The sequence below is a fragment of the Coregonus lavaretus genome (genome assembly GCF_964263955.1).
Source record: "Coregonus lavaretus genome assembly, contig: HAP1_SCAFFOLD_175, whole genome shotgun sequence".
Lineage (NCBI taxonomy): Eukaryota > Metazoa > Chordata > Actinopteri > Salmoniformes > Salmonidae > Coregonus > Coregonus lavaretus.
In genome coordinates, this window is record NW_028164027.1 from 628,683 (window position 1) to 763,682 (window position 135,000).

General features: G+C 44.0%; 7 protein-coding genes and 1 long non-coding RNA gene across 36 annotated transcripts; 5 read left to right on the forward strand and 3 right to left on the reverse strand.

Annotated features, from left to right (window-relative positions):
- The first annotated feature begins 2,293 nt into the window (after window positions 1–2,293).
- On the forward strand, window positions 2,294–6,080 carry LOC311117528 (von Hippel-Lindau disease tumor suppressor-like). Its single transcript, XM_084192449.1, has 4 exons — window positions 2,294–2,533; window positions 2,742–2,882; window positions 4,277–5,202; window positions 6,033–6,080. Exons 1-3 carry the CDS (start codon window positions 2,341–2,343, stop codon window positions 4,444–4,446), a joined length of 504 nt encoding a protein of 167 aa, XP_084048575.1. The 5' UTR covers window positions 2,294–2,340; the 3' UTR covers window positions 4,447–5,202; window positions 6,033–6,080.
- Window positions 6,081–10,995: 4,915 nt separating this feature from the next.
- On the reverse strand, window positions 10,996–21,350 carry LOC311117538 (protein lifeguard 4-like). Its single transcript, XM_084192459.1, has 7 exons — window positions 21,133–21,350; window positions 20,776–20,884; window positions 20,152–20,257; window positions 19,925–19,958; window positions 17,767–17,884; window positions 15,966–16,011; window positions 10,996–13,146 (listed from the first exon to the last, which is right to left on the reverse strand). Exons 1-7 carry the CDS (start codon window positions 21,224–21,226, stop codon window positions 12,940–12,942), a joined length of 714 nt encoding a protein of 237 aa, XP_084048585.1. The 5' UTR covers window positions 21,227–21,350; the 3' UTR covers window positions 10,996–12,939.
- Window positions 13,308–15,959, reverse strand: LOC311117541. Of its 27 annotated transcripts, none has more exons than XR_014611645.1 (8): window positions 15,656–15,959; window positions 15,548–15,617; window positions 14,791–15,509; window positions 14,266–14,752; window positions 14,047–14,227; window positions 13,787–13,859; window positions 13,679–13,751; window positions 13,308–13,640 (listed from the first exon to the last, which is right to left on the reverse strand). It is a non-coding gene; the product is annotated as an uncharacterized lncRNA (long non-coding RNA). The 27 variants fall into 27 exon arrangements; XR_014611664.1 differs by having other exon boundaries at window positions 13,308–13,397; window positions 13,436–13,459; window positions 13,495–13,640; window positions 14,791–15,959; XR_014611641.1 differs by having other exon boundaries at window positions 14,791–15,801; window positions 15,837–15,959.
- Window positions 21,351–23,785: 2,435 nt separating the features above from the next.
- On the forward strand, window positions 23,786–26,867 carry LOC311117540 (beta-2-microglobulin-like). The gene is made up of 4 exons (XM_084192460.1): window positions 23,786–23,960; window positions 24,889–25,161; window positions 25,830–25,865; window positions 25,975–26,867. The coding sequence occupies exons 1-3, from the start codon at window positions 23,897–23,899 to the stop codon at window positions 25,841–25,843; spliced, it is 351 nt and encodes a 116-aa protein (XP_084048586.1). The 5' UTR covers window positions 23,786–23,896; the 3' UTR covers window positions 25,844–25,865; window positions 25,975–26,867.
- Window positions 26,868–27,643: 776 nt separating this feature from the next.
- On the forward strand, window positions 27,644–43,604 carry LOC311117544 (beta-2-microglobulin-like). 3 transcript variants are annotated; one of them, XM_084192464.1, is made up of 4 exons: window positions 27,644–27,794; window positions 32,052–32,324; window positions 37,995–38,031; window positions 42,942–43,604. In XM_084192464.1, exons 1-3 carry the CDS (start codon window positions 27,731–27,733, stop codon window positions 38,006–38,008), a joined length of 351 nt encoding a protein of 116 aa, XP_084048590.1. In that variant the 5' UTR covers window positions 27,644–27,730; the 3' UTR covers window positions 38,009–38,031; window positions 42,942–43,604. The 3 variants fall into 3 exon arrangements, with proteins under 3 accessions (XP_084048590.1, XP_084048591.1, XP_084048589.1); XM_084192465.1 differs by lacking the exons at window positions 27,644–27,794; window positions 42,942–43,604 and adding exons at window positions 31,556–31,718; window positions 40,991–42,148; XM_084192463.1 differs by lacking the exon at window positions 27,644–27,794 and adding an exon at window positions 31,557–31,718.
- Window positions 43,605–46,466: 2,862 nt separating this feature from the next.
- LOC311117543 (serine protease FAM111A-like) lies at window positions 46,467–63,188 on the reverse strand. The gene is made up of 3 exons (XM_084192462.1): window positions 63,167–63,188; window positions 55,982–56,025; window positions 46,467–48,937 (listed from the first exon to the last, which is right to left on the reverse strand). Exons 2-3 carry the CDS (start codon window positions 56,018–56,020, stop codon window positions 46,949–46,951), a joined length of 2,028 nt encoding a protein of 675 aa, XP_084048588.1. The 5' UTR covers window positions 56,021–56,025; window positions 63,167–63,188; the 3' UTR covers window positions 46,467–46,948.
- Window positions 63,189–64,589: 1,401 nt separating this feature from the next.
- On the forward strand, window positions 64,590–78,240 carry LOC311117524 (beta-2-microglobulin-like; the record flags this gene model as incomplete). Its single annotated transcript, XM_084192444.1, has 3 exons — window positions 64,590–64,875; window positions 73,539–73,575; window positions 77,120–78,240. Coding segments are annotated over 2 exons (300 nt in total), but the record flags the coding sequence as incomplete, so codon positions are not given.
- A 17,484-nt stretch (window positions 78,241–95,724) lies between these two features.
- LOC311117545 (beta-2-microglobulin-like) lies at window positions 95,725–105,005 on the forward strand. The gene is made up of 4 exons (XM_084192466.1): window positions 95,725–95,896; window positions 96,220–96,492; window positions 100,932–100,968; window positions 104,485–105,005. Exons 1-3 carry the CDS (start codon window positions 95,833–95,835, stop codon window positions 100,943–100,945), a joined length of 351 nt encoding a protein of 116 aa, XP_084048592.1. The 5' UTR covers window positions 95,725–95,832; the 3' UTR covers window positions 100,946–100,968; window positions 104,485–105,005.
- Window positions 105,006–135,000: the final 29,995 nt, after the last annotated feature.

Sequence of the window (135,000 nt, forward strand, 5' to 3'; positions counted from 1 at the left end):
ACCATGCCTCAGGACTACCTGGCCTGATGACTCCTGGCTGTCCCCAGTCCACCAGGGCGTGCTTGCTTTGTGGAGGACCTGAGCCCCCAGGACCATGCCTCAGGACTACCTGGCCTGATGACTCCTGGCTGTCCCCAGTCCACCTGGTCGTGCTGCTGCTCCAGTTTCAACTGTTCTGCCTGCAGCTATGGAACCCTGACCTGTTCACCGGACGTGCTACCTTGTCCCAGACCTGCTGTTTTCAACTTTCTCTCTAACGCACCTGCTGTCTCGACCTCTAAATGCTTGGCTATTAAAAGCCAACTGACATTTACTCCTGAGGTGCTGACCTGTTGCAACCTCTACAACCACTGTGATTATTATTTGACCCTGCTGGTCATCTATGAACGTTTGAACATCGTGGAGAAAAATCTGGCCTTAAATGGCCATGTACTGTTATAATCTCCACCCGGCACAGCCAGAAGAGGACTGGCCACCCCTCAGAGCCTGGTTCCTCTCTAGGTTCCTGCCTTTCTAGGGAGTTTTTCCTAGCCACTGTGCTTCTACATCTGCATTGCTTGCTGTTTGGGGTTTTAGGCTGGGTTTCTGTATAGAACTTTGTGACATCTGCTGATGTAAAAAGGGCTTTATAAATCAAATATGATTGATACGGGCCCAGGGCGTGCTTCTCTTCCAGAAGTCTATTATCCCCCATTCTCCTTTGATTTCCTTTAAATATGTGTGTGTGTGTGTGTGTGTGTGTGTGTGTGTGTGTGTGTGTGTGTGTGCGCGTGCGTGTGTGTGTGTGTGTGTCAGTTCTTTGCTGGGTAGCGTACCATGCGAGGTTTGGGTCTGTGATGTTTGCTTGACACCTTGACGGTTCTGAGGGATACAAGGTGCTGGTCAGAGATAGTGCACTAGGGTATAGGGTGCCATTCAGGACTTCGGCCTTAGTGTCTGGATAAGTACACGGCGAGGCCAAACGATACGAGGGTAACTGGTCTTATAGCCAGTCTCCTTGGGATGGCAAGGACAGATCAGCTGAAGGTAGGGAGGGTATTGGAAAGCAGGTCCCCCACCCATCAGGTAGATACTACCTCCAACTGTGTTGATGAGTTCCCTGTTATTGAAATAGTATTGAAATGAGTATTGACATTTAAATGAGTATTGACATAAATGACTGTCATCATTGTTTTATCCTGCTATTTGTTACAGTGATTTAATTGGTCAAAGCAGGAAACCTCAGAAGCAAAATACCATCATGGGCTGAACCAAGGGTACAGTTATACCCCAACAAAGCATTACTCAGCGATGGGCTGAACCAAGGGGCCAGTTATACCCCAACAAAGCATTACTCAGCGATGGGCTGAACCAAGGGGACAGTTATACCCCAACAAAGCATTACTCAGCTATGGGCTGAACCAAGGGGACAGTTATACCCCAACAAAGCATTACTCAGCTATGGGCTGAACCAAGGGGACAGTTATACCCCAACAAAGCATTACTCAGCTATGGGCTGAACCACAGGGACAGTTATACCCCAACAAAGCATTACTCAGCGATGGGCTGAACCAAGGGGACTGTTATACCCCAACAAAGCATTACTCAGCGATGGGCTGAACCAAGGGGACTGTTATACCCCAACAAAGCATTACTCAGCGATGGGCTGAACCAAGGGGACAGTTATACCCCAACAAAGCATTACTCAGCGATGGGCTGAACCAAGGGGACAGTTATACCCCAACAAAGCATTACTCAGCTATGGACTGAACCAAGGGGACAGTTATACCCCAACAAAGCATTACTCAGCTATGGGCTGAACCAAGGGGACTGTTATACCCCAACAAAGCATTACTCAGCGATGGGCTGAACCAAGGGGACAGTTATACCCCAACAAAGCATTACTCAGCGATGGGCTGAACCAAGGGGACTGTTATACCCCAACAAAGCATTACTCAGCGATGGGCTGAACCAAGGGTACAGTTATACCCCAACAAAGCATTACTCAGCTATGGACTGAACCAAGGGGACAGTTATACCCCAACAAAGCATTACTCAGCGATGGGCTGAACCAAGGGTACAGTTATACCCCAACAAAGCATTACTCAGCAATGGGCTGAACCAAGGGGACAGTTATACCCCAACAAAGCATTACTCAGCTACTTGCAAATATGATAATATTGGGTTTCATGCATCAATGATGGGAATAGTGGAGGCTTGAGCAACACAACCCACCACACCACATCTGGTCACCAGAATGACATTTCAATGTCTGACTCGTCAGAGCGCTGAACAACAGCGCTCTCTTGTGGTTCGTTTAGGGAACGACATCGTCGTGGCATTCCGAGTGTTTATATCGTCATGGATGAGCAAGAAGTAGTCAGTGGCGAAAATAAAGCTCTCCGGTCTCTAAATTCTGATGTCCAAACCCACGTTAATTTTATTAACAGGTCGACACGAAGCGCCCGAGCATGGTGGTTGGATTTTTCCGGACATCCAGTTTCATATGGCGATATACGACCGAGCGGGTTATTACGTATGGACACTTTTCTGAGTGAGTCCCTCCCTCATGCAACACAACCTTCTGTCTTTCCGTTATTTTGTCTTTCTTGTGTTACTCAAATTCTTTATTAAGTTTAACACGTAATGTAATTCAGCTATATGCCTTTCCCAAATGTCGAATTGAATGCGTTATAGCCTATAGCCTAAAAACTATTTCGCATGACATGTAATTTCCCTCAATCTCATTCCACTCTCCGCAGCGCATCCGTGGGTTTTCAGAGCCTCTCGAAATGGAGCGAAACTTGTAGCTGATCAGCAAGACGTTTATATGCCAGCAGCTGCCACCGAATATGAAGAGGACGGTAGACCCAAGTTTCTGAATGTGGTCATAACTGCCCCAGGTGCGTCCCTCTCTGTGTGCCTCCCGTCAACCGCCCAGATTCACAAAACCTTCTTAAGAAGACATTTCATCTTAACTGCCATTTTTTCCTTAACTATATATATAAGAAGAAAGTTAAGCAAAGTTGCTATTCCTCAAAAAGGTTATTGGAAATGTTCTTACGCCATTTATAATGTTTCTCCTTAAGCAAAAAGTTAAAAAGAAATTAGATTATTGAAAAGAAAGTAATTGGAAATGTTCTTCATTCCAAGATAGCTAAACCCTTGTCTTAAACTCAGGGCAGTGAGAGAAAAAGCAATTGAACATGTTTAATTCACTCACAAACTTCATCTGAAAGTTTCAGTATTGATTATTTTAAACCCAAGAACATGTTTTAGAACAGTAATCTTAGTAAGAAATATGCTAACATGGTTGCCATTGCTAGCTAGATAGCTAGCTAAATCGGTTGACTAGCAACAGACATCTTAAGAAGATAGTTAAGAAATCCATAAGAAGATATTTTAGAAGTTATCAAGAAAATCATTAAATCTTAAGATATTGTTGAGGAATTGCACTTACAAACTATCTTATGAACCTCTTTTTTTTCTTTTTAAGATGCTTCTTAAGTTTTTGCATAAGAAGTGTTTTGTGAATCTGGGACCAGCTCTGTCCAGGAGTGTTGACAGATCTGGGACCAGCTCTGTCCAGGAGTGTTGACCGATTTAGAACCAACTCTGTCCAGGAGTGTTGACAGATTTAGAACCAACTCTGTCCAGGAGTGTTGACAGATCTAGGACCAACTCTGTCCAGTACTGTTGACAGATTTGGGAACCAACTCTGTCCAGGAGTGTTGACAGATCTGGGACCAGCTCTGTCCAGCAGTGTTGACAGATCTGGGACCAGCTCTGTCCAGGAGTGTTGACAGATCTGGGACCAGCTCTGTCCAGGAGTGTTGACAGATTTAGAACCAACTCTGTCCAGGAGTGTTGACAGATTTAGAACCAACTCTGTCCAGGAGTGTTGACAGATCTAGGACCAACTCTGTCCAGTACTGTTGACAGATTTGGGAACCAGCTCTGTCCAGGAGTGATGACAGATATGGGACCAACTTTGTCCAGGAGTGTTGACAGATCTAGGACCAACTCTGTCCAGTAGTGTTGACAGATATGGGACCAACTTTGTCCAGGAGTGTTGACAGATCTAGGACCAACTCTGTCCAGTAGTGTTGACAGATATGGGACCAACTTTGTCCAGGAGTGTTGACAGATATGGCTCCACCTCTGTTCAGGAGTGTTGACAGATATGGCTCCAGCTCTGTCCAGGAGTGTTGACAGACACGGGACCAACTCTGTCCAGGAGTGATGTAAAAACACACGTCAAGTTTCAAAGACATAATTGTTTCTCTCTGTGTTCCAGTGTACTCTCTCCAGGAGTTGTGTCTGATGCTAATCCGTAAACTGGTAGAAGAGGAGGACTACGGCAGACTGGACATCCCTGAGTCACTGAAGACAGACCTCAGACAACGGCCTGACTTACTGAAGGAGCTGGGGCTCATCAACCGTCTCAGAATAGGAGTGTTGATTTAGGATCAGTTGTGTCATTTAGATCACAATGAATCAGATGACATGGACAGGGGGGACCTGATCCCAGATCAGCACTCCATCTCTGAGAAGCATTATGCATACAGGCCCTGAATCATGGACTTTCTGTTTGACCAAATGTATCCTTTCTTTTCCCCTCCTCTGGACTCTTTGGTGTCTCTAGAACAGTGGTACTCAGAGTCGGGGGAACTGCAGTGGGGTCGCCAATTAAGAGTACATATTATTGTATGAGACAAAAAAAAATAACGTTTTTGAGAAAGATAATACAAAAATATATATGTTTATTGAATAAATGTATTTAATTTTGATAAGAGATTAAAATGCAATGAATTTAAGGTTATTTGTTGATGTAAACATTTTAATGTATCGATCGTGTCATTAGATTTTGGGGTGGGGTCGCAATACATTCTGGAGGAAAAAATGGGGTCCCCACAGAAACAGTTTGAATACCACTGGCTTAGAGCATTAGAATGGAACTTATCCCTACCCTGAACTCGTTGGTGACTCAAGAATGTGTTCACAAGATATGTAAGCTTAGAGCATTTGAATGAAACTTGTCCCTACCCTGAACTCATTGGTAACTCAATAATGTGTTCACAAGATATGTAAGCTTAGAGCATTTTAATGAAACTTGTCCCTACCCTGAACTCATTGGTAACTCAATAATGTGTTCACAAGATATGTAAGCTTAGAGCATTTTTATGAAACTTGTCCCTACCGTGAACTCATTGGTGACTCTAAGTATGAAGAGTATGTGAGCACAGTGCTTTATGTTGTTTCCTAGCCTGGTCCCAGATCTATTTGTGCCGTCTTACCAACTCCTGTGGTCATTGACACTCCTGTGGACATTGACACTCCTATGGTCATTGACACTCCTGTGGTCATTGACACTCCTATGGTCATTGACACTCCTGTGATCATTGACACTCCTATGGTCATTGATACTCTTATGGTCATTGACACTCCTGTGATCATTGACACTCCTATGGTCATTGATACTCTTATGGTCATTGACACTCCTGTGATCATTGACACTCCTGTGGTCATTGACACTCCTGTGATCATTGACACTCCTGTGATCATTGACACTCCTGTGGTCATTGACACTCCTGTGATCATTGACACTCCTGTGATCATTGACACTCCTATGGTCATTGACACTCCTATGGTCATTGACACTCCTGTGATCATTGACACTCCTATGGTCATTGATACTCTTATGGTCATTGACACTCCTGTGATCATTGACACTCCTATGGTCATTGATACTCTTATGGTCATTGACACTCCTGTGATCATTGACACTCCTGTGGTCATTGACACTCCTGTGATCATTGACACTCCTGTGATCATTGACACTCCTGTGGTCATTGACACTCCTATGGTCATTGACACTCCTGTGATCATTGACACTCCTATGGTCATTGATACTCTTATGGTCATTGACACTCCTGTGATCATTGACACTCCTATGGTCATTGATACTGCTATGATCATTGACACTCCTGTGGTAAAGACGAGATCTGAGATCAGGTTAGCCTTCCCCTTCCTCAAAAGACTCAAGAGTATAGAATGTATGAACAACATATTTAGGCTTAGAGCATTTGAATGGAACTTGTGACCAAACATTATCACAGAGCAACACAGTGGGCCTGCTCCTACTTATCAGCCAAGCCTTGTTTCTACAGTATAATACAGTGCCTTGCAGAAGTATTCAGACCCCTTGGATTTATTCACCTATTATTGTGTTACAAAGTGGGATTCAAATGGATTTAATCATTTTTTTTGTCAACAATCTACACAAAATACTCTGTAATGTCAAAGTGGAATTACTTTTATTTAGATTAATACACATTTTATAACAGAAATATAGTCATCGCATAAGTATTCAGCTCCCTGAGTCAATACATGTTAGAATCACCTTTGGCATCGATTACAGCTGTGAGTCTTTCTGGGTAAGTCTCTAAGAGCTTTCCACACCTGGATTGGACAACATTAGCCCATTATTCTTTTTTATAATTCTTCAAGCTCTGTCAAGATGTTGGGGATCATGGCTTGATAGCAATTTTCTAAACATGCCATGGATTTTCAAGCAGATTTAAGTCAAAACTGTTGGCCGCTCAGGAACATTCACTGTCTTCTTGGTAAGCAACTCCAGTGTAGATTTGGCCTTGTGTTTTAGGTTATTGTCCTGCTGAAAGGTGAATTCCTCTCCCAGTGTCTGGTGGAAAGCAGACTGAAGCAGGTTTTCCGCTAGGATTTTGCCTGTGCTTAGCTCCATCCCCGTTTTTTTAAAATCCTGAATCCCCAGTATTTGCCCATACCCAGACAGTACCATGATGCAGCCCACCACCACCACACTTAAAACGAAGGAGGCAGTTGTCAACCTCTATTATTTCACACAGAGTGAGTCCATGTAACGTATTATGTGAATTGTTGAGCCAAAATGTACTCCTGAACTAATTTAGGCTTGCCTAAACAAAGGGTCTGAATACTTATGCAATGACTTTATTTTAATTATGAATTGATCTTTTAAAAAATATGATTTTTCTTCCACTTTGACATTACAGAGTATTCTGTGTTGATTGTTGACAAAAAATGAAAAATCTATTTTAATCCCACTTTATAACACAATAAATTGTGAAGAGATCCAAGGGGTCTGAATACTTTTGCAAGGCACTGTAGGTGTGTTCACCTGGTCTAGTGGTATAACTGGTTCTGTATAGGGGAGTGTTCACCTGGTCTAGTGGTATAACTGGTTCTGTATAGGGGAGTGTTGTCTAGTGGTATAACTGGTTCTGTATAGGTGAGTGTTCACCTGGTCTAGTGGTATAACTGGTTCTGTATAGGGGAGTGTTCACCTGGTCTAGTGGTATAACTGGTTCTGTATAGGGGAGTGTTCACCTGGTCTAGTGGTATAACTGGTTCTGTATAGGGGAGTGTTCACCTGGTCTAGTGGTATAACTGGTTCTGTATAGGGGAGTGTTGTCTAGTGGTATAACTGGTTCTGTATAGGGGAGTGTTCACCTGGTCTGGTGGTATAACTGGTTCTGTATAGGGGAGTGTTCACCTGGTCTAGTGGTATAACTGGTTCTGTATAGGGGAGTGTTCACCTGGTCTAGTGGTATAACTGGTTCTGTATAGGGGAGTGTTCACCTGGTCTAGTGGTATAACTGGTTCTAAATAGGGGAGTGTTCACCTGGTCTGGTGGTATAACTGGTTCTGTATAGGGGAGTGTTGTCTAGTGGTATAACTGGTTCTGTATAGGGGAGTGTTCACCTGGTCTAGTGGTATAACTGGTTCTGTATAGGGGAGTGTTCACCTGGTCTAGTGGTATAACTGGTTCTGTATAGGGGAGTGTTCACCTGGTCTAGTGGTATAACTGGTTTTGTATAGATGAGTGTTCACCTGGTCTAGTGGTATAACTGGTTCTGTATAGGGGAGTGTTCATCTGGTCTAGTGGTATAACTGGTTCTGTATAGGGGAGTGTTCACCTGGTCTGGTGGTATAACTGGTTCTGTATAGGGGAGTGTTAATCTGGTCTAGTGGTATAACTGGTTCTGTATAGGGGAGTGTTCACCTGGTCTAGTGGTATAACTGGTTCTGTATAGGTGAGTGTTCACCTGGTCTAGTGGTATAACTGGTTCTGTATAGGGAAGTGTTCACCTGGTCTAGTGGTATAACTGGTTCTGTATAGGGGAGTGTTGTCTAGTGGTATAACTGGTTCTGTATATGTGAGTGTTCACCTGGTCTGGTGGTATAACTGGTTCTGTATAGGGGAGTGTTCACCTGGTCTAGTGGTATAACTGGTTCTGTATAGGGGAGTGTTCACCTGGTCTAGTGGTATAACTGGTTCTGTATAGGGGAGTGTTCACCTGGTCTAGTGGTATAACTGGTTCTGTATAGGGGAGTGTTCACCTGGTCTAGTGGTATAACTGGTTCTGTATAGGGGAGTGTTGTCTAGTGGTATAACTGGTTCTGTATAGGGGAGTGTTCACCTGGTCTAGTGGTATAACTGGTTCTGTATAGGGGAGTGTTCACCTGGTCTAGTGGTATAACTGGTTCTGTATAGGGGAGTGTTCACCTGGTCTAGTGGTATAACTGGTTCTGTATAGGTGAGTGTTCACCTGGTCTAGTGGTATAACTGGTTCTGTATAGGGGAGTGTTGTCTAGTGGTATAACTGGTTCTGTATAGGGGAGTGTTCACCTGGTCTAGTGGTATAACTGGTTCTGTATAGGGGAGTGTTCACCTGGTCTAGTGGTATAACTGGTTCTGTATAGGGGAGTGTTCACCTGGTCTAGTGGTATAACTGGTTCTGTATAGGTGAGTGTTCACCTGGTCTAGTGGTATAACTGGTTCTGTATAGGGGAGTGTTGTCTAGTGGTATAACTGGTTCTGTATAGGGGAGTGTTCACCTGGTCTAGTGGTATAACTGGTTCTGTATAGGTGAGTGTTCACCTGGTCTAGTGGTATAACTGGTTCTGTATAGGGGAGTGTTCACCTGGTCTAGTGGTATAACTGGTTCTGTATAGGGGAGTGTTCACCTGGTCTAGTGGTATAACTGGTTCTGTATAGGGGAGTGTTCACCTGGTCTAGTGGTATAACTGGTTCTGTATAGGGGAGTGTTCACCTGGTCTAGTGGTATAACTGGTTCTGTATAGGGGAGTGTTCACCTGGTCTGGTGGTATAACTGGTTCTGTATAGGGGAGTGTTCACCTGGTCTGGTGGTCTACTGGTTCTGTGTAGGTGAGTGTTCACCTGGTCTAGTGGTATAACTGGTTCTGTATAGGTGAGTGTTGTCTAGTGGTATAACTGGTTCTGTATAGGTGAGCGCTCACCTGGTCTACTGGTTCTGTATAGGTGAGCGCTCACCTGGTCTACTAGTTCTGTATAGGTGAGTGTTCACCTGGTCTACTGGTTCTGTATAGGTGAGTGTTCACCTGGTCTAGTGGTATAACTGGTTCTTTATAGGTGAGTGTTCACCTGGTCTAGTGGTATAACTGGTTCTGTATAGGTGAGTGTTCACCTGGTCTAGTGGTATAACTGGTTCTGTATAGGGGAGTGTTGTCTAGTGGTATAACTGGTTCTGTATAGGGGAGTGTTCACCTGGTCTAGTGGTATAACTGGTTCTGTATAGGTGAGTGTTCACCTGGTCTAGTGGTATAACTGGTTCTGTATAGGGGAGTGTTCACCTGGTCTAGTGGTATAACTGGTTCTGTATAGGGGAGTGTTCACCTGGTCTAGTGGTATAACTGGTTCTGTATAGGGGAGTGTTCACCTGGTCTAGTGGTATAACTGGTTCTGTATAGGTGAGTGTTCACCTGGTCTAGTGGTATAACTGGTTCTGTATAGGGGAGTGTTGTCTAGTGGTATAACTGGTTCTGTATAGGGGAGTGTTCACCTGGTCTAGTGGTATAACTGGTTCTGTATAGGTGAGTGTTCACCTGGTCTAGTGGTATAACTGGTTCTGTATAGGGGAGTGTTCACCTGGTCTAGTGGTATAACTGGTTCTGTATAGGGGAGTGTTCACCTGGTCTAGTGGTATAACTGGTTCTGTATAGGGGAGTGTTCACCTGGTCTAGTGGTATAACTGGTTCTGTATAGGGGAGTGTTCACCTGGTCTAGTGGTATAACTGGTTCTGTATAGGGGAGTGTTCACCTGGTCTGGTGGTATAACTGGTTCTGTATAGGGGAGTGTTCACCTGGTCTGGTGGTCTACTGGTTCTGTGTAGGTGAGTGTTCACCTGGTCTAGTGGTATAACTGGTTCTGTATAGGTGAGTGTTGTCTAGTGGTATAACTGGTTCTGTATAGGTGAGCGCTCACCTGGTCTACTGGTTCTGTATAGGTGAGCGCTCACCTGGTCTACTAGTTCTGTATAGGTGAGTGTTCACCTGGTCTACTGGTTCTGTATAGGTGAGTGTTCACCTGGTCTACTGGTTCTGTATAGGTGAGTGTTCACCTGGTCTACTGGTTCTGTGTAGGTGAGTGTTCACCTGGTCTAGTGGTATAACTGGTTCTGTATAGGGGAGTGTTCACCTGGTCTGGTGGTATAACTGGTTCTGTATAGGGGAGTGTTCACCTGGTCTAGTGGTATAACTGGTTCTGTATAGGGGAGTGTTCACCTGGTCTAGTGGTATAACTGGTTCTGTATAGGGGAGTGTTGTCTAGTGGTATAACTGGTTCTGTATAGGTGAGTGTTCACCTGGTCTAGTGGTATAACTGGTTCTGTATAGGTGAGTGTTCACCTGGTCTATTGGTATAACTGGTTCTGTATAGGGGAGTGTTCATCTGGTCTAGTGGTATAACTGGTTCTGTATAGGTGAGTGTTCACCTGGTCTAGTGGTATAACTGGTTCTGTATAGGGGAGTGTTCACCTGGTCTGGTGGTATAACTGGTTCTGTATAGGTGAGTGTTCACCTGGTCTAGTGGTATAACTGGTTCTGTATAGGTGAGTGTTGTCTAGTGGTATAACTGGTTCAACTGAGTTAGCGGAAGCAGACATCTATCTACATGAAAATCTATAGTGCAACAATTTAAAACACTCAACTTCACAATTTAATCAAGAAACGAAATCAAAGCATGTACAATTGACAGTGCATTCACAGTTCACCAAATAGACGTGCAACTACTCTGCTCTCCACCTGACAGTTTGGTATTGCACTTGCGGGCTTGTTAATAAATGAATGACTGAAGAAACATATTATAGAGCCTAGTGAAAATCCCTTCATTAGTATTTACATGATCTCAAATGGAGACCTCTTATTATCCAAATCTGTAGTGTTCTTCAGATTCCCTTTATCCTGACAACTGACGTGGTGTTATTCTACTGTGAATAGCTAACTGGTTGAACATGTTTCCCGGTCCAAGAGCAATCCCTCTTGTTTGCTGGCATATCAAAGCTCCGTCCCAAAATGACTCATAGGGCTCTGGTCTAAAGTAGTGCACTACATAGGGAATAGGGTGCCGTTTGGGATGCACACACTGGTCAAAAGTAGTGCACTACATAGGGAATAGGGTGCCGTTTGGGACGCAAACCCCTGGCCAAAAGTAGTGCACTACATAGGGAATAGGGTGCCGTTTGGGACGCACCCCTGGCCAAAAGTAGTGCACTACATAGGGAATAGGGTGCTGTTTGGGACGCAAACCCCTGGTCAAATGTAGTGCACTACATAGGGAATATGGTGCCGTTTGGGACGCAAACCCCTGGTCAAAAGTAGTGCACTACATAGGGAATAGGGTGCTGTTTGGGACGCAAACCCCTGGTCAAATGTAGTGCACTACATAGGGAATAGGGTGCTATGTTTGATACATTTTCTCAGGTGTCCTGGTTAAGTCTATAGTGCAGAATACTGTATTTTATAAAACTTTACTGTGACTACTATTTAAGTCTTTCTAGAATGATCAGATCTCTACACTCAGTGGCCAGTTTATTAGGTACACCACCCCGTTCACGAAAATGGTTAGAGATGGACCTGATACACTGGGGGTCCGACCCGGTTCCAGATGGACCTAATACACTGGGGGTCCGACCCGGTACCAGATGGACCTAATACACTGGGGGTCCGACCCGGTACTAGATGGACCTGATACACTGGGGGTCCGACCCGGTTCCAGATGGACCTAATACACTGGGGGTCCGACCCGGTACTAGATGGACCTGATACACTGGGGGTCCGACCCGGTTCCAGATGGACCTAATACACTGGGGGTTCGACCCGGTACCAGATGGACCTAATACACTGGGGGTTCGACCCGGTTCCAGATGGACCTAATACACTGGCCAATGAGTGTATTTATCTATTATTATGGAGACTAACCAAGGGACTGTTTTTATGTGTTGAAATTCAGAAGAATACCAGCAAGCTAGCGGATGGAAGTAAGACTAAAGTATTTCCCCCAAAAAATGTGTTCTGCTATTTTACACCATCACCCAAAACAACCTTACACAATCCGTATGCTTGAATATTCAGAAAGGTATCATTCACTGAGTGAGCACCCACAATTAAACATTATTATTTTTAAACATTCAGGATAATAAACAGAACAGAACGAACAGCATAAAGTCTAAAACACATCCAGTTCCAGAAATGCTAAAACAAAAATGTAATAATAATATTATTCCAGGGGTTAAACTTAGATGGCGGGTCAGCGTTTCACATTCACTGGTAGGATCTACAGCAGGGTTGGCCTATCAGAGTTTGGGAGGCAAATCAGTTTTCAATTCAGGTGGTGAGGTGAATCGATAAAATGCCCATTTCTTTTCTATGAGGATTTTCTAAATTCAAGAAAATGTACTGAATTGAGAAATGAATCGATCCCAAGTCGCCCTGTGAGCTAAGCAACAGAACACTAATAGGGTGCGTCGCAAACCACAAACTATTCCCCTTCACGGTGCACTACTTTCACCCAGAGCCCAATAGCGTGTAGTGCACTAAACAGGGAATAGTGTGTAGTGCACTAAATATGTAACAGAAGCTCAGTTCTTCTTCATGGAGTCCAGCATGCGGAGGATGTGCAGGAAGAGGTTAACGATGTCCAGGTACAGGTTAATGGAGGCTAGGACGTGCTCCTCGGGGGACAGCTGGTGCATCAGGAGGTGGGTGTCATAGATGATGAATCCACAGAACAACAGAGCACCTGCACCAGCAAACACCAGCTCCACCGTGTCGTTCTGGAAGAAGAGCTAGGGAGGAGGGGGGGGAGGGAGGAGGGGGGGGGGGGGGGGGGGGGGGGGGAGGAGGGGGAGGAGGGGGGGGAGAGGGAGGGAAGAGAGGAGACTCAGATTAAACTGTGGACAGATGGATTGACGGATGGATTAAGGATGGATGGATGATAGATGGATGACTGACTGACACGACAAGGCGTCAATGAGGAATGACTACTTAATGGATAATGTAGAAATAATGGATGTTGAAAAGAGTGGTAATGATCTACCTCTACTGTAGTAATAACCACTACCTGAAGGAAACCACCTCTACTGTAGTAGTAACCACTACCTGAAGGAAACCACCTCTACTGTAGTAACCACTACCTGAAGGAAACCACCTCTACTGTAGTAGTAACCACTACCTGAAGGAAACCACCTCTACTGTAGTAACCACTACCTGAAGGAAACCACCTCTACTGTAGTAACCACTACCTGAAGGAAACCACCTCTACTGTAGTAGTAACCACTACCTGAAGGAAACCACCTCTACTGTAGTAATAACCACTACCTGAAGGAAACCACCTCTACTGTAGTAACCACTACCTGAAGGAAACCACCTCTACTGTAGTAGTAACCACTACCTGAAGGAAACCACCTCTACTGTAGTAACCACTACCTGAAGGAAACCACCTCTACTGTAGTAGTAACCACTACCTGAAGGAAACCACCTCTACTGTAGTAACCACTACCTGAAGGAAACCACCTCTACTGTAGTAACCACTACCTGAAGGAAACCATCTCTACTGTAGTAGTAACCACTACCTGAAGGAAACCACCTCTACTGTAGTAGTAACCACTACCTGAAGGAAACCACCTCTACTGTAGTAGTAACCACTACCTGAAGGAAACCACCTCTACTGTAGTAATAACCACTACCTGAAGGAAACCACCTCTACTGTAGTAGTAACCACTACCTGAAGGAAACCACCTCTACTGTAGTAACCACTACCTGAAGGAAACCACCTCTACTGTAGTAACCACTACCTGAAGGAAACCACCTCTACTGTAGTAACCACTACCTGAAGGAAACCACCTCTACTGTAGTAGTAACCACTACCTGAAGGAAACCAGCTCTACTGTAGTAGTAACCACTACCTGAAGGAAACCACCTCTACTGTAGTAACCACTACCTGAAGGAAACCACCTCTACTGTAGTAGTAACCACTACCTGAAGGAAACCACCTCTACTGTAGTAGTAACCACTACCTGAAGGAAACCACCTCTACTGTAGTAGTAACCACTACCTGAAGGAAACCACCTCTACTGTAGTAGTAACCACTACCTGAAGGAAACCACCTCTACTGTAGTAGTAACCACTACCTGAAGGAAACCACCTCTACTGTAGTAACCACTACCTGAAGGAAACCATCTCTACTGTAGTAACCACTACCTGAAGGAAACCACCTCTACTGTAGTAACCACTACCTGAAGGAAACCACCTCTACTGTAGTAACCACTACCTGAAGGAAACCACCTCTACTGTAGTAGTAACCACTACCTGAAGGAAACCACCTCTACTGTAGTAACCACTACCTGAAGGAAACCACCTCTACTGTAGTAACCACTACCTGAAGGAAACCACCTCTACTGTAGTAGTAACCACTACCTGATGGAAACCACCTCTACTGTAGTAGTAACCACTACCTGAAGGAAACCACCTCTACTGTAGTAGTAACCACTACCTGAAGGAAACCACCTCTACTGTAGTAACCACTACCTGAAGGAAACCACCTCTACTGTAGTAACCACTACCTGAAGGAAACCACCTCTACTGTAGTAGTAACCACTACCTGAAGGAAACCACCTCTACTGTAGTAGTAACCACTACCTGAAGGAAACCACCTCTACTGTAGTAACCACTACCTGAAGGAAACCACCTCTACTGTAGTAACCACTACCTGAAGGAAACCACCTCTACTGTAGTAGTAACCACTACCTGAAGGAAACCACCTCTACTGTAGTAGTAACCACTACCTGAAGGAAACCACCTCTACTGTAGTAGTAACCACTACCTGAAGGAAACCACCTCTACTGTAGTAGTAACCACTACCTGAAGGAAACCACCTCTACTGTAGTAACCACTACCTGAAGGAAACCACCTCTACTGTAGTAGTAACCACTACCTGAAGGAAACCACCTCTACTGTAGTAACCACTACCTGAAGGAAACCACCTCTACTGTAGTAGTAACCACTACCTGAAGGAAACCACCTCTACTGTAGTAACCACTACCTGAAGGAAACCACCTCTACTGTAGTAACCACTACCTGAAGGAAACCACCTCTACTGTAGTAGTAACCACTACCTGAAGGAAACCACCTCTACTGTAGTAACCACTACCTGAAGGAAACCACCTCTACTGTAGTAGTAACCACTACCTGAAGGAAACCACCTCTACTGTAGTAACCACTACCTGAAGGAAACCACCTCTACTGTAGTAACCACTACCTGAAGGAAACCACCTCTACTCTAGTAGTAACCACTACCTGAAGGAAACCACCTCTACTGTAGTAACCACTACCTGAAGGAAACCACCTCTACTGTAGTAGTAACCACTACCTGAAGGAAACCACCTCTACTGTAGTAACCACTACCTGAAGGAAACCACCTCTACTGTAGTAGTAACCACTACCTGAAGGAAACCACCTCTACTGTAGTAACCACTACCTGAAGGAAACCACCTCTACTGTAGTAACCACTACCTGAAGGAAACCACCTCTACTGTAGTAGTAACCACTACCTGAAGGAAACCAGATTTTAACAGTAAACAGAAACAGTGAAAAGGACTAAACTCACCTTCATGAAACCAGCGATGATCAGGATCCACAGGCCAGAGAACAGTCTGGAACAAAATGAAGGTTCAGATTCTGTTCCTAGTGTTCAACCATTGGATACCTATTACACCTTGTCTGCAGTTGACAACAATACAGTTGTGGATACAGTTGTGGATCCTGTTGTCGATACAGTTGTGTGTGAAGCTTTATCAAGAAGGGGCCTCCCGAGTGGTGCAGCGGTCTAAGGCACTGCATCACAGTGCTAGAGGCGTTACTACAGACCCGGGTTCATTCCCGGGCTGTGCCACAACCGGCCGTGAGTCCCATAGGACGGGGCACAATTGGCCCAGCGTCATCCGGGTTAGGGGAGGGTTTGGCCCAGCGTCGTCCGGGTTAGGGGAGGGTTTGGCCCAGCGTAGTTCGGGTTAGGGGAGGGTTTGGCCCAGCGTAGTCCGGGTTAGGGGAGGGTTTGGCCGGGGGGGCTTTCCTTGGCTCATCACGCTCTAGCGACTCCTTGTGGCGGGCCGGGTGCCTGCAGGCGGACCTCGGTCGCCAGTTGAACGGTATTTCCTCTGACACATTGGTGTGGCTGGCTTCCGGGTTAAGCTGGCGGGTGTTAAGGACCGCGGTTAGGCGGGTCATGTTTTGTATTTTACCGCCCTTTTTCTCCCCAATTTCCGATCTTGTCTCACCGCTGCAACTCCCCAACGGCCTCTGGCTCATGAGAACCTTCGCCTCTCCAGAGCCCGTTGGGGAGTTGCAGCGGTGAGACAAGATCGGAAATTGGGGAGAAAAAGGGCGGTAAAATACAAAATAAAGGAATAAAATAAGAAGGGGTCTTAGTGGCTCCTATGGTCATAACATGAGACAGCACTAACACATCTGGGACCAGGCTAGCTCTGGGTGTTTACAAATCACCTCTAAATAAACAGGTCATATATCTGTAGCAGTGTAGCAGTGAGTAGCTAACAGGTAATATATATGTAGCAGTGTAGCAGTGAGTAGCTAACAGGTAATATATATGTAGCAGTGTAGCAGTGAGCAGCTAACAGGTAATATATATGTAGCAGTGTAGCAGTGAGTAGCTAACAGGTAATATATATGTAGCAGTGAGCAGCTAACAGGTAATATATCTGTAGCAGTGAGCAGCTAACAGGTAATATATCTGTAGCAGTGAGTAGCTAACATGTAATATATATGTAGCAGTGTAGCAGTGAGCAGCTATAATAACAGGTAATATATATGTAGCAGTGTAGCAGTGAGTAGCTAACAGGTAATATATATGTAGCAGTGTAGCAGTGAGCAGCTAACAGGTAATATATATGTAGCAGTGAGCAGCTAACAGGTAATATATATGTAGCAGTGTAGCAGCTAACAGGTAATATATATGTAGCAGTGTAGCAGTGAGTAGCTAACAGGTAATATATATGTAGCAGTGTAGCAGTGAGTAGCTAACAGGTAATATATATGTAGCAGTGTAGCAGTGAGAAGCTAACAGGTAATATATCTGTAGCAGTGTAGCAGTGAGTAGCTAACAGGTAATATATCTGTAGCAGTGTAGCAGTGAGTAGCTAACAGGTAATATATATGTAGCAGTGAGCAGCTAACAGGTAATATATATGTAGCAGTGTAGCAGCTAACAGGTAATATATCTGTAGCAGTGTAGCAGCTAACAGGTAATATATATGTAGCAGTGTAGCAGCTAACAGGTAGGTCTGCATCCGAAATGGGACCCCTATTCCCTACATAGTGCACTACTGTTGAAAAAGAGGGTACCATGTCGGACCCAGCCAGGTCTCTGACAGGAGTTTAAGGCCTCTTACCCAGCTCCCAGTTTACTGAAGTCTCTCTTAGACTGGAAGGTGTAGGCAGTCAGCCCAAGGAACACCGCTGCTGTGAGGAAGAAGGCCTGGAGCACGATGGAGTACTCATAGAAGGTCACTACAGGGACCAACACAAACACATGGTTGATTCACAATGTATAGGAGGGAACAAACAACATGGCCTGCATCTGAAATGGCACCCTATTTCCTGTTAAGGGCACTACTTAGTGACCCTATTCCCTATAAAAGGACACTACTTAGTGATCCTATTCCCTATAAAGGACACTACTTAGTGACCCTATTCCCTATAAAGGACACTACTTAGTGACCATATTCCCTATAAAGGACACTACTTAGTGACCCTATTCCCTATAAAGGACACTACTTAGTGACCCTATTCCCTATAAAAGGACACTACTTAGTGACCCTATTCCCTATAAAGGACACTACTTAGTGACCCTATTCCCTATAAAGGACACTACTTAGTGACCCTATTCCCTATAAAGGACACTACTTAGTGACCCTATTCCCTATAAAGGACACTACTTAGTGACCCTATTCCCTATAAAGGACACTACTTAGTGACCCTATTCCCTATAAAGGACACTGCTTAGTGCACCCTATTCCCTGTAAAGGACACTACTTAGTGACCCTATTCCCTATAAAGGACACTACTTAGTGACCCTATTCCCTATAAAGGGCACTACTTAGTGACCCTATTCCCTATAAAGGACACTACTTAGTGCACCCTATTCCTATAAAGGACACTGCTTTGTGACCATATTCCCTATAAAGGACACTACTTAGTGACCCTATTCCCTATAAAGGACACTACTTAGTGACCCTATTCCCTATAAAGGACACTACTTAGTGACCCTATTCCCTATAAAGGACACTACTTAGTGACCCTATTCCCTATAAAGGACACTACTTAGTGCACCCTATTCCCTATAAAGGACACTACTTAGTGCACCCTATTCCCTATAAAGGACACTACTTAGTGACCCTATTCCCTATAAAGGACACTACTTAGTGCACCCTATTCCCTATAAAGGACACTACTTAGTGACCCTATTCCCTATAAAGGACACTACTTAGTGCACCCTATTCCCTATAAAGGACACTACTTAGTGCACCCTATTCCCTATAAAGGACACTACTTAGTGACCCTATTCCCTATAAAGGACACTACTTAGTGCACCCTATTCCCTATAAAGGACACTACTTAGTGACCCTATTCCCTATAAAGGACACTACTTAGTGACCCTATTCCCTATAAAGGACACTACTTAGTGCACCCTATTCCCTATAAAGGACACTACTTAGTGACCCTATTCCCTATAAAGGACACTACTTAGTGACCCTATTCCCTATAAAGGACACTACTTAGTGACTCTATTCCCTATAAAGGACACTACTTAGTGACCCTATTCCCTATAAAGGACACTACTTAGTGACCCTATTCCCTATAAAGGACACTACTTAGTGACCCTATTCCCTATAAAGGACACTACTTAGTGACCCTATTCCCTATAAAGGACACTACTTAGTGACCCTATTCCCTATAAAGGACACTACTTAGTGACCCTATTCCCTATAAAGGACACTACTTAGTGACCCTATTCCCTATAAAGGACACTACTTAGTGACCCTATTCCCTATAAAGGACACTACTTAGTGCACCCTATTCCCTATAAAAGGACACTACTTAGTGACTCTATTCCCTATAAAGGACACTACTTAGTGACCCTATTCCCTATAAAGGACACTACTTAGTGACCCTATTCCCTATAAAGGACACTACTTAGTGACCCTATTCCCTATAAAGGACACTACTTAGTGACCCTATTCCCTATAAAGGACACTACTTAGTGACCCTATTCCCTATAAAGGACACTGCTTAGTGCACCCTATTCCCTATAAAGGACATTGCTATGGAAACTGATATATTTCCTGAGGAGAACCATAAGCTATAAATAATATCATATTACTAATGAGATCAGAGGTGTCTCACAGTAAATTAACTAATTTATTATTTATTGAGACACAAACAGAATGAATTAAACGTTGTTTATATAGAGGCGTTGGATATTTTCAACGAAAACATAAAATACAACTTTACAAGAGATGACTTGACATCAAGCGGGGCAGAACTTACCTGCGGTAGCAACAGAGACGGACTCCAACAGAGTCTGAAAGAGACAAAGAAAACAACGTTAGGTTAAACTAATTCCCTACATAGTGCACTACTTTTAACCAGGGCCACTATCCCCTACATAGTGCCCTACATTTAACCAGAACCCTATGGGCCCTAGTCAAAAAGTAGTGCACTATATAGGGAATAGGGTGCCATTTGGGACGTAGCCTGTGCAAATCAGAACTTACGAATGCGGCAAGCAGGTATAGGTTAATGGGGTGTTGATGTCTGTAGAAGGCTAGGGCAACGATCAACACCAGGGAGCCGATGGCTGACACCAACACTACAGCTGGACTGGGGTGGGGGGGGACAGAACCAATGAGAAAGTCAGAACCAAGCCAACCAGGCACAGTGTTGGACAGATTATACTACTGCACATCTGGTTGTGCTCTTGTCTCTTGCATTCTCCACTGCATGTTCCATGAGGAGTTGGGCAAGATGGCAGAAACAGACTTGACACCCAGGCTGGAGAGATTAGTATTATAGTAGGGTAGTAATTCTATGTCGTCGTATCACAGTATATGAATACATGCACAATACTGGTGTATAGGGCTCTGTGGGGGGTCGAGGATTGGCGTAAAATCTTTTTTTTTCCTCAAAAATGAATGTATGCCTATTTTAACGGTTATTTTATTTTCATGCCGGTCTTCATCCATAACCGGCGATTACCATGGTTACAGCACTAGTGGTGTATGCATGCAACTATCCGAATGTACTAATATCCGTCATAACAATATTGTTACCCCTCTACCACAGTGTTTCCCAGATATGCCCATTGAATTATGTAGGCCTACTAATAGTTCACAATTTACCTTGAATGGACAAAGTCCTTGATGGTGTCACAGAACATGAAGAGAGCAGAGGTAGCCGTGGTCAGGATGATCTGAAGGGACAGGATGGTGTACACCTTGCGCAGGAAATCTGTTCAGGGGAGAGAGAATAGATCGATAGCTAGCTTACTGACATCATGATTTAATTTAGTTAAATTCTAGACCAGCAGATTTATTTGATTCTGTCATTTAGTTAGATACCACCACAATAAATATCACATCGTTTATTTCATTTGGCAAGGCATGATCTAGATATATTGATAAGATGGCTCGCTAGTTAGCAACCATAATCAGCTAGGCTAGTTGAGTAAATAGACTACAACGGGGTCTTTCTCTTACCCATCCGGATTTGCACACTCGCAGTCGCAACGTTTGTCCCATAGTTGAAATCATCTTCAATAGAAGACCGAGGGTATTTTTCAGGTGTAGTCATCTTGATCCAGCTTTAATTGAGAGTAAAATACTGTCTGATGTTTTGTGTTTTGGGCCCTTGCTCAGCTGTTTCCGTAGACGTGCGTCAGTTCAGTCCACTTCCGGCTTGGTTTGTAAACGTTCGTCATGTGACATGGCTCGTGATTTCTGTGAAACCTGCAATACCAAAACACACCACTAACTGTCGACAAAGGGGTCATTTTCAGGAAACTATTAAAACAGTAGAGAACAGTCGTGGTCAAAAGTTTAGAGAATGACACAAATATAAATTTTCACAAAGTCTGCTGCCTCAGTTTTTATGATGGCAATTTGCATATACTCCAGAATGTTATGAAGAGTGATCAGATGAATTGCAAAGTACCTCTTTGCCATGAAAATTAACTTAATCCCCCAAAAAAACATTTCCACTACATTTCAGCCCTGCCACAAAAGGACCAGCTGACATCATGTCAGTGATTCTCTCGTTAACACAGGTGAGCGTGTTGACGAGGACAAGGCTGGAGATCACTCTGTCATGCTGATTGAGTTAGAATAACAGACTGGAAGCTTTAAAATGAGGGTGGTGCTTGAAATCATTGTTCTTCCTCTTAACCATGGTTACTTGCAAGGAAACATGTGCCGTCATCATTGCTTTGCACAAAAATGGCTTCACAGGCAAGGATAATCCGGCTAGTAAGATTGCACCTAAATCAACCATTTATCGGATCATCAAGAACTTCAAGGAGAGAGGTTCAATCAACCCAAGAAAGTCCAGCAAGTGCCAGGACCATCTCCTAAAGTTGATTCAGCTGCGGGATCAGGGCACCACCAGTGCAGAGCTTGCTCAGGAATGGCAGCAGGCAGGTGTGAGTGCATCTGCACGCACAGTGAGGCGAAGGCTTTTGGAGGATGGCCTGGTGTCAAGAAGGGCAGCGAGGAAGCCACTTCTCTCCAGGAAAAACATCAGGGACAGACTGATATTGTGCAAAAGGTACAGGGATTGGACTGCTGAGGACTGGGGTAAAGTCAATTTCTCTGATGAATCCCCTTTCCGATTGTTTGGGGCATCTGGAAAAAAGCTTGTCCGGAGAAGACAAGGTGAGCGCTACCATCAGTCCTGTGTTAATCCAACAGTAAAGCATCCTGAGACCATTCATGTGTGGGGTTGCTTCTCAGCCAAGGGAGTGGGCTCACTCACAATTTTGCCTAAGAACACAGCCATGAATAAAGAATGGTACCAACACATCCTCCGAGAGCAACTTCTCCCAACCATCCAATAACAGTTTGGTGACGACCAATGCCTTTTCCAGCATGATGGACCACCTTGCCATAAGGCAAAAGTGATAACTAAGTGGCTCGGGGAACAATAATAATAATAATAATAATATAATAATAATAATAATATGATAATATGCCATTTAGCAGACGCTTTTATCCAAAGCGACTTACAGTCATGCGTGCATACATTTTTTTTTTTTGTGTATGGGTGGTCCCGGGGATCGAACCCACTACCTTGGCGTTACAAGCGCCGTGCTCTACCAGCTGAGCTACAGAGGACCATCGACATTTTGGGTACATGGCCAGGAAACTCCCCAGACCTTAATCCCATTGAGAATTTGTGGTCGATCCTCAAGAGGCGGGTGGACAAACAAAACCCCACAAATTCTGACAAACTCCAAGCATTGATTATGTAAGAATGGGCTGCCATCAATCAGGATGTGGCCCAGAAGTTAATTGACAGCATGCCAGGGCGGATTGCAGAGGTCTTGAAAAAGAAGGGTCAACACTGCAAATATTGACTCTTTGCATAAACGTAATGTAATTGTCAATAAAAGCCTTTGACACTTATGGAATGCTTGTAATTATATTTCAGTATACCCATAGTAACATCTGACAAAAAATATCTAAAAACACTGAAGCAGCAAACTTTATGAAGACCAATACTTGTGTCATTCTCAAAACTTTCGACCACGACTGTAGACTATGCTCAACTTCATGTTGAAACTCAAATTGGTATGTGTGTTGTGTCCTAGGGTGGTCTAATGGTCTAAACCGGACATGTCTACGGTGTCGGCAAGGGTTCAAATCCGTCCTACTGCCGGACACAAACTATATTTCCCCACTGTCATCCTCCCGCTCTCTTTGTTAAAAAATAAATAATCAGAAAATACCTTAGAAATACACGTATATTTTTTAAAAGACATACATGCATTGTGTAATATTGTATTCAGTAATGGTGTGTAACCATTATTGCAGCTTTTCACTGTAATTACTAATATATTAGATAAATGGAGGCATAAAATATTGAAAAGCTAGCACTTCTACTATTCTATTTTATTCTATTTATTTTTTTCTTCTCAAAATGGATGCTAAGTGAAATAACATTATCTCATGACATCCATGTTAAATCGAAAGTGCGATGACGGTAACTCACCTGGATTTCAGGTTATTTCCAGACTATAGTCCTCCCCAATAAACAATCTAACCTGTGCCGCTTTCTTTAGCCTAGCAACTGAAATACACCATTTGTGATTGGCTTTTAAAAAAGAGAGAAGAGGCGGTCCTAGAGAGCATTTATACGACTGTCTGACATACTTTCAGTTAGGTTATTTCTACAGCCAGGTTCAGACAGACAGCTAGCCATTCTCTGGTTTATTTTAGTACGAATAATTCCGGATTAGACCCAAAAAAAATGAAGTCTATTCTGTCAATCGTTGTACTTGGGCTCATTTACAGCGCTGTGGAGTCCAAAGAATGTAAGTATCTTGATTTATAAAGTCAACGCAACGTTTGGAAATGCATGGCATTATCGATTTCTTGCCATTAGGTTGTTTGTAGGCTGTTTATATTTTAGTTTTTAACGTTTTTTACTAGGATATTTATTTCTATACAAAATTGATTACTTTTTTTTTTAGAGTTAATAAAACACTTTCTTGTAGTAAACCCTACCTTCGATGATCATGTCATATGGGAGGGAATACACCAAAACCTTGAGCCCTACCTAAATAATTTGAATAAACCCTTTGCCATTTTTGCTAGATAATCATTATTTCTACATACTAATCCTTGATTTTTAATGTAGGCCTCAACTATTTGCTGGCATGCATGTACACTGTTGTGAGATGTGTGTTGAACACGTCACCTAATGTAAAAGTTTTTAACCTTGATCAGAATATAAGTGATTGTTTCAGTAGATCGGTTATATCTTACCTGGTGTAGGCCAACAATGACATGATGTCACATTTTGTTATGGTTGGAAATCCCCTCCAGATTTTACTTTCACTTTGAGTGAAATGGTTGCTGTCTATGGCAGCCATTATGGGTCAGGGCCATCATAAATTAGATATTACTGCGCTGTCGGAGCTAGAAGCACAAGCATTTCGCTACATCCGCAATAACATCTGCTAAACACGTATGTGACAAATACAATTTGATTTGATTTGAAATGGTTGCTGTCTTTGGCAGCCAGTATGGGTCAGAACCATCATAAATGGCTGATAACTCAGACATTTGTCCCTAAGTGTACTTTACTAGGAAATAACTTGGTGAAAATATATAGCATACCTGTGTGAAATGTCAATTAATATATTTATGTATTCCAATACCTGCAAATGGCATAATACAACTTGAACGAATGAAAACCTATGAATCTCCCTGTGGCCTTTCCTTTTGTGTTACTATCAGCTCCTCCCAAGGTGCAGGTGTACAGCCGTAACCCAGGGGATTATGGGAAGGACAACACCCTGATCTGTCACGTGAGTGGCTTCCACCCCCCTGACATCAGCATCCAGCTCCTGCAGAACGGCGTGGAGATCCCCAACGCCAAGCAGACAGACCTGGCCTTCGAACAGGGCTGGCAGTTCCACCTCACCAAGAGTGTTGCCTTCACACCAGCCAGCGGAGAGGAGTACACCTGCAGAGTCCGCCACCTGAAGAATCTGAAGACCTACACCTGGGGTGAGTTACTAGTATAGTTAGTAGTTAGAGGAGTACACCTGGGGTGAGTTACTAGTATAGTTAGTAGTTAGAGGAGTACACCTGGGGTGAGTTACTTTAGTATTTCCTCCTCCTTGATTAACCCTGGCTCCTGCGTTTATGTGACTGTCACCTGCAGAAGCCAACCACTAGACCTGGGCCCTGTACAGAAGCCCCCTACCCCTTAGAATCACTTGTGGAGAGGTTGAAAAAATGTGGTTTAGGTTGAACCTTTTCCTTCTGATTGACTAGATGGAATTTTCGTGCCACAGTGACTACAACTCAAGTTGAAGTTTCCACTTTTTATTTGTCCCAGAGAGGGCAATTTGGTTTTTGCAGCAGAGGAGCACGAGATATAAAAAAATAATATAAAATCGTAATGGATTACAATGATACTGAATACAGTGGGCTAGTACATCAGGCATGAGCTGACTGGCCAATCCTCTCAGATCTCAGAGTCTAAGGAGGAAGTACAGGGGTTGTTTCTGGACAGGGCCCTGGAGAGCTAGGTGCATTATGTGGACGTTGGTTTAGATACCAATGGATGAGCGGTTTAGTTACAGTAACAAGACTGATTCCATGTAGACATTTAGTTAGTGGAAGTCTGAATGTATAACAGTGCTTTCTGTGTTGTTGTGTTTTTTCTCCAGAGGCTGATATGTAAGGATCTGGAGCAGGATTTACTGGTAGGTATTCTGCTGAGTTTATTTATTGAAACTTTTCTAATTAGATTAACATTTTTAAATAGATTAAATCAGAACTAAACCTCATACCTTTACCCTTCTTTCTTAACAGGGTGCCATTCCATCTGTGGCCGTCCAATCCGTACAACCCCCCTACACTAGAGCTGAGATGACTTAACTTCCCCTCTCAACATGGGCTTTAGTTTTCATTTTTGGTAACACTTTGTGCCAAGGGGCCAGTTTCAAGGGTTTCTAATTGAAAATTATTACTAAACACAAAATTATTCGATTTTGGGCAAGCGATTGTTTATTGACATAGCAACACTGCTGATACACATTCTCTCAATCTAAGTCACTTCTTTAAAAACGATAATCAAGGCTTTATCAAGCGTTTTATTTTTGGATTTAAAAAAACTTTAATTTCCTTGAAATTGGCACCATTAGATTATAATACTTTTTTTTCTCAAAATGGAAATAAATAAAACAAACTCGCACTATTTGAATGTGCTTTTATCTACAAGCAAAAATCAACAACAGTGTAATGTAAAGTCAGATATTTGATCAACATATATTTTTTTTAAAGCCCAAATAATTTTAGAGGAGGCCCACGTGATATTTATTTGTGTGACTTGTAAATGTCAACGTCCTTTTTGGTTTGAAGTCATTTTTATCAACATAACATCTCATCTTCTGTCTATCCTTCAACATTCCTGTAAATTACCAGTTATCAACAGTCTAATAAATGGGGCCTTTTTACAGGAATATTTTTGATAAGTAGAGAACTGTAATTTCGTTACTTAAAAAAAAAAAAACTAGTTTGTTCTGTCTTTGGGTGTGATATACAACACTGTTCTGTTGAGTTTGATTAAAAAATAAATTGTAAACTACTTACATTAATTGGCTATTTGATTAAATGTTTTTAATTTAAAGAAATACAAAATCATTGAACAAAAATGCACTTTGTTGTATTCGTTGGTATTTCTTGATTAAATGTCTAAGTAAGGACTTGTTGTGACTGACTCAGTAATGTTCAAAAGCCATTTTTGAGAAGTTATATTATTATGAGTCAATCATTCAATCAGTAATGTACTTGTAATAAGCTACTCACATTGTCAAGGCAGGTAGGCAATCCATGCAGAGCTGTAGTCTACAGCATTATAATGGGTGATGATGCAATGTTGACATTTCAGATCATACATGTATACTTTATTGCCATTCTTTCTCTCAATGCAAAACATGTCCATTATTGTAACTGGTAAAGTGAAGATTACATCAACTTTGTAACTGACGGTCATGGCTAGAAGGGATACAGCTTTTATCAAAGTCAGGGCAGCTTTTTTTTGTGCATTTTACTAACCCTTTTCCTAACCTTATCCAAATTCTCCTAACCTGCTACGTTAATTCTCCTAACCTGCTGTGTAAATTCTCCTAACCTGCTACGTTAATTCTCCTAACCTACTACGAAAAGTCAATTCTGATGTTAATTTGACAAAAGCTGTTTCCTTTCTAGCCCTGTAACCTTTTTGGTCTCAGGTTAAGGATAGGCACAACGTTAGCAGTGTGCTTATGGCTAGATAAATTGTGGAAATGGGTGGGGTTTAGCCATAATTATGACTTTGTGGCTGTGTTAACTAGTGACGACCCCTGGATCAACCTAGAGAAACATCGAGAGGTGAAGCCTGCATAGCAACTGTGAAGTAGGATTTTCAATTGGTGCATCAATCGAAGGGGGGTGCGGCTTTACTATGTTTTAGGAAAACAGTCATTTTACTTTCACTTTCATCAGACATCAGCTGCGAAGTCTGTTTTTGTTTGGCGCAGTTGTATATATATTTTTTAACATTGGAAAGACTTTGGAAAAAGAAATCATGAAAACTGTTTTGTCCGTGGTCACTTTCTGCGTCATCCTGGGGTTCATAAACGCAAAAGAATGTTAGTAGCTAAAGTAAAGCGGATATCACTTTGGCGTCACGATTACTGATGACATTGTCTTTGTCACCCGTGCCGTTCGTGAAAACAATGATATATTTCCTTAACTGTGTTTTAAGTGAAGAACAATAATAATAATAATAATATGCCATTTAGCAGACGTTTTTATCCAAAGCGACTTACAGTCATGCGTGCGGATCGAACCCACTACCTTGGCGTTACAAGCGCCGTGCTCTACCAGCTGAGCTACAGAGGACCAATAAGCCTAGTATTAGGCAACTTTATTTTTATTTGATAAACATTTACCCCGTACAAACGCATTGAATAACACATTCATAAAAGGCAAAAAGTCTCAAAATAAATCATAAGGTTTTGAAGTGTGTTTTATATCTTGGAGATATAAGAGACCTCAGGAAATATTTACTTTTTGGGGGACGTATTTAACCCCATGTTTTTGGCACAAAACTACCTCAATACTTCCATTTGTTTGTATGGGTTGAAGAGTCCCATGACACTTATGGGGGTCATAGAGCAAAACGTGTTCGTGAGAGTCTCCCCTTTCCACAGAGGGGTCATAATAGTTTGTAGCCAAATGGTTCGGACACCACAGAGGGTTTCGTGAGATTAACGATTGCGTAAATAGACTCTTAAGGATTTTAACCAGTTCGTTTGAAATCAATGAGATCAAGATCTTGAAAACTTCAACTACATTTACCTGAGCAGAGAGATGACTATTTTCCTTAGAGTAAGAATATGACATAACTTCTGTGATACACTGTGTGTATGTGTGTGTCTCTGTCTGCATACCTACCCGACTATGTGTTTCTCTGTCTGCATACCTACCTGACTGTGTGTGTGTTTCTCTGTCTGCATACCTAATTCCAGTCTGAGGTCCGGAGCGCTCTGGAGGAGGTTTTCATCAAGGATCTCTCTGTACTTTGCTCTGTTCATCTTTCCCTCGATCCTGACTAGTCTCCCAGTCCCTGCCGCTGAAAAACATCCCCACAGCATAATGCTGCTACCACCATGCTTCACCGTAGGGAGGGTGCCAGGTTTCCTCCAGATGTGACGCTTGGCATTCAGGCCAAAGAGTTCAATCTTGGTTTCATCAGACCAGAGAATCTTGTTTCTCATGGTCTGAGAGTCTTTAGGTGCCTTTTGGCAAACTCCAAGCAGGCTTTCATGTGCCTTTTACTGAGGAGTGGCTTCGATCTGGCCACTACCATAAAGGCCTGATTGGTGGAGTGCTGCAGAGATGGTTGTCCTTCTGGAATGTTCTCCCATCTCCACAGAGGAACTCTGGAGCTCTGTCAGAGTGACCATCGGGTTCTTGGTCACCTCCCTGACCAAGGCCCTTCTCCCCTGATTGCTCAGTTTGGCTGGGCGGCCAGCTCTAGGAAGAGTCTTGGCGGTTCCAAACTTATTTGATTTAAGAATGATGGAGGCCACTGTGTTCTTGGTGATCTTTTATTATGCTTTTTATTTTTATTTAGGGGGTAGAAGGGTTACTTTTATACTATCCCAGGTATTCCTTAAAGAGGTAGGGTTTCAAGTGTCTCCGGAAGGTGGTCAGTGACTCCGCTGTCCTGGCGTCGTGAGGGAGCTTGTTCCACCATTGGGGTGCCAGAGCAGCGAACAGTTTTGACTGGGCTGAGCGGGAACTGTGCTTCCGCAGAGGTAGGGGGACCAGCAGGCCAGAGGTGGAAGAACGCAATGCCCTCGTTTGGGTGTAGGGTCTGATCAGAGCCTGAAGGTAAGGAGGTGCCGTTCCCCTCACAGCTCCGTAGGCAAGCACCATGGTCTTGTAGCAGATGCGAGCTTCAACTGGAAGCCAGTGGTGTGTGCGGAGGAGCGGGGTGACGTGAGAGAACTTGGGAAGGTTGAACACCAGACGGGCTGCAGCGTTCTGGATGAGTTGTAGGGGTTTAATGGCACAGGCAGGGAGCCCAGCCAACAGCGAGTTGCAGTAATCCAGACGGGAGATTACAAGTGCCTGGATTAGGACCTGTGCCGCTTCCTGTATAAGGCAGGGTCGTACTCTGCAAATGTTGTAGAGCATGAACCTACAGGATCGGGTCACCGCCTTGATGTTAGCGGAGAACGACAGGGTGTTGTCCAGGGTCACGCCAAGGTTCTTTGCACTCTGGGAGGAGGACACAATGGAGTTGTCAACCGTGATTGCGAGATCATGGAGCAGGCAGTCCTTCCCCGGGAGGAAGAGTAGCTCCGTCTTGCCGAGGTTCAGCTTGAGGTGGTGATCCGACATCCACACTGATATGTCTGCCAGACATGCAGAGATGCGATTCGCCACCTGGTTATCAGAAGGGGGAAAGGAGAAAATTAATTGTGTGTCGTCTGCATAGCAATGATAGGAGAGACCATGTGAGGATATGACAGAGCCAAGTGACTTGGTGTATAGAGAGAATAGGAGAGGGCCTAGAACTGAGCCCTGGGGGACACCAGTGGTGAGAGCATGTGGTGTGGAGACAGATTCTAGCTGCGCCACCTGGTAGGAGCGACCTGTCAGGTAGGACGCAATCCAAGAGTGAGCCGCGCCGGAGATGCCCAGCTCGGAGAGGGTGGAGAGGAGGATCTGATGGTTCACAGTATCAAAGGCAGCAGACAGGTCTAGAAGGACAAGAGCAGAGGAGAGAGAGTTAGCTTTAGCAGTGCGGAGAGCCTCCGTGACACAGAGAAGAGCAGTCTCAGTTGAATGACCAGTCTTGAAACCTGACTGGTTTGGATCAAGAAGGTCATTCTGAGAGAGATAGCAGGAGAGTTGGCTATAGACGGCACGCTCAAGAGTTTTGGAGAGAAAAGAAAGAAGGGATACTGGTCTGTAGTTGTTGACATCGGAGGGATCGAGTGTAGGTTTTTTGAGGAGGGGTGCAACTCTCGCTTTCTTGAAGATGGAAGGGACATAGCCAGCGGACAAGGATGAATTGATGAGCGAGGTGAGGTAAGGGAGAAAGTCTCCGGAAATGGTCTGGAGAAGAGAGGAGGGGATAGGGTCAAGCGGGCAGGTTGTTGGGCGGCCGGCCGTCACAAGTCGCAAGATTTCATCTGGAGAGAGAGGGGAGAAAGAAGTCAAAGGGTAGGGCAGTGTGAGCAGGACCAGCGGTGTCATTTGACTTAATAAATGAGGATCGGATGTCGTCAACCTTCTTTTCAAAATGGTTGACGAAGTCATCCACAGAGAGGGAGGGGGAGGAGGAGGAGGATTCAGCAGGGAGGAGAAGGTGGCAAAGAGCTTCCTAGGGTTAGAGGGGTTATTACCCCAGCACAAGGTGCACCTGTGTAATGATCATGCTGTTTAATCAGCTTCTTGATATGCCACACCTTTCAGGTGGATAGATTATCTTGGCAAAGGAGAAATGCTCACTAACAGGGATGTAAACAAATGTGTGTACAACATTTGAGAGAAATAAGCTTTTTGTGCGAATGGAACATTTCTGGGATCTTTTATTTCAGCTCATGAAACATGGGACCAACACTTTACATGTTACGTTTATATTTTTGTTCAGTGTACATACACCATATTTTATTATGGCTATACTGTACATGGCCTTTCACCATACTTTCTCTCAATGCATTACATGTGCAACATTGTAACTGATAAAATGAAGACTGCATCCACTTTGTAACTGACTGCATCAGGCTTCCTAAAGAAACATCTAGAGAAGACGACATAGCAACTGTGAAGTAGGATTTTCGATTGGTGCATAAATCGAAGTGGGTGCGGCTTCACTGCGTCGCAGTAAAATATCTATTTTACTTTCAGTTTCATCTCACCGTTTGCGACTGTCCGTTTTGGTGCAGTTTGATATATTTTTCTGCATTGGAAAGACTTGGGAAAATAAATCATGAAAACGGTTTTGTCCGTAGTTGCTTTCTGCGTCGTGTTGGTGAACATAAACGCAAAAGAATGTAAGTAAAGTAAAACTATGACTTGGTCTTTATGATTAATTCACCTTATGTGTACGAACTTGATTTGAAAGGCCTCACCCACGACGTTCGTCAAAACAATTATATATTTCCTTATGTCTTAAGTTGACAGCAAATGTGTACTTTACATGGGTTACGCTTTTAAGCAAATGTAAATTGAGCAGAGACTATTTTATTTTTATAGTGAGAATAAGTTAATCAACTTTTGTGATACTGTGTGTGTGTGTGCCTACCTGACTGTGTGTTTCTCTGTCTGCATACCTACCTGACTACCTGACTGCCTGACTGTGTACCATTCCCTCCTCCCCCCTGTAGCTCCCCCCAAGGTGCAGGTGTACAGCCGTAACCCAGGGGATTATGGGAAGGACAACACCCTGATCTGTCACGTGAGTGGCTTCCACCCCCCTGACATCAGCATCCAGCTCCTGCAGAACGGCGTGGAGATCCCCGACGCCAAGCAGACAGACCTGGCCTTCGAACAGGGCTGGCAGTTCCACCTCACCAAGAGTGTTGCCTTCAAACCAGCCAGCGGAGAGGAGTACACCTGCAGAGTCCGCCACCTGAAGAATCTGAAGACCTACACCTGGGGTGAGTTACTAGTATAGTTAGTAGTTAGAGGAGTACACCTGGGGTGAGTTACTAGTATAGTTAGTAGTTAGAGGAGTACACCTGGGGTGAGTTACTAGTATAGTTAGTAGTTAGAGGAGTACACCTGGGGTGAGTTACTAGTATAGTTAGTAGTTAGAGGAGTACACCTGGGGTGAGTTACTAGTATAGTTAGTAGTTAGAGGAGTACACCTGGGGTGAGTTACTAGTATAGTTAGTAGTTAGAGGAGTACACCTGGGGTGAGTTACTAGTATAGTTAGTAGTTAGAGGAGTACACCTGGGGTGAGTTACTAGTATAGTTAGTAGTTAGAGGAGTACACCTGGGGTGAGTTACTAGTATAGTTAGTAGTTAGAGGAGTACACCTGGGGTGAGTTACTAGTATAGTTAGTAGTTAGAGGAGTACACCTGGGGTGAGTTACTAGTATAGTTAGTAGTTAGAGGAGTACACCTGGGGTGAGTTACTAGTATAGTTAGTAGTTAGAGGAGTACACCTGGGGTGAGTTACTAGTATAGTTAGTAGTTAGAGGAGTACACCTGGGGTGAGTTACTAGTATAGTTAGTAGTTAGAGGAGTACACCTGGGGTGAGTTACTAGTATAGTTAGTAGTTAGAGGAGTACACCTGGGGTGAGTTACTAGTATAGTTAGTAGTTAGAGGAGTACACCTGGGGTGAGTTACTAGTATAGTTAGTAGTTAGAGGAGTACCCCTGGGGTGAGTTACTAGTATAGTTAGTAGTTAGAGGAGTACCCCTGGGGTGAGATACTAGTATAGTTAGTAGTTAGAGGAGTACACCTGGGGTGAGTTACTAGTGTAGTTAGTAGTTAGAGGAGTACACCTGGGGCGAGTTACTAGTGTAGTTAGAGGAGTACACCTGGGGTGAGTTACTAGTATAGTTAGTAGTTAGAGGAGTACACCTGGGGTGAGTTACTAGTATAGTTAGTAGTTAGAGGAGTACACCTGGGGTGAGTTACTAGGATAGTTAGTAGTTAGAGGAGTACACCTGGGGTGAGTTACTAGTATAGTTAGTAGTTAGAGGAGTACACCTGGGGTGAGTTACTAGTATAGTTAGTAGTTAGAGGAGTACCCCTGGGGTGAGTTACTAGTATAGTTAGTAGTTAGAGGAGTACCCCTGGGGTGAGTTACTAGTATAGTTAGTAGTTAGAGGAGTACACCTGGGGTGAGTTACTAGTATAGTTAGTAGTTAGAGGAGTACACCTGGGGTGAGTTACTAGTATAGTTAGTAGTTAGAGGAGTACACCTGGGGTGAGTTACTAGTATAGTTAGTAGTTAGAGGAGTACCCCTGGGGTGAGTTACTAGTATAGTTAGTAGTTAGAGGAGTACACCTGGGGTGAGTTACTAGTGTAGTTAGTAGTTAGAGGAGTACACCTGGGGTGAGTTACTAGTATAGTTAGTAGTTAGAGGAGTACACCTGGGGTGAGTTACTAGTATAGTTAGTAGTTAGAGGAGTACACCTGGGGTGAGTTACTAGGATAGTTAGTAGTTAGAGGAGTACACCTGGGGTGAGTTACTAGGATAGTTAGTAGTTAGAGGAGTACACCTGGGGTGAGTTACTAGTATAGTTAGTAGTTAGAGGAGTACACCTGGGGTGAGTTACTAGTATAGTTAGTAGTTAGAGGAGTACACCTGGGGTGAGTTACTAGTATAGTTAGTAGTTAGAGGAGTACCCCTGGGGTGAGTTACTAGTATAGTTAGTAGTTAGAGGAGTACACCTGGGGTGAGTTACTAGTATAGTTAGTAGTTAGAGGAGTACACCTGGGGTGAGTTACTAGTATAGTTAGTAGTTAGAGGAGTACACCTGGGGTGAGTTACTAGTATAGGTAGTAGTTAGAGGAGTACACCTGGGGTGAGTTACTAGTATAGTTAGTAGTTAGAGGAGTACACCTGGGGTGAGTTACTAGTATAGTTAGTAGTTAGAGGAGTACACCTGGGGTGAGTTACTAGTATAGTTAGTAGTTAGAGGAGTACACCTGGGGTGAGTTACTAGTATAGTTAGTAGTTAGAGGAGTACACCTGGGGTGAGTTACTAGTATAGTTAGTAGTTAGAGGAGTACACCTGGGGTGAGTTACTAGTATAGTTAGTAGTTAGAGGAGTACACCTGGGGTGAGTTACTAGTGTAGTTAGTAGTTAGAGGAGTACACCTGGGGTGAGTTACTAGTATAGTTAGTAGTTAGAGGAGTACACCTGGGGTGAGTTACTAGTGTAGTTAGTAGTTAGAGGAGTACACCTGGGGTGAGTTACTAGTATAGTTAGTAGTTAGAGGAGTACACCTGGGGTGAGTTACTAGTATAGTTAGTAGTTAGAGGAGTACACCTGGGGTGAGTTACTAGTATAGTTAGTAGTTAGAGGAGTACACCTGGGGTGAGTTACTAGTATAGTTAGTAGTTAGAGTAGTACACCTGGGGTGAGTTACTAGTATAGTTAGTAGTTAGAGGAGTACACCTGGGGTGAGTTACTAGTATAGTTAGTAGTTAGAGGAGTACCCCTGGGGTGAGTTACTAGTATAGTTAGTAGTTAGAGGAGTACACCTGGGGTGAGTTACTAGTATAGTTAGTAGTTAGAGGAGTACACCTGGGGTGAGTTACTAGTATAGTTAGTAGTAAGAGGAGTACACCTGGGGTGAGTTACTAGTATAGTTAGTAGTAAGAGGAGTACACCTGGGGTGAGTTACTAGTATAGTTAGTAGTTAGAGGAGTACAGCTGGGGTGAGTTACTAGTATAGTTAAGCAATAAGGCACCTCGGGGGTTTGTGGTATATGGCCAATTTACCACGGCTAAGGGCTGTGTCCAGGCACTCTGCGTTGCGTCGTGCTTAAGAACAGCCCTTAGCAGTGGTATATTGGCCATATACCACATCCCCTCGTGCCTTATTTCTTAAATATACCACGGCTGTCACCCAGTTTATAATGAGTATTTAGTAGCAGTTAGTAGTTAGTGTACACCTGCAGAGTCCCTCACCTGAAGAACCTCAAGACCAAACCTGGGGTGAGCACACACACACACACACTGCTACGTTCCAAACCTGGGGTGAGCCCCCCCCCACACACACACACACTGCTACGTTCCAAACCTGGGGTGACCCCCCCCCCACACACACTGCTACGTTCCAAACCTGGGGTGACCCCCCCCCCCCACACACACACACACACACTGCTACGTTCCAAACCTGGGGTGAGCACACACACACACACACACTGCTACGTTCCAAACCTGGGGTGACCCCCCCCCCCACACACACACACTGCTACGTTCCAAACCTGGGGTGACCCCCCCCCCCACACACACACACACACTGCTACGTTCCAAACCTGGGGTGAGCACCCACACACACACTGCTACGTTCCAAACCTGGGGTGACCCCCCCCCACACACACACACACTGCTACATTCCAAACCTGGGGTGAGCACGCACACACACACACTGCTACGTTCCAAACCTGGGGTGACCCCCCCCCCACACACACTGCTACGTTCCAAACCTGGGGTGACCCCCCCCCACACACACACACACACACTGCTACGTTCCAAACCTGGGGTGAGCACCCACACACACACACACTGCTACGTTCCAAACCTGGGGTGACCCCCCCCCCACACACACACACTGCTACGTTCCAAACCTGGGGTGACCCCCCCCCCCCCACACACACACACACACACACTGCTACGTTCCAAACCTGGGGTGAGCACCCACACACACACTGCTACGTTCCAAACCTGGGGTGACCCCCCCCCCACACACACACACTGCTACATTCCAAACCTGGGGTGAGCACGCACACACACACACTGCTACGTTCCAAACCTGGGGTGACCCCCCCCCCCCACACTGGTAAGTGTGTGTGTGTGTGTGTGTGTGTGTGTGTGTGTGTGTGTGTGTGTGTGTGTGTGTGTGTGTATGTGTGTGTGTGTGAGTGTTTGAGTGAGAGTTAATCATAATATATATACAGTGCCCTCCACAATTATTGGCACCCCTGTTTAAGATGTGGTCGAGGACTTCCAAAAATTCTCCTTTTTTTTTAAAACAACATAGAACCCAAATGCAAAAAAAGAGAAAAATCCAACCTTTTATTTAAGTACATTACTTTGGTGTAAAAAAAAAAATCACACATTTAGAAAAAAAAAAAACTTGAAATCATGTGTCCCACAATTATTGGCACCCCTGATGTTAATACTTTGTACAACCCCCTTTTGCCAACAAGACAGCACTTAATCTCCTCCTATAACATTTCACAAGATTGGAGAACACAGAGAGAGGGATCTTTGACCATTCTTCTTTGCACAATCTTTCTAGATCATCCAGTGTCCTGGGTCCTCTCTTATGCACTCTCCTCTTTAGCTCGCCCCACAGGTTTTCGATTGGGTTGAGGTCTGGGGACTGAGATGGCCATGGGAGGACCTTGAGTTTGTGACTGCTGAACCATTTTTGTGTAGATTTTGCCACATGTTTTGGATCATTATCCTGCTGAAAGACCCAATGACGACCTATCTTCAGCTTTCTGGCAGAGGCCATCAGGTTTTTATTTAAAATGTCCTGGTAGTTCAAAGCGTTCATAATGCCATGCACCCTAACAAGGTTCGCAGGGCCTTTGGAAGAGAAACAGGCCCACAGCATCACAGATCCTCCACCATACTTCACGGTGGGCATGAGGTGCTTTTCGGCATACTCATCTTTTGTTTTACGCCAGACCCACTTAGAGTGTTTGTTGCCAAAAAGCTCAATCTTAGTCTCATCTGACCAAAGCACACGATCCCAGTTGAAGTCCCAGTGCCGCTTAGCAAACTCCAGACGTTTACGTTTGTGAGTGTTAGTGAGAAAAGGCTTTTTCCTTGCATGCCTCCCAAACAGCTTGTTGGCATGTAGAGAGCGTCTGATGGTTGTTTTGGAGACTTTGTGACCCCAAGATGCCACTCTTTGATGCAATTCTGTGACAGTGAGCTTAGGACTTTTTTTTACTTCTCTTACCATCCTCCTCACTGTGCGTTGTGGCAAGATACACTTGGGACCTCTTCCAGCCTTGTTTGTCACTGTTCCAGTTGTTTTAAACTTCTTAATGATCCCTCTGACTGTAGATACGGGCAAGTTAAGGCGAGTGGCTATTTTCTTGTAGCCATTGCCTGACTTATGAAGGTCGACACAAATCTGCCTTACTTGAATGGTGTGTTCTCTTGTCTTTGCCATGTTGACAAATGGGTAAGAGAATTAGGCCTCTGTGTCACGTCATATTTATACCCCAGGGAAACAGGAAGTCATGAATTACTAATTAAAAGTTCCTAGATACCCTGACCAACTTTAGCAACTACAGAAAAATATATTTTTTAAAAAATCAATTAAAATTTTCAGCGGAATTGTTAGGGGTGCCAATAATTGTGGGACACATGATTTCAAGTTTTTTTTTTTTTATGTGTGATTTTTTTTTTACCACCAAAGTTATGTACTTAAATAAAAGGTTGGATTTTTCTCTTTTTTTGCATTTGGGTTCTATGTTGTTTTAAAAAAAAAGGAGAATTTTTGGAAGTCCTCGACCACATCTTAAACAGGGGTGCCAATAATAGTGGAGGGCACTGTATATATATATATAGAAGTGCCCTTGACTGACAGAAAGCAACCTTTCCTATTTCCTCTACAGAACCAGATATGTGAGGCTTCGGTGCTCATCCCTGCAGGTGTGTATGTCTGATCATTTCATTTGTAGAGAAACAGTCTATTTATATGGCAGTTCTTTAGCTTTGGTTACTAACCACTGATGGTTTTTATTGTACTACTGTATAGAGAACTGCATAGGGCTGGGTGATATAATAGGGCTGGGTGATATGATTGGGCTGGGCGATATGATAGGGCTGGGTGATATGATAGGGCTGGGCGATATGATTGGGCTGGGTGATATGATAGGGCTGGGCGATATGATAGGGCTGGGTGATATGATAGGGCTGGGTGATATGATAGGGCTGGGTGATATGGTAGGGCTGGGTGATATGATAGGGCTGGGTGATATGACAGGGCTGGGTGATATGATAGGGCTGGGTGATAAGATAGGGCTGGGTGATATGGTAGGGCTGGGTGATATGATAGGGCTGGGTGATATGATAGGGCTGGGCGATATGATAGGGCTGGGCGATATGATAGGGCTGGGTGATAAGATAGGGCTGGGTGATATGGTAGGGCTGGGTGATATGATAGGGCTGGGTGATATGATAGGGCTGGGTGATATGATAGGGCTGGGTGATATGATAGGGCTGGGCGATATGACAGGGCTGGGCGATATGATAGGGCTGGGCGATAAGATAGGGCTGGGCGATATGGTAGGGCTGGGTGATATGGTAGGGCTGGGTGATATGATAGGGCTGGGTGATATGATAGGGCTGGGTGATATGATAGGGCTGGGCGATATGATAGGGTTGGGCGATATGATAGGGCTGGGCGATATGGTAGGGCTGGGCGATATGATAGGGCTGGGTGATATGATAGGGCTGGGTGATATGGTAGGGATGGGTGATATGATAGGGCTGGGCGATATGATAGGGCTGGGCGATATGATAGGGCTGGGCGATATGACAGGGCTGGGCGATATGACAGGGCTGGGCGATAAGATAGGGCTGGGTGATATGGTAGGGCTGGGTGATATGGTAGGGCTGGGTGATATGGTAGGGCTGGGTGATATGATAGGGCTGGGTGATATGATAGGGCTGGGCGATATGACAGGGCTGGGCGATATGATAGGGCTGGGCGATAAGATAGGGCTGGGTGATATGGTAGGGCTGGGCGATATGATAGGGCTGGGTGATATGATAGGGCTGGGTGATATGATAGGGCTGGGTGATATGATAGGGCTGGGTGATATGACAGGGCTGGGTGATATGATAGGGCTGGGCAATATGATTGGGCTGGGCGATATGGTAGGGCTGGGTGATATGTAGGGGTGTAACGATTCATCTACTACATCGATGTATCGATTTATATTCATATGATCCAACTACATCGATCTGTGCGCGGCGAGTTGGCCTTTTGGACAACATATATCGATCTAACATCGTTTTAAAATGTAATAAATCGATTGTATCGATACTAGGAAATAACCCATTGGATTTAAGCACGTCAGACTTTATATGCAGGGGTGCACATAACTGGTACGCAGATACGCAAGCGCGACAAAAATCAGGAATGCGTAATGCCACTTGTGTTACTACGCGCCTTTGCGTACTTGACCGATCTTCTCATCTAACCTTACACATGACATGTTGCTTGTCAACTACTGTCAGGGATGTCCAAAAAGCAACAGACATTAAGCAGCCTTTTTGGCATTTCGCCACCTACAAAGAAACGCCAACTGGAGCCAGAGCCGAAGAAAATACTTTTTTCGGAAAAGTGGCTCCAAGATGTGCAGTGGCTTGAAGCTAACGATGAGCGCACTGAAATGTGGTGCAAGATTTGCCGCTCAAATCCACATCTAGCAGACAAAACAGGTGCATTTTATAAAGGCTCAAAGAATTTCAACCATCCTTTATTTGACCAACATGAAAAGAGCAAGGAGCACACGAATGTGGCGCAAGCCATTGCTAAAAGCTAGCCGAGAATAAATGCATAAAGCTAAACACGCATGTCCCATGTCTTCCTATTCTGAGGATGTTCCTTTACTGAATGCTTTTTGATGGATCTGAGGACATCACAAAAACTGAGCAGGAAATAGTTTACATTGTGTCTGTGTCCAGCAACGGAGAGTTTACCTCGGACTTTATTGGACTGATTGAATTGGGTGCTGACCGAACCGCACAGGCCATAACAGACGGACTTGTGAGACTTTTCCAGGACACAGGCTTGGATGACTGGACAACAAAGTTGGTCGCTGTGTGCACAGACTGGGCTGCTGTCAACGTAGGTATGGGTAAGTTTCATAATACCAGATGGTCTGCATGGAGGCATAAAACACTGTTAAAAATATCAAGACTATTGCCAGCCATTAAAATGCAACTGGTTACCAGGTATTTATTTCAGTCACACTGGTTGAATTTTTGGCTAAAAGGTTACTGAATCGATTTCAAGTCACTGAATCGTTTCGGATCGTATCGTTCTAAATGAACCAATATCGTCCTTGAATCGTATCGACAACCACGAATCGTGATACAAATCGAATCGTTGTTAAAACGAATCGTTACACCCCTAGTGATATGACCAAAATATCATATCACAGTATTGTTGACGGTATTTTATGTTTTCTAATAATACAAGTTCTAAATGTGCTTCGTGAGTAGTGTAGTGATGAGCACGGTTATTTGAACAATAAATTAAATGATCCATGTTACATTGTTACACACAAGGATATACCATAACATTTGAAATGCTTAATTTAATAAAACATCAAACTTTAGAATGCAGTGTTTATGTACGGCGCATTGAGCTACTGCTGCTTCAGACGTCACGTGGCTTTGACAGAACGTTGTTTACAGTTGGGCCACTTTAAATGGAGCCTACAGTTCTGAGGACAAAGTCATTGTTATATCTTCAAGCTCATTAGTCTCTCATGGGATGTGGGTTCATTTTACATGAAAAGGCATTTTACTATCATAGCGCTTAATGGCCCTCCGGTCAACCCTGACAATGGTGTGCTATCTTCCCCACTTCAAATAGCGGTTATTCTACAGACGCGCACCAACGGAGGGGCCACAACACTGACACAGATCAATGCAAAAACACTCACCAGAAAACGTATTTTGAAACAGAATCAGTTCTATGACATCTCTTTCACTGTTGCTGTTAGCCTAGGCTACTGTTAGCCTAAACACTGTTGCTGTTAGCCGGGCTACTGTTAGCCTAAACACTGTTGCTGTTAGCCAGGCTACTGTTAGCCTAAACACTGTTGCTGTTAGCCGGGCTACTGTTAGCCTAAACACTGTTGCTGTTAGCCAGGCTACTGTTAGCCTAAACACTGTTGCTGTTAGCCAGGCTACTGTTAGCCTAAACACTGTTGCTGTTAGCCGGGCTACTGTTAGCCTAAACACTGTTGCTGTTAGCCGGGCTACTGTTAGCCTAAACACTGTTGCTGTTAGCCGGGCTACTGTTAGCCAAAACACTGTTGCTGTTAGCTAGGCTACTGTTAGCCTAAACACTGTTGCTGTTAGCCAGGCTACTGTTAGCCTAAACACTGTTGCTGTTAGCCAGGCTACTGTTAGCCTAAACACTGTTGCTGTTAGCCAGGCTACTGTTAGCCTAAACACTGTTGCTGTTAGCCAGGCTACTGTTAGCCTAAACACTGTTGCTGTTAGCATAGGCTACTGTTAGCCAAAACACTGTTGCTGTTAGCCGGGCTACTGTTAGCCTAAACACTGTTGCTGTTAGCCAGGCTACTGTTAGCGTAAACACTCTAGCCAAAAACTCACATGTCTGAATAGCACCCTAACAACCATTATCTGGATAGCTGAAAAAAATGCATGCTATTATTTGAATAGTGAAATCATTTCAAATGCCCATCCCTAGGGAGGCAACACATACATTCTAAGTGATTTCAAATGGGTTTTTCTCCATTCTGATTGGTTTATACTGTTCAATAAAACTTCAACCAAAAATAACCGTCTTCAGTATGTTCATACATTTCTGCATTTCCTCATTTGAGATCATTTCCACACTGCCACGTAGGGCTGCACGATATGGGCAAACAATCGCAGCCTTATTTTTTTTACCAAATATTGCGATTTAGATCAAAACACCTGGGTGAACTGTTGGAAGCATGGAAATAGAATGATTCTTCTAATTCTGTAGTTAGAATATAATAGTGGGCACTTTGAATGCAGTGTTGTTTGACAGGGTAGGAACCATAGTGTTGGTCAGTGTTTTCAGGCGGCACCCTATAATCTTTGGCTACATGAAATGTTTTCTCTTTACTTCACGTAGCTAACATATTCATGCTTTGCGTAATTCCTCTTTGATTTAGAAGATACTGTTGCACAAACAACATGCTGATTTAGGTCAACACCTTCACTGGTACCAGGCTGTATTAGCTAGCTACGTTTGGTCTGACGTTTAGCCAACTAGCGATTAGCGGCTAACAATTTATTTTAGCCACAATTTTCTAAGAAAAGACAAAACTAGCTGTTTGCAAACAGTAAGATACACAAACTGATAGTGGAATTAAATAACAGCAGCATAGTTGTCATCGAATTCTTGTTGCTATGTGCTGTATTGACCATGCAGTCTGAACGCAAGACGAGGGAAGTGGTCTCCTCCTGGTCGAGCAACAACTGCGCTACTTGAGTGACAGGGGGCGGGGCTAGATCTGTGTGGAGAGAGCGGGAGAGGAGAGAGACGACTCAAGTAGCGGAGGAAAGTATAAAAACGGACGTTACACACGGCGGAATAGCGTATCAATTTAACAAACCTAACGTTGAAATACCGTTATAGAAGGTAACGTAAAAACCCAAACCGGTCCGTGCATCAATACCGGTATATAGTAAAATATGGTATACCGCCCAGACCTAGTACTGAATATGTAAGATTGAATGAAGTCAGCATGAACCATTGTGGAAATGAAATGTGGATGGAATGAATGACCTCTTGTTGTTGTTGTTGTTGTTGACAACCACAGAATCCACCAGCCTCCGAGAATCTCCACTCCAGATGCTGTCTATATTCCTGGGAATCTTTACAACACTGTCCTATCAAAACTCATCTTCCCAACACTGTCCTATCAAAACTCCTCTTCACAACACTGTCCTATCAAAACTCCTCTTCACAACACTGTCCTATCAAAACTCATCTTCACATCACTGTCCTATCAAAACTAATCTTCACAACACTGTCCTATCAAAACTCCTCTTCAGATCACTGTCTTGTCAAAACTGCAGGTGAAATCTGTGATGACTCCGTCTCTGCACATTGTGACTTATCATTGATATTTAACTTAAATTGTATTTTATTTTACCAGTCCTTGTTTTGTGCGGTATTTGATGTGTATAGGTAATGAAGCTCATATCAGGGGTTGTAATTCTGCACCAGAGGAGAACAACCTAATTGCAGCCAGGCTTGTCATCATCAGCCAATACAGCAGGCCCAAGCTATGAGGGCTTTTCTCTTAGTCAGAAATTAATATGAAACAACAAACAATCTGAAATGCAAAAATACATTCATGTAGCACTTTATTTTGGTGATAGATTTTCAAAAGAGATAGCCCTTCATCTAAAATACTTAGATTATGTAAAGTCTGACTTGATGTTTGAATGCTTGCTATTAAATAACTTATTCTTACCAATCATGTTTGGCTCTATTCTGTCTATGAAGCTTCATGACACATGTATGCATGATGTGTTAAACTAAACAGCTAACACAGGAGATATGAATAGCATATAAAGTATGTACCACTGTCTGTCTGTCTCACCCTGCACTGTTTAGAGTTGAGCCTCTGTCTGTCTGTCTGTCTGTCTGTCTGTCTGTCTGTCTGTCTGTCTGTCTGTCTGTCTGTCTGTCTGTCTGTCTGTCTGTCTGTCTGTCTAACCCTGCACTGTTTAGAGCTGACCATCTACTGTCTGTCTGTCTGTCTGTCTGTCTGTCTGTCTGTCTGTCTGTCTAACCCTGCACTGTTTAGAGCTGACCATCTACTGTCTGTCTGTCTGTCTGTCTGTCTGTCTGTCTGTCTGTCTGTCTGTCTGTCTGTCTGTCTGTCTGTCTGTCTGTCTAACCCTGCACTGTTTAGAACCATCCAATCTAATGTCAAAGATAGGGTTGCCTCTTCCACTGTAGTTGAGGGGTAGTTATATCTAATACAGAATGACAGTTTCTCTGTCTACTATACTGAACCAGAATACACAACACAATGCCATAGATGTCTCAAGTTTTGAGGGTGTGTGTAATTGGCATGCTGACTGTAGGAATGTCCACCAGTGCTGTTGCCAGATAATTTAATGTTAATTTCTCTACCATAAGCCGCCTCCAACGTTGTTTTAGAGAATTTGGCACTATGTCCAACTGGCCTTACAACCGCAGACCATGTGTCACGACTTCCTCCGAAGCTGCCCCCTCTCCTTGTTCGGGCATGTCACGATCGTTACAGGATGAAGCGGACCAAGGCGCAGCGTGATATGCGTACATCTTTTATTTCGTACACAACACTAACAAAAACAACAAACGATACGTGAAGTCCTGAGGTTATACACACCAAACCAAACGGAACAAGATCCCACAATGACTAGTGAAAACAGGCTGCCTAAGTATGGTTCCCAATCAGAGACAACGAGCAACAGCTGTCTCTGATTGGGAACCACCCTGGCCAACATAGAAATACACGATCTAGAACGAAAAACCTAGAAAACCAAACAAGGAAAAATCCACACCCTGGCTCAACATTTAAGAGTCCCCAGAGCCAGGGCGTGACAGGGCAGGCTTCGCCGTTCGTCGTCACCGGCATTCTAGCCACTGCCGCTCCTCATCTCATCATTCCATTTGTTTTGTCTTGTTTATTACACACACCTGGTTCATATCCCCTCATCAGTACCTGTATAAGTGTTCCCTCTGCCCCCTTGTCTTTGTGTGTGATTGTTTATTGTGGAGGTTAGTTTAGCTCGGTGGAGCTCCTTGTATTTTGTATCGTCAGGATATTTCACCTGTGTGCCTTGTTGTTTACCAGTGCGCCTGATTACGCACTGGAGTGTTTGACACATTGCTGCGTACTACTGTGTTTTCGGAATAAGCCCTTTTATTCTGTGATTTACCCTCCTGCGCCTGACTCCTTCAAAATCACTCACCACACCATGTGTATGGCGTTGTGTAGGCGAGTGGTTTGCTGATGTCAACGTTGTGAACAGAGTGCCCCATGGTGGTAGTGGGGTTATGGTATGGGCAGGCATAAGCTACAGACAACGAACACAATTGCATTTTATCGATGGCAATTTGAATGCACAAAAATACAGTGATGAGAACCTGAGGCCCATTGTGAGGCCCTTTTTTTAACCCTCCCGTTGTCCTAGGGTGAAAATGACCCGCCACTGTGTTGAACCAACTTTATTTAATTTTTATATTTTTTGGATCATTTGTGAGAAGGAGGCAGTGATACTTTCTTTAAAGTCTCACTGCCTCCTTCTCACAAATGATCCCAAAAATATAAAAATTAAATAAAGTTGGTTCAACACAGTGGCGGGTCATTTTGACCCTAGGACAACGGGAGGGTTAAGGTATCTGTGACCAACAGATGCATATCTGTATTCCCAGTCATGTGAAATCCATGGATTAGGGGCTAATATATTTATTTAAATTGACTGATTTCCTCATATGAACTGTAACTCAGTGAAATCTTTGAAATTGTTGCATGTTGCGTTTATATTTTTGTTCAGTATAAATGGATTTATGTTATTTCTCTATCTTTTCAAGTTCCATGGTCTGTTCCTGTTAAATTAGATACAATAAAACTTTGTCAACATTTGTGGCTTTTGTTCTTTTTGTGCATTCAGAATGCACACTGTATCTTTGAAATTGTAAAATCTCTGCTTAATGACATTCTGTTTTCAAGACCAGAAAATAATATTATGTACGCAGTCATGTGATCAAACACACCATTGTGTGGTCACAGTCATGTGATCAAACACACCATTGTGTGGTCACAGTCATGTGATCAAACACACCATTGTGTGGTCACAGTCATGTCATCAGACACACCATTGTGTGGTCACAGTCATGTGATCAGACACACCATTGTGTGGTCACAGTCATGTAATCAAACACACCATTGTGTGGTCACAGTCATGTGATCAAACACACCATTGTGTGGTCACAGTCATGTGATCAGACACACCATTGTGTGGTCCACTTGCAATAAGAAGCAATAAGCAAGCTGTAATTGTCGACATATTTATTGATTAGTCTGTCACTAGTTTTATGATTATCTTTTTAATTTCATGAGATATAACAATTCCAAAATGATACAGTATTCCAATGTAAAGACAATTACCACCGTATACAAGGAAAGCAAGATTATGGGTCAGTGAAGTCAGTCTCGGAAGAGTACACAAGTATTGTCACATTTACTGTTCAAAAGTATTATCTTTGACAAGTTAAACCAAAGACAAGTGATCAAAATTCAAAGTAACAAAATGTAGAACACAATGACATAGTTGTCTCTGTATCTATTTATTTAACCTTTATTTTTGCAGGGAAGTCCCTTTGAGACCAAAGTCAATTTTTCAAAGGAGCTTCAGAAAAATGCAGCAAATACAAAGTACATCATAAGGAACATTTTTTACATTTACATTTCAGTCTTATCCAGAGCTACAAGGAACCATTGATGAATTACAGCAAACAAAGGCAGGAGAAACAAAACAATACTAAAATGATAAAAAACATTTGTATGAGAACAGGTAATGAGGTAATTTACCAAGACCCTAAAATGCCCCAAAGACACTAATGTTAGTGCAATTGTTGACATACATCAGTATTTGAAAACTGTGGCCAGGTAAACAAAAACCAAAGCATGGATTGCTGACATACCTTGTCCATTACAGGGTAAAGAAACCAATGTGCCATTTTGTAATTTGTGTTGGCTATCCTTAATGGACATAGTTGTGTTGTTCCCAATACAACCACAGGATGTATTTGCAACACAATCTCCTACGACTCATCCATGGGCTCATCATCATACTGCAAGTTATTTTTCAACAATAACTCTTTCAAAGCTTCATTTCCTGCTGTATTCATTTTTTCCCGTACTGACTCTGAATTTAGCAATTTTCTAACCTTTTTTTGCAATATGAGATGGTTCCCATTTTCCTCAACTGTTTCCCAGACTGCTGTCAAGGCTTCACTGTATGAGGGCTTCCATTCCATTACCAGGTAGTGGATAAAACTGGAAATGAAATCAAACAACAGTGAGCATTTCAAGGCTTTGCTGGTGAACTTGGTCAGTATTTCAACTTTGTTTCTGTCCTTCATTTTGGTCAGAAAGTGCTCCAGTATGGTGAAGAGTGGGATGGCATACTCAATCACACTCTTCACTCCTTCATATACATAGGGAAACCCTCCAGTGTGCATGGCTATCACCTGGCAGGATTCATCAAAGACTGGGGAGCCAGAAGCTCCATGGAAGAGGCAGGTGTCATAGGTCACTTCAGTGCTGCCTGGATTCAGGAGCGTGTCATACATCTCTTTGTGCTTTTCTATGGAATTCTTGATCAGCATATCCATTCTGTCATTTTCCCCAGTCTCTCTTTTGAAAGCCTCGCCTCTACTTTCTCTCTCAATAATGGTGGTGAAATCTGTTTTTTTCACTCCTCCAGCTGGGTGTCCAATGAGACAGACTCCACATTTCTTTGGAGCTGGGCTATAGCTACAGAGAAGACTGGTGGAGGTAGGAACGTCCTGAAGCTCTAGTACAGCAAAGTCCACATATCGATTATAGTCATCAAATCCACATTGAAAGTCAATGACTTCTGGTTTCACCTCTATAACCTTCAGATTTGACTCATTGGGACATTCTTTGTTGAATGTGGCAGTTACATTGACTGAAATCTGGTAATCATCAACATACCAGATGCCATTATTATCAAACAAATGTGCATTTGTCAGAATGTAATGATCAAACAGCAGGAAGCCAGTGCCGTGCTTGACATTCTCGACATTGATCATACAGACTGAGTCACTCAGTTCCATCAGCTTCTTTATTGTGTGGACTTCAGAGAACCCCTGGACGCTCTTTCCAAATTCCCCGCTTAAATGACTTAGCACGCCTGAATATTTTCTTTTTTTGTACCTTTTCTTCATCTGCTTAACCAAATCAGCAAACTGGTGGCGAAGAATCTTCAAAATTTCAGCAGAATCTGGTACTGGATGTTTCTGTTTTCCGGGGGGTTCCCCTGCAGCTGATGTTTCATTGCTTCTGTTAGACATGGGGATGGAGTTGGCCTCATCTTCTTTCTTTAGGCTAGAACCAGCTTGTGGATGGGCAGTTGCAGCCTGTGTGGTCTTTTTATCTTCCAAGATCATTTCGAAGGTTCGTTGATTCAGATTGTCAACTAGTACATTCATCTCAACACGCCGCGGTGGATCTGATTCCGTTTCAACAAGAGAGCAAGTTTTAATGAACACATCGTCATGGAAGCGTCCATCTCTTTTTAGTGCTGTCTCCACTGTCTCTCCGCAGATGGCGTAGATGCATAGAGGGCCAAACTTTTTAAGTTTGTTGTTTTTCAGCAGTTGCTTGGTTATGGTTTCCGTACCACCTTTAGATTCAATGTAAAAAATGACATATTTCTCATTTTCTTTATAAATCTGTGTGGGTTCAGTTGTGGCCTCTTTACTATCATTGAAAATGATTGATATGGTGAGCAGGCCATCCTCCTCAATCAGATGACAAGGGAAGTGTGTTGCTATTGGTTTCTTTCCTTTCACTGTTTGGATAACAAGGTCTTGTCTTATCGTTGTGTTCTTTTGTTTTCTTGTCTTCATCCTCTGTTTCTCAGTCTTTTCCTTTAGCTCAAGGAATTTGGGACTTGTTTGAAGAGCCTGTAACACGCTGCCAAGGCTTTTACAGGTGATTTCATACTGGTCTTCTTTTTGGAATTTGAAGACAATGTGGTGAAGATGTTCCTTCTGTGGGGAAATCTATGAAAATGGCAATATGAATACAAATACACATTAATATGAATACACATACACATTAATATGAATGCACATACACATTAATATGAATACACATACACGTATGTCACTTACAATGACACAGGTGTACACTGAACATACAGTGCATACGGAAAGTATTCAGACCCCATCCCTTTTTCAATTTCGAGTCTGATAGCAAAGGTTCTGAAATACTTACAGTGGGGAGAACAAGTATTTGATACACTGCGGATTTGGCAGGTGTTCCTACGTACAAAGCATGTAGAGGTCTGTAATTTTTATCATAGGTACACTTCAACTGTGAGAGACGGAATCTAAAACAAAAATCCAGAAAATCACATTGTATGATTTTTAAGTAATTATTTTGCATTTTATTGCATGACATTAGTATTTGATACATCAGAAAAGCAGAACTTAATATTTGGTACAGAAACCTTTGTTTACAATTACAGAGATCATACGTTTCCTGTAGGTCTTGACCAGTTTTGCAGACACTGCAGCAGGGATTTTGGCCCACTCCTCCATACAGACCTTCTCCAGATCCTTCAGGTTTCGGGGCTGTCGCTGGGCAATACGGACTTTCAGCTCCCTCCAAAGATTTTCTATTGGGTTCAGGTCTGGAGACTGGCTAGGCCACTCCAGGACCTTCAGATGCTTCTTACGGAGCCACTCCTTAGTTGCCCTGGCTGTGTGTTTTGGGTCGTTGTCATGCTGGAAGACCCAGCCACAACCCATCTTCAATGCTCTTACTGAGGGAAGGAGGTTGTTGGCCAAGATCTCGCGATACATGGCCCAATCATCCTACCCGCAATACGGTGCAGTCGTCCTGTCCCCTTTGCAGAAAAGCATCCCCAAAGAATGATGTTTCCACCTCCATGCTTCACGATTGGGATGGTGTTCTTGGGATTGTACTCATCCTTCTTCTTCCTCCAAACACGGCGAGTGGAGTTTAGACCAAAAAGCTATATTTTTGTCTCATCAGACCACATGACCTTCTCCCATTCCTCCTCTGGATCATCCAGATGGTCATTGGCAAACTTCAGACGTGCCTGGACATGCTCTGGCTTGAGCAGGGGGACCTTGCGTGCGCTACAGGATTTTAATCCATGACGGCGTAGTGTGTTACTAATAGTTTTCTTTGAGACTGTGGTCCCAGCTCTCTTCAGGTCATTGACCAGGTCCTGCCGTGTAGTTCTGGGCTGATCCCTCACCTTCCTCATGATCATTGATGCCCCACAAGGTGAAATCTTGCATGGAGCCCCAGACCGAGGGTGACTGACCGTCATGTTGAACTTCTTCCAATTTCTAATAATTGCGCCAACAGTTGTTGCCTTCTCACCAAGCTGCTTGCCTATTGTCCTGTAGCCCATCCCAGCCTTGTGCAGGTCTACAATTTTATCCCTGATGTCCTTACACAGCTCTCTGGTCTTGGCCATTGTGGAGAGGTTGGAGTCTGTTTGATTGAGTGTGTGGACAGGTGTCTTTTATACAGGTAACGAGTTCAAACAGGTGCAGTTAATACAGGTAATGAGTGGAGTCCAGGAGGGCTTCTTAAAGAAAAACTAACAGGTCTGTGAGAGCCTGAATTCTTACTGGTTGGTAGGTGATCAAATACTTATGTCATGCAATAAAATGCAAATTAATTACTTAAAAATCATACAATGTGATTTTCTGGATTTTTGTGTTAGATTCCGTCTCTCACAGTTGAAGTGTACCTATGAGAAAAATTACAGACCTCTACATGCTTTGTAAGTAGGAAAACCTGCAAAATCGGCAGTGTATCAAATACTTGTTCTCCCCACTGTATGTAAAGAAGGTATCTGTTTAAAAAAAAAAAAAATATTCAAAACATTTCTAAAAACCTGTTTTCGCTTTGTCACTATGGGTGTAGATTGATAAGGAAAAAAAGTTATTTAATCCATTTTAGAATAAGGCTGTAACATGTGGTTAGAACAGGTTTTTAGAAATGAAATATTTCTTTAAAATAAAAAACAGATACCTTATTTACATAAGTATTCAGACCCTTTGCTATGAGACTCGATATTGAGCTCAGGTGCGTCCTGTTTCCATTGATCACCCTTGAGATGGACTCCAATCTTCAACTTGATTGGAGTCCACCTGTGGTAAATTCAATTGATTGGACATGATTTGGAAAGGCACACACCTGTCTATATAAGGTCCCACAGTTGACAGTGCATGTCAGAACAAACACCAAGCCATGAGGTCGAAGGAATTGTCCGTAGAGCTCCGAGACAGGATTGTGTCGAGGCACAGATCTGGGGAAGGGTACCAAAAAATGTCTGCAGCATTGAAGGTCCCCAAGAACACAGTGGCCTCCATCGTTCTTAAATGGAAGAAGTTTGTAACCACCAAGACTCTTCTTAGAGATGGCCGCCCGGCCAAACTGAGCAATCGGGTGAGAAGGGCCTTGGTCAGGGAGGGAGGTGACCAAGAACCCGATGGTCACTCTGACAGAGCTCTAGAGTTCCTCTGTGGAGATGGGAGAACCTTCCAGAAGGACAACCATCTCTGCAGCACTCCACCAATCAGGCCTTTATGGTAGAGTGGGCAGACGGAAGCCACTCCTCAGTAAAAGGCACATGACTGCCCGCTTGGAGTCTGCCAAAAGGCACCTAAAGACTCTCAGACCATGAGATACAAATTCTCTGTTGATGAAACCAAGATTGAACTCTTTTGCCTGAATGCCAAGCGTCATGTCTGGAGGAAACCTGGTACCATCCTTACGGTGAATCATGGTGGTGGCAGCATCATGCTGTGGGGATGTTTTTCAGAGGCAGGGACTGGGAGACTAGTCAGGATCAAGGGAAAGATGAACAGAGCAAAATACAGAGAGATCCTTGATGAAAACCTGCTCCAGAGCGCTCAGGACCTCAGACTGGGGCGAAGGTTCACCTTTCAACAGGACAACGACCCTAAGCACACAGCCAAGTCAACGCAGGAGTGGCTTTGGGACAATTCTCTGAATGTCCTTGAATGGCCCAACCAGAGCCCGGACTTGAACCCAATCGAACATCTCTGGAGAGACCTGAAAATAGCTGTGCAGCAACGTTCCCAATCCAACCTGACAGAGCTTGAGAAGATCTACAGAGAAAAATGGGAGAAACTCCCCAAATACAGGTGTGCCAAGCTTGTAGCGTCATACCAAAGAAGACTCGAGGCTGTAATCGCTGCCAAAGGTGCTTCAACAAAGTACTGAGTAAAGGGTCTGAATACTTATGTAAACGTGATATATCAGTGTTTTAAAAATAAATAAATGTGTAAACGTTTCAAAAATCCCGTTTTTGCTTTGTCATTATGGGGTATTGTGTGTAGATTGATGAGGGGAAAACAACTATTTAATCCATTTTAGAATAAGGCTGTAACAAAATGTGGGAAAAGTCAAGGGGTCTGAATACTTTCCGAATGCACTGTACATGACTATACAGAAATAATCTCATTGCAATGCACTTATTTGAACTCATATCTATAGTATTTATCTATAGTATTTGTTTTGTAGATTTGCAATAAACATCTTATTTTTTTATATGACTTCAAAGCAATATACTCAACAAATAGCTTATTTTGTATTGCCCTCATACATACTATTTGTACTCATGGTGGAATCCTTTGGAGCTCCAGCGCTTTCAGAAAATATTCATACCTCTTGATTTATTCCACATTTTGTTGTGTTACAGCCTTAATTCAAAATGGATTAAATTGATGTTTTTTCTCACCAATCTACACACAATACCCCATAATGCAAATGTATTGAAAATGAAATACAGAAATATCTCATTTACATAAGTATTCACACCCCTGAGTCAATACTTTGTAGAAGCACCTTTGGCGGTGATTACAGCTTTGAGTCGTCTTGGGTATGTCTGTATCAGCTTTGCACATCTGGAATTGGGGATTTAATCTCATTCTTCCTTGCAAATTTTCTCAAACTCTGTTAAATTAGATGGGGAGCAGAGGTGAACAGCAATCTTCAAGTCTTTCCACCGATTTTCAATGGGATTCAAGTCTGGGCTTTGGCAGGGCCACTGTCACGAGAATTTCTATCTCTAATTCAACCTAAGCTTGAATCATTACCAGAGGTTGTAAGGCTCTGGTTTTAATCATAAATGATTCAAGGTCCACAACCAGCAAGAATGATCTGTATGTTTAATCATGGAGAGCTCTGGCGCCAAAAAACATACATACAGCTGTTATATCCCTTGACACACAAAGGCACTTTGCTCCGCCCACCTTTAAACAGTTTCTCAGTCCCCTTCACCCTGGAATGCTTTCTCAACAGTTTCTAACTCCCCCCCCTCTGTTAGTGGGTTGACACTACAATATAACTCTAACACCGTTCACACATTTATACTGTATTTGGGGTGAAATCCTTTAGTCATTATTCTTAAAATACAAATTAATCTATCAGCCACTTAAGGACTTTCACATTCTTGTTCTGAAGCCATTCCAGCGTTGCTTACAGCGTTGGCCGTATGATTGGGGACATTGTCTATTGGAATGTAAATCTTCGCCCCAGTGTAAGGTAATTTGCACTCTGAAGCAGGTTCTCATCAGGCCAAAGAGTAAAATGTTTGTCTCATCAGACCACAGAATCTTTTGCCTTATGATCTCAGAGTCTTTCACGTGCCTTTTTGCCAACTCCAGGCGTGCTCTCATGTGCGTTTTTCTCAGGAGTGGCTTCTGTTTGGCACCCCTCCCATAAAGCCCAGATTGGTGTCGCGCTGTAGAGACTATTGTCCTTCTGGCAGGTTCTCCCTTCTCAGCCAAGGAACTCTGTAGTTCTGGCAGAGTGGTCATTGGGTTCTTGGTCACCTCAATTTCCATATGATGGAGCCTGTGCTCTTGGAAACTTTCAACATTCTAGCAATTGTTTTATACCCTCCCCCAGATAGATATATGCCTCATTACAATTCTCGGAGATCTACGGACAGTTCCATGGACTTCCTGGTATAGTTTCTGCTCTGAGATGCACCGTCAACTGTGGGAACTTACAGTACCAGTCAAGAGTTTGGACACACCTACTCATTCAAGGGTTTTTCTTTATTTTTACTATTTTCTACATTGTAGAATAATAGTGAAGACATCGAAACTATGACATAACACATATGGAATCCTGTAGTAACCAAAAAAGTGTTAAACAAATCTAAATATATTTTAGATTTTATATTCTTCAAAGTAGCCACCCTTTGCCTTGATGACAGCTTTGCACACTCTTGGCATTCTCCCAACCAGCTTCATGAGGTAGTCACCTGGAATGCATTTCAATTAACAGGTGTGCCTTCTTAAAAGTTAATTTGTGGAATTTCTTTCCTTCTTAATATGTTTGAGCCAATCAGTTGTGTTGTGACAAGGTATACAGAAGATAGCCCTATTTCTTTGTAAGGACGCTGGGAGACGAGAAGCAAGAATGGACGGAAGACAATGGACAAAACAACATCAAACTGAGGAACAGACAGATATTATAATTTGAAGGTTCTAAAGAAAAGAAAATATAGACTTTTAGAACATGAAATACCATGTTTATCATGATAATATGGATACACATTCGCTATATATACAAAAGTATGTGAACACCCCTTCAAATGAGTGGATTTGGGCTATGCCCGGTCAACTGTAAGCGCTATTATTGTGAAGTGGAAACGTCTAGGAGCAACAACAGCTCAGCAGCGAAGTTGTAGGCCACAAAAGCTCACAGAACGGGATCGCTGAGTGCTGAAGCACGTAGCACGTAAACATAATCTGTCCTCGGTTGCACCACTCACTACAGAGTTTCAAACTGCCTCTGGAAGCAACGTCAGCATAAGAACTGTTCGTCGGGAGCTTCATGAAATGGGTTTCCATGGCCGAGCAGCCGCACACAAGCCTAAGATCACATTTTAGTCATTTAGCAGACGCTCTTATCCAGAGCGACTTACAGTTAGTGAGTGCATACATTTTTCCATACTGGCCCCCCGTGGGAAACGAAGCCACAACCCTGGCGTTGCAAGTGCCATGCTCTACCAACTGAGCTACAGGGGATGCACCATGTGCAATGTCAAGCGTCGGCTGGAGTGGTGTAAAGCTTGCCGCCATTGGACTCTGGAGCAGTGGAAACGCGTTCTTTGGAGTGATGAATCACGCTTCACCATCTGGTAGTCTGGACAAATCTGGGTTTAGTGGATGCCAGGAGAACGCTATCTGCCCGAATGCATAATGCTAACTGTAAAGTTTGGTGGAGGAGGAATAATGGTCTGGGGCTGTTTTTCATGGTTCGGGCTAGGCCCTTTAGTTCCAGTGAAGGGAAATCTTAACGCTACAGCATACAATGACATTCTAGACGATTCTGTGCTTCCAACTTTGTGGCAACAGTTCGGGAAGGACCTTTCCTGTTTCAGCATGACAATGCCCCCGTGCACAAAGCCAGGTCCATACAGAAATGATTTGTCGAGATCGGTGTGGAAGAACTTGACCGGCCTGCACAGAGCCCTGACCTCAACCCCATCGAACACCTTTGGGATTAATTGGAACACCAACTGCGAGCAAGGCCTAATCGCCCAACATCAGTGCCGACCTCACTAATGCTCTTGTGGCTGAATGGAAGCAAGTCCCTGCAGCAATGTTCCAACATCTAGTGGAAAGCCTTCCCAGAAGAGTGGAGGCTGTTATAGCAGCAAAGGGGTGACTAACTCCATATTAATGCCCATGATTTTGGAATGAGATGTTTGATGAGCAGGTGTCCACATACTTTTGATCATGTAGCGTATCAATTACATTCTCCCATAATTGTCATTCATATTAGTCATCCTGAACAACAACTTAGATTTTTGAACAAAAAAAAAGTAAATATGATGCTTTTATTATTATTTTATTTATTTAATGTGACCCATCAAAAACTAAAACTAAAATAATGTATTTTACACAATGGAGCACTTTGTCAGTTTACAGTAAAGAAAACTGAATTGTAGTGCAGCTTACATAAGATAACGAACATGAACACGATTAAAAGATAAACACATTAACTTATTAACTTACATTGCTGTCAAGAGGCTCTGATTTCACCTTGGCTGACATTGGACCTGTGAAATCATTAATCAACAAATATTATTTAATATTTTACGATTGATAATAACAGGTCGATTTTTTTATAAAGAACAAAATACAACAAGATAAACCAGTACCTTTCTTCTCTCTTTCAATGAGTTAAATTGAATGACTCCAACTAGTTGCAAAGTAAATTGTGATTGTATATTGTCTACAACTATGGCATCCATTTACAGTGGGGAAAAAAAGTATTTAGTCAGCCACCAATTGTGCAAGTTCTCCCACTTAAAAAGATGAGAGAGGCCTGTACTTTTCATCATAGGTAAACGTCAACTATGACAGACAAAATGAGAAAAAAAAATCCAGAATATCACATCGTAGGATTTTTTATGAATTTATTTGCAAATTATGGTGGAAAATAAGTATTTGTTCACCTACAAACGAGCAAGATTTCTGGCTCTCACAGACCTGTAACTTCTTCTTTAATAGGCTCCTCTGTCCTCCACTCGTTACCTGTATTAATGGCACCTGTTTGAACTTGTTATCAGTAAAAAAGACACCTGTCCATAACCTCAAACAGTCACACTCCAAACTCCACTATGGCCAAGACCAAAGAGCTGTCAAAAGACACCAGAAACAAAATTGTAGACCTGCACCAGGCTGGGAAGACTGAATCTGCAATAGGTAAGCAGCTTGGTTTGAAGAAATCAACTGTGGGAGCAATTATTAGGAAATGGAAGACATACAAGACCACTGATAATCTCCCTCGATCTGGGGCTCCACGCAAGATCTCACCCCGTGGGGTCAAAATGATCACAAGAATGGTGAGCAAAAATCCCAGAACCACACGGGGGGACCTAGTGAATGACCTGCAGAGAGCTGGGACCAAAGTAACAAAGCCTACCATCAGTAACACACTACGCCGCCAGGGACTCAAAACCTGCAGTGCCAGACGTGTCCCCCTGCTTAAGCCAGTACATGTCCAGGCCCGTCTGAAGTTAGCTAGAGTGCATTTGGATGATCCAGAAGAGGATTGGGAGAATGTCAGATGAAACCAATTCATAACTTTTTGGTAAAAACTCAACTCGTCTTGTTTGGAGGACAAAGAATGCTGAGTTGCATCCAAAGAACACCATACCTACTGTGAAGCATGGGGGTGAAAACATCATGCTTTGGGGCTGTTTTTCTGCAAAGGGACCAGGACGACTGATCCGTGTAAAGGAAAGAATGAATGGGGCCATGTATCGTGAGATTTTGAGTGAAAACCTCCTTCCATCAGCAAGGGCATTGAAGATGAAACGTGGCTGGGTCTTTCAGCATGACAATGATCCCAAACACACCGCCCGGGCAACGAAGGAGTGACTTCGTAAGAAGCATTTCAAGGTCCTGGAGTGGCCTAGCCAGTCTCCAGATCTCAACCCCATAGAAAATCTTTGGAGGGAGTTGAAAGTCCGTGTTGCCCAGCGACAGCCCCAAAACATCACTGCTCTAGAGGAGATCTGCATGGAGGAATGGACCAAAATACCAGCAACAGTGTGTGAAAACCTTGTGAAGACTTACAGAAAACGTTTGACCTGTGTCATTGCCAACAAAGGGTATATAACAAAGTATTGAGAAACTTTTGTTATTGACCAAATACTTATTTTCCACCATAATTTGCAAATAAATTCATTAAAAATCCTACTATGTGATTTCCTGGATTTTTTTTTCTTATTTTGTCTGTCATAGTTGACGAGTACCTATGATGAAAATTACAGGCCTCTCTCATCTTTTTAAGTGGGAGAACTTGCACAATTGGTGGCTGACTAAATACTTTTTTCCCCCACTGTACATGTATAGGTTTATTTATGCTGCAATTAGATGTGACTGGTACAAACAAGTGAAAACAATTATTTCAAGAAAGGAATTGATTGATAAACAGAGGCCTGCGATGACCATCATAGTGGGACCAGCATCACCACAATGCCAAAGACATGAGACTTTGCTTTCTTCAAACTAGGAGCGCTACGTTGTTCTAATTCTGATTCAGGTGTTTCTTTATTGAAGTCAAGCTCAACTTCTGTTGACCATTCATGTAATGCTGTTGTGTTCACCTGATGTACAGACCACTGATGTTCTACTGTTGTGGTTCATGATGATGATACTGTCTTGGTGTTTGAAGAAGAGAAAGCCCAGTGAGCAAGGTTGGTTAAGAGTCTTTTCAACCAAAAAGGTGTATTTTCAATGTCTTGTGGACATACTGAGGATTCCTTTTACTTTTGTGCTCTCGTTTCTGAAACTACGGATCAGGATGATGGATCAGGATAGTGGATCAGGATAGTGGATCAGGATGGTGGGTCAGGATGGTGGGTCAGGATGGTAGGTCAGGGCGGTGGATCGGGATGGTGGATCGGGATGGTGGATCGGGATGGTGGGTCGGGATGGTGGATCAGGATGGTGGGTCAGGATGTTGGGTCAGGGTGGTGGGTCAGGATGGTGGGTCAGGGCGGTGGGTCAGGATGGTAGGTCAGGGCGGTGGATCGGGATGGTGGATCGGGATGATGGATCGGGATGGTGGGTCAGGATGGTGGATCAGGATGGTGGGTCAGGATGGTGGGTCAGGATGGTAGTTCAGGGTGGTGGATCAGGATGGTGGGTCAGGATGGTGGGTCAGGACGGTGGATCAGGATGGTGGGTCAGGATGGTGGGTCAGGATGGTGTGTCAGGATGGTGGATCAGGATGGTGGGTCAGGATGGTGGATCAGGATAGTGGGTCAGGATGGTGTGTCAGGATGGTGGATCAGGATGGTGGATCAGGATGGTAGGTCAGGATGGTGGGTCAGGATGGTGGGTCAGGATGGTGTGTCAGGATGGTGGATCAGGACGGTGGGTCAGGATGGTAGGTCAGGATGGTTGATCAGGATAGTGGGTCAGGATGGTGGATCAGGATGGTGGGTCAGGATGGTGGGTCAGGATGGTAGTTCAGGGTGGTGGATCAGGATGGTGGGTCAGGATGGTGGGTCAGGACGGTGGATCAGGATGGTGGGTCAGGATGGTGGGTCAGGATGGTGTGTCAGGATGGTGGATCAGGATGGTGGGTCAGGATGGTGGATCAGGATAGTGGGTCAGGATGGTGTGTCAGGATGGTGGATCAGGATGGTGGATCAGGATGGTAGGTCAGGATGGTGGGTCAGGATGGTGGGTCAGGATGGTGTGTCAGGATGGTGGATCAGGACGGTGGGTCAGGATGTTAGGTCAGGATGGTGGATCAGGATAGTGGGTCAGGATGGTGGATCAGGATGGTGGGTCAGGATCGTAGGACAGGATGGTGGATCAGGATGGTGGGTCAGGATGGTGTGTCAGGATGGTGTGTCAGGATGGTGGATCAGGATGGTGGGTCAGGATGGTGGATCAGGATAGTGGGTCAGGGCGGTGGATCAGGATGGTGGGTCAGGATGGTGTTTCAGGATGGTGGATCAGGATGGTGGGTCAGGATGGTAGGTCAGGGCGGTGGATCAGGAAGGTGGATCAGGATGGTGGGTCAGGATGGTGGGTCAGGATGGTGGGTCAGGATGGTGTGTCAGGATGGTGGATCAGGATGGTGGGTCAGGATGGTGGATCAGGATGGTGGGTCAGGATGGTAGGTCAGGGCGGTGGATCAGGAAGGTGATCAGGATGGTGGATCAGGATGGTGGGTCAGGATGGTGGGTCAGGATGGTGGATCAGGATGGTAGGTCAGGATGGTGGGTCAGGATGGTGGATCAGGATGGTAGGGCAGGATGGTGGGTCAGGATGGTGGGTCAGGATGGTAGGTCAGGATGGTGGATCAGGATGGTGGGTCAGGATGGTGGGTCAGGATGGTGGATCAGGATGGTGGGTAAGAATGGTGGGTCAGGATGGTGGATCAGAAAGGTGGATCAGGATGGTGGGTCAGGATGGTGGATCAGGATGGTGGATCAGGATGGTGGGTCAGGATGGTGGATCAGGATGGTGGGTCAGGATGGTGGATCAGGATGGTGGATCAGGATGGTGTGTCAGGATGGTGGATCAGGATGGTGGGTCAGGATGGTGGATCAGGATGGTGGGTCAGGATGGTGGATCAGGATGGTGGATCAGGATGGTGTGTTAGGATGGTGGATCAGGATGGTGGGTCAGGATGGTGGATCAGGATGGTGGGTCAGGATGGTGGGTCAGGACGGTGGATCAGGACGGTGGGTCAGGATGGTAGGTCAGGATGGTGGATCTGGATGGTGTTTCAGGATGGTGGATCAGGATGGTTGGTCAGGATGGTGGGTCAGGATGGTGGATCAGGATGGTGTGTCAGGATGGTGTGTCAGGATGGTGGACCAGGATGGTGGGTCAGGATGGTGGGTCAGGATGGTGGATCAGGATGGTAGGTCAGGATGGTGGGTCAGGATGGTGGATCAGGATGGTAGGGCAGGATGGTGGGTCAGGATGGTGGATCAGGATGGTAGGTCAGGATGGTGGATCAGGATGGTGGGTCAGGATGGTGGGTCAGGATGGTGGATCAGGATGGTGGGTCAGAATGTTGGGTCAGGATGGTGGATCAGAAAGGTGGATCAGGATGGTGGGTCAGGATGGTGGATCAGGATGGTGGATCAGGATGGTGGGTCAGGATGGTGGATCAGGATGGTGGGTCAGGAAGGTGGATCAGGATGGTGTGTCAGGATGGTGGATCAGGATGGTGGGTCAGGATGGTGGATCAGGACGGTGGGTCAGGATGGTAGGTCAGGATGGTGGATCAGGATGGTGTTTCAGGATGGTGGATCAGGATGGTTGGTCAGGATGGTGGGTCAGGATGGTGGATCAGGATGGTGTGTCAGGATGGTGTGTCAGGATGGTGGATCAGGATGGTGGGTCAGGATGGTAGGTCAGAATGGTGGATCAGGATGGTGGGTCAGGATGGTGGATCAGGATGGTAGGTCACGGCGGTGGATCAGGATGGTGGGTCAGGATGGTGAATCAGGAAGGTGGATCAGGAAGGTGGGTCAGGATGGTGGATCAGGATGGTGGATCAGGATGGTGGGTCGGGATGGTGGGTCAGGATAGTGGATCAGGATGGTGGGTCAGGATGGTGGATCAGGATGGTGGGTCAGGATGGTAGGTCAGGATGGTGGATCAGGATGGTAGATCAAGATGGTAGATCAAGATGGTAGGTCAGGATGGTGGATCATGATGGTGGGTCAGGATGGTGGATCAGGATGGTGGATCAGGATGGTGGGTCAGGACGGTGGGTCAGGACGGTGGGTCAGGATGATGGGTCAGGATGGTGGATCAAGATGGTGGATCAGGATGGTGGGTCAGGATGGTGGATCAGGATAGTGGGTCAGGGCGGTGGATCAGGATGGTGGGTCAGGATGGTGTGTCAGGATGGTGGATCAGGATGGTGGGTCAGGATGGTGGGTCAGGATGGTAGATCAGGATGGTAGGTCAGGATGGTGGGTCAGGATGGTGGATCAGGATGGTAGGGCAGGATGGTGGGTCAGGATGGTGGGTCAGGATGGTGGATCAGGATGGTAGGTCAGGATGGTGGATCAGGATGGTGGATCAGGATGGTGGGTCAGGATGGTAGGTCAGGATGGTGGGTCAGGATGGTGGATCAGGGCGGTGGATCAGGATGGTGGGTCAGGATGGTGTGTCAGGATGGTGGATCAGGATGGTGGGTCAGGATGGTGGGTCAGGATGGTAGATCAGGATGGTAGGTCAGGATGGTGGGTCAGGATGGTGGATCAGGATGGTAGGGCAGGATGGTGGGTCAGGATGGTGGGTCAGGATGGTGGATCAGGATGGTAGGTCAGGATGGTGGATCAGGATGGTGGATCAGGATGGTGGGTCAGGATGGTAGGTCAGGATGGTGGGTCAGGATGGTGGATCAGGATGGTAGGGCAGGATGGTGGGTCAGGATGGTGTGTCAGGATGGTGGATCAGGATGGTGGGTCAGGATGGTGGGTCAGGATGGTAGATCAGGATGGTAGGTCAGGATGGTGGGTCAGGATGGGGGATCAGGATGGTAGGGCAGGATGGTGGGTCAGGATGGTGGGTCAGGATGGTGGATCAGGATGGTGGATCAGGATGGTGGGTCAGGATGGTGGGTCAGGATGGTAGATCAGGATGGTAGGTCAGGATGGTGGGTCAGGATGGTGGATCAGGATGGTAGGGCAGGATGGTGGGTCAGGATGGTGGGTCAGGATGGTGGATCAGGATGGTAGGTCAGGATGGTGGATCAGGATGGTGGGTCAGGATGGTGGGTCAGGATGGTGGATCAGGATGGTGGGTCAGAATGGTGGGTCAGGATGGTGGATCAGAAAGGTGGATCAGGATGGTGGGTCAGGATGGTGGATCAGGATGGTGGATCAGGATCGTGGGTCAGGATGGTGGATCAGGATGGTGGGTCAGGATGGTGGATCAGGATGGTGGATCAGGATGGTGGATCAGGATGGTGGGTCAGGATGGTGGATCAGGACGGTGGGTCAGGACGGTAGGTCAGGATGGTGGATCAGGATGGTGTTTCAGGATGGTGGATCAGGATGGTTGGTCAGGATGGTGGGTCAGGATGGTGGATCAGGATGGTGTGTCAGGATGGTGTGTCAGGATGGTGGATCAGGATGGTGGGTCAGGATGGTAGGTCAGAATGGTGGATCAGGATGGTGGATCAGGATGGTGGATCAGGATGGTGGATCAAGACGGTGGGTCAGGATAGTGGGTCAGGATGGTGGATCAAGATGGTAGGTCAGGATGGTGGATCAGGATGGTGGATCAGGATGGTGGATCAGGACGGTGGATCAGGATGGTGGGTCAGGATGGTGGGTCAGGATGGTCGTCTACTCATGGGTTCTCACTACATCAGTAGACTAGTTTTCACTTGTCATGACAGGTCAAATGTGATTTGAATGGGGACCACATTTTGGATTCTCTCTTTCCCTTTGTTTTAGAACATTTAGTCAAACACACTTTCCTCCCTGTACATGTTTCATATTATCATGGTTTACTCTCACAAAAAAATTTAAATACATAAACACTAACAACACCAACCTGTACCTGTACCTTTCCCTTCTCATTGTATCTTTATCATAGAAACCTCACAGCCTACGATAACAGGCCTACTGTCAGTGACAATGTAGAGCCTGTTTGTTAATGTTCTATTCAAAAGTATTATATAAATGTTTAGTAACCTACCTGTGTTACTGCATTGTTGAACTGAGACCTGTGTTGAAAGAGGAAGTTGTGGCAGTGATCATTGCTTTCATAGCTGTACGTATGTATGTTTTATACCTGTGCAATGATACGTATTATTAGACACACCCTGTGGAAAGGTACTGGCTAAACCAAGGTCAACATTTGTTGTTAGCAACTACTGCCTTCATTACTAATTTTGCAAACACAATGCATGTACAGGTTTCCTTCTTTTACGTTTACATTTTAGTCATTTAGCAGACGCTCTTATCCAGAGCGACTTACAGTTAGTGAATAAATTTTTTTTTTTTTTATACTGGCCCCCCGTGGGAATCGAACCCACAACCCTGGCGTTGCAAACACCATGCTCTATCAACTGAGCTACATCCCTGCCGGCCATTCCCTCCCCTACCCTGGACGACGCTGGGCCAATTGTGCGCCGCCCATGAGTCTCCCGGTCGCGGCCGGCTGCGACAGAGCCTGGATTCGAACCAGGATCTCTAGTGGCACAGTTAGCACTGCGATGCTGTGCCTTAGACCACTGCGCCACTCAGGAGACATATTACTAACACTTTATGATAGACTATCAACTGGACATCCTCATGCCAACCTTTCCCTTCTCATTTTATTTTTATAATAGAAACCTCACAGCCTACGATAACAGTCCTACTGTCAGTGACAATGTAGACTAGTTCACCTCACAGCCTACGATAACAGTCCTACTGTCAGTGACAATGTAGAGCCTGTTTGTTAATGTTCTATTCAAAAGTATTATATAAATGTTTAGTAACCTACCTGTGTTACTGCGTTGGTTGATCTGAGACCTGTGTTGAAAGAGGAAGTTGTGGCAGTGATCATTGCTTTTATACCTGAACGTACTTGCATACGTACGTATGTTTTTACACATGCGCAATGTTGAATATTAAAAAAGACACACCCAGTGGAAAGGTACTGGTTAAACCAGGTGCTTTCCCAATGGACGGGCTCAAAGAAAGCCATTCAACAGAATCCAGAGAGCTGGTTCAGGATTATGATAATTATATTGTCTTGGTGTTTGAGGAAGAGATATATTATATTACATATTGGTGCGGCTTGCTTCCGGGTCAAGCGAGCAGTGTGTCAAGAAGCAGTGCAGCTTGGCAGAGTCGTGTTTCGGACGACGCATGGCTCTCGACCTTCGACTCTCCCTATCTACCTGGCCGGCCGGCCGACTGGCAAATGTCTTAAGTCGACAGCAAATTTGTACTTTACATGGGTTACGCTTTTAAGCAAATGTAAATTGAGCAGAGACTATTTAATTTTTATAGTGAGAATAAGATAATCAACTTTTGTGATACTGCATGTGTGTGTGCCTACCTGACTGTGTGTGTTTCTCTGTCTGCATACCTACCTGACTACCTGACTGCCTGACTGTGTACCATTCCCTCCTCCCCCTGTAGCTCCCCCCAAGGTGCAGGTGTACAGCCGTAACCCAGGGGATTATGGGAAGGACAACACCCTGATCTGTCACGTGAGTGGCTTCCACCCCCCTGACATCAGCATCCAGCTCCTGCAGAACGGCGTGGAGATCCCCGACGCCAAGCAGACAGACCTGGCCTTCGAACAGGGCTGGCAGTTCCACCTCACCAAGAGTGTTGCCTTCACACCAGCCAGCGGAGAGGAGTACACCTGCAGAGTCCGCCACCTGAAGAATCTGAAGACCTACACCTGGGGTGAGTTACTAGTATAGATAGTAGTTAGAGGAGTACACCTGGGGTGAGTTACTAGTATAGTTAGTAGTTAGAGGAGTACACCTGGGGTGAGTTACTAGTATAGTTAGTAGTTAGAGGAGTACCCCTGGGGTGAGTTACTAGTATAGTTAGTAGTTAGAGGAGTACACCTGGGGTGAGTTACTAGTATAGTTAGTAGTTAGAGGAGTACACCTGGGGTGAGTTACTAGTATAGTTAGTAGTTAGAGGAGTACACCTGGGGTGTGTTACTAGTATAGTTAGTAGTTAGAGGAGTACACCTGGGGTGAGTTACTAGTATAGTTAGTAGTTAGAGGAGTACACCTGGGGTGAGTTACTAGTATAGTTAGTAGTTAGAGGAGTACACCTGGGGTGAGTTACTAGTATAGTTAGTAGTTAGAGGAGTACACCTGGGGTGAGTTACTAGTATAGTTAGTAGTTAGAGGAGTACACCTGGGGTGAGTTACTAGTATAGTTAGTAGTTAGAGGAGTACACCTGGGGTGAGTTACTAGTATAGTTAGTAGTTAGAGGAGTACCCCTGGGGTGAGTTACTAGTATAGTTAGTAGTTAGAGGAGTACACCTGGGGTGAGTTACTAGTATAGTTAGTAGTTAGAGGAGTACACCTGGGGTGAGTTACTAGTATAGTTAGTAGTTAGAGGAGTACACCTGGGGTGTGTTACTAGTATAGTTAGTAGTTAGAGGAGTACACCTGGGGTGAGTTACTAGTATAGTTAGTAGTTAGAGGAGTACACCTGGGGTGAGTTACTAGTATAGTTAGTAGTTAGAGGAGTACACATGGGGTGAGTTACTAGTATAGTTAGTAGTTAGAGGAGTACACCTGGGGTGAGTTACTAGTATAGTTAGTAGTTAGAGGAGTACACCTGGGGTGAGTTACTAGTATAGTTAGTAGTTAGAGGAGTACACCTGGGGTGAGTTACTAGTATAGTTAGTAGTTAGAGGAGTACACCTGGGGTGAGTTACTAGTGTAGTTAGTAGTTAGAGGAGTACACCTGGGGTGAGTTACTAGTATAGTTAGTAGTTAGAGGAGTACACCTGGGGTGAGTTACTAGTATAGTTAGTAGTTAGAGGAGTACACCTGGGGTGAGTTACTAGTGTAGTTAGTAGTTAGAGGAGTACACCTGGGGTGAGTTACTAGTATAGTTAGTAGTTAGAGGAGTACACCTGGGGTGAGTTACTAGTATAGTTAGTAGTTAGAGGAGTACACCTGGGGTGAGTTACTAGTATAGTTAGTAGTTAGAGGAGTACACCTGGGGTGAGTTACTAGTATAGTTAGTAGTTAGAGGAGTACACCTGGGGTGAGTTACTAGTATAGTTAGTAGTTAGAGGAGTACACCTGGGGTGAGTTACTAGTATAGTTAGTAGTTAGAGGAGTACACCTGGGGTGAGTTACTAGTATAGTTAGTAGTTAGAGGAGTACACCTGGGGTGAGTTACTAGTATAGTTAGTAGTTAGAGGAGTACACCTGGGGTGAGTTACTAGTATAGTTAGTAGTTAGAGGAGTACACCTGGGGTGAGTTACTAGTATAGTTAGTAGTTAGAGGAGTACACCTGGGGTGAGTTACTAGTATAGTTAGTAGTTAGAGGAGTACACCTGGGGTGAGTTACTAGTATAGTTAGTAGTTAGAGGAGTACACCTGGGGTGAGTTACTAGTATAGTTAGTAGTTAGAGGAGTACACCTGGGGTGAGTTACTAGTATAGTTAGTAGTTAGAGGAGTACACCTGGGGTGAGTTACTAGTATAGTTAGTAGTTAGAGGAGTACACCTGGGGTGAGTTACTAGTATAGTTAGTAGTTAGAGGAGTACACCTGGGGTGAGTTACTAGTATAGTTAGTAGTTAGAGGAGTACACCTGGGGTGAGTTACTAGTATAGTTAGTAGTTAGAGGAGTACACCTGGGGTGAGTTACTAGTATAGTTAGTAGTTAGAGGAGTACACCTGGGGTGAGTTACTAGTATAGTTAGTAGTTAGAGGAGTACACCTGGGGTGAGTTACTAGTATAGTTAGTAGTTAGAGGAGTACACCTGGGGTGAGTTACTAGTATAGTTAGTAGTTAGAGGAGTACACCTGGGGTGAGTTACTAGTGTAGTTAGTAGTTAGAGGAGTACACCTGGGGTGAGTTACTAGTATAGTTAGTAGTTAGAGGAGTACACCTGGGGTGAGTTACTAGTATAGTTAGTAGTTAGAGGAGTACACCTGGGGTGAGTTACTAGTGTAGTTAGTAGTTAGAGGAGTACACCTGGGGTGAGTTACTAGTATAGTTAGTAGTTAGAGGAGTACACCTGGGGTGAGTTACTAGTATAGTTAGTAGTTAGAGGAGTACACCTGGGGTGAGTTACTAGTATAGTTAGTAGTTAGAGGAGTACACCTGGGGTGAGTTACTAGTGTAGTTAGTAGTTAGAGGAGTACACCTGGGGTGAGTTACTAGTATAGTTAGTAGTTAGAGGAGTACACCTGGGGTGAGTTACTAGTATAGTTAGTAGTTAGAGGAGTACACCTGGGGTGAGTTACTAGTATAGTTAGTAGTTAGAGGAGTACCCCTGGGGTGAGTTACTAGTATAGTTAGTAGTTAGAGGAGTACCCCTGGGGTGAGTTACTAGTATAGTTAGTAGTTAGAGGAGTACACCTGGGGTGAGTTACTAGTATAGTTAGTAGTTAGAGGAGTACCCCTGGGGTGAGTTACTAGTATAGTTAGTAGTTAGAGGAGTACACCTGGGGTGAGTTACTAGTATAGTTAGTAGTTAGAGGAGTACACCTGGGGTGAGTTACTAGTATAGTTAGTAGTTAGAGGAGTACACCTGGGGTGAGTTACTAGTATAGTTAGTAGTTAGAGGAGTACACCTGGGGTGAGTTACTAGTATAGTTAGTAGTTAGAGGAGTACACCTGGGGTGAGTTACTAGTATAGTTAGTAGTTAGAGGAGTACACCTGGGGTGAGTTACTAGTATAGTTAGTAGTTAGAGGAGTACACCTGGGGTGAGTTACTAGTATAGTTAGTAGTTAGAGGAGTACACCTGGGGTGAGTTACTAGTATAGTTAGTAGTTAGAGGAGTACACCTGGGGTGAGTTACTAGTATAGTTAGTAGTTAGAGGAGTACACCTGGGGTGAGTTACTAGTATAGTTAGTAGTTAGAGGAGTACACCTGGGGTGAGTTACTAGTATAGTTAGTAGTTAGAGGAGTACACCTGGGGTGAGTTACTAGTATAGTTAGTAGTTAGAGGAGTACACCTGGGGTGAGTTACTAGTATAGTTAGTAGTTAGAGGAGTACACCTGGGGTGAGTTACTAGTATAGTTAGTAGTTAGAGGAGTACACCTGGGGTGAGTTACTAATATAGTTAGTAGTTAGAGGAGTACACCTGGGGTGAGTTACTAGTATAGTTAGTAGTTAGAGGAGTACACCTGGGGTGAGTTACTAGTATAGTTAGTAGTTAGAGGAGTACACCTGGGGTGAGTTACTAGTATAGTTAGTAGTTAGAGGAGTACACCTGGGGTGAGTTACTAGTGTAGTTAGTAGTTAGAGGAGTACACCTGGGGTGAGTTACTAGTATAGTTAGAAGTTAGAGGAGTACACCTGGGGTGAGTTACTAGTATAGTTAGTAGTTAGAGGAGTACACCTGGGGTGAGTTACTAGTGTAGTTAGTAGTTAGAGGAGTACACCTGGGGTGAGTTACTAGTATAGTTAGTAGTTAGAGGAGTACACCTGGGGTGAGTTACTAGTATAGTTAGTAGTTAGAGGAGTACACCTGGGGTGAGTTACTAGTATAGTTAGTAGTTAGAGGAGTACACCTGGGGTGAGTTACTAGTGTAGTTAGTAGTTAGAGGAGTACACCTGGGGTGAGTTACTAGTATAGTTAGTAGTTAGAGGAGTACACCTGGGGTGAGTTACTAGTATAGTTAGTAGTTAGAGGAGTACACCTGGGGTGAGTTACTGGTATAGTTAGTAGTTAGAGGAGTACCCCTGGGGTGAGTTACTAGTATAGTTAGTAGTTAGAGGAGTACCCCTGGGGTGAGTTACTAGTATAGTTAGTAGTTAGAGGAGTACACCTGGGGTGAGTTACTAGTATAGTTAGTAGTTAGAGGAGTACCCCTGGGGTGAGTTACTAGTATAGTTAGTAGTTAGAGGAGTACACCTGGGGTGAGTTACTAGTATAGTTAGTAGTTAGAGGAGTACACCTGGGGTGAGTTACTAGTATAGTTAGTAGTTAGAGGAGTACACCTGGGGTGAGTTACTAGTATAGTTAGTAGTTAGAGGAGTACACCTGGGGTGAGTTACTAGTATAGTTAGTAGTTAGAGGAGTACACCTGGGGTGAGTTACTAGTATAGTTAGTAGTTAGAGGAGTACACCTGGGGTGAGTTACTAGGATAGTTAGTAGTTAGAGGAGTACACCTGGGGTGAGTTACTAGTATAGTTAGTAGTTAGAGGAGTACACCTGGGGTGAGTTACTAGTATAGTTAGTAGTTAGAGGAGTACACCTGGGGTGTGTTACTAGTATAGTTAGTAGTTAGAGGAGTACACCTGGGGTGAGTTACTAGTATAGTTAGTAGTTAGAGGAGTACACCTGGGGTGAGTTACTAGTATAGTTAGTAGTTAGAGGAGTACACCTGGGGTGAGTTACTAGTATAGTTAGTAGTTAGAGGAGTACACCTGGGGTGAGTTACTAGTATAGTTAGTAGTTAGAGGAGTACCCCTGGGGTGAGTTACTAGTATAGTTAGTAGTTAGAGGAGTACACCTGGGGTGAGTTACTAGTATAGTTAGTAGTTAGAGGAGTACACCTGGGGTGAGTTACTAGTATAGTTAGTAGTTAGAGGAGTACACCTGGGGTGAGTTACTAGTATAGTTAGTAGTTAGAGGAGTACACCTGGGGTGAGTTACTAGTATAGTTAGTAGTTAGAGGAGTACACCTGGGGTGAGTTACTAGTATAGTTAGTAGTTAGAGGAGTACACCTGGGGTGAGTTACTAGGATAGTTAGTAGTTAGAGGAGTACACCTGGGGTGAGTTACTAGTATAGTTAGTAGTTAGAGGAGTACACCTGGGGTGAGTTACTAGTATAGTTAGTAGTTAGAGGAGTACACCTGGGGTGTGTTACTAGTATAGTTAGTAGTTAGAGGAGTACACCTGGGGTGAGTTACTAGTATAGTTAGTAGTTAGAGGAGTACACCTGGGGTGAGTTACTAGTATAGTTAGTAGTTAGAGGAGTACACCTGGGGTGAGTTACTAGTATAGTTAGTAGTTAGAGGAGTACACCTGGGGTGAGTTACTAGTATAGTTAGTAGTTAGAGGAGTACACCTGGGGTGTGTTACTAGTATAGTTAGTAGTTAGAGGAGTACACCTGGGGTGAGTTACTAGTATAGTTAGTAGTTAGAGGAGTACACCTGGGGTGAGTTACTAGTATAGTTAGTAGTTAGAGGAGTACACCTTGGGTGAGTTACTAGTATAGTTAGTAGTTAGAGGAGTACACCTGGGGTGAGTTACTAGTATAGTTAGTAGTTAGAGGAGTACACCTGGGGTGAGTTACTAGTATAGTTAGTAGTTAGAGGAGTACACCTGGGGTGAGTTACTAGTATAGTTAGTAGTTAGAGGAGTACACCTGGGGTGAGTTACTAGTATAGTTAGTAGTTAGAGGAGTACACCTGGGGTGAGTTACTAGGATAGTTAGTAGTTAGAGGAGTACACCTGGGGTGAGTTACTAGTATAGTTAGTAGTTAGAGGAGTACACCTGGGGTGAGTTACTAGTATAGTTAGTAGTTAGAGGAGTACACCTGGGGTGAGTTACTAGTATAGTTAGTAGTTAGAGGAGTACACCTGGGGTGTGTTACTAGTATAGTTAGTAGTTAGAGGAGTACCCCTGGGGTGAGTTACTAGTATAGTTAGTAGTTAGAGGAGTACACCTGGGGTGAGTTACTAGTATAGTTAGTAGTTAGAGGAGTACACCTGGGGTGAGTTACTAGTATAGTTAGTAGTTAGAGGAGTACACCTGGGGTGAGTTACTAGTATAGTTAGTAGTTAGAGGAGTACACCTGGGGTGAGTTACTAGTATAGTTAGTAGTTAGAGGAGTACACCTGGGGTGAGTTACTAGTATAGTTAGTAGTTAGAGGAGTACACCTGGGGTGAGTTACTAGTATAGTTAGTAGTAAGAGGAGTACACCTGGGGTGAGTTACTAGTATAGTTAGTAGTTAGAGGAGTACACCTGGGGTGAGTTACTAGTATAGTTAGTAGTTAGAGGAGTACACCTGGGGTGAGTTACTAGTATAGTTAGTAGTTAGAGGAGTACACCTGGGGTGAGTTACTAGTATAGTTAGTAGTAAGAGGAGTACACCTGGGGTGAGTTACTAGTATAGTTAGTAGTTAGAGGAGTACAGCTGGGGTGAGTTACTAGTATAGTTAAGCAATAAGGCACCTCGGGGGTTTGTGGTATATGGCCAATTTACCACGGCTAAGGGCTGTGTCCAGGCACTCTGCGTTGCGTCGTGCTTAAGAACAGCCCTTAGCAGTGGTATATTGGCCATATACCACATCCCCTCGTGCCTTATTTCTTAAATATACCACGGCTGTCACCCAGTTTATAATGAGTATTTAGTAGCAGTTAGTAGTTAGTGTACACCTGCAGAGTCCCTCACCTGAAGAACCTCAAGACCAAACCTGGGGTGACCCCCCCCCCCCCCCCCCCCCACACACTGCTACGTTCCAAACCTGGGGTGACCCCACCCCCCCCCCCCCCCCACACACTGCTACGTTCCAAACCTGGTGTGACCCCCCCCCCCCCCCCCCCCCACACACTGCTACGTTCCAAACCTGGGGTGACCCCACCCCCCCCCCCCCCACACACTGCTACGTTTCCTCTTTCAGAATCTGACTTCAGTGTGTGTGTGGGGGGTCTTGTAAGTGTGTGTGTGTGTGTGTGTGTGTGTGTGTGTGTGTGTGTGTGAGTGTGTGAGTGAGAGTTAATCATAATATATATATATATACAGTGGGGGAAAAAAGTATTTAGTCAGCCACCAATTGTGCAAGTTCTCCCACTTAAAAAGATGAGAGAGGCCTGTAATTTTCATCATAGGTACACGTCAACTATGACAGACAAATTGAGATTTTTTTTTCCAGAAAATCACATAGTAGGATTTTTTAGGAATTTATTTGCAAATTATGGTGGAAAATAAGTATTTGGTCACCTACAAACAAGCAAGATTTCTGGCTCTCACAGACCTGTAACTTCTTCTTTAAGAGGCTCCTCTGTCCTCCACTCGTTACCTGTATTAATGGCACCTGTTTGAACTTGTTATCAGTATAAAAGACACCTGTCCACAACCTCAAACAGTCACACTCCAAACTCCACTATGGCCAAGACCAAAGAGCTGTCAAAGGACACCAGAAACAAAATTGTAGACCTGCACCAGGCTGGGAAGACTGAATCTGCAATAGGTAAGCAGCTTGGTTTGAAGAAATCAACTGTGGGAGCAATTATTAGGAAATGGAAGACATACAAGACCACTGATAATCTCCCTCGATCTGGGGCTCCACGCAAGATCTCACCCCGTGGGGTCAAAATGATCACAAGAACGGTGAGCAAAAATCCCAGAACCACACGGAGGGACCTAGTGAATGACCTGCAGAGAGCTGGGACCAAAGTAACAAAGCCTACCATCAGTAACACACTACGCCGCCAGGGACTCAAATCCTGCAATGCCAGACGTGTCCCCCTGCTTAAGCCAGTACATGTCCAGGCCCGTCTGAAGTTTGCTAGAGTGCATTTGGATGATCCAGAAGAGGATTGGGAGAATGTCATATGGTCAGATGAAACCAAAATAGAACTTTTTGGTAAAAACTCAACTCGTCGTGTTTGGAGGACAAAGAATGCTGAGTTGCATCCAAAGAACACCATACCTACTGTGAAGCATGGCGGTGGAAACATCATGCTTTGGGGCTGTTTTTCTGCAAAGGGACCAGGACGACTGATCCGTGTAAAGGAAAGAATGAATGGGGCCATGTATCGTGAGATTTTGAGTGAAAACCTCCTTCCATCAGCAAGGGCATTGAAGATGAAACGTGGCTGGGTCTTTCAGCATGACAATGATCCCAAACACACCGCCCGGGCAACGAAGGAGTGGCTTCGTAAGAAACATTTCAAGGTCCTGGAGTGGCCTAGCCAGTCTCCAGATCTCAACCCCATAGAAAATCTTTGGAGGGAGTTGAAAGTCTGTGTTGCCCAGCGACAGCCCCAAAACATCACTGCTCTAGAGGAGATCTGCATGGAGGAATGGGCCAAAATACCAGCAACAGTGTGTGAAAACCTTGTGAAGACTTACAGAAAACGTTTGACCTGTGTCATTGCCAACAAAGGGTATATAACAAAGTATTGAGAAACTTTTGTTATTGACCAAATACTTATTTTCCACCATAATTTGCAAATAAATTCATTAAAAATCCTACAATGTGATTTTCTGGATTTTTTTTCTCATTTTGTCTGTCATAGTTGACGTGTACCTATGATGAAAATTACAGGCCTCTCTCATCTTTTTAAGTGGGAGAACTTGCACAATTGGTGGCTGACTAAATACTTTTTTCCCCACTGTATATAGAAGTGCTCTTGACTGACAGAAAGCAACCTTTCCTATTTCCTCTACAGAACCAGATATGTGAGGCTTCGGTGCTCATCCCTGCAGGTGTGTATGTCTGATCATTTCATTTGTAGAGAAACAGTCTATTTATATGGCAGTTCTTTAGCTTTGGTTACTAACAACTGATGGTTTTTATTGTACTACTGTATAGAGAACTGCATTGGGCTGGGTGATATGATAGGGCTGGGCGATATGATAGGGCTGGGCGATATGATAGGGCTGGGTGATATGATAGGGCTGGGCGATATGATAGGGCTGGGTGATATGATAGGGCTGGGCGATATGACAGGGCTGGGCGATATGATAGGGCTGGGCGATATGATAGGGCTGGGCGATATGATAGGGCTGGGTGATAAGATAGGGCTGGGTGATAAGATAGGGCTGGGTGATATGGTAGGGATGGGTGATATGGCCAAAATATCATATCACAGTATTGTTGACGGTATTTGATGTTTTCTAATAATACAAGTTCTAAATGTGCTTCGTGAGTAGTGTAGTGATGAGCACGGTTATTTAAACAATAAATTAAATGATCCATGTTACATTGTTACACACAAGGATATACCATAACATTTGAAATGCTTAATTTAATAAAACATCAAACTTTAGAATGCAGTGTTTATGTACGGCGCATTGAGGTACTGCTGCTTCAGACGTCACGTGGCTTTGACAGAACGTTGTTTACAGTTGGGCACTTTAAATGGAGCCTACAGTTCTGAGGACATAGTCATTGTTATATCTTCAAGCTCATTTGTCTCTCATGGGATGTGGGTTCATTTTACATGAAAAGGCATTTTTACTATCATAGCGCTTAATGGCCCTCCGGTCAACCCTGACAATGGTGTGCTATCTTCCCCACTTCAAATAGCGGTTAGTCTACAGACCACAACACTGACACAGATCAATGCAAAACACTCACCAGAAAACGTATTTTGAAACAGAATCAGTTCTATGACATCTCTTTCACTGTTGCTGTTAGCCTAGGCTACTGTTAGCCTAAACACTGTTGCTGTTAGCCTAGGCTACTGTTAGCCTAAACACTGTTGCTGTTAGCCAGGCTACTGTTAGCCTAAACACTGTTGCTGTTAGCCTAGGCTACTGTTAGCCTAAACATTGTTGCTGTTAGCCGGGCTACTGTTAGCCAAAACACTGTTGCTGTTAGCCAGGCTACTGTTAGCCTAAACATTGTTGCTGTTAGCCGGGCTACTGTTAGCCTAAACATTGTTGCTGTTAGCCGGGCTACTGTTAGCCTAAACACTGTTGCTGTTAGCCAGGCTACTGTTAGCCTAAACACTGTTGCTGTTAGCCTAGGCTACTGTTAGCCTAAACACTGTTGCTGTTAGCCAGGCTACTGTTAGCCTAAACACTGTTGCTGTTAGCCAGGCTACTGTTAGCCTAAACACTGTTGCTGTTAGCCGGGCTACTGTTAGCCAAAACACTGTTGCTGTTAGCCGGGCTACTGTTAGCCTAAACACTGTTGCTGTTAGCCAGGCTACTGTTAGCGTAAACACTCTAGCCAAAAACTCACATGTCTGAATAGTACCCTAACAACCATTATCTGGATAGCTGGGAAAAATGCATGATATTATTTGAATAGTGAAATCATTTCAATTTTTATTTTATTTATTTTTATTTATTTCACCTTTATTTAACCAGGTAAGCCAGTTGAGAACAGGTTCTCATTTACAACTGCGACCTGGCCAAGATAAAGCAAAGTAGTGCAATAAAAACAACACAGAGTTACATATGGGGTAAAAAAAACATAAAGTCAGAAATACAACAGAAAATATATATACAGTGTGTGCAAATGTAGCAAGTTATGGAGGTAAGGCAATAAATAGGCTATAGTGCAGAATAATTACAATAGTATTAACACTGGAATGCTAGATGTGCAAGAGATTATGTGCAAATAGAGATACTGGGGTGCAAAAGAGCAAAATAAATAACAATATAGGGATGAGGTAGTTGGGTGGGCTAATTTCAGATGGGCTGTGTACAGGTGCAGTGATCGGTAAGGTGCTCTGACAACTGATGCTTAAAGTTATTGAGGGAGATAAGAGTCTCCAGCTTCAGAGATTTTTGCAATTCGTTCCAGTCATTGGCAGCAGAGAACTGGAAGGAATGGCGGCCAAAGGAGGTGTTGGCTTTGGGAATGACCAGTGAGATATACCTGCTGGAGCGCAGACTACGGGTGGGTGCTGCTATGGTGACCAATGAGCTAAGATAAGGCGGGGATTTGCCTAGCAGTGATTTATAGATGGCCTGGAGCCAGTGGGTTTGACGACGGACATGTAGTGAGGACCAGCCAACAAGAGCGTACAGGTCACAGTGGTGGGTAGTGTATGGGGCTTTGGAGACAAAACGGATGGCACTGTGATAGACTACATCCAATTTGCTGAGTAGAGTGTTGGAGGCTATTTTGTAAATGACATCGCCGAAGTCAAGGATCGGTAGGATAGTCAGTTTTATCCCTAGGGAGGCAACACATACATTCTAAGTGATTTCAATGGGTTTTTCTCCATTCTGATTGGTTTATACTGTTCAAAAAACTTCAACCAAAAATAACCATCTTCAGTACGTTCATACAATTCTGCATTTCCTCATTTGAGATCATTTCCACACTGCCACGTAGGGCTGCACGATATGGGCAAACAATCGCAGCCTTATTTTTTTTACCAAATATTGCGATTTAGATCAAAACACCTGGGTGAACTGATGGAATCATGGAAATAGAATGATTCTTCTAATTCTGTAGTTAGAATATAATAGTGGGCACTTTGAATACAGTGTTGTTTGCCAGGGTTGGAACCAAAGTGTTGGTCAGTGTTTTCAGGCGGCACCCTATAATCTTTGGCTACATGAAATGTTTTCTCTTAATTCACGTAGCTAACATATTCATGCTTTGCGTAATTCCTCTTTGATTTAGAAGATACTGTTGCACAAACAACATGCTGATTTAGGTCAACACCTTCACTGGTACCAGCCTGTATTAGCTAGCTACGTTTGGCCTGACGTTTAGCCAACTAGCGATTAGCGGCTAACAATTTATTTTAGCCACAATTTTCTAAGAAAATACAAAACAAGCTGTTTGCAAACAGTAAGATACACAAACTAATAGTGGAATTAAAGAACAGCAGCATAGTTGTCATCGAATTCTTGTTGCTATGTGCTGTATTGACCATGCAGTCTGAACGCAAGACGAGGGAAGTGGTCTCCTCCTGGTCGAGCAACAACTGCGCTACTTGAGTGACAGGGGGCGGGGCTAGATCTGTGTGGAAAGCGCCATGGAGAGAGCGGGAGAGGAGAGAGACGACTCAAGTAGCGAAAGGAAAGTATAAAAACGGACGTTACACACGGCGGAATAGCGTATCATTTAACAAACCTAACGTTGAAATACCGTTATAGAAGGTAAAGTAAAAACCCAAACCGGTCCGTGCATCAATACCGGTATATAGTCAAATATGGTATACCGCCCAGCCCTAGTACTGAATATGTAAGATTGAATGAAGTCAGCATGAACCATTGTGGAAATGAAATGTGGATGAGATGAATGACCTCTTGTTGTTGTTGTTGTTGTTGACAACCACAGAATCCACCAGCCTCCGAGAATCTCCACTCCAGATGCTGTCTATATTCCTGGGAATCTTCACAACACTGTCCTATCAAAACTCCTCTTCACAACACTGTCCTATCAAAATTCCTCTTCAGATCACTGTCTTGTCAAAACTGCAGGTGAAATCTGTGATGACTCCGTCTCTGCACATTGTGACTTATCATTGATATTTAACTTAAATTGTATTTTATTTTACCAGTCCTTGTTTTGTGGGGTATTTGATGTGTATAGGTAATGAAGCTCATATCTGGGGTTGTAATTCTGCACCAGAGGAGAACAACCTAATTGCAGCCAGGCTTGTCATCATCAGCCAATACAGCAGGCCCAAGCTATGAGGGCTTTTCTCTTAGTCAGAAATTAATATGAAACAACAAACAATCTGAAATGCAAAAATACATTCATGTAGCACTTTATTTTGGTGATAGATTTTCAAAAGAGATAGCCCTTCATCTAAAATACTTAGATTATGTAAAGTCTGACTTGATGTTTGAATGCTTGCTATTAAATAACGTATTCTTACCAATCATGTTTGGCTCTATTCTGTCTATGAAGCTTCATGACACATGTATACATGATGTGTTAAACTAAACAGCTAACACAGGAGATATGAGTAGCATATAAAGTATGTACCACTGTCTGTCTGTCTGTCTCACCCTGCACTGTTTAGAGTTGAGCCTCCTCTGTCTGTCTGTCTGTCTGTCTGTCTGTCTGTCTGTCTGTCTGTCTGTCTGTCTGTCTGTCTGTCTGTCTGTCTGTCTGTCTGTCTGTCTGTCTGTCTGTCTGTCTGTCTGTCTGTCTAACCCTGTACTGTTTAGAGCTGACCACCCATCTTATGTCAAAGAGAGGGTTGCTTCTTCTGTTGTAGTCTAGTGGTAAATCACCACCTCTATAGCTATCATTCATTCCTGCCATAGAAATCCATTCATTAAAATTCATGAAATATAGAAAATACATTCATGAAAACTTTTATGTAATCTTTCATTCTTGAATTACATTACACTTTGACTCGTGTCTACTCTTGAAAAAAAAAAAGTATTTTTCAAATAGCTGTTATTTCATGGCCTGTTTGATTAAATTAAAGATGACATAAACGTTTGTTCACATTTGTGGGTCATGTTATTTTTCCTTTTGAATTTACTGAATCGTATTCACAATATCCAACTGATATTTATGTACTGCAGTGAACATAATGTGAAGGTATGTCTTCTCCATAAGAAAAGTATTTCTCAGTAAGAAAGATTCAAACAACAACAAGCTACAAGTAAGCAGTGTTTATTTCTCAAACGCACACAGAGCTCACAGGATACACTTCATAGGTTGTGTTTACACAAGCAGACCAATTCGGATCTTTTAACTAATTATTTTGCAAAAGAGCTGATCTGATTGGTCAAAAGACCAATTAGTGAATAAAAAGATCAGAATTGGGCTGCCTGTGTAAACACAGCTTTATAAACCCAAGCAGATGATCTAACACCTTATTGTTTCCCCACTTATACCCCACAATCTCAATGTAAAGTTTTATAGTCTAAACAACCTATAGTGCTTGGGCTCAACAACAAGGTCTAGAGGGAGAGAGGGCAGTCCTGCTCATAACAACAAGGCCTGGAGAGAGGGCAGTCCTGCTCATAACAACAAGGCCTGGAGAGAGAGAGGGCAGTCCTGCTCATAACAACAAGGCCTGGAGAGAGAGAGGGCAGTCCTGCTCATAACAACAAGGCCTGGAGAGAGAGAGGGCAGTCCTGCTCATAACAACAAGGCCTGGAGAGAGAGAGGGCAGTCCTGCTCATAACAACAAGGCCTGGAGAGAGGGCAGTCCTGCTCATAACAACAAGTTCTAGAGAGAGGGCAGTCCTGCTCATAACAACAAGGCCTGGAGAGAGAGAGGGCAGTCCTGCTCATAACAACAAGGCCTGGAGAGAGGGCAGTCCTGCTCATAACAACAAGGCCTGGAGAGAGGGCAGTCCTGCTCATAACAACAAGGCCTGGAGAGAGGGCAGTCCTGCTCATAACAACAAGGCCTGGAGAGAGGGCAGTCCTGCTCATAACAACAAGGCCTAGAGAGAGGGCAGTCCTGCTCATAACAACAAGGCCTGGAGACCTGCTCTCTGTACAATACAATCAGTAAATAATTGAAGTGCACTAATCTAACAAAGCAAAATAATAAAGGACAGGATTCCATAAATTAATTCAAGACATCACCACCATGATTCAATACAACATTAGCAACAAAAGAAACGAATAATGATTCTCCATAATCAATATACCAAAATGATTACTTGATCAACCCTGTGTGTCAAACCTGTATCCTTTGATGAGTCTGTACACTCTGTTATGAAGTTCTGGCCAAAGGAGAGGGTTTCCATTCTGGCTCTCGTGCTTTATTGCTGCATTACAAAGTAAACATCTGCAGTCTATATTATAGAATACATTGTCGTTGTCTGATGAAAACCTAGTAACTTTTTTTTGTTGCCCATTTTCATTTTTTATATGTATTGAAAGCAGTAACTTTCCTCAATGTAGGCGGAACATTTCATGACTCTAGGATCAAGAAAATGTATACAAAATAGCTTCTGAAGTTTCGAAATTGTATGTTCGTTAATGGTCAAATATGGCAGTTTTCCTGAGGAGTGTGTTTTGGAGATAAGAGGTTTTCGCCCGACAGCGACGATATGTGATACCGTGGCTTTCCTAAATAAAATGGGCACATCACCATATCCCTCTATAGCTGATGTCTACAGTTGAAAATAAGCGAAGGGGAAATATTTCCTCTTTGGGCGGCAGTTAGCCTAACCTAGAGGTTAGAGTGTTGTGCTAGCAACTGAAAGGTCGCTGGTTCGAATACCTGAGCCAACAAGGTGAAACATTTGTCGACGTGCCCTTGAGCAAGGCACTTAACCCTAATTTGCTTCAGGAGCGCTGTACTACTATGGCTGACCCTGTAGAACAACACATTACACTGCACCTATCTACTGTGTGTGACAATAACAACATTATTATTATTTGATTTAGAGCTGCTTCCCAACTCACAGGTGACGTCTGCAGCCAGATCCACCCCAACTTCTGTTAAAACATAGTTCAGAACCTAATTCCCATCCTTGCTATACGTTGTCATTAGTTTAAAGATCAATTTAAGCATCTCATCTCTGTCCACTGGGGTATTAGTGTTTGCAGATAGCCATGTGGGCATCATTTCAGTGATAAGACAGTGAATGAGCTCAGACAGATTTTGGTTTTTCTTGGCAACTTTGGTGAATCCTGACAACATTTTAAAACTGTTTGTCTCCACCAAGTAGCACAATACGTTTTCTAGAATGATTCTGAGAGGGATTGCATATTCAATCACACTCTGAGTTTCTTGAGTTTCCTGAGATTTGTAAGAAAACCCACCAGTATGCATGGCAATCACCTGGCAGCCATATACTTCAGTGCCACGAATTACTTGACGATGACAGGGATTTATAACCGGAGACCCAGAGGCTCCATTCAAGCAGAAGGTGTTATAGGTCAGCACATCACATTGCCCCTGCGTTATCTGCTCATTAAACTCTTTGTTCAACTTATTACCCTCAATGTTTTCTTTTATTATAATGATTGAGCGCTCGTTTTCTATTAGATGTTTTGTCTCAGCTGCCATTCTTTGTTCTACCGGTATTATGGTCGTGGAGTCCATCTTTTTAATCCCTCCATTTGGATGGCCAAAAATGTAGATCACACCTGTCTGAGGGACTGGGCCATACTTCTGAAGGAGACCTGGAGGAAACTTGATATATTTTGGTTTACTAAACTCCAGTATGGCATAGTCAACCAGACGCCCCCACCTATCAGATGGATATTGGAGGGCAACCACTTCTGGTTTAACATCTAACTTTAGCTCACCATTTCTAAGTGGGTTGTCCAAATGAAACGTGACAGTTGTGGCAACCGACAGTTTCGTTCCGGTCAATACACCTTCATCCTTAAACAAATGAGCATTTGTCAGGATGAAGTTATCGAACAGCAGGAAACCTGTGCCTTCAGTCAATTGCTTCCCATCAAATAATTCAACCTTACAGACTGAGGTGGTCACTTCTGCCAGCTCTGTTAACCTGTACACTTCAGTAAAACCCTCAGATTTCTTATCAAATTCCTTCCTCATCAACTCTATCACTTCAGACTCAGATTTTACCTGTGGATACCTACTCTTCATCTGATCTAGTAAACCTTTAAACTGGTCATGTAAGATCTGCTGAATTTCACTAGAACCTGGCATGGGAAAGTATTTCTTTTTCTTTTTTGCCTGTTTTTCTTGTTGCTCCTGTGTGTTTCCCATCGAGGGCTCCTCCTCTGATGTTGAACTTGGGTTGGAGTGAGAGGGTTGTGTGGTGTCACCTTCAGATTTTAAACTTTTGTCAGAAATCTTTGGTTTTGTGGTGCCACACACTTCTTTGTTTGTCGTTTTTTGAAGACTAATTTCAAATGTGCGATCTTTTAGGTTATTTACTACAGTGGACGTATCATTATTCAATAGTTGTTGTGGTACCTCACAGAGTGTAATTGTTTCTTCAAACACAATGTCTGAGAAGCGTCCATCTGTTTCCAGAGCTGACTTGACTGTATCCCCATATTTTGCATAGATACACAGAGGGGTAAATTGCTTTAATTTTTTGTTTTTAAGCAGATCCTTGGTTCTGGTGTTTTCCCCACCTGTTGTCTCAACACAGAAAGTGAGAAATGTTCCCTGTTCAAGTTCTATTCCCTGTTCAAATTCCCTTTTCCCATCTATGGGTGGTGTTTTTTTTGTAGAGAGAGCAGGGATTTTGAGTATCTCACCCTCATTAATTAAGAAACATGGAAAGTGCTCCGCTATGGCCCCTTTTTCATTCACAATGACAACTTCTCTCCTTTCCACATCATCAATTAGTTTACAGAATATCTCATTTCTTTTGAGAACTTCTAATATGGTGCCAGGTTCGGTACAGGTGATTTCCACTTTCTTTGTCGATTTTCCATAAAAAAAGTAGAATTTGTGACAGTGTTCTTCCTGTGGAGGAATTTATAAAGAATGTTACAATTCTTTATAAATATTCTGTTTGTCTGGTTAAATGATAATAAATCATGCCCCATAACGTTTCTGCATTCCGGGGATTCCTAGGGGTGTTAAAGCCTGCTTATCAAAACCTGATAGTCATTATCAATATACTAAACAAATACTTCATGATGGATTAGAAATGCGTTATTAACATTATACTGACGTTGTTATTATGAGGCTCAGGCGTTTCCATCATTGTGTTATTTGAAGCCATTTGATCTGACGATGGATCACTCTGGTGCTGAAGAATAACAGGAGTTTGACGTTGTAAGAAAAGACAGAACATGATTATGATATAGATGCACAAGACCAACAACATATTTATAATTCATATTAGTTATCCTGAACAACAGCTCTTGATCTTTGATCAAATAAAGTTAATACAGCATGTCAGAGCAGGTGAAATCGTCAAGGTATCTGACGTAAGTCAATGGCTCAGTGTTTGTTGTTGGCAGCTACAGCCTTCATGGGTAACACTTTCGTATAGTCTATCTGTAGAGGTTCAACAATAGATCATTCATGTTCTGCTGTTGTGTTCCCCTGCACATCGTCATGCCCAACCGGTTTCAGTCTATTCAATTGAAATAGCTTCCATACTTCTCGTCACAGACCTAAAATAGAATAATCATGCTAGATCACCTTCCTAAGCATGATGAATCATGAAGTCACCTGAAACAGGTGCTAGAAACTGAGCTTTAGCCCTCACTGTTAATACAGCCAAAGACAGTCATAACTAAGACAGTTCTCTGTTAGCATTTCCCATAGGAAAACATTTTTTGCCACCATGCTAATGCTATCGTTCCTGGATAGCTACGATGGCAGCACAGACAAAGAACATTCCTTAGCTAAGAATATGTGCATGTGCACAGGGGTTAAAAAAAGAGCGGGGAGCACCCAACAGGATTCAACATGAATTCATGGTCTCAACTAAAAGGACCCCTCCCCCCAACAGGATTCAACATGAATTCATGAACTCAACTAAACAAAGTTTACAGTTTGAACAAAAAAACACACAACCACATAACAATTATAACATGGGTTCTCACTACATCAGTAGACTAGTTTTCACTTGTCATGACAGGTCAAATGTGATTTGAATGGGGACACATTTTGGATTCTCTCTTTCCCTTTGTTTTAGAACATTTAGTCAAACACACTTTCCTCCCTGTACATGTTTCATATTATCATGGTTTACTCTCACAAAAAAATTAAAATACATAAACACTAACAACACCAACCTGTACCTGTACCTTTCCCTTCTCATTGTATCTTTATCATAGAAACCTCACAGCCTACGATAACAGGCCTACTGTCAGTGACAATGTAGACTAGTTCACCTCACAGCCTACGATAACAGTCCTACTGTCAGTGACAATGTAGAGCCAGTTATAAAAATTTTTTTGGGGTGGGGGATGGATCAGCTTAATATTGCAGATAGATTGTATCTTCTATCAATGTAATTGTCTGCATCGCTTCCAATCCCCCATGTTTTTTATATATATACTCCCCTTTATTACTTTTCAACCCCGCCATCCTTTCCCTACTTGGGGTAAATTAGTGAACAACAATGCCCAGGCCTCTACTTCCGGTCTATACTTACTATCTACACCTTATGGACACAGTTAATTTTACAATAATTCTATTATATATATATATAATTTTGTATTTTTTTTTGCTCCTGAACTTCTTCTACTATCAACCTCTCCGATCATTTTCATGATGTCCTTCCGGTTTGCTTCTATATGCCATATCTTTCGAACTGTGCTCTTTCCCAAAAGCTCCCAACATACAACCTATATACTTATTATGGACACAGTATGCTTACATTATTAGCTATCTTTGTTATTATTTGTTGTTATTTGTTATTAGTCCCATCCTTCAACTCTATTCAATACCTCCCATCTATGTCTTAACACCATCCATATTGGATTTCTATTTGCCATATATATTTCAACCGTACTGTGATGTTTTACAAAAGTTCTGAACCTTTCTATTCTCATTGCTTCTATAGATTGTGAATTAAAAATAAACATTTTTCCTAAAAGTATTATTATGTTATTGATCGATTGACTATGACTTTTCAGATCACCCAGTACTGCTATCTGCAGGGTTAGCTCCAGGTAAATATTGCAATCCTTCAGCCATTCCTGGACCTGTGACCAAAAACAAGCTACAAATGGACAGTACCAAAACAAATCTATCTAATGATTCTGTCTCTTCACTGCAAAATCTGCAGAGCTGGGAAGATTGTATCCCCCATATAAATAACATTATATTGGTAGCAAGAATTTTATATAATAATTTAAATTGAAAGATTCAAATTTTTGAATCCGGTGTCGTTTTGCGTGTCAGTTCATAAACACTATGCCATGGGATCGGTACGTCAAAGATCTCTTCCCAACTATTTTGCAATCTATATGGGACGGCTGTCAATCCTTTGGTCCTTAAGTGAAACTGATATACTTTTTTATTTATCACAGTTTTCCTTAACCAATTATGTTCTTTAATGCAAGGCCGACAGACAAGTTCCTTACTTTCTCCCCCTTCCACTTTCCTCTTCCACTTTTGCGGTAAGGCTGCATTTATTTGGTTGTAATTTTGGGTAGAGCAGACATTTCCATATGTTTTTGTTAGCTGCATGTGCGACATAACTCCACCAGTCCTACCGATGATATCATTTACGAAGATTATACCTTTTTTAAACATTCTGTCAAAAAATAAAGGTTTTTTGTCAAATAGTATATTTGAATTTAACCACAATATTTGTTGCATTATTTGTTCTGTCGTTTCTGGAGGATTCAATTGAAATTGCAACATAGCCTGTTTGTTAATGTTCTATTCAAAAGTATTATATAAATGTTTAGTAACCTACCTGTGTTACTGCGTTGTAGTGTGTTGTAGTGCAGCTTACATAAGATAACGAACATGAAGATTAAAAGATAAACACATTAACTTATTAACTTACATTGCTGTCAAGAGGCTCTGGTTTCACCTTGGCTGCCATTGGACCTGTGAAATCATTAATCAACAAATATTATTTAATATTTTACGATTGATAATAACAGGTCGATTTTTTTATAAAGAACAAAATACAACAAGATAAACCAGTACCTTTCTTCTCTCTTTCAATGAGTTAAATTGAATGACTCCAACTAGTTGCAAAGTAAATTGTGATTGTAGATTGTCTACAACTATGGCATCCATTTACATGTATAGGTTTATTTATTCTGCAATTAGAAGTGACTGGCACAAACAAGTGAAAACAATTATTTCAAGAAAGGAATTGATTGATAAACAGAGGCCTGCGATGACCATCATAGTGGGACCAGCATCACCACAATGCCAAAGACTTGAGAGTTTGCTTTCTTCAAACTAGGAGTGCTACGTTGTTCTAATTCTGATTCTGGTGTTTCTTTATTGAAGTCAAGCTCAACTTCTGTTGACCATTCATGTAATGCTGTTGTGTTCACCTGATGTACAGACCACTGATGTTCTACTGTTGTGGTTCATGATGATGATACTGTCTTGGTGTTTGAAGAAGAGAAAGCCCAGTGAGCAAGGTTGGTTAAGAGTTATCTTTTCAACCAAAAAGGTGTATTTTCAATGTCTTGTGGACATACTGAGGACTCCTTTTACTTTTGTGCTCTCGTTTCTGAAACGACGGATCAGGATGATGGATCAGGATGATGGATCAGGAAAGTAGATCAGGATGGTGGATCAGGATGGTGGTTCAGGATGGTGGGTCAGGATGGTGGGTCAGGATGGTAGGTCAGGGCGGTGGATCGGGATGGTGGATCGGGATGGTGGGTCAGGATGGTGGATCAGGATGGTGGGTCAGGATGGTGGGTCAGGATGGTAGTTCAGGCTGGTGGATCAGGATGGTGGGTCAGGATGGTGGGTCAGGACGGTGGATCAGGATGGTGGGTCAGGATGGTGGGTCAGGATGGTGGATCAGGATAGTAAGTCAGGATGGTGGGTCAGGATGGTGGGTCAGGATGGTGGATCAGGATGGTGGGTCAGGATGGTGGGTCAGGATGGTGTGTCAGGATGGTGGATCAGGACGGTGGGTCAGGATGGTGGATCAGGATGGTGGGTCAGGATAGTGGGTCAGGATGGTGGATCAGGATGGTGGGTCAGGATCGTAGGACAGGATGGTGGATCAGGATGGTGGGTCAGGATGGTGTGTCAGGATGGTGTGTCAGGATGGTGGATCAGGATGGTGGGTCAGGATGGTGGATCAGGATAGTGGGTCAGGGCGGTGGATCAGGATGGTGGGTCAGGATGGTGTGTCAGGATGGTGGATCAGGATGGTGGGTCAGGATGGTAGGTCAGGGCGGTGGATCAGGAAGGTGGATCAGGATGGTGGGTCAGGATGGTGGGTCAGGATGGTGGGTCAGGATGGTGTGTCAGGATGGTGGATCAGGATGGTGGGTCAGGATGGTGGATCAGGATGGTGGGTCAGGATGGTAGGTCAGGGCGGTGGATCAGGAAGGTGATCAGGATGGTGGATCAGGATGGTGGGTCAGGATGGTGGGTCAGGATGGTGGATCAGGATGGTAGGTCAGGATGGTGGGTCAGGATGGTGGATCAGGATGGTAGGGCAGGATGGTGGGTCAGGATGGTGGGTCAGGATGGTGGATCAGGATGGTAGGTCAGGATGGTGGATCAGGATTGTGGGTCAGGATGGTGGGTCAGGATGGTGGATCAGGATGGTGGGTCAGAATGGTGGGTCAGGATGGTGGATCAGAAATGTGGATCAGGATGGTGGGTCAGGATGGTGGATCAGGATGGTGGATCAGGATGGTGGGTCAGGATGGTGGATCAGGATGGTGGGTCAGGATGGTGGATCAGGAAGGTGGGTCAGGATGGTGGATCAGGATGGTGGATCAGGATGGTGGGTCAGGATGGTGGATCAGGGTGGTGGGTCAGGATGGTGTATCAGGATGGTGGATCAGGATGGTGTGTCAGGATGGTGGATCAAGATGGTGGGTCAGGATGGTGGATCAGGATGGTGGGTCAGGATGGTGGATCAGGATGGTGGATCAGGATGGTGTGTCAGGATGGTGGATCAAGATGGTGGGTCAGGATGGTGGATCAGGATGGTGGGTCAGGATGGTGGGTCAGGATGGTGGATCAGGACGGTGGGTCAGGATGGTAGGTCAGGATGGTGGATCTGGATGGTGTTTCAGGATGGTTGATCAGGATGGTTGGTCAGGATGGTGGGTCAGGATGGTGGATCAGGATGGTGTGTCAGGATGGTGTGTCAGGATGGTGGATCAGGATGGTGGGTCAGGATGGTGGGTCAGGATGGTGGATCAGGATGGTAGGTCAGGATGGTGGGTCAGGATGTTGGATCAGGATGGTAGGCCAGGATGGTGGGTCAGGATGGTGGATCAGGATGGTAGGTCAGGATGGTGGATCAGGATGGTGGGTCAGGATGGTGGATCAGGATGGTGGGTCAGAATGGTGGGTCAGGATGGTGGATCAGAAAGGTGGATCAGGATGGTGGGTCAGGATGGTGGATCAGGATGGTGGGTCAGGATGGTGGATCAGGATGGTGGATCAGGATGGTGGATCAGGATGGTGGGTCAGAATGGTGGGTCAGGATGGTGGATCAGAAAGGTGGATCAGGATGGTGGGTCAGGATGGTGGATCAGGATGGTGGGTCAGGATGGTGGATCAGGATTGTGGATCAGGATGGTGGATCAGGATGGTGGATCAGGATGGTGGGTCAGGATGGTGGATCAGGATGGTGGGTCAGGATGGTGGATCAGGATGGTGGGTCAGGATGGTGGATCAGGATGGTGGATCAGGATGGTGGGTCAGGATGGTGGATCAGGGTGGTGGGTCAGGATGGTGGATCAGGATGGTGGATCAGGATGGTGTGTCAGGATGGTGGATCAGGATGGTGGGTCAGGATGGTGGATCAGGATGGTGGGTCAGGATGGTGGATCAGGATGGTGGATCAGGATGGTGTGTCAGGATGGTGGATCAGGATGGTGGGTCAGGATGGTGGATCAGGATGGTGGGTCAGGATGGTGGGTCAGGATGGTGGATCAGGACGGTGGGTCAGGATGGTAGGTCAGGATGGTGGATCTGGATGGTGTTTCAGGATGGTTGATCAGGATGGTTGGTCAGGATGGTGGGTCAGGATGGTGGATCAGGATGGTGTGTCAGGATGGTGTGTCAGGATGGTGGATCAGGATGGTGGGTCAGGATGGTGGGTCAGGATGGTGGATCAGGATGGTAGGTCAGGATGGTGGGTCAGGATGTTGGATCAGGATGGTAGGGCAGGATGGTGGGTCAGGATGGTGGGTCAGGATGGTGGATCAGGATGGTGGATCAGGATGGTGGGTCAGAATGGTGGGTCAGGATGGTGGATCAGAAAGGTGGATCAGGATGGTGGGTCAGGATGGTGGATCAGGATGGTGGGTCAGGATGGTGGATCAGGGTGGTGGGTCAGGATGGTGGATCAGGATGGTGGGTCAGGATGGTGTGTCAGGATGGTGGACCAGGATGGTGGGTCAGGATGGTGGATCAGGATGGTGGGTCAGGATGGTGGGTCAGGATGGTGGATCAGGACGGTGGGTCAGGATGGTAGGTCAGGATGGTGGATCAGGATGGTGTTTCAGGATGGTGGATCAGGATGGTTGGTCAGGATGGTGGGTCAGGATGGTGGATCAGGATTGTGTGTCAGGATGGTGTGTCAGGATGGTGGATCAGGATGGTGGGTCAGGATGGTAGGTCAGAATGGTGGATCAGGATGGTGGGTCAGGATGGTGGATCAGGATGGTAGGTCACGGCGGTGGATCAGGATGGTGGGTCAGGATGGTGAATCAGGAAGGTGAATCAGGAAGGTGGGTCAGGATGGTGGATCAGGATGGTGGGTCAGGATGGTGGATCAGGATGGTGGGTCGGGATGGTGGGTCAGGATGGTGGATCAGGATGGTGGGTCAGGATGGTGGATCAGGATGGTGGATCGGGATGGTGGGTCAGGATGGTGGATCAGGATGGTGGGTCAGGATGGTGGATCAGGATGGTGGGTCAGGATGGTAGGTCAGGATGGTGGGTCAGGATGGTGGATCAGGATGGTAGATCAAGATGGTAGGTCAGGATGGTGGATCATGATGGTGGGTCAGGATGGTGGATCAGGATGGTGGATCAGGATGGTGGGTCAGGACGGTAGGTCAGGACGGTGGGTCAGGATGATGGGTCAGGATGGTGGATCAAGATGGTAGGTCAGGATGGTGGATCAGGATGGTGGATCAGGATGGTGGATCAAGACGGTGGGTCAGGATAGTGGGTCAGGATGGTGGATCAAGATGGTGGATCAGGATGGTGGATCAGGATGGTGGATCAGGACGGTGGGTCAGGATGGTGGGTCAGGATGGTGGGTCAGGATGGTGGATCAGGATGGTGGGTCAGGACGGTAGGTCAGGACGGTGGGTCAGGATGATGGGTCAGGATGGTGGATCAAGATGGTAGGTCAGGATGGTGGATCAGGATGGTGGATCAGGATGGTGGATCAAGACGGTGGGTCAGGATAGTGGGTCAGGATGGTGGATCAAGATGGTGGATCAGGATGGTGGATCAGGATGGTGGATCAGGACGGTGGGTCAGGATGGTGGGTCAGGATGGTGGGTCAGGATGGTGGGTCAGGATGGTCGTCTACTCATGGGTTCTCACTACATCAGTAGACTAGTTTTCACTTGTCATGACAGGTCAAATGTGATTTGAATGGGGACCACATTTTGGATTCTCTCTTTCCCTTTGTTTTAGAACATTTAGTCAAACACACTTTCCTCCCTGTACATGTTTCATATTATCATGGTTTACTCTCACAAAAAAATTAAAATACATAAACACTAACAACACCAACCTGTACCTGTACCTTTCCCTTCTCATTGTATCTTTATCATAGAAACCTCACAGCCTACGATAACAGGCCTACTGTCAGTGACAATGTAGACTAGTTCACCTCACAGCCTACGATAACAGTCCTACTGTCAGTGACAATGTAGAGCCTGTTTGTTAATGTTCTATTCAAAAGTATTATGTAAATGTTTAGTAACCTACCTGTGTTACTGCGTTGGTTGATCTGAGACCTGTGTTGAAAGAGGAAGTTGTGGCAGTGATCATTGCTTTCATAGCTGTACGTACGTATGTATGTTTTATACCTGCGCAATGATACATATTATTAGACACACCCTGTGGAAAGGTACTGGCTAAACCAAGGTCAACATTTGTTGTTAGCAACTACTGCCTTCATTACTAACACTTTATGATAGACTATCAACTGGACATCCTCATGCCAACCTTTCCCTTCTCATTTTATTTTTATAATAGAAACCTCACAGCCTACGATAACAGTCCTACTGTCAGTGACAATGTAGAGCCTGTTATAAAAAAGGCCGACAGACAAGTTCCTTACTTTCTCCCCCTTCCACTTTCCTCTTCCACTTTTGCGGTAAGGCTGCAATTATTTGGTTGTAATTTTGGGTAGAGCAGACATTTCCATATGTTTTTGTTAGCTGCATGTGCGACATAACTCCACCAGTCCTACCTATGATATCATTTACGAAGATTATACCTTTTTTAAACATTCTGTCAAAAAATAAAGGTTTTTTGTCAAATAGTATATTTGAATTTAACCACAATATTTGTTGCATTATTTGTTCTGTCGTTTCTGGAGGATTCAATTGAAATTGCAACATAGCCTGTTTGTTAATGTTCTATTCAAAAGTATTATATAAATGTTTAGTAACCTACCTGTGTTACTGCGTTGGTTGATCTGAGACCTGTGTTGAAAGAGGAAGTTCTGTCAGTGATCATTGCTTTCATAGCTGTACGTATTTGCATAAGTACGTATGTTTTTACACATGCGCAATGTTGAATATTAAAAGACACACCCAGTGGAAAGGTACTGGTTAAACCAGGTGCTTTCCCAAAGGACGGGTTCAAAGAAAGCCATTCAACAGAATCCAGAGAGCTGGTTCAGGATTATGATAATTCTATTGTCTTGGTGTTTGAGGAAGAGAAATCCCATCAAAATTGGTTTTACACAGCCGGCCCTGACTGGGAGACCCATGGAGTGGTGCATAATTGGCCCAGCATCGTCCGGGTTAGGGGAGGGTTTGGCCAGCTGGGATGTCTTTGTCCCATCGTGCTCTAGCGACTCCTTGTGGCGGGCTGGGCGCCTGCAAGCTGACTTCGGTCGTCAGTTGGACAGTGTTTCCTCCGACATATTGGTGCGGCTTGCTTCCGGGTCAAGCGAGCAGTGTGTCAAGAAGCAGTGCAGCTTGGCAGAGTCGTGTTTCGGACGACGCATGGCTCTCCACCTTCGACTCTCCCTATCTACCTGGCCGGCCGGCCGACTGGCAAATGTCTTAAGTCGACAGCAAATTTGTACTTTACATGGGTTACGCTTTTAAGCAAATGTAAATTGAGCAGAGACTATTTTATTTTTATAGTGAGAATAAGATAATCAACTTTTGTGATACTGCATGTGTGTGTGCCTGACTGTGTGTGTGTCTCTGTCTGCATACCTACCTGACTGTGTGTGTCTCTGTCTGCATACCTACCTGACTGTGTGTGTCTCTGTCTGCATACCTACCTGACTGTGTGTGTTTCTCTGTCTGCATACCTACCTGACTGTGTGTGTTTCTCTGTCTGCATACCTACCTGACTGTGTGTGTTTCTCTGTCTGCATACCTACCTGACTGTGTGTGTGTTTCTCTGTCTGCATACCTAATTCCAGTCTGAGGTCCTGAGCGCTCTGGAGCAGGTTTTCATCAAGGATCTCTCTGTACTTTGCTCTGTTCATCTTTCTCTCGATCCTGACTAGTCTCCCAGTCCCTGCCGCTGAAAAACATCCCCACAGCATAATGCTGCTACCACCATGCTTCACCATAGGGATGGTGCCAGATTTCCTCCAGACGTGACGCTTGGCATTCAGGCCAAAGAGTTCAGTCTTGGTTTCATCAGACCAGAGAATCTTGTTTCTCATGGTCTGAGAGTCTTTAGGGGCCTTTTGGCAAACTCCAAGCGGGCTGTCATGTGCCTTTTACTGAGGAGTGGCTTCCGTCTGGCCACTCTACCATAAGGGCCTGACTGGTGGAGTGCTGCAGAGATGGTTGTCCTTCTGGAAGTTTCTCCCATCTCCACAGAGGAACTCTGGAGCTCTGTCAGAGTGACCATCGGGTTCTTGGTCACCTCCCTGACCAAGGCCCTTCTCCCCTGATTGCTCAGTTTGGCTGGGCGGCCAGCTCTTGGCGGTTCCAAACTTATTTGATTTAAGAATGATGGAGGCCACTGTGTTCTTGGTGATCTTTTATTATGCTTTTAATTTTAAATTTTAAATTTAGGGGTTAGAAGGGTTACTTTTATACTATCCCAGGTATTCCTTAAAGAGTTTGGGTGGCGATCCACCTGCCGTGAATGACGGGTCGCATACTGCATGATTTATGTTCAAAAAAATGTTTTATGGAACTTGGTGGAGCGCTGCAGAGATGCGTCTCTCCAACAGCACCCTGGAGAGGCACGCTGGGAATAGACAAGCAAAATATTTTGCGCCCCTGCCTTTGATAAAGTGAGAACTGCTTATCAAAGGGCGGCATCAGCGCTCACCTTAAAAAGCCCATACGCCACTGGTTGAGAGAAGTTGTCATTGTTTCGGGGCAGAATTATGTGAGGGTTTAATGTGTTGTTGTTGAAGGTGCGTCTTGGTCAGTTTAGCTCAGAAAATGGCGCCTTCGTCAATCAGGATTAGCCTACTGCTGGCCTAATCATGCCAAATGAGTGAGCCGGCGTGTTATCAACTTTGCTGAGCTTTTGAGGCTTTTTTTTACAGTCTATGGCAAGAGGAAACTGCAGACACGGTGATCTGAGCTATCTGATTGGCCAACAGTAGGCCTATAGATGCACTTGATTTGCTCTCTGGACCTTCCGGGTAGGCTGGGTGTCCTACCGTCAGACACATGAAATGGTTCAAAATGGGAACACTTTGCTGAATCAAGTGCACCTACCGTTAACAGCACGAAACGAATCAATAAAAATAGGAACACAAGGCTTTATCAAATATTTGTATAACTAAACCATGATGGACTACAGCCTGTCGTTTCCAATGGGAACAAATGAGTCCTAGTGGGCAGAACAAGCAAGGAGATGGGCAGAGCCAAGCACGGGAGCAAGATCCTATTGGCGTGTTCTAGAATGCATCTGCAAATTTCGTTAGGGAACGCCTACTCTGTGAAGTGCGCATGTGCAATAACTCAAATCGCCTTTGCGGTCCTAAACAACGCGATTTTTGAAAACTTTAGCAAAAGGTAAAATCTACAAAACGTAGCCCACTCTGTTCATAACATATTCTAGTTTTGGGAACAGAAAACTGTATTGAGATCAAATGTTTCATCAATGAGAAAGTTTGCAGAATTTCGGCCAAAATCCATCTCGTTCCATCTTCTCCCACTGCCGGCCAAATAGGGTATAGAAGAAACTCTAACAGGATGCTTCACATTTATACATCTGGTGAAATATATGTCTCATTGTTCTATCTGTGGCTTTATCATTGGGTTTTTTACAGAAATGTTTGGTGATCGACTAGGAATGGCTTAGAGATCGACCAGCCGATGACCACTGGTACACAGCATAGTAATAAATAATGATGACAATGTTGACATTTCAGATCATACACTGAACAGAAATATAAACGCAACATGCAACAATTTCACAGATTTTACTGAGTTACAGTTCATATGAGGAATTCAGTCAATTTAAATAAATTAATTAGGCCCTAATCTATGGATATTACATGCCTGGGAATACAGATATGCATCTGTTGGTCACAGATACAAAAACAAATTAAAATACGGGCGTGGATCAGAAAACACCACCATTTGCCTCATGCAGCGCGACACATCTCCTTCGCATAGAGTTGATCAGGCTGTTGATTGTGGCCTGTGGAATGTTGTCCCACTCCTCTTCAAGGGTGCGAAGTTGCTGGAAATTGGCGGGAACTGGAACACGCTGTCGTACACGTCGATCCAGAGCATCCCAAACATGCTCAATGGGTGACATGTCTGGTGAGTATGCAGGCCATGAAAGAACTGGGACATTTTCAGCTTCCAGGAACTGTGTACAGATCCTTGCGACATGGGGCAGTGCATTATCATGCTGAAACATGAGGTGATGGTGGCGGATGAATGGCACGACAATGGGCCTCAGGATCTCGTCACGGTATCTCTGCATTGAAATTGCCATTGATAAAATGCAATTGTGTTTGTTGTCCATAGCTTATGCCTGCCCATACCATAACCCCACCGCCACCATGGGGCACTCTCACAACGTTGACATCAGCAAACTGCTCGCTCACACGTCTGCCATACACGCTGTCTGCCATCTACCTGGTACAGTTGAAACCGGGATGAATCCGTGAAGAGCACACTTGTCCAGAGTGCCAGCGGCCATCGAAGGTGATTATTTGCCCACTGAAGTCGGTTACGACGCTGAACTGCAGTCAGGTCAAGACCCTGGTGAGGATGACGAGCATGCAGATGGGCTTCCCTGAGACGGTGTCTGACAGTTTGTGCAGAAAGTCTTTGGTTGTGCAAACCCACAGTTTCATCAGCTGTCCGGGTGGCTGGTCTCAGACGATCCCGCAGGTGAAGAAGCTGGATGTGGAGGTCCTGGGCTGGCGTGGTTACACGTGGTCCGCGGTTGTGAGGACGGTTGGAAGTACTGCCAAATTCTCTATAACGACGGAGGCGGCTTATGGTAGATAAATTAAATTCTCTGGCAACAGCTCTGGTGGACATTCATGCAATAAGCATGCCAATTGCACGCTCCCTCAAAACTTGAGACATCTGTGGCATTGTGTTGTGTGACAAAACTGCACATTTTAGAGTTGCCTTTTATTACCCCCAGCACAAGGTGCACCTGTGTAATGATCATGATGTTTAATCAGCTTCTTGATATGCCACACCTTTCAGGTGGATAGATTATCTTGGCAAAGGAGAAATGCTCACTAACAGGGATGTAAACAAATTTGTGTACAACATTTGAGAGAAATAAGCTTTTTGTGCGTATGGAACATTGCTGGGATCTTTTATTTCAGCTCATGAAACATGGGACCAACACTTTACATGTTACGTTTATATTTTTGTTCAGTGTACATACACCATACTTTATTATGGCTATACTGTACATGGCCTACCTTTCACCATACTTTATTATGGCTATACATGGCCTACCTTTCACCATACTTTATTATGACTATACTGTACATGGCCTTTCACCATACTTTATTATGACTATACTGTACATGGCCTTTCACCATACTTTCTCTCAATGCATTACGTGTGCAACATTGTAACTGATAAAATGAAGACTGCATCAACTTTGTAACTGACTGCATCAGACTTCCTAAAGAAACATCTAGAGAAGACGACATAGCAACTGTGAAGTAGGATTTTCGATTGGTGCATAAATCGAAGTGGGTGCGGCTTCACTGCGTCGCAGTAAAATATCTATTTTACTTTCAGTTTCATCTCACCGTTTGCGACTGTCCGTTTTGGTGCAGTTTGATATATTTTTCAGCATTTGGAAAGACTTGGGAAAATAAATCATGAAAACGGTTTTGTCCGTAGTTGCTTTCTGCGTCGTGTTGGTGAACATAAACGCAAAAGAATGTAAGTAAAGTAAAACTATGACTTGGTCTTTATGATTAATTCGCCTGTTGATGGGATTGTCTTGTGTACGAACTTCATTTGAAAGGCCTCACCCACGACGTTCGTGAAAACAATTATATATTTCCTTAACTTATGTCTTAAGTCGACAGCAAATTTGTACTTTACATGGGTTACGCTTTTAAGCAAATGTAAATTGAGCAGAGATGACTATTTTATTTTTATAGTGAGAATAAGATAATCAACTTTTGTGATACTGCGTGTGTGTGTGTGTGTGTGTGTGTGTGTGTGCCTGACTGTGTACCATTCCCTCCTCCCCCCTGTAGCTCCTCCCAAGGTGCAGGTGTACAGCCGTAACCCAGGGGATTATGGGAAGGACAACACCCTGATCTGTCACGTGAGTGGCTTCCACCCCCCTGACATCAGCATCCAGCTCCTGCAGAACGGCGTGGAGATCCCCAACGCCAAGCAGACAGACCTGGCCTTCGAACAGGGCTGGCAGTTCCACCTCACCAAGAGTGTTGCCTTCACACCAGCCAGCGGAGAGGAGTACACCTGCAGAGTCCGCCACCTGAAAAATCTGAAGACCTACACCTGGGGTGAGTTACTAGTATAGTTAGTAGTTAGAGGAGTACACCTGGGGTGAGTTACTAGTATAGTTAGTAGTTAGAGGAGTACACCTGGGGTGAGTTACTAGTATAGTTAGTAGTTAGAGGAGTACACCTGGGGTGAGTTACTAGTATAGTTAGTAGTTAGAGGAGTACACCTGGGGTGAGTTACTAGTATAGTTAGTAGTTAGAGGAGTACACCTGGGGTGAGTTACTAGTATAGTTAGTAGTTAGAGGAGTACACCTCGGGTGAGTTACTAGTATAGTTAGTAGTTAGAGGAGTACACCTGGGGTGAGTTACTAGTATAGTTAGTAGTTAGAGGAGTACACCTGGGGTGAGTTACTAGTATAGTTAGTAGTTAGAGGAGTACACCTGGGGTGAGTTACTAGTATAGTTAGTAGTTAGAGGAGTACACCTGGGGTGAGTTACTAGTGTAGTTAGTAGTTAGAGGAGTACACCTGGGGTGAGTTACTAGTATAGTTAGTAGTTAGAGGAGTACACCTGGGGTGAGTTTCTAGTATAGTTAGTAGTTAGAGGAGTACACCTTGGGTGAGTTACTAGTATAGTTAGTAGTTAGAGGAGTACACCTGGGGTGAGTTACTAGTATAGTTAGTAGTTAGAGGAGTACACCTGGGGTGAGTTACTAGTGTAGTTAGTAGTTAGAGGAGTACACCTGGGGTGAGTTACTAGTATAGTTAGTAGTTAGAGGAGTACACCTGGGGTGAGTTACTAGTATAGTTAGTAGTTAGAGGAGTACACCTGGGGTGAGTTACTAGTGTAGTTAGTAGTTAGAGGAGTACACCTGGGGTGAGTTACTAGTATAGTTAGTAGTTAGAGGAGTACACCTGGGGTGAGTTACTAGTATAGTTAGTAGTTAGAGGAGTACACCTGGGGTGAGTTACTAGTATAGTTAGTAGTTAGAGGAGTACACCTGGGGTGAGTTACTAGTATAGTTAGTAGTTAGAGGAGTACACCTGGGGTGAGTTACTAGTATAGTTAGTAGTTAGAGGAGTACACCTGGGGTGAGTTACTAGTATAGTTAGTAGTTAGAGGAGTACACCTGGGGTGAGTTACTAGTATAGTTAGTAGTTAGAGGAGTACACCTGGGGTGAGTTACTAGTATAGTTAAGCAATAAGGCACCTCAGGGGTTTGTGGTATATGGCCAATATATCACGGCTAAGGGTTGTTTGTTGTGTTGTGCCTGGATACAACCCTTAGCCGTGGTATATTGGCCATATCCCACAAACCCCTGAGGTGCCTTATTGCTATTATAAACTGGTTACTAACGTAATTAGAGAATTAAAAATACATGTTTTGTCATACCCGTGGTATACGGTCTGATATACCATGGCTGTAAGCCAATCAGCATTCAGGGCTCGAACCACCCAGTTTAGACCGTATACCATGGGTATGACAAAACATATTTTTTCTCTGTTCTAATTACATTGGTAACCAGTTTATAATAGCAATAAGGCACCTCTGGGGTTTGTGGTATATGGGCAATTTACCACGGCTAAGGGCTGTGTCCAGGCACTCTGCGTTGCGTCGTGCTTAAGAACAGCCCTTAGCAGTGGTATATTGGCCATATACCACATCCCCTCGTGCCTTATTTCTTAAATATACCACGGCTGTCACCCAGTTTATAATTAGTATTTAGTAGCAGTTAGTAGTTAGTGTACACCTGCAGAGTCCCTCACCCGAAGAACCTCAAGACCAAACCTGGGGTGAGCGCGCACACATACACACTGCAACGTTCCAAACCTGGGGTGACCCCCCCCCACTGCTAAGTTTCCTCTTTCAGAATCTGACTTCAGTGTGTGTGGGGGGTCTTGTAAGTGTGTGTGTGTGTGTGTGTGTGTGTGTGAGTGAGAGTTAATCATAATATATATATATATATACAGTGGGGAGAACAAGTATTTGATACACTGCCGATTTTGCAGGTTTTCCTACTTACAAAGCATGTAGAGGTCTGTAATTTTTATCATAGGTACACTTCATCTGTGAGAGACGGAATCTAAAACAAAAATCCAGAAAATCACATTGTATGATTTTTAAGTAATTCATTTGCATTTTATTGCATGACATAAGTATTTGATCACCTACCAACCGGTAAGAATTCCGGCTCTCACAGACCTGTTAGTTTTTCTTTAAGAAGCCCTCCTGTTCTCCACTCATTACCTGTATTAACTGCACCTGTTTGAACTCGTTACCTGTATAAAAGACACCTGTCCACACACTCAATCAAACAGACTCCAACCTCTCCACAATGGCCAAGACCAGAGAGCTGTGTAAGGACATCAGGGATAAAATTGTAGACCTGCACAAGGCTGGGATGGGCTACAGGACAATAGGCAAGCAGCTTGGTGAGAAGGCAACAACTGTTGGCGCAATTATTAGAAAATGGAAGAAGTTCAAGATGACGGTCAATCATCCTCGGTCTGGGGCTCCATGCAAGATCTCACCTCGTGGGGCATCAATGATCATGAGGATGGTGAGGGATCAGCCCAGAACTACACGGCAGGACCTGGTCAATGACCTGAAGAGAGCTGGGACCACAGTCTCAAAGAAAACCATTAGTAACACACTACGCCGTCATGGATTAAAATCCTGCAGCGCACGCAAGGTCCCCCTGCTCAAGCCATCGCATGTCCAGGCCCGTCTGAAGTTTGCCAATGACCATCTGGATGATCCAGAGGAGGAATGGGAGAAGGTCATGTGGTCTGATGAGACAATAATAGAGCTTTTTGGTCTAAACTCCACTCGCCGTGTTTGGAGGAAGAAGAAGGATGAGTACAACTCCAACAACACCATCCCAACCGTGAAACATGGAGGTGGAAACATAATTCTTTGGGGATGCTTTTCTGCAAAGGGGACAGGACTACTGCACCGTATTGAGGGGAGGATGGATGGGGCCATGTATCGCGAGATCTTGGCCAACAACCTCCTCCCCTCAATAAGAGCATTGAAGATGGGTCGTGGCTGGGTCTTCCAGCATGACAACAACCCTAAACACACAGCCAGGGCAACTAAGAAGTGGCTCCGTAAGAAGCATCTCAAGGTCCTGGAGTGGCGTAGCCAGTCTCCAGACCTGAACCCAATAGAACATCTTTGGAGGGAGCTGAAAGTCCGTATTGCCCGGCGACAGCCCCGAAACCTAAAGGATCTGGAGAAGGTCTGTATGGAGGAGAGGGCCAAAATCCTCTCTGCAGTGTGTGCAAACCTGGTCAAGACCTACAGGAAACGTATGATCTCTGTAATTGCAAACAAAGGTTTCTGTACCAAATATTAAGTTCTGCTTTTCTGATGTATCAAATACTTATGTCATGCAATAAAATGCAAATTAATTACTTAAAAATCATACAATGTGATTTTCTGGATTTTTGTTTTAGATTCCGTCTCTCACAGTTGAAGTGTACCTATGATAAAAATTACAGACCTCTACATGCTTTGTATGTAGGAAAACCTGCAAAATCGGCAGTGTATCAAATACTTGTTCTCCCCACTGTATATATATATATATATATATATATATATATATATATATATATATATATATTAGGGCTGTCAAATGATTAAAATTTTTAATCAAATTAATCAGAATTTTCAGTGGATTAATCATGATTAATCACTATTTGCAATTACACCTGAATCCTAACCATTTTTTTTCTGAAATGCATACCAAAAGATAAATAACAGGACACAGATACATAATTTTCATATTATGTCTGTTTATTATTCATATTATGTCTGTTTATTAACACAGCCAGTGTTTTAAATCAAGCTGAAACATACTACACACCATAATATTTGTCTTTGGCTGTGGCTCTTGACGGTGGCTTATAGAATGAGTCTTGAGACGCCACTTGCAAAACATCAAGGAAACCTGAGTCTTCTACAATGCTAATGGGTCTACAATCCTTTGCAATCCATTTTGCTATTGTGTTGGTCAAATTATCTGAGGTTGATTTTGTTAATTGCCTGCAAACATTCAGCGTGGTCTGGCGCAAACCACTTGCTGAATCTGACGGCCCAGCAAACGCATGTTTGGCGTTGACATGGTACTTCAAGCTTGAACAGCTCCGGTGAAATTGAAACTCCTTCTTACAAATCTTGCAAATAACCTTGTACTTGTTAACTGTACCATCATCATTCTTTTTATATTTGAATCCGTCAATAGGCCCACTTTGCTCACCTTGCTCCATCTCGCCTCTAGCTCCCAACCACTTTCCTGACCTGAATAATTTGTCACACTGCGCATGCGTGAAATGCGTTTAAAAAATTGACGTAATTAACAGCAAACAACTAATTAACGTCGTTAACGCGCTATTTTTGACAGCCCTAATATATATATATATATATATATATATATATATATATATAAAAGTGCCCTTGACTGACAGAAAGCAACCTTTCCTATTTCCTCTACAGAACCAGATATGTGAGGCTTCGGTGCTCATCCCTGCAGGTGTGTATGTCTGATCATTTCATTTGTAGAGAAACAGTCTATTTATATGGCAGTTCTTTAGCTTTGGTTACTAACCACTGATGGTTTTTATTGTACTACTGTATAGAGAACTGCATAGGGCTGGGTGATATGATAGGGCTGGGTGATATGACAGGGCTGGGTGATATGATAGGGCTGGGTGATATGATAGGGCTGGGTGATATGATAGGGCTGGGCAATATGACAGGGCTGGGTGATATGATTGGGCTGGGCGATATGATTGGGCTGGGCGATATGATAGGGCTGGGCGATATGATAGGGCTGGGCGATATGATAGGGCTGGGTGATAAGATAGGGCTGGGTGATATGGTAGGGATGGGTGATATGGCCAAAATATCATATCACAGTATTGTTGACGGTATTTGATGTTTTCTAATAATAAAAGTTCTAAATGTGCTTCGTGAGTAGTGTAGTGATGAGCACGGTTATTTTAACAATAAATTAAAATGATCCATGTTACATTGTTACACACAAGGATATACCATAACATTTGAAATGCTTAATTTAATAAAACATCAAACTTTAGAAGGCAGTGTTTATGTACGGCGCATTGAGCTACTGCTGCTTCAGACGTCACGTGGCTTTGACAGAACGTTGTTTCCAGTTGGGCACTTTAAATGGAGCCTACAGTTCTGAGGACAAAGTCATTGTTATATCTTCAAGCTCATTAGTCTCTCATGGGATATGGGTTCATTTTACATTAAAAGGCATTTTACTATCATAGCGCTTAACGGCCCTCCGGTCAACCCTGACAATGGTGTGCTATCTTCCCCACTTCAAATAGCGGTTAGTCTACAGACCACAACACTGACACAGATCAATGCAAAAACACTCACCAGAAAACGTATTTTGAAACAGAATCAGTTCTATGACATCTCTTTCACTGTTGCTGTTAGCCTAGGCTACTGTTAGCCTAAACACTGTTGCTGTTAGCCGGGCTACTGTTAGCCTAAACACTGTTGTTGTTAGCCAGGCTACTGTTAGCCTAAACACTGTTGCTGTTAGCCGGGCTACTGTTAGCCCAAACACTGTTGCTGTTAGCCGGGCTACTGTTAGCCTAAACACTGTTGCTGTTAGCCAGGCTACTGTTAGCCTAAACACTGTTGCTGTTAGCCATGCTACTGTTAGCCTAAACACTGTTGCTGTTAGCCGGGCTACTGTTAGCCTAAACACTGTTGCTGTTAGCCGGGCTACTGTTAGCCTAAACACTGTTGCTATTAGCCGGGCTACTGTTAGCCTAAACACTGTTGCTGTAAGCCAGGCTACTGTTAGCCTAAACACTGTTGCTGTTAGCCGGGCTACTGTTAGCCTAAACACTGTTGCTGTTAGCCTAGGCTACTGTTAGCCTAAACACTGTTGCTATTAGCCGGGCTACTGTTAGCCTAAACACTGTTGCTGTAAGCCAGGCTACTGTTAGCCTAAACACTGTTGCTGTTAGCCTAGGCTACTGTTAGCCTAAACACTGTTGCTGTTAGCCAGGCTACTGTTAGCCAAAACACTGTTGCTGTTAGCCGGGCTACTGTTAGCCTAAACACTGTTGCTGTTAGCCAGGCTACTGTTAGCCTAAACATTGTTGCTGTTAGCCGGGCTACTGTTAGCCTAAACACTGTTGCTGTTAGCCGGGCTACTGTTAGCCTAAACACTGTTGCTTTTAGCCAGGCTACTGTTAGCCAAAACACTGTTGCTGTTAGCCGGGCTACTGTTAGCCTAAACACTGTTGCTGTTAGCCTAGGCTACTGTTAGCCTAAACACTGTTGCTGTTAGCCGGGCTACTGTTAGCCTAAACACTGTTGCTTTTAGCCAGGCTACTGTTAGCCAAAACACTGTTGCTGTTAGCCGGGCTACTGTTAGCCTAAACACTGTTGCTGTTAGCCTAGGCTACTGTTAGCCTAAACATTGTTGCTGTTAGCCGGGCTACTGTTAGCCTAAACACTGTTGCTTTTAGCCGGGCTACTGTTAGCCTAAACACTGTTGCTGTTAGCCAGGCTACTGTTAGCCTAAACACTGTTGCTGTTAGCCAGGCTACTGTTAGCCTAAACACTGTTGCTGTTAGCCTAGGCTACTGTTAGCCAAAACACTGTTGTTGTTAGCCAGGCTACTGTTAGCCTAAACACTGTTGCTGTTAGCCAGGCTACTGTTAGCCTAAACACTGTTGCTGTTAGCCGGGCTACTGTTAGCCTAAACACTGTTGCTGTTAGCCGGGCTACTGTTAGCCAAAACACTGTTGCTGTTAGCCAGGCTACTGTTAGCGTAAACACTCTAGCCAAAAACTCACATGTCTGAATAGCACCCTAACAACCATTATCTGGATAGCTGGGAAAAATGCATGATATTATTTGAATAGTGAAATCATTTCAAATGCCCATCCCTAGGGAGGCAACACATACATTCTAAGTGATTTCAATGGGTTTTTCTCCATTCTGATTGGTTTATACTGTTCAAAAAACTTCAACCAAAAATAACCATCTTCAGTACGTTCATACATTTCTGCATTTCCTCATTTGAGATCATTTCCACACTGCCACGTAGGGCTGCACGATATGGGCAAACAATCGCAGCCTTATTTTTTTTACCAAATATTGTGATTTAGATCAAAACACCTGGTTGAACTGATGGAATCATGGAAATAGAATGATTCTTCTAATTCTGTAGTTAGAATATAATAGTGGGCACTTTGAATACAGTGTTGTTTGACAGGGTAGGAACCAAAGTGTTGGTCGGTGTTTTCAGGCGGCACCCTATAATCTTTGGCTACATGAAATGTTTTCTCTTTACTTCACGTAGCTAACATATTCATGCTTTGCGTAATTCCTTTCTTTGATTTAGAAGATACTGTTGCACAAACAACATGCTGATTTAGGTCAACACCTTCACTGGTACCGGGCTGTATTAGCTAGCTACGTTTGGTCTGACGTTTAGCCAACTAGCGATTAGCGGCTAACAATTTATTTTAGCCACAATTTTCTAAGAAAATACAAAACAAGCTGTTTGCAAACAGTAAGATACACAAACTAATAGTGGAATTCTACAACAGCCAGCATAGTTGTCATCAAATTCTTGTTGCTATGTGCTGTATTGACCATGCAGTCTGAACGCAAGACGAGGGAAGTGGTCTCCTCCTGGTCGAGCAACAACTGCGCTACTTGAGTGACAGGGGGCGGGGCTAGATCTGTGTGGAGAGAGCGGGAGAGGAGAGAGACGACTCAAGTAGCGGAGGAAAGTATAAAAACGGACGTTAGACACGGCGTAATAGCGTCTCATTTAACAAACCTAACGTTGAAATACCGTTATAGAAGGTAAAGTAAAAACCCAAACCGGTCCGTGCATCAATACCGGTATATAGTAAAATATGATATACCGCCCAGCCCTAGTACTGAATATGTAAGATTGAATGAAGTCAGCATGAACCATTGTGGAAATGAAATGTGGATGAGATGAATGACCTCTTGTTATTGTTGTTGTTGTTGACAACCACAGAATCCACCAGCCTCCGAGAATCTCCACTCCAGATGCTGTCTATATTCCTGGGAATCTTCACAACACTGTCCTATCAAAACTCCTCTTCACAACACTGTCCTATCAAAATTATGCAGGTGAAATCTGTGATGACTCCGTCTCTGCACATTGCGACTTGACATTGATATTGAACATACATTTTATTTTATTTGAACAGTGCTTGATTTGTGTGGTATTTGATGTGTGTAAGTAATGAAGCTCATATCTGTGGGATTGTAAATCTGCACCAGAGGAGAACAACCTAATTGCAGCCAGGCTTGTCATTTGTCAGCCTATACAGTAGGCCCAAGCTATGTTGGCTTTTCTCTTAGATATGATCAGGAAATGAGCAAAACTGATCAATCCAGATGTGATTGATGAGAAGAAATGTTGAACTTTTTTAAATCTATTTTTTAAATCGCTTAGATTATCAAGTGCATTCTCTTTTGGTTTTTAAAAACACATCACCAAAATAAATAAAGTCTGACTTAATGGTCGTTGAACTACTTGTCATTAATAACAATAATTTCCTGTTCTATTCTTGTCTAAAAAAAGCGACATGATATTTGTATGCATTATATTTCATACTATTCTGTTAATTTATCACTTTACTGAAACTAGATTATGTAAAAGTCATGTACCACTGTCTCACCCTGTACTGTTTGGAGCAGACCATCCAATCTAACGTTGAAGAGAGGGTTGCCTCTTCTGCAGTAGGTTGAGGGCTAAATCACCATAGAAATATTTCTATATAAATCACAAGCTCTACAGCCAGGACATTAGATCACGTGACGGATTCACGTTATTTCTCTCTCCTCAAGTTCCATGGTCTGTGCCGGTTAAATGATCAGACACACCGTTGTGTGGTCCACTTGCAATAAGAAGCAATAAGCAAGCTGTAATTGTCGACATATTTATTGATTAGTCTGTCACTGGTTTTATGCATGGTTGTTTTCATTTCATGACTTTGTAACAATTTCTAAATGATACAGTGTGCCAATGTAATAACAGTTACCACCTTGTACTCACGATGAACCTTTACAAGCTGTCAAACCAAGAAAGCAAAAATGACGGGTCCATTAAGTAATATAATAATATGCCATTTAGCAGATGCTTTTATCCAAAGAGACTTAACAGTCATACATGCATAACATTTTTTAATTTTTTTTTACTTATGGGTGGTCCCGGGAATCGAACCGACCAACTGATGAGTTGGTCGAGCAACTACAAAGAAGAGTACAAAAGTATTGATCTATTACTCTATTCAACATGATCTATTGAGACGAGTTAAAGCAAAGACAAGTGATGAAAACTGAATCAAGTCATCAAAATGTAGAACACAATAAAACAATAGTTTGATTGTTGCAATCTGATCCAGGTAGTTGTCTTCATCTGTTTATTTACTGAAACGTTTATTTTTGCAGGGAAGGCCCACTGAGACCAAAGTCTCTTTTTTTCAAAGAAAGCCCTGCTTCACAGAATTGCAGAGGACATAATAAGGAACCAGTGATGAGAATTACAGCAGACAAAGGAGAAATAAAACAATACATTTTTTTTTTTAAACATGTACATTTGTCTGAGAACAGGTCATCTATCAATACCCTAAAATGCCCAAAAGGCACTAGTGCAATGGTTGAACATAAATACTGACATTACAGTATTTGCGGCCTATCTCTGAATTCTTAATAGATGTTGTGTTGTTCCCAAGACAACCACTGGGTGGCATTGTTGTGTTGTTCCCAGGACAACCACTGGGTGGCATTGTTGTGTTGTTCCCAGGACAACCACTAGGTGGCATTGTATTAACTGTATTTGCAACAATCTCCTAGGACTCATCCATAGGCTAATCACCATCTGTCTTGAAAAGAACGTCAAACAGGAGGAGGTTTTTCTGTGCCTCTTCCTGAACTCTTTTCAAAACTGCCTGATTGTTGTCCTCCTTCAAACGGATGACAAAGTTCTGTAAGATGGTGAGCAGTGGGAGGGCGTACTCTATAACACTCTGGGTGCTCTGTGTTCGCTTATCCTCATAGGGAAAGCCACCAGTATGCATGCCGAACACTCCACCAAGGTCATCGAAGACTGGAGAGCCAGAAGATCCATGGAAGAAGGAGGTGTTATAGGTCACAAAGTCGTCCTTCTCCTGCATCACCTCATCATAGCGGTTTTTTTATTTCATCATTTATTGTGAAGATTGCATGTCCATTTTCCCGTTTATATTTATTCGCAGCCTCCTCTCTTATCTCCCTGCCAATGATGGAGGTGGGTTCCATTTGTTTCGGTAGTCCACTTGGGTGTCCAATGAGGCAGGCCCCAACTGCCAAAGTTGGGCTTATTTGGACAACAGTTCTAGAACCATGAAAGGGCTTTTAGATGTTTTATTCTTCTTCAGTGTCTTATAAGAGAACATTATAGTGTTTCTATGCAAAAGGAAACATGCTTTCTTTGACCGTGGAAAGATCCAGTATCTCCTATACGTATTCCAAAGGACTTGACTTTGCAATAGGACCATGGAAGACTATCAGCCTGTGGATGATGTGTTTTATAAAAGGCTTTAATAAAATAATACTCTGGATCCATGCATGTGTATGTCTGTTTACCTTAAGCCATGAAATGGAGGAAGAACCTTGGATAAGACATAGGCGCCTTTGAACAGTGATACAATTCAGATAGTGGAATCAGTGACCTCTGCTGGTCGAAATATGACATTGCAGGATGTTGATGAATCAAGTGGAGACTGGCTGGCTGGCTGCTGAAGGACGGATGAACGAAGACAATGGAATCAACTTCCACATTGTTCTCTTCATAACTTATCACTCTTTGGTCTACAAACACATCAAGTATCTACTATTAAATGTGGGCTGGGTTTTCACTTTTGGAAATGGATGGACACTGTTTCAGGAATAACCTTCAAGTCACATATCTTAGATGCAATCTGAGACTTACTGAACCAGTTGGCTTAATTGTAAAACAAGAACCATTACTGACCACCTACTTCTGTCTTGGACTACTAGGTGAAACAGCCATTCTGTTTTAGAAGGAGCAACATTACAATGTGTTGGACTACTAGGTGAAACAGCCATTTTGTTTAGAAGGAACAACATTACAATGTGTTGGACTACTAGGTGAAACAGCCATTTTGTTTAGAAGGAGCAACATTACAATGTGTTGGACTACTAGGTGAAACAGCCATTTTGTTTAGAAGGAACAACATTACAATGTGTTGGACTACTAGGTGAAACAGCCATTTTGTTTAGAAGGAGCAACATTACAATGTGTTGGACTACAAGGTGAAACAGCCATTTTGTTTAGAAGGAACAACATTACAATGTGTTGGACTACTAGGTGAAACAGCCATTTTGGTTAGAAGGAACAACATTACAATGTGTTGGACTACTAGGTGAAACAGCCATTTTGTTTCGAAGGAGCAACATTACAATGTGTTAGATATCAGGATCTCCAAGGTGTCTTTCATCTGAGCTTTACTGTATGACTCCAAAGGCTTTTATGATGGTTTATAGTTTTTAGCTAAATTCATGCATTCAATTATGTTGTTTTTTTTTCCCTTCTGAAAGGAATGTTGTCCAGGGCCTCCACTGCCACCCTCTTGTTGCCCCTGCCGCTTCTCTCTTCCTGGTCGTACATGGGGCACATGTAGGCGGTGCGCCTCAGGGCGTAAATGTCCACCTCGTCCTCGTCGTCCCACGGCTGGTAGGGCCGCTGGGAGGGAACGGCCGACTTGACCAGACGGGGCCTCATCATCGCCATCTCTAGGTCACGGGGGATATGCCTCAAGCCCAGGCTAGACCTCTGGACTCTGACTCCTTTCATTTACATTACATTAGGTTAGATTCATTCATAAATAATTCATTTATGAATGGTTATGAATCATCTTCCTGGTTGTACATCAGCTAAAAACATACATTATACAATATTGACAATACATTCAATAGGAAAAATGTGTCATTGCACAAGGAGAAGTGCTAACCTTTCTTGCCCTTCTTCTTGGTGCTCTCATCCCAGGTGTTGGCACTGACCAGGGACACGTTGCCCTGGCCCAGGGAGGGAAGCAGTTTGGGCCGGGGGGGCCACCGGGGGTTTGGGGACCATCTTTGGAGGAGGAGTATCCCTCTGGGCTCTCCTGGCCAGCAGGGGTCCTGTCCGGACGAAGGCCTCAGGCCTGGTGATGTCCCTGGGGGGGGGGCTGGTTGTACTTCTGGCAGCCTCCTCTGGCTGGGCAGCCTCCGGCATGGAGAAAAAAACACATTGAAAAAATGACTGTGTTGTTCTTGGGTACTGACTCATAAAAGTAAGAATGAACAGATTGGAAATCATCATCAGTGGAGGAAAAATAAGAATGCCCCACATTGCCCTCCTCAGAATGGAGGCTTTCTAGTTTTCCTGAGACCTGCCAGTCTGTCCACATCCAGGGCTCTGTCGCTGCCCAGCCTCACTACAGTCAAAGCTCATGTGGCCCGGAGAAAAGCACTTGAAGCACAGCTGGTGCATCTGACAGTGAGCTTTGGTCCAGTGATTAGTGCTTCCACAGACAGCGCACTCACGCTGATGTTTGTGGAACTGTTTACGGGGCCCTCTGTTTCACAGACTTGAGTATTGCTGACCAGAGCATTCTCTAACAAAAGTCAAAACTTTCATTAATGTCCCACTAGATGGTGCCTGGTCTGGTTCACGGCCACATTGAGAAAAATATGAAACATTAGGTCTTTTCACAGGACTCACTCCCTCCTGAGGGCAGTCAAAAACGGCAGCCACCTGCTGTGAAAGTTGTGTTTCTTCATGCTTTACGTTCCCTTAAATAATAATAATAATATGCCATTTAGCAGACGCTTTTATCCAAAGCGACTTACAGTCATGCGTGCATACATTTTTTTTTTTTTTGTGTATGGGTGGTCCCGGGGATCGAACCCACTACCTTGGCGTTACAAGCGCCGTGCTCTACCAGCTGAGCTACAGAGGACCCTTAACAGTTCATCCAACCGATCCTGTACCTCACTGGCTGTCCAGTCACGAATGGGTTTGCTCTTGAACACTTGGGCCAACTCTTTTATCAGGACAGTTGCGTACAAACATGACTGCCAGCTCTGAGCACTGATTGGGTAAGGTCCTGCCCTCACTCACAAGGTACTGTTCGGCTGCCTCTGCAGCTTTATTAAGCCTAATCCGGAAATCTATTGGACCCTCATTAGCATATTGTTTGATTGAATAGAAATCAGCTAATGGCATACCTGAGCAGACAGTATCCCCAAAGTGTTGCTTGAAAACACTGAACACCGCCTTAACATCTGTGACAACAAGGTTGTTACGCTTCCAGACTTTGGTCACATCCCGTGCCCTCCCCATGAGCCTAGACATCACCTCCCCAACATTCCCAGACCCAGTGTAACCCCTCTTCTCTAGGTAGACTTCCATTACCTACTCCCACTCCAGGACAGAGTACTTATCTGAGCCATCACCCCTAAAAAGAGGTGGAGCACTAACATCTGACTTCACAACCAGATTCAGCTTGGACGCATCAATAAAGGTTGACCCACACTGCTCAGGCTAGGGGAAACTGCTGGGGTTGGTGAGGGGGACGGGCAGGAGAAAGACTTGAAACCCCAGGCTGCAGTAAACTCGCTCTGATAGATTCTCCTATCTCTGAACCAATCTGCTTAATAAGGTCACTAAGCTGACTCGGAGGCGTCCCATTATCACCGAGTACTGTGGATGATGGTACATCAAAAGACAGAGGTGGGATACCCTGGTCAGGTGGAACAAACAGCCTACCCCTCCCAGTGCTTGCAAACTCAGGACTAGCAAACGCTCTACTCCCAGGAGCTGACTGTACAATTGGTGTAAATGGAAGGACACCCCTCCCTCTACCCACACTAAAAACCCCAGCATAACACGGGTGCATTTAGTGCATTCAAATACCCCAAAAAATAAATGCAATAAACAAATTCATCCAAAACATACAAATAAGCACGAATACCTGTATCTAATGAATATGCTACATTCACTTTCACTGTTTACAGTATATATTCACTTACAGTAAACCATCAACAAATTCACATGCGCAGGTCGTGCACCTCATCCACATGCACAGCTCCGGCGGTCGGCTTGAGCTGACCAGTCGGCAGGTCACGTAATTAGGACACTGCCACAACTGGAATTCTGATGGTTGGATCATTTTTATTCGACCTGCACACGAAGAGACAACACACAATATGTTAGCTCTTGGTGCAGCCACAGCTCTCGGGCACCTTGCTAGTTGAAGGTCAGGCAAAAGAGAACAGGTGCTGCATGCACACATTCAGTGCCTAACAACACACTATACAATACAAGTAAAATGATATACAACATAATTCTGACAAAATAAAAGACATACCTGTACACCAAGAGACAACACACAATAGGTTAGCCCTTGGTGCAGCCACAGCTCTCGGGCACCTGCGTGAGCACATAGAAACTCACTCAAACACTGCCCCAAATACTCCCGAGTTACAATAGGTACCCTAATTAGCGAGCTCGGTGAAAGTTGTTAACATAAATCTTTATATTGTCCACATTGTAACAAAACCTGTAGTTGCGTAACAGCACTTTGTGTAACTTTACCACAGTTTTATATTGACAAATTACGGCGCCAAGGACAACATACCTTGCTAGTTGAAGGTCAGGCAAAAGAGAACAATAAGAGGGTACATAAATACAGATAACCCGCGATGGACCAAACCAAAATATACACAACTTTTACAATTAGGTGTATTTACAATATAGATACATAAAAATGTTTGTACACCAAAAAATAACATTAGCTATGGAGCTGTAATTAAATAAAGAAACCACATTGAATTATTATTATTATTAACTTATTAACATCCCCTCTTGACCTGGCCTACTTGAACTGTCCTTGTGTGCAATTTGGTGCATAATCTAGGGGAAACATCATACTACTACACGTATAATTCAAGTCATACCTTTATTGTCATTCATGCTCTTATTTTTAACCGAGTAGTTTTGCAAAAGTGTAACCTGCGTCAATTCTAGGAAATATTGGAATAACGTGCTTAAGAGGACACCTGACACGCACAACAGGATAACGCAACAACCACATGTTCAATTGACAATCATTGATTTAAATGGACGTGGTCAATAGATTTGTATAGGTATATATACTCATTTAATTTAACTTGTAAGGCAAGGTTGGATTAGTAGGTCTATGCAACATGCACCTGGATAACCGCGTCATGAATCGGAACGGGCTCCAACGTCCTCATATACACATTATGACAAAATAAAGATCTTAATCTTTCACGAAATAAAGACATAGAAGAAAACAGGTTCTAGAAACTCAATTTCTCCATGGCAATAGAATGTAAACATGTATATTGCACCAAATATCGCCTACAACTCAATTCTCAGCGCAGCATATTGGACGACTCCACAGGCATTGATCATTCGCGACTTTAAGTCATTCCTGTTATCTCTAGAGCATCCCGTATATTTATAGCGCTGCATTTCGTCCCCCTCTGACCATGGATAGGGTTGGGAGCATTCCTGAGTTCACTTATGGTCCCACTAAGGTAATCTTAGGAGATATTCCTTTTGGCATACTGTAAATGCCTGTGCATAATGTACCTAATAAAGCATAATTATTTTAATTATCTTCAAAGGAATTCTGTAGAAGCAGCCTTTATTTTCAGACTCTGCAGGCCTGCTGGGAGGAAGCATATTACAATAAACAGGTAAGATTCATCCCACAAAAACAGTAACCACAGAAAAAAAGAGATAGATTTAATCCCAAAACAAGAGTTTTATTTCAAGACAGTTTAGAGAAGATGGTCATAAGAGTTCTTTAATATCACTTGCAAATTGTGAGACATGAGCAGTTGTGAAATGTTGCGAGAGGCCCTTCTGAAAGCACATTATATGGTCTTTAGTGGCACGGTCTCACACCTTACCTCATCTTGCAGAAGAAGCTCATGGTCCACTATCTGCTGCTCCAGAGTCGAGGCCAGGTCTCGCCCCATGTCACCATGGAGCACATGAGCGACTGGCTGGTGTCTCAGGGCAAAAAATCCCTTAGGGAGAGGTGAGTACCACGTCAGCTCTCACCTTCACTGCCATTCTCTGTCACCAGCAGCACTCCAGGAGGTGTGGGTAAAATAAACAACAGATAAATAGGAAGCCAGGAAAGTTGAAATGCTTTGTGTTTTATTTGAAGGGTGTGGAAGGAAACCCTGGAGGAGGGGAACGAACTCGCTCGGCTGGTAAGAGAATGAGAGTTAGAGACTTAGACTATCAGTCAGTGAGCTCTTTTCTAGCCTTTCAACAACTAGTTAGTACAGCAGAATATATCTGTTGTGAAATCACACTAATGGGACTTCCTGTTTCCTACGGCAGACCTGGGAAGTAAACACCTGCCTAAAAATGATTGACATGGAGCACGAGGCTGTCTGCAAGCTCCGCCGCTCTATGCACCCCACCTCTCCAGCTGGCGCTGACATGTGAGTTCCATGTACTGCCCTGCATACGGCTTGCTCCATTCATCTACACATCTGGAGCTATGCAGAAAAAAACTAGGGCAGTGTTCTCTGTGTGAACATTGCACATCGTTTAGCTTTCTCTGCTGCTTTTTGTTGATTTCAGCGACCCCAAGGTCCACATCATCGTGGAGAGAGCTGTGAGGAGCATTCTGGACAAGCTGTCCAATAAGCCCTGTAGCAACCTGCTCAGCCCATCCCAGGTGGTGGTGGAGCTGGTGCCCAGGATCCTCCTGGCCCTGTGGCTTCAGCCAGAGGAAGGCCATTCAGATCACCCCATCCTCCTAAGCGGGATGGCTGTGAGTATGGTGGTGGCCGTAGGGGAGAAGCTCTCCAGCATGTTGAAGGCCTCTTCTCCTCACACCCCTTTCTCCCGGGCTGCTGCTTTTGACTCTGTGAGGTCGATCCTCGGGAGAATCAGCCAGTCCTTCTCCCTGGATGACCTCAAGACCCCTTTTTTTATGAGCTCTGTCTGTGCCTTTGTGGCGGACGAGGTGAAAAGCTACTTCCAGCCTACTGCAGACACCCTGCCAGTCCCCCCTGTCCTAGTGGTGGCCGTCTCCGCCACACTACCAGCTGACATCCAAGCAGGTGAGTAGCACTCATAGAGAGCACTCTGACAGATGCCTTTTGTCATGACATCCTGGTGCCTTGTAGTAGTAGAGCCAATCAGGATGTTAATTGTCACCCCTAACACAGATGCAGGCCAGGCTTCTTCCCACCTGGAGGTTGTGGAAATCCCCCATAACACAGAGGCAGACCCAGCTTCTTCCCACCCGGAGGTTGTGGACATCACCCCTAACACAGAGAAAGACCCGGCTTCTGCCCACCTGGAGGTTGAGGGAATCACACCTAACACAGAGTTTGACCCAGCTTTTCCCCACCTAGAGGTGGTTGACATCACCCATAGCAGAGAGGCAGACCCGGCTTCTTCCCACATAGTGGTTTTGGACATCAACCCTAACACAGAGGCACACCCGGATTCTTCCCACCTGATGGTTGTGGACATCACCCTTAACACAGAGTCAGACCCGGCATCTTCCTACCTAGTGGTTGTGGACATCACCCCTAACACAGAGCCACACCCGGCTTCTTCTCACCTGGAGGTTGTGGACATCAACCCTAACACAGAGGCAGACCCGGCTTCTTCCCACATAGAGGTTGTGGACATCACCCCTAACACAGAGCCACACCCGGCTTCTTCTCACCTGGAGGTTGTGGACATCAACCCTAACACAGAGGCAGACCCGGCTTCTTCCCACCTAGAGGTTGTTAACAAAACCCGTAGCACAGAGGCAGACCCGATATCTTCCCACCTGGAGGTTGTGGACATCACCCCTAACACAGAGGCAGACCTGGCTTCTTCCCACCTGGAGCTTGTGGACATCACCCCAAATACAGAGGCAGATCCTGCTTCTTCCCACCTGGAGCTTTTGGACATCACCCCTAACACAGAGGCAGATCCTGCTTCTTCCCACCTGGAGCTTGTGGACATCACCCCTAACACAGAGGCAGATCCTGCTTCTTCCCACCTGGAGCTTGTGGAAATCACCCCTAACACAGAGGCAGATCCTGCTTCTTCCCACCTGGAGCTTGTGGACATCACCCCTAATAGAGAGGTAGACCCGGCTTCCTCCCAGCTGGAGGTTGTGGAAATCACCCCTAACATAGAGGCAGACCCGGCTTCTTTCCACCTAGTTGTTGTGGACATAACCTTTAACACAGAGGCAGACCCGGCTTATTCCCAGCTGGAGGTTGTGGAAATCACCCCTAACATAGAGTCAGACCCGGCTTCTTCCCACCGTAAGGTTGTGGACATCCCCCCTAATAGAGAGGTAGACCCGGCTTCTTCTCACCTGGAGGTTGTGGAAATCACCCCTAACAAAGAGGCAGAACCCGTCTCTTCCCACTTGGAAGTTGTGGACATCACCCCTTACACAGAGGCAGATCCGGCTTCTACCCACCTGAAGGTTGTGGACATCACCCCTAACACAGAGGCAGACCCGGCTTGTTCTCAGCTGGAGGTTTTGGACCTCACCCCTAACACAGAGGCAGACCCGACTTCTTCACTCTTGGAGGTTGTGGACGTCACACCTGAAGAAAAGCCTCTCATGGTGGCCGTCTCCGCCACTCTGCCATCTGATATCCAAGCAGGTGAGTAATGTAGTAAGACTTATAGAAAGCACTCTGACAGGTGCCATTTGTCATGATAGCATGTAACGTGTTGGTCCCATGTTTCATGAGCTGAAATTAAAGATCCCATTCTTCTGGCCAATGTTTAGAACCTACGGTTTGCATTTATTTACATTCTGTCCCGCTTTTGTCCCTTTCCAGAGGATGTTGCTGTGGTCACCCCGGATGTCACCCCACACGTCACCAAGGACGTGACCCTGGATGTTCCATGCAGGGCGAGGAAAGGGGCAGTCCGGCGTTTTTTTTGCAGGCTTTGGAGGGCAGTGTGCTGCTGCGCTTGCCACAAGGAAGAGGAGGAACAATATTAATTATTCATTAGACCAGAAACAGGATTGAACCATAGACCATTAAATTCTTTGCATTATAGTTGCCTTCAATTCTAATTTTCTTCTGTTTAATTCTTAATTAATTTCAGAACATTTCTCTAAACTTTGTGGAGTAGGTTGTGTAAATAAGTGGGAAACATCCCAATCCCATTTGTAATGCTTTTAATGATTTACTTATTAAATTTTTTTTAGATGTATTATTTGACAAAAAAGTGGAGGGTGCTCAACCAACGTTGAGTCGAGGTGCAACCAAAAACCTTAATCATAATATAAAAGGAAAAGCGCAACTCTTTCTCACTATTAAAAATGCATTGTTTTATTCAAGCAATGTTAAAAGATTAACGTTTTGGCCTAGTCTATGACGATATGCAAGTTGTGTTTGCCCAGTAAAAGGGGGACCCAGACTCACCCTGGTTCTTGAGGGTTGCAGACACTGAATAATTATCATTTGAAATAAATGGCACTTTTGTCTTGACCAAATATCTTGAATGAATATGAATTAAACATTTAAAAAATATATATATATTTAACCTTTATTTAACCAGGTAGGCCAGTTGAGAACAAGTTCTCATTTACAACTGCGACCTGGCCAAGATAAAGCAAAGTAGTGCGATAAAAACAACAACAACACAGAGTTACACATGAGATAAACAAAACATACAGTCAATAACACAATAGAAAATCTATATACAGTGTTTGCAAATGTAATAAGTTATGGAGGTAAGGCAATAAATAGGCCATAGTGCAAAATAATTACAATTTAGTATTAACACTGGAGTGATAGATGTGCAGAAGATGATGTACAAATAGAGATACTGCGGTGCAAATGAGCAAAATAAATAACAATATGGGGATGAGGTAGTTGGGTGGGCTAATTACAGATGGGCTGTGTACAGGTGCAGTGATCGGTAAGCTGCTCTGACAACTGATGCTTAAAGTTAGTGAGGGAGATAAGAGTCTCCAGCTTCAAAGATTTTTGCTGTTCGTTCCAGTCATTAGCAGAAGAGAGCTGGAAGGAATGGTGGCCAAAGGAGGTGTGATATACCTGCTGGAGCGCATACCATGGGTGGGTGTTGCTATGGTGACCAATGACTTAAGATAAGGCAGGGATTTGCCTAGCAGAGATTTATAGATGACCTGGAGCCAGTGGGATTGGCGACGAATATGTAGTGAGGGCCAACCAACGAAAGCCTACAGGTCACAATGGTGGGTAGTATATGGGGCTTTGGTGACAAAACAGATGGCACTGTGATAGGCTACATCCAATTTGCTGAGTAGAGTGTTGGAGGCTATTTTGTAAATGACATCGCTGAAGTCAAGGATCGGTAGGATAGTCAGTTTTACGAGGGCATGTTTGCCAGCATGAGTGAAGGAGGCTTTGTTGTGAAATAAGAAGCCGATTCTAGATTTAACTTTGGATTGGAGATGCTTAATGTGAGTCTGGAAGGAGAGTCTACGGTCTAACCAGACACCTAGGTATTTGTAGTTGTCCACATATTCTAAGTCAGACCCGCCGAGAGTAGTGATTCTAGTTGGGCGGGCAGGTGCAAGCAGCGTTCGATTGAAGAGCAAGCATTTCGTTTTACTAGCGTTTAAGAGCAGTTGGAGGCTACGCAAGGAGTGTTGTATGGCATTGAAGGTCGTTTGGAGGTTTGTTAACACAGTGTCCAATGAAGGGCCAGATGTATACAAAATGGTGTCGTCTGCGTAGTTGTGGATCTGAGAGTCACCAGAAGCAAGAGCGACATCATTGATATACACAGAGAACAGAGTCGGCCAATAATTGAACCCTGTGGCACCCCCATAGAGACTGCCAGAGGTCCAGACAACAGGCCCTCCGATTTGACACATTGAACTCTATCTGAGAAGTAGTTGTTGAACCAGGCGAGGCAGTCATGTGAGAAACCAAGGCTATTTAGTCTGCCAATAAGAATGCGGTGATTGACAGAGACGAAAGCCTTGGCCAGGTCGATGAAGAAGGCTGCACAGTACTTTTGTTTTTATCGATCGGGGTTATAATGTCGTTTACGACCTTGAGCGTGGCTGAGGTGCACCCATGACCAGCTCGGAAACCAGATTGCATAGCGGAGAAGGTACGGTGGGATTCGAAATGGTCGGTGATCTGTTTGTTTACTTGGTTTTCAAATACTTTCGAAAGGCAGGGCAGGATGGATATAGGTCTGTAAGAGTTTGGATCTAGAGTGTCACCCCCTTTGAAGAGGGGGATGACAGCGGCAGCTTTCCAATCTCTAGGGATCTCAGATGATACGAAAGAGACGTTGAACAGGCTAGTAACAGGGGTTGCTACAATTTCGGCGGCTAATTTTAGAAAGAAAGGGTCCAGATTGTCTAGCCCAGCTGATTTGTAGGGGTCCAGATTTTGCAGCTCTTTCAGAACATCAGCTATCTGAATTTGGGTGAAGGAAAAGCGGGGGCATGGGCAAGTTGCAGCGGAGGGTGCAAAGCTGGTGGCCGGTGTAAGGGTAGCCAGGTGGAAAGCATTGCCAGCCGTAGCAAAATGCTTATTGAAATTCTCGATTATCGTAGATTTATCGGTGGTGACAGTGTTTCCTAGCCTCAGTGCAGTGGGTAGCTGGGAGGAGGTGCTCTTATTCTCCATGGACTTTACAGTGTCCCAAAACTTTTTGGAGTTAGTGCTACATGATGCAAATGTCTGTTTGCTTTCCTAACTGATTGTGTATATTTGATCCTGACTTCCCTGAAAAGTTGCATATCGCGGGGGCTATTTGATGCTAATGCAGTACGCCACAGGATGTTTTTGTGCTGGTCAAGGGCAGTCAAGTCTGGGGTGAACCAGGGGCTATATCTGTTCTTAGTTCGGAATTTTTTGAATGGGGCATGCTTATTTAAGATGGAGAGGAAAGCACTTTTAAAGAACAACCAGGCGTCCTCTACTGACGGAATGAGGTCAACTACAATTGACTTGAGGATCAGAGCAGGAAGGCTGACTGGCTAGCCCTGAAGGCCCTCTGCCTCTACCTCTGTGTGGTTCATCTCAGCCAAGAGGTTGTATGGGTGGTCTGTCTCTCTCTGGGTGTGAATCACTATCACTATGACCTCTCGCTCCGCCTGCCCGTTGGCCTGATCACAGGAGCAGGGGTGATGGCATCCAGGGTAACCTCTTCCTCTCCTGTATCTAACGCATCTTTTTGGCTGTGAGTTCGACTGAGGTCACTCGTTCTCTCTCCCAGGGTGTTGGATAGTTTCTCCTCCTCTGTGTCTTGTGTATTTTCTACATTGTAGAATAATAGTGAAGGCATCAAAACTATTAAATAACACATATGGCATCATGTAGTAACCAAAAACATGTTACACATATCAAAATATATTTGAGATTCGAGATTCTTCAAAGTAGCCACCCTTTGCCTTGATCACAGCTTTGTACATACAGAATAATACGAAATGTTCTGAGACCAGGTTGTGCTTTCACCTCCCCCAGTAAGAGGGGAATAAGGCAACCTCAGAGTTACAGTGAGGGAAAAAAGTATTTGATCCCCTGCTGATTTTGTACGTTTGCCCACTGACAAAGAAATGATCAGTGTATCATTTTAATTGTAAGTTTATTTGAACAGTGAGAGACAGAATAACAACAACAAAATCCAGAAAAACGCATGTCAATAATTGTATAAATTGATTTGCATTTTAATGAGGGAAATAAGTATTTGACCCACTCTCAATCAGAAAGATTTCTGGCTCCCAGGTGTCTTTTATACAGGTAACGAGCTGAGTTTAGGAGCACACTCTTAAAGGGAGTGCTCCTAATCTCAGCTTGTTACCTGTATAAAAGACACCTGTCCACAGAAGCAATCAGTCAATCAGATTCCAAACTCTCCACCATGGCCAAGACCAAAAAGCTCTCCAAGGATGTCAGGGACAAGATTGTAGACCTACACAAGGCTGGAATGGGCTACAAGACCATCGCCAAGCAGCTTGGTGAGAAGGTGACAACAGTTGGTGCGATTATTTGCAAATGGAAGAAACACAAAAGAACTGTCAATCTCCCTCGGCCTGGGGCTCCATGCAAGATCTCACCTCATGGAGTTGCAATGATCATGAGAACGGTGAGGAATCAGCCCAGAACTACACGGGAGGATCTTGTCAATGATCTCAAGACACCTGGGACCATAGACACCAAGAAAACAATTGGTAACACACTACGCCGTGAAGGACTGAAATCCTGCAGCGCCCGCAAGGTCCCCCTGCTCAAGAAAGCACATATACAGGCCTGTCTGAAGTTTGCCAATGAACATCTGAACGATTCAGAGGAGAACTGGGTGAAAGTGTTGTGGTCAGATGAGACCAAAATCAAGCTCTTTGGCATCAACTCAACTCGCCGTGTTTGGAGGACGAGGAATGCTGCCTATGACCCCAAGAACACCATCCCCACCGTCAAACATGGAGGTGTAAACATTATGCTTTGGGGCTGTTTTTCTGCTAAGGGGACAGGACAACCTCACCGCATCAAAGGGACAATGGACGGGGCCATGTACCGTCAAATCTTGGGTGAGAACCTCCTTCCCTCAGCCAGGGCATTGAAAATGGGTCATGGATGGGTATTCCAGCATGACAATGACCCAAAACACACGGCCAAGGCAACAAAGGAGTGGCTCAAGAAGAAGCACATTAAGGTCCTGTCGAGTCAAAACCTTAATGACTTTGAGAAGATCTGCAAAGAGGCGTGGAACAAAATCCCTGCTGAGATGTGTGCAAACCTGGTGGCCAACCACAAGAAACGTCTGACCTCTGTGATTGCCAACAACGGTTTTGCCATGTCATGATTTGCAGAGGGGTCAAATACGTATTTCCCTCATTAAAATGCAAATAAATTTATAACATTTTTGACATGTGTTTTTCTGGATTTTTTTGTTGTTATTCTGTCTCTCACTGTTCAAATAAACCTACCATTAAATGTATAGACTGATCATGTCTTTGTCAGTGGGCAAACGTACAAAATCAGCAGGGGATCAAATACTTTTTTCCCTCACTGTACATTCAAGGATACTTTATTGACACACACGGATGAAATGGACATGGAAAGGTAGTGGAATGATAGTGGTCCTGTAATGGACAGATAACAGGGGTAATGAATATGCACAATAACTGATAGCACAAGTAGAGCAACAACGCTATTAACAAAGGAAGGGCTGTATTAATGGCATAATGCTACCTGCGGAGTATTACACAACACAGTAAAACACAGAGAGGCAACTTACAATAGGCAATGGTAGTAACTATAAAGAACAACAAGCAAGAATGATATATATGTTACAAACTCACTTTGTGCACGTACACTATCCCACGGTATCTCTGTGCATTCAAATTGTCATCGATAAAATGCAATTGTGTTCATTGTCCGTAGCTTATGCCTGCCCATACCATAACCCCACTGCCACCATGGAGCATTCACAACGTTGACATCAGCCAACAGCTCGCCCATACGCTGCTTTACAAGTGGTCTGAAGTCGTGAGGCCAGTTAGAAGTACTGCCAAATTCTCTAAAGCCGCCTTGGCTTATGGTTGAGAAATTAACATAAACGTATCTGGCAACAGCTCTGGTGGACATTCCTGCAGTCCGTAAGCCAATTGCACGCTGCCTCAAAACTTGAAACATCTGTGCATTGTGTTGTGTGACAAAACTGCACATATTAGAGTGGCATTTTATTGTCCTCAGCACAAGGTGCACCTGTGTAATTATCATGCTGTTTAATCAGCTTCTTGATATGCCATATTTGTCAGGTGGATGGATTATCTTGGCAAAGGAGAAATGCTCGCTTACAGGGATGTAAACAAATGTGTGTACACAATTTGAGAGAAATAAGCTTTTTGTGCGAATGGAACATTTCTGGGATTTTTATTTCAGCTCATGAAACATGGGACCAACACTTTACATGTTGCGTTTATATTTTTGTTCAGTGTAGTTATTAGGTTGGGAGATTGGGATCCTATCTGGGCTAGCTAAAGCCAACTTCATGGTTAGTAGTATGACAGAGAAAATATAACAAGACAAATTTAAACATCACAAATCTGAGGGGGCAAGTGACCCTGTGCCCCCTTTGGGCATGACGTCTCTGCTATCAACCACATCATTCTGTCTCCGTGAATATTCAAAACAGACACATTCATTCAGGTCTGGTACTGGTCCTACCATATAGATCAGGGATGGACAATTCCAGTCCTTGGGGGTCGGAGGGGTGTCACACTTTTTCCCCATCCCTAGCAAACACAGATTATTAAATTTATTGCATTCTAAACTGAAACCCATGAGTACTTGATTATTAGAGTCAAACGTGTTAGCTGGGGCTGGGGAAAAAGTGTAACACCAATCAGGTCCCGAGGACTGGAGTTGCCCATCCCTGATATAGATGCTCTGTTTGCATGCATCGAGGGATGCGGTGACAGTGGAGACAAGGGAGCACACAGAAACAGCTTTGTCCTTTTAGAAAGTCGTCATAATCCTTAAATAAATATGATATGTATGCAAGAAATGCAAGAAATGCAGAGCCACTTCCAAAAACATATTGACAGAGTCTAGTATCTAGTAATCTAACCAATTCGTTTTCAACCCCTTTGTTATGGCAAGCGTAAATAAGCTCAGGAGTAAAAATGTGCTTAACAAGTCACATAATCAGTTAGATGGACTCACTATGTGTGCAATAATAGTGATTTTTGAACGACTACATAATCTCTGCACCCCACACATGCAATTATCTATTAGGTCCCTCAGTCGAGCAGTGAATTTCAAACATAGATTCAACCATGAAGACCAGGGAGGTTTTCCAATGCCTCGCAAAGTAGGGCACCTTTTGGTAGATGGGTACAAATAAAGCAGACATTGAATATTCCTTTGAGCATGGTGAAGGTATTAATTACGCTTTGGATGGTGTATCAATACACCCTGTCACCACAAAAAAACAGGTGTCCATCCTAACTCAGCTGCCAGAGAGGAAGGAAAACGCTCAGGGATTTCACCATGAGGCCAATGGTGACTTTAAAACAGTTAGAAAGTTTAATGCTTTGATAGGAGAAAACTGAGGATGAATCATCAACATTGTAGTTACTCCACAATACTAACCTAATTGACAGAGTATGCACTCACTAACTGTAAGTCGCTCTGGATAAGAGTGTCTGCTAAATGACTAAAATGTAAATGTAAAAGAGGGAAACCTGTACATGCATTGTGTTTGCAATAAGGCACTAAAGTAAAACTGCAAATAATGTGGCAAAGAAATGAACTTTATGTCCTGAATACAAAGCGTAATGTTTGGGGCAAATCCAACACAACACATCACTGAGTACCACTCTTCATATTTCCAAGCATGGTGGTGGCTGCATCATGTTATGGGTATGCATGTCATTGGCAAGGACTAGATACTTGTTTAGGATAAAAATAAACGGCATAGAGCTAAGTACAGGCAGATTCCTAGAGGAAAACCTGGTTCAGTCTGCTTTCCAACAGACACTGGGAGACAAATTCCCTCTTCAGCAGGACAATAACCTAAAACACAAGGCCAAATATTCACTGGAGTTGCTTACCAAGACGACATTGAATGTTTCTGAGTGGCTTAGTTACAGTTTTGACTTAATTCGGCTTGAAAACCTATGGCAAAAAAAAAAATGGCTGTCTATATAATGTATATTGCATATCTTTTACAATCCAGTTGTGCAAAGCTCTTGGAGATTTACCAAGTAAGACACAGCTTTAATCGACTCAGGGGTGGGAATACTTATGTAAATGAGATATTTCTGTATGTAATTTCCAATACATTTGCAAAAATGTCAAAAGCGTGTTTTCAATTTGTCATTATGGGGTATTGTGTGTAGCTGCGTGAGAGAAAATATTATAATTGAATCCATTTTGAATTCAGGCTGTAAGAAAACAACATGTGGAATAAGTTAAGGGGTATGAATACTTTCTGAATGCACTGTATATCTGCAAGAAAGTGATAAATAAGTGACTGTTTGAAAGGGGGTCATATAAACATTGCCTTATTTATATTTTTACATATAACATAAAGTGAATTCTGTCTGAAATAGTCATGCTATAATGGACGTCGTTTCTCAGACCAAATTTCCATTCTGGCTCAAACAAAGCAATCTGATCATGCTCCAGTCAAAAACAGCTATAGGGAATGCCTATACATTGTCCAATCTCCTTCCACACATTGATTTCATCTTATTCAGAAAAAAACAAACTTGAAATTAAGTGTTGTTTCAGTGTCTTGTTGCAGGTTGTGCAATGTTCAAAAGTGTGTGAGAGAAAAAGCATTAACTTGTGTGTGTGGTGTCAAGTGTGGATGGTCCTATGTATGCAAATAGCCGAGATTGGATATTTCAGCACCATGGACAGCAGCGACATTGGGATAGCGAGATCTGTAATTCAGCAACACATGACACTGGATAGTGGCTGTCTCAGGTGAAGTTGGCATTGGGAAAATCCCATCTAATGGGAAACGAGGCATAGGAGGCAAAAAGACTGAAGGAGAAGACTCCCACAGGAACTCTTGGCTTAACTGTTCTGCCACATTCATTTCAAATGTTACATTTTTCGATTTGTAAATAAAAGGGAACACATCTGCAAATAATGTAAACTGACTTTTCTAACTACACTGTACAGCTTTAGTGTGTCTGTGCATCATGGTACAACTGCAAGCAATTCGCTTCTCAAATCCTTCTCAAATGTCTGTTTAATGTGAGAAATAAAATGAAAAACAACTGTTAGACTAATACAATGCGTACTGTCATGAATTATTACTATTCCCAACAAGACAACGAAGTGATGGTCTTTACCCGCCATGGAGACTTATAAAGGCTACTTCCCCCCCCACCAAAAGTTCCCACGCTGAGCGATATTGTTTACTACATCATTATGCATATAATTCAAGTCATACCTTTATTGTCATTCATGCTCTTATTTTTAACCGAGTAGCTTTGCAAAAGTGTAACCTGCGTCAATTCAGAGCTAGGAAATATTGAAATAACGTGCTTAAGAGGACCACACCCGTCGCTATGGGCGGGCCATAGGGGGCCGGGCCCGCCCCCAAAAATGCTTGGCACCCCCCACTTGAGGCACAGATCTCTTAAAAAGTGAGGTGGAACTTTCTGAGGTGGAAGTTGGGAGAGTTATATTTCAGTGAAACGTAAGTGAAGGAGGCCCCGCTCTCTCGCTTTCCCAGATGTTTAGTTCATTTCATTCCGATCTCCTTTGCATTATTGTAGCCATTTTCTGTAGCCTGTCAACTGTGCGTCTGTCTATCCCTGTTCTCTGCTCTCTGCACAGGCTATACAAACGCCTCACACCGCATGGCTGCTGCCACTCTAACCTGGTGGTCCCTGCGCGCACGACCCACGTGGAGTTCCAGGTCTCCGGCAGCATCTGGAACTGCCGTTCTGCGGCCAACAAGGCAGAGTTCATCTCAGCCTATGCTACCCTCCAGTCCCTCGACTTCTTGGCGCTGACGGAAACATGGATTACCACTGAAAACACTGCTACTCCTACTGCTCTCTCCTCGTCTGACCATGTGTTCTTGCATACCCCGAGAGCATCTGGTCAGCGGGGTGATGGCACAGGAATCCTCATCTCTCCCAAGTGGACATTCTCTCTTTTTCCCCTGACCCATCTGTCTATCTCCTCATTTGAATTCCATTCTGTCACAGTCACTAGCCCATTCAAGCTTAACATCCTTATCATTTATCGCCCTCCAGGTTCCCTTGGAGAGTTCATCAATGAGCTTGACGCCTTGATAAGTTCCTTTCCTGAGGATGGCTCACCCCTCACAGTTCTGGGTGACTTTAACCTCCCTACGTCAACCTTTGACGCATTTCTCTCTGCCTCCTTCTTTCCACTCCTCTCCTCTTTTGACCTCACCCTCTCACCGTCCCCCCCTACTCACAAGGCAGGCAATACGCTTGACCTCATCTTTACTAGATGCTGTTCTTCTACTAATCTCACTGCAACTCCCCTCCATGTCTCCGACCACTACTTTGTATCCTTTTCTCTCTCGCTCTCCTCCAACACTACTCACTCTGCCCCAACTCAGATGGTAATGCACCATCGCAACCTTCGCTCTCTCTCTCCCGCTACTCTCTCCTCCTCCATCCTATCATCTCTTCCCTCTGCTCAATCCTTCTCCCTCCAATCTCCTGATTCTGCCTCCTCAACCCTCCTCTCCTCCCTTTCTGCATCCTTTCACTCTCTATGTCCCCTATCCTCCCGGCCGGCTCGGTCCTCCCCTCCTGCTCCGTGGCATGACGACTTATTGCGAGCTCACAGAACAGGGCTCCGGGCAGTCGAGCGGAAATGGAGGAAAACTAGACTCCCTGCGGGTTTGTCATATTTTCACTCCCTCCTCTCTACATTTTCTTCCTCTCTTTCTGCTGCTAAAGCCACTTTCTACCACTCTAAATTCCAAGCATCTGCCTCTAACCCTAGGAAGCTCTTTACCACCTTCACCTCCCTGCTGAATCCTCCCCCCACCCCCCCTCTATGTGGATGACTTCGTCAACCATCTTGAAAAGAAGGTTGATGAAATCCGATCCTTGTTTGTTAAGTCAAATGACACTGCTGGTCCTGCTCACACTGCCCTACCCTATGCTTTGACTTCTTTCTCCCCTCTCTCTCCAGATGAAATCTTGCGACTTGTGACGGCCGGCCGCCCAACAACCTGCCTGCTTGACCCTATCCCCTCCTCTCTTCTCCAGACCATTTCTGGAGACCTTCTCCCTTACCTCACCTCGCTCATCAACTCATCCTTGACCGCTGGCTATGTCCCTTCCGTCTTCAAGAGAGCGAGAGTTGCACCCCTTCTCAAAAAACCTATACTCGATCCCTCCGATGTCAACAACTACAGACCAGTATCCCTTCTTTCTTTTCTCTCCAAAACTCTTGAGCGTGCCGTCTTTAGCCAACTCTCTTGCTATCTCTCTCAGAATGACCTTCTTGATCCAAAACAGTCAGGTTTCAAGACTGGTCATTCAACTGAGACTGCTCTTCTCTGTGTCACGGAGGCTCTCCGCACTGCCAAAGCTAACTCTCTCTCCTCTGCTCTTGTCCTTCTAGACCTGTCTGCTGCCTTTGATACTGTGAACCATCAGATCCTCCTCTCCACCCTCTCCGAGTTGGGCATCTCCGGCGCGGCTCACTCTTGGATTGCGTCCTACCTGACAGGTCGCTCCTACCAAGTGGCGTGGCGAGAATCTGTCTCCGCACCACGTGCTCTCACCACTGGTGTCCCCCAGGGCTCAGTTCTAGGCCCTCTTCTATTCTCGCTATACACCAAGTCACTTGGCTACCTCTAGCGAGCACATGGAGGGCTGTGCGGCCCCCCAAAGAAATGCCACCCCACACCATGACTGACCCACCGCCAAACCGGTCATGCTGGAGGATGTTGCAGGCAGCAGAACGTTCTCCACGGCGTCTCCAGACTCTGTCACGTCTGTCACGTGCTCAGTGTGAACCTGCTTTCATCTGTGAAGAGCACAGGACGCCAGTGGCGAATTTGCCAATCTTGGTGTTCTCTGGCAAATACCAAACGTCCTGCACGGTGTTGGGCTGTAAGCACAACCCCCACCTGTGGACGTCGGGCCCTCATACCACCCTCATGGAGTCTGTTTCTGACCGTTTGAGCAGACACATGCACATTTGTGGCCTGCTGGAGGTCATTTTGCAGGGCTCTGGCAGTGCTCCTCCTGCTCCTCCTTGCACAAAGGCGGAGGTAGCAGTCCTGCTGCTGGGTTGTTGCCCTCCTACGGCCTCCTCCACGTCTCCTGATGTACTGGCTTGTCTCCTGGTAGCGCCTCCATGCTCTGGACACTACGCTGACAGACACAGCAAACCTTCTTGCCACAGCTCGCATTGATGTGCCATCCTGGATGTGCTGCACTACCTGAGCCACTTGTGTGGGTTGTAGACTCCGTCTCATGCTACCACTAGAGTGAAAGCACCACCAGCATTCAAAAGTGACCAAAACATCAGCCAGGAAGCATAGGAACTGAGAAGTGGTCTGTGGTCACCAGCTGCAAAACCAGTCCTTTATTGGGGGTGTCTTGCTAATTGCCTATAATTTCCACCTGTTGTCTATTCCATTTGCACAAAAGCATGTGAAATTTATTGTCAATCAGTGTTGCTTCCTAAGTGGACAGTTTGATTTCACAGAAGTGTGATTGACTTGGAGTTACATTGTGTTGTTTAAGTGTTCCCTTTATTTGTTTGAGCAGTGTATATATACAGTGGGGAAAAAAGTATTTAGTCAGCCACCAATTGTGCAAGTTCTCCCATTTAAAAAGATGAGAGAGGCCTGTAATTTTCATCATAGGTACACGTCAACTATGACAGACAAAATGAGAAAATAAAATCCAGAAAATCACATTGTAGGATTTTTAATGAATTTATTTGCAAATTATGGTGGTAAATAAGTATTTGGTCATTAACAAAAGTTTCTCAATACTTTGTTATATACCCTTTGTTGGCAATGACACAGGTCAAACGTTTTCTGTAAGTCTTCACAAGGTTTTCACACACTGTTGCTGGTATTTTGGCCCATTCCTCCATGCAGATCTCCTCTAGAGCAGTGATGTTTTGGGGCTGTCGCTGGGCAACACGGACTTTCAACTCCCTCCAAAGATTTTCTATGGGGTTGAGATCTGGAGACTGGCTAGGCCACTCCAGGACCTTGAAATGCTTCTTACGAAGCCACTCCTTCGTTGCCCGGGTGGTGTGTTTGGGATCATTGTCATGCTGAAAGACCCAGCCACGTTTCATCTTCAATGCCCTTGCTGATGGAAGGAGGTTTTCACTCAAAATCTCACGATACATGGCCCCATTCATTCTTTCCTTTACACGGATCAGTCGTCCTGGTCCCTTTGCAGAAAAGCAGCCCCAAAGCATGATGTTTCCACCCCCATGCTTCACAGTAGGTATGGTGTTCTTTGGATGCAACTCAGCATTCTTTGTCCTCCAAACACGAAGAGTTGAGTTTTCACCAAAAAGTTATATTTTGGTTTCATCTGACCATATGACATTCTCCCAATCCTCTTCTGGATCATCCAAATGCACTCTAGCAAACTTCAGACGGGCCTGGACATGTACTGGCTTAAGCAGGGGGACACGTCTGGCACTGCAGGATTTGAGTCCCTGGCGGCGTAGTGTGTTACTGATGGTAGGCTTTGTTACTTTGGTCCCAGCTCTCTGCAGGTCATTCACTAGGTCCCCCCGTGTGGTTCTGGGATTTTTGCTCACCGTTCTTGTGATCATTTTGACCCAACGGGGTGAGATCTTGCGTGGAGCCCCAGATCGAGGGAGATTATCAGTGGTCTTGTATGTCTACCATTTCCTAATAATTGCTCCCACAGTTGATTTCTTCAAACCAAGCTGCTTACCTATTGCAGATTCAGTCTTCCCAGCTTGGTGCAGGTCTACAATTTTGTTTCTGGTGTCCTTTGACAGCTCTTTGGTCTTGGCCATAGTGGAGTTTGGAGTGTGACTGTTTGAGGTTGTGGACAGGTGTCTTTTATACTGATAACAAGTTCAAACAGGTGCCATTAATACAGGTAACGAGTGGAGGACAGAGGAGCCTCTTAAAGAAGAAGTTACAGGTCTGTGAGAGCCAGAAATCTTGCTTGTTTGTAGGTGACCAAATACTTATTTTCCACCATAATTTGCAAATAAATTCATAAATGTGATTTTCTGGATTTTTTTTCCTCAATTTGTCTGTCATACTTGACGTGTACCTATGATGAAAATTACAGGCCTCTCTCATCTTTTTAAGTGGGAGAACTTGCACAATTGGTGGCTGACTAAATAATTTTTTCCCCCACTGTATATGTATACATACATACATACATAGACACATACACACAAACACACATATATATACATACATATATACACATATACATATATACATACATATACATATACACACACACACCATTACACATCACTATTATTAAAATACCAGTGGCATTAAAATAAAGATTAGTTGTAAACAAATTAATAAGAATGGCCCAAAAAATAAGTACAATGCAATCTGCAACCCTGTGTGTGTGTGTGTGTGAATGAAAGGGTCTGTCTATCCCAGTAGTATGCATATTAGATGCAGTAGTTGGGGCACCTCTCCAATCTCTGATTGTTCTAGGTGTCTTTTGCCAGAGGTTACCTCGGCATATGTAGGCTGATGATCTGAATGATACATGGTGTGGACTGCATCATGTGGTGTACTTCTCTGAAGGACAGTGTTCTGCCCGACCCTGGAGTAGTGGGCAGTGCTGTGTTGTGATGGGCCGGGTCTAGTAGAGCTGTGTTGTGATGGGCCGGGTCTAGTAGAGCTGTGTTGTGATGGGCCGGGTCTAGTAGAGCTGTGTTGTGATGGGCCGGGGCTCTGTTGCTGGGGTGATGGGTGTGTGGGTCCCTGCCAAGTGTTGCATCCTTTAGGTCCTGGGCAAAGGTTCTGATACTGTCCTGATCAAGATGTACATTATCGTATAAATGTTCACCTGTCAGAGTGGGGTGGTGAGCCGTTCTGACGTTGAGCAGTGAGGCACAGTCCACAGTGATCTGTTGATTTATTTTTTAGAGGTAGACTGGAGAGAGATAGAGGGACTGGAGAGAGAGAGAGAGAGAGAGAGAGAGAGAGAGAGAGAGAGAGAGAGAGAGAGAGAGAGAGAGAGAGAGAGAGAGAGAAAGAGAGAGACTATCTTACTCAAACTTGATCTTTATCCATAGATTACACATTAATTTTGGATTTTAGATTAATCCATAGATTAAAGTCCATACCAGACAATAGAATGGTTCAAGAGTGCATCTGTTCACATCGCTAAACTGTTTAATGAGCACTAGGTGGCAGTGTTTCATCGTGTTTGTTTGCAATATAGTGTGTGTTACATTTTTTATTTTTTTTATTTCACCTTTATTTCACCAGGTAAGCCAGTTGAGAACAAGTTCTCATTTACAACTGCGACCTGGCCAAGATAAAGCAAAGCAGTGCGATAAAAACAACAACAACACAGAGTTACATATGGGATAAACAAAATGTACAGTCAATAACACAATAGAAAATCTATATACAGTGTGTGCAAAAGTAGTAAGTTATGGAGGTAAGGCAATAAATAGGCCATAGTGCAAAATAATTACAATTTAGTATTAACACTGGAGTGATAGATGTGCAGAAGATGATGTCAGTTACTTGTTACCTGTCCAAAATTGTAATCAGTAACGTAACTTTTGGATTACCCAAACTCAGTAATGTAATCTGATTACTTTCAGTTACATTTTGATTACTGTCCCCTTAAGAGGCATTAGAAGAAGACAAAAAGGATCCATCAAAGGCATTTGGTGTGTCATCATAGTGGTCTCTGATTGGTGGTCATCATTTGGTGTGTCATCATAGTGGTCTCTGATTGGTGGTCATCATTTGGTGTGTCATCATAGTGGTCTCTGACTGGTGGTCATCATTTGGTGTGTCATCATAGTGGTCTCTGATTGGTGGTCATCATTTGGTGTGTCATCATAGTGGTCTCTGATTGGTGGTCATCATTTGGTGTGTCATCATAGTGGTCTCTGATTGGTGGTCATCATTTGGTGTGTCATCATAGTGGTCTCTGATTGGTGGTCATCATTTGGTGTGTCATCATAGTGGTCTCTGATTGGTGGTCATCATTTGGTGTGTCATCATAGTGGTCTCTGATTGGTGGTCATCATTTGGTGTGTCATCATAGTGGTCTCTGATTGGTGGTCATCATTTGGTGTGTCATCATAGTGGTCTCTGACTGGTGGTCATCATTTGGTGTGTCATCATAGTGGTCTCTGATTGGTGGTCATCATTTGTTGTGTCATCATAGTGGTCTCTGACTGGTGGTCATCATTTGGTGTGTCATCATAGTCGTTTCTGATTGGTGGTCAGACTCTCTCAGGTGGAACAAACTAAAACTTGTTTCAATGCTGAATTGAAAGTCATTGAGTGAAGAGAAAGGTGTCAATATTTTTTCGAAAACTTCCTTTCTGAATTTAAAAGAATTCCAAGAAGTAATCATCTAGTTTTTCAAAAGTATCTGTAATCTGATTACAATATTTTTGCTGGTAACATAACTGATTACAAGTACAGTTTTCTTGTGTGTGTGTGTGTGTGTGTGTGTGTGTGTGTGTGTGTGTGTTTTACACTCTGCACCCTCAGCAGTAAAGTGAAATATTATGACTCCAGTTCTGAGAAGATGAGACTTTGTATTCCAGAGCTGATGTCTTTACAATATCCCCCCTGTCATCTGTCTGACATCACTTTCAATTTCCTTTTCAGTCTTTTTGTAGTGTAGTCCTATTCTATTACCCCAGTGATATCTGAGACGTGCTGAGAGCTAGTCACATAGTAAAGGAGACATACAGTTGAAGTCGGAAGTTGACATACACTTAGGTTGGAGTCATTAAAACTCGTTTTTCAACCACTCCACACATTTCATGTTAACAAACTATAGTTTTGGCAAGTCGGTTAGGACATCTAATTTGTGCATGACACAAGTAATTTTTCCAACAATTGTTTACAGACTGATTATTTCACTTATAATTCACTGTATCACAATTCCAGTTGGTCAGAAGTTTACATACACTAAGTTGACTGTGCCTTTAAACAGCTTGGACAATTCCAGAAAATGGCTTTAGAAGCTTCTGATAGGCTAATTGACATTGTTTGAGTCAATTGGAGGTGTACCTGTGGATGTATTTCCAGGCCTACCTTCAAACTCAGTGCCACTTTGCTTGACATCATGGGAAAATCAAAATAAATCAGCCAAGACCTCAAAAAAAAAATGTGTAGATGTCCACAAGGCTGGTTCATCCTTGGGAGCAATTTCCAAACGCCTGAAGGTACCACGTTCATCTGTACAAACAATAGTACGTAAGTATAAACACCATGGGACCACGCAGCCGTTATACCGCTCAGGAAGGAGACGCGTTCTGTCTCCTAGAGATTAACGTACTTTGGTGCGAAAAATGCAAATAAATCCCAGAACAACAGTAAAGGACCTTGTGAAGATGCTGGAGGAAACAGGTACAAAAGGTACTGAAAGGTCAATCAGCAACCAGACTACGGTTTGCAACTGCATATGGGGACAAAGATCGTACTTTTTGGAGAAATGTCCTCTGGTCTGATGAAACAAAAATAGAACTGTTTGGCCATAATGACCATTGTTATGTTTGGAGGAAAAAGGGGGTTGCTTGCAAGTCGAAGATCACCCTCCCAACCGTGAAGCACGGGGGTGGCAGCATCATGCTGTGGGGGTGATTTTCCAAGCTGTTTAAAGGCATCTGCGGAGATGGTGCCGGAGAAGATGGCTGTCGTTTTACAGCCCTCTAACCAATTGTACTATTATGTGTGTTTTTTCGCGTTATTTGTAATTTATTCTGTACATAATGTTTCTGCCATCGTCTCTTATAACCAAAAAGAGCTTCTGGATATCAGGATAGCGATTACTCACCTCATATTGGACGAAGATTTTTTCTTCAACGAGTCGGACGCGAAGGATATCCTACAGACACCCGACAAGGCCCACATCCCCGTCATTCGCAGGAGAAAGATACGGAGATATCGTGGACGTAGGTCGGGGTGCCTTGTAAGGATCCGATGGCGAGCGAGTAAACTGCCTCTTCAATCAATCCTATTAGCCAATGTTAAATAATTTGAAAATAAATTAGATGACCTACGATTACGGTTATCCTACCAATGGGACATTAAAAACTGTAATGTCTTATGTTTCACCAAGTCGTGGCTGAACGACGACATGGACAACATACAGCTGACGGGATTTACGCTACATCGGCAGGATAGAACAGCTGACTCCGGTAAGACAAGGGGTGGCGGTCTGTGTATATTTGTAAACAACAGCTGGTGCACAAAATCAAATACTAAGGAAGTCTTGAGGTTTTGCTCGCCTGAGGTAGAGTATCGTATGATAAGCTGTAGACCACACTATTTACCAAGAGAGTTTTCATCTCTATTTTTCATAGCTGTCTATTTACCACCACAAACCAATGCTGGCATTAAGATTGCACTCAACGAGCTGTATAAGGCCATATGTAAATTGGAAAACGCTCATCCAGAGGCAGCTCTCCTATTTGCCGGGGACTTTTTTAAATGTGCAACCAGAGGGAAAAAAGCTCTAGACCACCTTTACTCCACACACAGAGACGCATACAAAGCTCTCCCTCGCCCTCCATTTGGCAAATCTGACCATAACTCTATCCTCCTGATTCCTGCTTATAAGCAAAAACTAAAGCAGGATTAACCAGTGACTCGGTTAATAAAAAAGTGGTCAGATGACGCAGATGCTAAGCTACAGTACTGTTTTGCTAGCACAGACTGGAACATGTTCCGGGATTCTTCAGATAGCATTGAGGAGTACACCACATCAGTCACTGGCTTCATCAATAAGTGCATCGATGACGTGTTCCCCACAGTGACTGTACGTACATACCCCAACCAGAAGCCATGGATTACAGGCAACAACCGCACTGAGCTAAAGGGTAGAGCTGCCGCTTTCAAGGAGCGGGACTCTAACCTGGACGCTTATAAGAAATCCCGCTATGCCCTCCGACGAACCATCAAACAGGCAAAGAGTCAATACAGGACTAAGATTGAATCGTACTACACCGGCTCTGACGCTCGTCGGATGTGGCAGGGCTTGAAAACTATTACAGACTACAAAGGGAAGCACAGCCGCGAGCTGCCCAGTGACACAAGCCTACCAGACGAGCTAAACCACTTCTATGCTCGCTTCGAGGCAAGCAACACTGAAGCATGCATGAGAGCACCAGCTGTTCCGGATGACTATGTGATCACACTCTCTGTAGCCGATGTGAGTAAGACTTTTTAGCAGGTCAAAATTCACAAGGCCGCAGGGCCAGACGGATTACCAGGACGTGTACTCCGAGCATGTGCAGACCAACTGGCAAGTGTCTTCACTGACATTTTCAACATGTTCCTGACTGAGTCTGTAATACCAACATGTTTCAAGCAGACCACCATAGTCCCCGTGCCCAAGGACACTAAGATAACCTGCCTAAATGACTACCGACCCATTGCACTGACGTCTGTAGCCATGAAGTGCTTTGAAAGGCTGGTCATGGCTCACATCAACACCATTATCCCAGAAACCCTAGACCCACTCCAATTTGCATACCGCCCCAACAGATGATGCAATCTCTATTGTACGTTACACTGCCATATCCCACCTGGACAAGAGGAACACCTACATGAGAATGCTATTCATTGACTACAGCTCAGCGTTCAACACCATAGTGCCCTCAAAGCTCATCACTAAGCTAAGGATCCTGGGACTAAACACCTCCCTCTGCAACTGGATCCTGGACTTCCTGATGGGCCGCCCCCAGGTGGTAAGGGTAGGTAACAACACATCTGCCACGCTGATCCTCA

Bases quoted from the DNA above. Each gene is read 5' to 3' on its own strand.
- LOC311117528 (XM_084192449.1), top strand. From the start codon at position 2,341: ATGGATGAGCAAGAAGTAGTCAGTGGCGAAAATAAAGCTCTCCGGTCT. The intron at 2,534-2,741 runs GTGAGTCCCTCC...CACTCTCCGCAG, and splicing joins ACGTATGGACACTTTTCTGA to CGCATCCGTGGGTTTTCAGA. The intron at 2,883-4,276 runs GTGCGTCCCTCT...TCTGTGTTCCAG, and splicing joins TGTGGTCATAACTGCCCCAG to TGTACTCTCTCCAGGAGTTG.
- LOC311117538 (XM_084192459.1), bottom strand. From the start codon at position 21,226: ATGACTACACCTGAAAAATACCCTCGGTCTTCTATTGAAGATGATTTC. The intron at 20,885-21,132 runs GTAAGAGAAAGA...TCCCCTGAACAG, and splicing joins GAGTGTGCAAATCCGGATGG to ATTTCCTGCGCAAGGTGTAC. The intron at 20,258-20,775 runs GTAAATTGTGAA...CCCCCACCCCAG, and splicing joins AAGGACTTTGTCCATTCAAG to TCCAGCTGTAGTGTTGGTGT.
- LOC311117540 (XM_084192460.1), top strand. From the start codon at position 23,897: ATGAAGTCTATTCTGTCAATCGTTGTACTTGGGCTCATTTACAGCGCT. The intron at 23,961-24,888 runs GTAAGTATCTTG...TGTTACTATCAG, and splicing joins CGCTGTGGAGTCCAAAGAAT to CTCCTCCCAAGGTGCAGGTG.
- LOC311117544 (XM_084192464.1), top strand. From the start codon at position 27,731: ATGAAAACTGTTTTGTCCGTGGTCACTTTCTGCGTCATCCTGGGGTTC. The intron at 27,795-32,051 runs GTTAGTAGCTAA...TCCCCCCTGTAG, and splicing joins GTTCATAAACGCAAAAGAAT to CTCCCCCCAAGGTGCAGGTG.
- LOC311117543 (XM_084192462.1), bottom strand. From the start codon at position 56,020: ATGTCAGCCAAGGTGAAATCAGAGCCTCTTGACAGCAAT. The intron at 48,938-55,981 runs GTAAGTTAATAA...CCATTTTCATAG, and splicing joins CAGAGCCTCTTGACAGCAAT to ATTTCCCCACAGAAGGAACA.
- LOC311117545 (XM_084192466.1), top strand. From the start codon at position 95,833: ATGAAAACGGTTTTGTCCGTAGTTGCTTTCTGCGTCGTGTTGGTGAAC. The intron at 95,897-96,219 runs GTAAGTAAAGTA...TCCCCCCTGTAG, and splicing joins GAACATAAACGCAAAAGAAT to CTCCTCCCAAGGTGCAGGTG.